At 38.5% G+C, this 131,310-nt stretch overlaps 2 protein-coding genes across 2 annotated transcripts; one reads left to right on the top strand and one right to left on the bottom strand.

Moving 5' to 3' along the window:
• Positions 1-18,529: 18,529 nt before the first annotated feature.
• On the bottom strand, positions 18,530-39,611 carry LOC139742916 (sorting nexin-8-like). The gene is made up of 13 exons (XM_071653421.1): positions 39,588-39,611; positions 39,277-39,401; positions 32,038-32,170; positions 31,229-31,422; positions 29,624-29,741; positions 28,960-29,081; positions 27,925-28,005; positions 25,446-25,566; positions 24,695-24,867; positions 23,373-23,441; positions 22,322-22,474; positions 20,815-20,964; positions 18,530-18,884 (listed from the first exon to the last, which is right to left on the bottom strand). Exons 1-13 carry the CDS (start codon positions 39,607-39,609, stop codon positions 18,792-18,794), a joined length of 1,554 nt encoding a protein of 517 aa, XP_071509522.1. The 5' UTR covers positions 39,610-39,611; the 3' UTR covers positions 18,530-18,791.
• Positions 39,612-45,521: 5,910 nt separating this feature from the next.
• On the top strand, positions 45,522-124,399 carry LOC139742901 (E3 ubiquitin-protein ligase SMURF2-like). The gene is made up of 16 exons (XM_071653410.1): positions 45,522-45,807; positions 59,172-59,210; positions 75,754-75,862; positions 90,355-90,488; positions 93,722-93,902; positions 112,563-112,646; positions 113,189-113,532; positions 114,393-114,639; positions 115,332-115,482; positions 115,896-116,114; positions 116,864-117,042; positions 117,880-118,017; positions 118,901-119,021; positions 119,700-119,901; positions 120,682-120,766; positions 121,452-124,399. Exons 1-16 carry the CDS (start codon positions 45,756-45,758, stop codon positions 121,549-121,551), a joined length of 2,385 nt encoding a protein of 794 aa, XP_071509511.1. The 5' UTR covers positions 45,522-45,755; the 3' UTR covers positions 121,552-124,399.
• Positions 124,400-131,310: the final 6,911 nt, after the last annotated feature.

The raw sequence follows: 131,310 nt of genomic DNA, 5'->3' as shown, positions 1-131,310 counted from the left end.
CTTGGCATTTTCGAGATGTTCACCTCGTACTACCAGCTACTCTGCCCAAAAAATTGAACTTTTTCTTACACTTACACGTACTTTACTTACATACACGCTTTTTTCTTGGTCTACTTAATCTTAGCTTGTGTTGCCGAGCTCTATGATATCTTCAATTGTAACGATATTGAAACGGAATGTTAGAACAATCAACCATACGCTTACTTACTGGTAATGAATATTATTGTAAATGTGATTGTTTCTGACAGTATTATGCAGCTGTGGTTCTCGTGTTGCATTTCCTACTGCTTTTTTACTCCCATGTTATTGTAACCTGTTCAATTAATATGTGCCTGCGATCTCAGTCTTTTGGTAACAACAATGGTTTCATAACACCTAAAATTAAACAAGTTTTTTATATACGTAGATCTTAGCGTAACCTTGTTTCCTTTCACACTCCAACATTAAACGTCATTGACCAGTTTTCTCAATTTGTAGTTATTGCCATGCAGTAAAAGTATTCGTCCTAAGTATATACGACGTATTCTCACTGGATGAGACCGCTGGTAGGGCTATATGGACTTTATCATCATGGTTAGTCCGTCGATCCCGTGCTTGCTTGATCTGCGGCCACATACACCAAATCATAATTCGATTTAATTCCACCGAATCACTTAACTACGCCACACACATACACACGCACACACACAAAATCATAATATGATATACTGTACATGCATATATATGTATATAATATATATACATATATATATATATGAGAGAGAGAGGGGGGCATTAATGTGTGTGTGTGTGTGCGTGTGAGTTTGCTTGTGCGTACGTGCACGTTGCTTGCTTTGCCATCCAAAGAGAGCGTCTATTTCGTCATCAAAAGGTAGCTTGCTCTCTCGATTGACACGACAGTAAGCATTCTGTTTATATGTCAAGATATCTAAGTGCACCACCCATGTATACACTTACACGGACACACACACATGAAATGAAACATTGACTTTCACTGGAGTTCAGCAATAGTACTCTTTGATCAACTGATTCTTCAAATTAGGCTGACACATTAAAAGACTCAATTTCAGATGGACTCGGGCAGAGAATCTAAATTTCACTCTTTATTCAACATTGTTCAAGACACTTGTTGGTCCACAACATCTGTAATGACGATGATTTCTATCGTCAGCAATGTCCACACATACGTAGAGTATACAATATATCGCTTTGATTTCTCTTCCTTCAGCCACATATCAGGTATAGGATTTTTTTTAATATAGATTCCTTACCATTATTTTACCGTTGCTTATGAGAATTTGATTTTTGTACCTTTCATTGCAATTTCGTGTGAAATAAGGAGGGTCGCTCAATGATAAAGCGCCGGTCATTTTTATGAGTTTAGCTATAAGTTCTGCACTAAGTTGTGTATGAACTGATTAATGTACTTCATGTATTTAGTCGAATATGATCTTTTGCCTCGGTTCTTTAACCTGATGTTATTCTTTGTTCCCAAACCACACCTTTCATTTCACATCGTATAGTGTGTTTTACACAAATAGTTTTTATTTATTCCAGTCCTTCGGTATCTTGTTTACCAGCTTTCCTCTTTATTATGCTATATCATTTCGTATTCCAGTTCAAATTTCGAAGCTATATACATGATATAAAAATACATCCAAAGTTGACTGATGTATATCTCAAAAATCAAATCTAATATAGCCACTTTAATCTCGAAAATAAATTGTCTGTATAGAAACAACGATAATAGGCGCCTATTTACTCGATGGTGTATGACTGTAAAAGAGAGTGAATAGATTAGTAGACGAGATACGACAGAGCACAGCATTTATTACCTCGATCTGTGCCACTGGAAATCTTGACTACATATCTCACACAAAACAAAAACAAAAGAAAAACGATGATATTAGTGGATTATGTTTACTTCTTCTTTTGATGATTAAACGTTTTGTTGACGTGAGATGAATTTGTTGAATATTGAAGATGATTATTGCCAAATAACAAAACAGCAAAACTGTTCGTTTGGCTGTCTGTCTGTCTTTGTTTTTAATGAAGACACGAGAAAACCAAAACCTGTGATGACAATTGCGTTATCATTGCTCAAGTCTTCTATTACTGCATTAATCATTTTGAAGGCAGCAAGGTGTACTCCACTTTGACAGGTTTCAGGTTTCTATCATTAAGTTTGAAGGGCTGTGATCGCTACAAAAGTGTTAGGTCACATTAACTCCCCGTTTTCCCTATCAAGATACTGAAGACGCAGACACAGTGTCATAACGGTACAAATCCTGATCATCTTTTGATGCGATTGTTTATAGTTAATGTTTCTTTTTTAATCGCACTGCGAGGAGTGCTAACTCATTGATTACTCTCGGTTATACATGTTAATGTAGATATCAGTCATAATTCAGTCCTAATATTTTTGACAAGCTGACTTACCTCATTGTTTGTTTTGTCCTATGTACAACTGGCGGAATTCATCCATGACTATGCGAGTGTATACCTTGCACACACTCATTAAAACATTATCTTGATATCCCTTCTGCACATATTCAACTATGGGAGCTTTTTTAATTGAGCAACTCACATGGTAGGAATCGAATACCAATATAGATACAAAAAAAAGACGAGTAGAACTAATGTATATACAATACATTATTTTTTCCGTATAACCACCTCCGACGTATACTATTCAAGTCAAACGTTTGACTCAAATACCGCTTCATAACTATGTGTTAAAAATACATTTCTGGCCTGGATGACTGGTACTCTCTAAAAAAAAATCGAGTGAAAATATTCACTCTTAAAAGAGTGAATACAAAAAAGAGTGAATTTCGAGTGAAATTGAATATTGATATATTGATCACTCCAAAATCTTCGAGTGATCCCTGACGTCACTCCAAAATGAGTGAAAATGAGCATTTTCACTCAAAATTCACTCCAATTTCACTCGAAATTCACTCTTTTTTGTATTCACTCTTTTTAGAGTGAAAATTTTCACTCGATTTTTTTTAGAGAGTATATAGCTTTACTTATTGCACCTGCTTAATTCTTTGCACATTAAATTTAACTGAAAATCGTGCTTTCGAGCAGCGCCAGAGCAGTGTCAGACCAAGACTAACTTAAATCATCGGGCAAGCATTCGGGTCAAACTATACGTACTCGTAACTTGTAATAGACTATGTATATGGAATTTGCAAAGCTATTGCATAGTGACATAAATCGCATTAAGATGCTTGTAGTGAGGACATCTTTCTTTTTTTTTTTTTTTTACAAATTGCACTTGTCAGTACACCGTGATCGGAATAGCTATCATCTCTGGAGGAAAACATCGTGTCTTGTAAAAGCGTCATTAGAATTATCTTAATCATAATTACATCTGACTGCAAGGATGTGAGCCTAGTGAATTGTTGAGCGAAGTACATTGCATCTGTATTGCTCAATAACACGATTATATTGGAATGAGAAATTGCTCGTAAAAAAAAAAATCAACAAATAAAAACAATACAATACTGAAGAGGGATGATGCACATGGGATAAAGAGAACACCACTATAGCAGGTCTTCCACGAATACTCGAGCTTTATTTTTAGCTCTGCGTGAACTAAATCGAAAGTGTCGTTTTGTCTTTACCGCAATGTCCCGCTCATGTTCCTACAAGCGTTTTCTGATATCGACAACTGTTGATACATCGAAGTGAGATAATAAATCGCGTGGCTGCTGCACTTTCCAGATTATACAGATATTCTTTCTTGGAAAATGATAAAAATGAACGTTGTATTTGGCCCCGTACCTCTAATAGATATAACTGTAATCACGAGAATCCAGTTTTACTAAACAACTACATTGTAATGCCCTTATATGGCCATATTTTCCTTGGGCGAAAGTTTCACAAGTCACAACAATGACGAGGCGCTTTCAGTATTTCTTAAAGCTCCAAATATTTTGTGGTACCGTAGGAAAGGACGTAAAGATAACACACGCTTGCAGGCGTTGATACATATTATTAAACTAGCCAAATTTGTCAGAATAATTATGTTTCAGTTTTCTTCAAAACCAAAGAAGAAAGACAGTAGTTTTGAAGAAAGTAAAGTAGATGTGAATGTGTGCACATGTAGTGGTAGTGTAGTTAAAAGTCCTTTACGCCTTGTTTTGTAAACATGTTTATTTATATATGTTTAATTTTCACAGGTACATGTACATTATCACTTTCATTTTTGTATTCATATATCGTAAATATGTTTGTACTCTCATACCCCGAAAGGGGGTCGATAGAGTCAATAGAATCTTACAAATCTTACAAATCTTTCATTAACGATGTACAATGTATTATGACGTCATAATGGATGACTGCCAGTGATAACAGCCCATTTTTCTTTTCATCACGTGTCACGACAATTAAACCCTCTAATGATTATAATGATGATAATAATGATGTGAATAAAGGTTTTCATTCTCATTCTGACTGTTCCTTTTTTATTTTCGAATAGTCTGTAAACTACTTTCAATTCCGAATGTGTGTTTTGTTTTAACATGGCAGTGATAGTAAATTGGCCTGATAAAAGGTGATCTCAATGAGGTTTAGTGGGTTATTGCTGGTTATATTGATGTCTTAGCAAAAGGGAAAGGGGCCAAACAACAGATCAGAGCAGCGCTAAAATGATCTAATATTTCTGATGTTTGTCGTAGCATTGTGTGCCAGTGTGACATTATGGTAACAGACAACTGAGAGAAGCAATGGGCGAGAGGCGATCTAAGCTTGACTCGATCTAGCCATTTTGTGTGCTTAATAATTGTCTCAAAAAAACCATGGTGTTGTGCATATTGTCCAAAAACCCTGGTACAAAAAGAGTTAAAAGCGGGAAAGTGCGAAAACAACAACAACAACAAAATGTTCTCATTGTCGTATAGTCATGCATTTACCATAATGTTCATCATTGGAAGATTGATCGAGATTATTACTGATAAGAGTGACGACGGCCTGGTCATAAATTTAAAACACAAACTTTGGCTGAGCACTGCTCGGACTTTTGGGACTGAATGTCGATGACGTCGATGATGACGAGGAACTGGTGGGGAAGACTGGTCGACCACCGCCTGACATCGGACTGGTCGGGCTTGATGGGGAGGACGTGCCGCTAGCTGCTCGCTGGGACAAAGAAGAAGTCAGTGCCGAAGCTTTTGGCAGTGAAGATTCCCAACATTGTAAGATCTGCGTTCAAAATAACAAAGGAATTTAAAAGTACACGAAGGAAACGACACACAACAAAAAGTTCCGCCACCCCGTCAATCAAAATAGAGTTACATTGTACTTCGTATCGAAAATGTTTTGAGCAAAATAATTTAGTTGGCGGGGGTACTTACTGGATATAACTTTTGTGTGGGAGAGAAGTTTGCAGTAACACCATGTGTAGCGTAGACATGGTGTTACCGCAAGCCTTTCACCCTTATTCACGTCACCATGCAAACCTTCGAGCAACACATAACTTTTGTGTGAAAATGAGAATAATCTGTTCCGTTATGGATGAGTGAGTACACATTAGAGAAAAAATGGTCACTTTTCAAAAGTCACGAGGGTCTATTTGGGAGTCTTTATGCGACATTTTGTTTCTGGTTTATGTATGCTACATGTTCATCCACCGTGTTAGCCATCACACTTTTCATGTTCTGTTTTACGGTTGGGTGAGCATAATCTTAGGAGAAAAAAAAAAACAAACTTTGTTCAACGTTCTTATTATTATACAAGCCAATCAGTTTGATGCAAGAATTGACATCATACCAACATTTAACATTACGTTGTGTGAACACACGAGGGCGTCGTCGTGTTATGGTTGAGTGAGCACACTTTAAAGATCTAGCGAGAAATCAAAGTGTACGGTGAACATGGCATGAGGCAAGATGCCAAACAATGGATAATAAAAAACAACTCCACTTATCTAAACATTCCCCATGTGGTAACAGAATGTTTCACAGAATCCACAAAAATTACTTTTGTGAATTTTGAAAAGTTACCATTTTGTTTTTATTTTGCTCTGCTCACTCACACATGACTCATAAAACAGATCACTCTAATGTTCACATATATATATAGAAGTTAGTCAATAGGTGTAGGGATTCCTCTCCAAATAACAATTTTTGATCAAACTAATTCAGATCAAAAGTTACATCCTTTTGACTATGGGGGACTTATACTTTTTGCTGTGTGTATGTCACGAAAAATGATACGTACAATAAAGTCGCACTTTGCTAGCAACTCGGCAATGCGTCCTGACAAGGTATAGACTCGTATAAAGTGAAGAGGACACATTTGAATTATTGCTTCTATAAATATATTCATTTCCTATCACAGCGCGCTCTCTTGAGTCGAAACAGTTGCACAGAGATACTGAAACTAATTTGTACAAAGTCGGCCAAATCATGATACATTTCTCATGACACACATAATTAGATTCAAATGCCATTCTAGTACATGGTAATCTTACGGTACTGTAGCTGGTTATCGATGATCTTGGAGGCACCCTTGCCAGTTTTCCCCCTTTTTAATGAATAAAAGGAATAATTACTTGTACCGATCATTCATTAACTTTATAAGGGGGCAAAAATTTTGTAAATCTTCGTTATACTGAACAGATTGCTTTCTGGTGAACTGGGTACTGATGTAGTAGCATTCTGTACCACCTTTTCTTTGAAGAATATATATCACAATTAGCGTAATTACAAGTATTTTAATCTCTTCTTCAGTAGCAAGAATGCACTTGTGATTTGTGTTTCAGCTGTGACACGTCATCTGCTGCTGTTAGATTAGTCCTTTTATGACGTCAGTAAAAACTTCGCCGAATTTTCCCGAATCGAAGTGCTTGCATTTTACCACAGACATCGTATGGATTTTCTCTTTGCTCGTGTTGCATTTCCCGTTGTGGAATGAGCAAAAGTCTTACATTTCTATCCTTTCCAAGATTCTAGCATAAACACAGTACATTATTTTGTGCCAAATGGTCTTTGAATGTTCACTTTAAAAACAAATGCCAGTTGTCGAATTGAATAACAAAACTCACGTGGTTACATGGATGGGCAAATCGGTGTAAAGTTACAGGCGGCCGAAAGTATCTGAAAATGTCACAATATTGACCTAGCTGACGTCGTATAAATCGAAAATTATATTTGTTATCGGGTTATAGCCATTAAGCTTGGAAAAAAACCACCCTGATATTCATCCGACATTAATTATTAATTAAATGTGAGGATCTCTTCTCATTTTCCGCTTAATCACTGTTGTCTGGGTACGAGTTGATTCCTTTTTGTTTCATAACATCGCGGTCGCTCTAAAGAGTTATTCTCAGTACAAGCCACAATAGCGAGATTATTCTTCTTTTTGTTTCAAATCATAAGATGTTTTAACAAAGCCATTAAGAGCTCAAAACATGAATGACTGTCAATTAAATCAAATCTGACATGTTATCTAGTTAAGTAATGCGGTCTTTCATTGGTATTGGTTGTTTCAAGTGTACAGGGACAGGTAAATTGTTCTTTTGTCTCATTAACTCCTGATAGTTTCCAAGTAACCAAAAGTGAATAGATTCACGAAGTTGCAATGCTGTTTTCAATTTATCACTGTTGTCTCATGTCCAAGCTAATAGCAAGGATAAATTCCTTTTCGTTCTACATCACAAGTTGCATTCGCTCGTAGAAGAGTACTTTTGAGTACAAGCTATACTAGCAACAATTTACAAATATTTTCTCTCAAATTGTAGACGTATTAATACTAATATCACAGAATTTTGATCGCCTCAGGGAATTTTGGTTCTTCATGTCATCATACCAACCAAAGTAAACCGTTCAGACTAATCAAAGCTGTATGTAACTCTGTTTCGAGTTTTAACAAAGCCATTTAGAGTGCAAAGATAACTGAATTTAAATTAATTCAAATCTCACATATCTATTACAGTTTGTTATCTTGAGTTTACAGGTTGATCGTTCTTTTCTCTCATAAACTTTGATAGTCCTTAACAATAAGCCAACAAATTTCAAGGCATTGCAGCACATAAAATGGCTTAATATATCTAACGACAAGAAATCACAGAATCTCCAAACACAGTCACAAACACATTTTGTTGAATTTTGTGTGGTTATTTTTATTGAAATAATATCTCTATGAGTATTTCACAAGCTTACTCTGTACACAGCTTTTGCCATACACATAAGGGCACAGGCAGCCCCTGATTTACAATGCTGTTGGAAATTGTCTGTTATAGACAAGTGACAGAGTCTGAAGGAATATGCATCATTACAACAATCAATTACAAAAGTAGTCAATAAAACATCTGTATTCTTTAGAAATACACTATTTACATGACACTGTACAATTCATATCAGTGAGGACATAATATAAGTTGCATTGCAAGACTACATGACTGGTGATCGATTTTCTACACAAAGATAAAAAGAAAAGTTTATGAAATGCAGTTCAAGAAAATAAAATATGAAAAATATAATGAGATAGGGAGGCATTAAATGAAAAGGCCGTGAAATAGAGTTCGAAAACATGCAATTTGAAGTATATATCTTGGTAGAGATAAAAAGAAAAGGTTGTGTGTTATATGCATTTCAAGCACATGAAACTGAAGGTGTCATATTGGTAAGGAGAAATGAAAAGATGAAGGATTTCTGTAAAATACAATTAAAACATAATTAAGACACAATTTAAGAGGGATGATTGCAAAAATTGTCAGTGAAATACAAATCATGCACAAACAACATCATGGACAAATGTATAAGCGGTCTGTTCAACTTAATGACACTCTGGGGAAATGGTTCTAACATCACAAACTTGAAATAACTTCACTAGATATATATACCAAATACATTTCTCTACCTTCAGCATCAAAACATAAAATCATTGCAACACAATTCCGCCATGAAAATTGACAGATTGATGGATGCTGTGGTCTCATAATTGGTTTCCACAAAGGAGGACTGGTTTTATCAACAATCAAAGAGCTTGAGGTAATAAAGCTTTAATGGCCACTAGAGGAAGCCTTTGAGTAGATGAGCACTTACTATAACTGCCATATAAATAATGGTATTTGTAGTTTCATTTATCGGGACTGCTTCTGATTAATTTGGATATGAAAATTCCCCAAACTCTAGACTTTCTATCTCCAACCGCATTACCATTACCAGACAAAAGATTATTATTGTAATTACTGACCTCACACTGCTGTATTTGTGAAGTACTTTTTGTTTTATCAGATGCACACTGTTGGTCTAATGGCTATAACATCTAGCTCCAAACCATCGTGTGCCCCGTGTGCCCCAAAGTGAGAAAGATGAAAGTCATATATTGTCTTGATGTCTTGATTCTAATCAAATAATTGGTTGAGAGCGTACATGTGACCAGGCATTTATACTGCCTAACTCATAATTTTGCTAATGACCAGTCATTAGGAAAGTACAATGCCCGGTCATCAGCACTTTCACACGATGGTAAGTGGGCTAGATTTCATCATTTTATTTACTTCGGAAAATAGCTGCTGTAGGATTTAAAATGCCTACAGTTGACACACTTTAGCCAGTAAGGATCTGCTTCATCATTTTATAAGCAATTAAGACACATTATTTTTGTTTGGGCATTAGTATAGTAACTCATTTGTTCCTTTGGGCATGCTCAAAAGGTACCTTGGGTGGGTAATTCTTGTTAATGCCCTCCCTGATGTGAATTATTTGTATACCCACTCATCTACTGATTGCTCTACTAACACACTTCAGCAGTATTTTGGCATGTCCATGTTGCACTATTTCTCCTGACCTTTCAGAATGGCATTTTTCATTCTGAAAGTCACTCTGAAAGTGTGTGTCAGTTTAATTTCACTTGGGAATAACAAAGAAAAATATGAAGACTACCAGAGTTAATCACCTTGCCTGGTGTGTCATACTATGACAAATTATTAAACAAGAAAAAAAAAATAGACAAACAACAATAACAACTTTTATATCAGCATCCACACAAGTAATATTCTGCATTATGTTTTTTATATATATAATGGCCAGGCTTTGTACACACCATTTACGATGAATTGATCAATTGCATGTAATTGACAGGGTTGGGGTGAAATGGTATATGTTACACAATGTGATGAATTTTTGCTTTTGTTATCTTCTCTCTTAGGTAATTACGCTGATTCAGCACAACATATCAAATTGATAGGTTACATTACCTAGCTCAAGCAGCCCATGACATAATATGGCAGCTATTGCCAGTAATGATCACATAATATTCTTTTGCTCTACTGGCAAGAGTATCAAATCATACAATACTTCACTATAAAAAAAAATGTAAATATGACATCATGTAACATAAAAAAACCAACAACATGCAGAGAAATTAAAGCTGAACAAAGAACTGTTTCCAACCTGGTATTCTCTACCTAACCTGCATGCACCAAACCAAGCCCTCATATATAAAGTATCAGTCTCAGATGAGACTAACCCACCCGATGTTTCATGAAACTTTTTGTCAGTGATTTACACTGACAACTGTTAAAAGCTACTGAAATCCTTGCCTCTGATTGGCTGATAGCAAATTTGTCGGTGAAAACCTCCGACGAACTCGTTGATGAAACGCTCCCTTAGTGGCCACAGTCAGAAGTACAGGGACATACAAAGTGGAGCTATATTTTGGCATACCTGTGAATACCCAGAGTTACTGTACAATGTATGTCTACATGGACATCCAACCTACAGGAGGGAGGGAGCAGGGTAACGGCGGGTAGGAACCTCATCACAAGGAATTTCAGCCTCCATTCTCGTGTCTTTGCATGAGCCACACCCTATGGGGCCCAGCCCTTCAGGGCCCTGTTCTCTTGGGCCCCACCCTTCCCTTACATGCCAAAGTTGCTCCCTTTCTACATGACAGAGCATTGTATTCAAATGACAAAGTGACCTGAAATCATTTTGATCACATAATCACATGATCTTCTGATCACATGTGCCAATCAGCACTCAAAACACACAAAGGGTTAACTTGTGTGCCTTGCCTGCTGATTGGCTCAGAAAACCCCATAGCATTGTACACACTGTTCAAAGTCCCTGGCTCAGAAAGGGTTCACAAGCAGTTGTTTAAAGGGATGGTACAGTATTGGTGGAGATGAGAATTGGGCTTTTAACTTTCTGCGAGATACCAAGAAAACACTTATGATATAGTACAGAGCATACCATTTTAAGAGGAATTCAAAGTTTATTCGATGAAAATCGGGTTTGGAATGACTGAAACATCCAAAAACAAAGTAAAACAAAGCGCTCGTAATAAAGTGTGGCTCCCACACTTTATAAGAATCGCTCATTATTGGATACCTCAACCATTTCAAAACTAATTTTCATCAAATAAACGTCAAATTCCTCATAGAATTACACGCTCTTTCATATTTCTTAAGAGGCTTCTCATTATCTCACCAAAGAATGTTAGAAACCTGAAATTAGGTCTCAACCAAAACTGTACAATCCCTTTAAAGAGAAAAAAGAAAGGTGCCACAAGCTGCACCTCTAACAGGTTCCATTGCACAAGTGGAAAAACACAAGAGGGATTTTCATTTCTTTTAGACAAAAAGGTTTCAGAGCTTTCCGATACTTTTGGAAATTTATGCTCATCTGTTTATTAAAGATATTTGGAACAAGCTGAAGTACTAAGAGCAAACCTGTATAGCTCTGAGGTCAAAGTATCTAAGAAAATCACAGAACAGACAAGATTTTGAACTTCCCACAGTCAGGGTTTCAGCCATAATGTACCAACATCATCTTAGCCCATGCAGCATTGAGTGGGCGATATTTTCAGCAAGAGTCCGTGAAGAATGCATCATTAAGCAGGTATGCAACCATTGTTAACCATTTTTCTTTGCTGTCTCTATCATCTAGATTGTCTTTCCCCTCGGTCCACTGTACATGTTACGCAGCAGATGAAAAGCATTAAGGAAAAAAAAAAGACAAGACGACAGCAGTTCCACATTTGTGCTTACTGATTTCAGTTCAAGAGAGAGAGAGAGCTTCAATAAATCCATGACTAAATCTATGTCACTGTGGGATGTACATGTAATAGGAATCAGCTTTCTGTCAAAAGGTATGTGTATATTTCACGACAATTACCTCCAGTGTGTTCACTTAAACAAATGAGCTGAGATGAATTCTTCAGGAGACATTTTGACAAGCTTAGTTGTCAGTGTTTCTCACTAGTGTTTCTCACTACAACAAGAGATGTGACACTAGAAATCAAAACAGTGGAGATATAACATTTGTGGGCACACAAACTAATGACAAAAATTTTGAAAATCCTATCTGCACTATGACCAAAAAAAAAAAGTAACAGTATAAAATCAAGATGAATCATTATAACATGCATGTATAGTGCAAAATAATGAAAGGGCCCTACAGCATGACTCAGATGTAGGTGTACAATATATAGCATCTTGCTATCTACTTTTAAGGAAGGTTTACAATAGAGACATCTCTACAGCATGAAGGCATCTTTAGATAGTCCTTCAACATTGAAATAAATGTCACAATGACAAATAGGATTTCAGTTTTCATATCTCTGTTCATAAAAAAAAGCTATTCACAGATGCTATCATTCACAGCTTTTATCATTGCATCACCATACTTGAGGTAAGCATTCAGTATGCGATCAAACAAGATGGCAAATCCAATCCCTCCCCTTTTTTAACTCATACCTTGGTAAACCAATATCAAGGGGAATATCGAGAAAGGGATAGACCTTCCTTTGCGACATTGAGAAGTACCTAAACTACAGCCACATGACGACATGTAGTTTTGATCTTCAACAAAGGGACAAAGGCATAATCTATTTCCTGGTGGGCCTTGGATTGGAGACTAAGCAAAGATCACATTTCAAACTGAACCATCTTTGGCATGGTAACAGAACAAACACAGAAACTTCAACAAATGATTCACCACATGCTGAAGGCAAAGAAACAATTACAGATATCATTGCAAACCTTCTTTGTACGTAGGAGAAGTACACTTGTACATGATGTGGACCCCTCCAATTATCACACGTTGTACAAAGGTGGAAACATAAGAAGTGAAACCAGCCTGTGCATACAATACATTTTGACGTATGTAAGCATCAGTGTAAGCGTTGGACTAGGACTGATCTAGAAACTGTATGACACGGGATGAAGTAACCCTAAACTAAAATTAAAATAAGGAAATGTGGTCTAGACAGCCTAACAGACCATGCTGGTGCCATGCAAATAAACAGTTAGGATGACATTGCACAAAAATTGGCGTTCATTTGCTTGCTCACCACAATCAAACTGATAGTCAGATAAGCATATAGCTCTTATGAAGGTATTGAGTAATTCTCAGTCTACAATAATATGCAACATCAATGTAAGGTGTTTACATTCAATACCCCTGTGCTTTCTAATGAGGAAGTTCTCTACATATCTATCGTAACGTATACACATTCACGCACGTCAGATTTCTAGTACATACTACTTACAATTAACTGAACATATGTGGCATGTAAACGGCATATGCACACACTATGGTAAATGTGATATCAAGTGTATGAGTGAAAAAATAAACATTTCACAAGATTTTTTTTTTTTCATTTATCGATTTCTACCATCTCATTGCATAAACTTCCACATATAAATAGAATGTGTGGTCTAAATAAATAGTTCATATGAAGATTAGAAAACAACTGTAATGCATGTTACCACAGTTTCATAAATTTAGAACATGAACCGAGTCTCACATGGTATGTGCATGTAAGTGATTTGTGTAACAAGATGAGATGCAATAATTGCAATACAAACCAAAAAACTCTCTTAAATATTTTTGCTTCACTTGAACTCTGATATCAATTATGGTCTTAATCTTTGCATGTGAATTGGGCTGGCATCTCATTTCTACTACTTCCTCCACTGCTGTAGCAACAACATGAAGTCACTTTCAAAATAAGTTGCCCTGCCAAGGATGTAGGTGGTATTTTGTGTTAGCTTTCTCTGGGTGTGCAGTCTTCCACAATTCAAGACATACTATGTGTATTGTTCTCAGCTTGGAGGTGACACTTCACATGATAAAGAAATTTCCGAGCTCTTTTCTAGACAGCTTTCACAATTTTAATAAATCTGAAAGTGCGATAATGTTCTGCCTGTACCCACAATTTACAGGGATAGAAAAGTTCAAGGTGTGATATTACTGTCTGTCTCAAGTGGCATGGACATAATAAAAATTGTTCATAAATATGTGATTTGTTTTCATGTATTTCAATGAATGTGAAATATGTCGAAACTACTGTATACAAAACATGTTTTGCCGTGGTTTCTTTCTTGCAAATTCTGTGTCTCAACTGGTACTCACAAAATCAAGAATATGCCAAAGTTTTGCCTCCAAGTGGCAAAAATGTAAAACATTTTGTCTCCTTTGTCTCCGAAATGGAAAGTTGCACTATTTCCCTCTTGATTATGGAAACTGCTATTTTTTTTCTTTTTATCTCATCCTTGTTGTTTTTTGGTCACAAATCAAACAACTCTAAAAATTGTCTTACAAGTCCTGACTGGCAAAATTTGTGGAATATAAAATGTAAGTTCAGCAAGTCAACATGCATCCACAAACAGTACGACTTTCTCAATCTATAAAATAAAAAGCACCCTTTCCTATTCAATACAGCTTGACACTAGCTAGTGATTAGAAGTAAAAGGGTGGAGGGACATTTTGCTCTGGGCCCCGTTGCTAGAAACGTTGCGTTTAAACGCAACTTGCAACTGATTGTCACTGGCCAATCAAAATCATTGTTGCATGCATGTCTTCTTAATAGGGCAGACCCTGAGCCAATCAGAATGGTTGTTTCAAAATTAGCAATTATTTGCAATTGATTGCAACTTTCTTGCAACGGGGCCCTGGTGTAGCTTTCATGAAAAGAAGTAAGGCACAAGATTTTCACCCTGTTGATGCATACACGTACTGAGCACAACAAAGGATGACTGCATCACAATAAAAAAACTGTGATCAAACACAATTGAGTACCTGGACAATGCAACTCTATCCCTTGGTAACTCAACTTTGCCAATCACGCAACACTGTGTTTGCATATCAAAATATTCTGAAAAAAGGCTTCCCCATACTCGTAGGTATCGTCACAAGTGCTGGCATTGAGAAAAGGTGTAAGTGGATCTGTATATGATCCACAGGTCAGTGAAGTGGTTCTTACTTTTGTCTTTTTATTCCTATTGAAAGCTGCCTTGCAATCTATTGGGATTAAGGGGGCTGTTTTGAAAAAGTCTGATGGTACAGGGCTTTGTTTTGTTTTTATTGTAATAGTGGGTGTGTTTTGTTCTAGTAAATCTCCTTCGCAACAAGCAGGATATGGCCCTCTCAGCACAGCCTCAGTAAGATGAGGTAGACATTGCATTCGAGAATGAATTGTCCTTTTGACATACAAAAAATAAAAAATAAATAAATGGTTGTGAAACTTAGATTGCAAAATTGGGTCAATGGTTGTGCCTACACTGGACAGATATTGGCAAGGTTTGTGGAAGGTAAAGGATTCACAACTTGGCTTAATGCCAGGGGAAAGTCTCAGGCATGATGTTGAGCAATGCATCCACCAACCAATGAGGTTGTCTGCAGCAAACTTTGTATTGTGACCAATGCACTAAAGATAGCCAAACATATTATATTGAGGCTTAGAGGAAGTCTATGTCTGCAGTTCATATGCCAAATCATTTGATAGAATAAGATCATCTTGTGAAATTGTAGCTGGTTGCCACATCCGGAAGTAAAGCAAAAGTAGATTTGTACAGTAAATGTATACTTCTGCTTTAACTTCACACAAACAAGGAACTTTCTACTTTCCATAACATAGATCCCTGGCAGTGTTTATAATATCACGCTACCTTACCTTGCAAAAAAAAAAGGAAGTTTAGTGTGCTATTTCATTATTACTAATGAGAATAAATACATGTACAACTTCCCACTTCAGTCTGTTGGTTCTAAAAACATGATGCTTCAGAATTTAATGATCTCTTAACCACTCCCCTTCCTTGTACACTGTAAGTGTGGTAATATAATTTTTAGGCGTATTTGGTGTGTGCGTGTGAGAGATATAATGTGAGTGTGTGTACCGGTATATCTACAATGATTTGACTTGGTGGACATTTACGTGGTAACCAGTGAATGCTGGCATTTCTCAAATGCTTGTATCTCTCGCTGGCTTTAAATAGCAACATTCAATAAAGTGTACTGGCTAGTGATGTACAAGACAATGCTTTGTAAAATTCAGTGATGATGAATTAGGAAGTGCATGTGCTAAACATTTTTTTTTCTTCCACTTTCTAACCATTTACTTCCTAAACACAGAATATGACTGAAGCAATTTACGGACGGCTATTAACCTCATTAATTCTTCCCAACTTGGCTACCTTACAAAGACAGAACTAATGGCAGAATGACTTTCTCAGCCTTTCTTAGATAGACTCTTGGAATATTGAGCCTGACTGCAATCTACTTCAGCACACGGGGACATGCTACACTTTGGACAAGCATTTCAATGAAATGCACTTTGATGTGTTTCATCATCTACCCAACAGCCTCCACACAGCAAATCATAGTTAAGTTTCAATCGAAGTCCTAAGCTACATTTCTCCTGAACTGTACCTAATGAGGAACATAATTTGAAGAGACTAAGAAGTGTGTCAAATTTGTTTACGGTGGCAGATTCTATCCAAGACGCAGACTACTGGTAACGTGTAAGATGTCAACTGGCATGTTGGGTATCCCAGGAAAAGACGGCATTAAAATCACCTGAATTTGCATCCGATGTGCACAAGGTCACTTTCAACCATGCGGGTACAAAATACCCTGCTCAGCTCCATCTATGCCTAACACTACCACATCATTCAAATGCCAGGATTTTGATTTTCTACTTGCAGCACCTCTGGCTCACACCTCTGCCAAAGCATAAGGATCTCCCTAAGAAGAAGAAAAATATATATATATATTGGATGCACATACTATTCTGGCTCACAACCAACATCCTTATCAAGTACTCCCTTAGGCTACTCCTCATATCTATTAATCAGCTTTAAACTCTATCAAAAAACAGAGACAAACTTAAACAGACACAAACAGGTCAAGACATATACTCCCAAAGGCAGAGGGAATGCATGATTTTTCACTTTCTGTTCTCCTAAGGTTGGTACACACAGGGAAACAGAATTCAGCAAAAGGCATAAGGTTCGAAAACTTCAACAAATTCTCTTAACGTACATCTTTGGCAGTGTAAGATGTATATAAAAGTATAATTCAAGAAAATGGCAAATTCATCCTGCACAATCTACCAATACAGCCTTCCATAACTCTCAAATATGGATTCCTCTCGAATTCATAACAGACAGGAACTCCTTCTCATACACTCAAGGTTTGATGAGAACACTGAGCCCTAGAAGAGAATTTGCTAACAAGAAATCATTGCAAGGAAGCTTGTTCTATATTTTATATATAGAACATATTTCATATGTATAACATGCTGTCCACACTTTCTTCTTGGCATGGGGCAAAACTTGTTACAAGTAAACAAGATCCAGCATCAGACCAATGGGGCTCAGAGATGCCAAAGTGACTAAAGAAAAAGCTATAAATAAATAAAATAAAATGAAAAATAGATAAATAAATAAATAAATAAAGAATAAGTATGGACAAATACAAGTGTTTACTCTCCAATGAAAGTAACCTGTCAAATATTGGAGACATCAAATTTGGGTTTAAAGCAATATTTCTATTCAAGTATGAAAATGAAAAAACAAACAAACAAACAATAAAAACATTTTGAATATTTACTAATACTCTGCTATGAAACACATAATTCTACTTGTGGTAGGTAGACTCTATGTTTGGGGTTCAGACTGGAAGGTAATATACTCTGGAAAAACAACAAAAAAACAAAAAGAGAATCTTGACTGTATCAGACGGTGCAGTACTAAAAGGGCAAGTAATGTAACTCATTTGGCAACTTCCATTGTACTAAGTCCACATTGAAACACGGTGGTGGCAAGCACTCAGTACGTTTCCATATCTTGTGACTAAATCTGTGTTCTGATTGAAATGACTGTTTGAGAATCATGTAAAGTCCAAATGAGCTGTAGTAATGTCCTACGATGTACACCTTGACTAATGGTGTCAGGTGGGTTGAGAAGCTTCACTGGTATTATCAACAGCAACATAACCTTTGCTATTTTAAATTCTTGAACCTAATGCAGTATTTTCAGAATGTCCTACAAAATTATTTCATTTATATTTACGATCACCCTCACAATGATTGCATCATGAAAAAATTCCCGTGATGAAGGCGCACTCACCTTTTCATCCCTACAGAAGGGATGGTTACAAAACTGATTTGTGGATTTACGACCACGTCAAATCATACTGGATCATTCTACGCATGCGGGGTGCGTCTCAGAGAATTGAGAACAAATATTCCACAAAAAAAAAAAAAAGGTGATTGAAAATGACTCCTTTCTTTAATTCACACACCGAGCGATACAAGAATATCATCATCAACACCTGGTGGCGCCAAGCCATCAACCTTGCATCGTATCTTATCACTGCCACTCCAGTTGCTTCATGCATGGCTCATCCATTTCATTTTCCATTTCATTCATTCTTCAATCTCTTTCCATTCATCTTTTTCCTTCTTGCTTTTGCCTGGATTTTTTTTTCTTTTTTCTTTTTTTTTTTTTTACAGGGAGAGAGAGAGAGATGCGGTGGTGGGGTGAATTATCATAACGTTGCGGCGGTCGATGATGAGTTGGACGATGATGGCGACATGTGCTTCAAGACCTTGTCTAGATTGTCCTGCCAAACCTGATGTAGCTGTGAACGTGACAGAACAGAGATGATGGACATGACACAATGATGGCATCAATGGCATCAAATACAGGTGATATAGATGGTGGGTCTGCGGCTGCACGGCAATGGTAATTTGGCACAATTGTAGGAAAATGCTTGGGTCTGCGGCTGCACGGCAGTGGTAATTTGGCACAATTGTAGGAAAATGCTTGTAGAAGCCAGAATGAATAATATTGCTTTTAAGCTTTCAATTTTTTGTATATATTATATATATATATATATATATATATATATATATATATATATATATATATATATATATATATGGTGCTTTCTTGATCAAAATGGGTAAAGAAAACAAAAAGAAATCATGTTGAACAGAGTGATAAACCACAAGCTCATACAAATTCATGGGACTCAAAACAGTTACAAAAGACTTCTATAAATTGATGGGCAATGGAATTTTTTTTCTTTTTCTTTGGTTATGTTTGAAATCATGTAAAGCTGCCTTTCCAGAATAGAATTACTTTACAGTACGTCACTAAGATCAAATTAGTGTCTTCAGCATTCAGAAGATTTGTTAAGTTTCACAGACCACTTATATCTGATGTTGCTTGTAAGCAAACAAAAATAAAAAGATCACGGAAGAGTGGAGTGGCATGAGAACAATGTCAAAGAAAAAAACACTTGAAGCAAATTATATCCTGATAAATGATCCTAGACAGTGCACCTCCTTTAACAAAAAAATTTGGGTCCACACAAAACTCAGTATGTTTTCATCTGAGTCTTTAATAAATGGTGTACATAAAAAAAATAAAATCATGCGTGATGATGCCTTGAAACACTGTCAAACTCATTTGTGAGATGCATGGTCTGAGCAGATATGTAATAATGCTGCAATGAATGACACATAATGGTCTCTTTGACGTTACAAAGTGATTCTTAGTAGTATAATCACAAAGAGAGGCAGCAACATGGCACAAGTCATAATCAAACCTCTTCAAATTACTCCAGTGCTGCTGGCATCCCTTCTTGTTTTTCGTTTATTCAGATTTGGATGTACTAAGTCCACGGTATTATATGTTACCGTGCATCATAAAACGAACAAAAAGTCGCACCCCTTGATTTCACGTGAGGACTCAAAAAAAGGTGAAACGGGTCAACCAAGTCAATATTTAGTTTTTCATATTTTCTTAAAGAGCTGCCCTTCTTCTACATTATTCCTAAGTTTGGGATCATAAAATGAATGGGAAAAGGCATTTTCAGTAGTTTTTCTACAACCCTTTTTTCATAGAGTAGTGAGATCAGGTATTATAGAGGCCCCTTTTCATTTCTTGGTAACCGTTTGCACACTCTCCACTTTCAAGTCTGATAGCCTTGAACGTTGGCATAAATCATGGACAGAATGTGTTAATAGAGCATGCTTAATTTCAATTTAATTTGATAATTGCTTCATTGTTGTTGCTCCAGTGGTTTACTTCCTGTTTTTTGTCCCATTCATCTCACAGCTAGCATGGTTTGGTAAAGATTAAGCGCTTGAATAGACAGATAGATCCTGTACTTCAGAGCCTCTTTTCTCGGTTCACACTTTTCCACGGTGTGCGCTTTCTTTGCAATATCTAGATAGGTTAGGAGAGTCCATTTGAATTGAGTTAGGCATCATTTTAAAGCTTAGAGTCTGCTCTGTCAGAATCTGTCCTTAACTAAAAATTCATGTCTGGCGACTTTTTGTTTGTTTTGTGGTGCAGGGTCACATATCAGAAACTGAAGAGCAAGCATGGATGAAGAACAGACACACACACAAAGATCGCAAGATGTCAAATGGATTTTGATTTTGATATTTTGAGCTGAACTTGGCGGGAGGGAAAAGCCTCCAGTGTGGGTAGACAAATCAAGGGCTGAGCAGATGAAACGAGAGCGACCTCCGAGTTCATTCAAACTTTGCTGAACTCACCTCTTTGTGGCTGTTGACTTCTGCCTCGGCAAAGGTCTGCATGACGTCAGCGATGAGGGGGATGTTGGCGTGGATGAGCTGGGTCTCCATCTGAAGGCAGTGTAGCGAGAAGAAGTTCCTGTTCTCCATCGTCATGATCTGACTCTCTTGCTGCGGGAAACAAATGAGAGGAAAATGGCGTCACGACCCATGTCTAATTGCAGATTGTCAATAGACCACAGTTGGGAATTAAACTAAGAAATGTCCCACTCTCCATTGAGAAGACAAAGAATGAATGATACGGAAATGGTCAAGCTGGGGCACACTCAAGATTTTCTAGTAGCCTAGCAAATTTCTTTTTTCCCTCTACAAGTGTTAAAAAAAAACACACACAAAAAAAAACCACAAACACACACACACACACACACACACACACACACACATATATATATATATATATATATATATATATATATATATATATATATATATATACATACATTTATATATATATCGTATATATACATATATTGATCACATTTTATGGTGATTTTTTCTGTAGAAGCTCGACATCATATTCATATTTCCCTGCATAAATCATGCAAGCAAATCCTGAATTTAATCAAAACTGTTGTCATGAACCAAATGCAACTCGCACTTCCTAACTTCAAAGCTATAAATCTGGTTACTACAAGCATTTTCAAAGAAATCAAAACCAACTTAGGATACTCCATAAGGAGATAGACTAAGCATGATTCCAAAAATAAGTATGCCTGATGATTTGCACATATTTCTGTTACAGAATGAAATGGTATCGTTGATGATAGACTGAATTTGTGACACGCCAGATAATGGATCATCATCACACTTCCAAAGATATTCAAATGGCACCTAGAATTGCATTTTCAGGTCATTAAACAAACAAACAAAAAATAATGTACACTCCAAATGTGACAAATCGACTTTTTTAGATTGGATTCAGCATGTTCTGCTCGTATGCTATTTGTTTTAAAGGAAGCATTCATTCAACTGACAGATGTCTAATTCTAGACATGACATTACTACTAGTTAAGTGTAAGTGATCACTACATTTGTTCATGTATGTTTGAAAACCACATCTATCATTCGACGATATCCAAGGTTAATAATAAACATGATATGTGTGACTTTCTAGGACTTTACAACTGTGATTTATGATGTATGATTTAAGATTTTTACAAATGATTATAAATGATTACACATATTTACATCATGATAAATGTTTAGGGATCATTTTCGATAAGCCTATTCTTGTACTTCTCATTATTCCACCACTATCATATTTGATACCATGCATTCTAATTTGTGTTTGTTTGCCTATCTTTTTTTTTTTTTTTTTTTTTTGGGGGGGGGGGTGTTTTTTATGCAAATTTTGTAAACCAATTATGCAAGTGGCATAAATGAAATGAAGAAGTGAAGTGATTTCAACAACATCAAATGCCATTAAATGGGAATTGCTTGACATGAAAGACATCATCTCTCCGCATACCTCAATGATTCTAGACTCCAGCTGCTCCACCTCGCTGACGTACTCTCCACCCCTGATCGTGGCAGACATCTTCTTCTTCTTGATGGCAGCCATCTTCTGGAGAGCGTTCTGGTGGTCTCGTAGGACTCCCTTCTCGTGCCTCTCACACAGATCCTGGGGATGAGAGAAAAATGGTACAAGTCAACAATCAAACCAATACCTCAGGGTAGTCAACCTCTGCAGACCAAATACATTTTTAGACACTCGCACACACAAACACACACTCACAAACATTCAGAATACAATAAACATATCATATTGGTTTAGAATTATGGTATCCGCAAAGCCTGCTTCATAAAATTTCTGAAAATCATATCTTTAATTTCAAAAGCTCAATTTCCTTGTTTAAATGAACATGAAGCATAGTAAATATGATAAAATCATGCTGGTTTAGCTCTGCTATCATCTGTCAAATTTTCATCACATAAATGACTTTTCTTACATACCACCGACTTACAACCAATTTATCTGTCCTTGCAAACAATTAAGATTATGACATTGGCCATATTTATTCATACTAGCAACATCTATTTGGCAAAGTTTTGATCACAATGAGTCTGATGCACCAGGGGCTTAGATATGGGCTTATAATGTCATATCAATCGTGGGCTTATAATGTCATAATGCTTATAATGCCATAATGCTTACAATGGACACAGGCTTACAATGCCATATCCAGACGTGTGAAATTTTGGAGGGTAAATGGAAACTTTAAGCATAAAAATTATCAATGGTACTACAAAGATATGTCAAATGTTTTTGTAGCATGATCAGATAAAGTTCACCTATACATCGGTGTGAGAGTACCTGCAGAAAAAGTCTGCGTCTAGTGGGCGAACTCTTTTGCTACAAGAGCACGATAGCATGTTTACAGTGTCTATCGCCAGTGATGACAGTGATTATTTGATATCAAAGATAATGCCAGTAAAAATGGATGCATGGCCGTAAACCTATGGGATTGCACGATTTCCTCCACCTGTTCTATAAATAGGGAAAACATTATCCAAAGTACCTTGTACGCTTGAAGAAGATCCAAGAATAGCCAGAATTTCTCAGACACATCATCAGCTAATCTCTTTCCCTAATATATAAGAAAAGCAGAAACAAAAACAAAACTTTGTTAGAATAGTGCAATATGCTAGAAATAGAAAGTGATATTGAGAGATATTTCGACATTTCACATCCCCATTTCATGTCTGACTTCATTTAACTCTTTATTTGCAATGGTGGAAACACCCTGTGTGCCACATTATTCTGAGACACGAAGGTAGTCATGCTTTGAGAAAGAATTCTGTTTTTCCAATCTATATAACTTCTACAAATTTCTGTCGAGCTGGATATAATAGTGAGCAAAGTTGAAGAAGAATGCCAAGCTTTGCTTTGATATAAATTGTATGACAAATCTATTTCTATTTAATTTTTGAATGACCAGTTGCTACATTACTGTAAAGGCATGGCTTTTGCACATGAAACCGTGAGAGGAACTTAGAATTTTCACGCAAATTTAGTTGGGAACACCGCTTGATAGTCAATCACCACATAGAATGCACGCTGTATGTAAAAGGAACAAAAGCGCGAGAAAAACTTTCATTGTACCACGGGAATAGGCGATTTATCGATCGGTTTAAGCGGATTAGTGCGTTTGAGCGGAATATGCGAAGTTGGCACGCCGTCGACTGAGTGGGACGTGCGAACATGGCACATAAAGAGTTAAAGTTTGCTTGATATTACTCTTCTCAATAAGCCAGCTTGAAACAGATCACCTCCCTCTAGTGACTCTTCCTAACACTAACAGGCATGTATGTAGAAAGGGAATTTCCATGGGGATGATATACTGAAGACATATTATTGACAGGACCTGTTTTGAGTGTTTCAACTCTAGATTGTGTTGCAATGTACTTCAATCCAATGAATCGACCACACATTACTAGTGTGATTATGAAAGCAAGCACCAAACAATTTTGCACGCATTTGAGACCTCCTCAAAAGCTAACTTAATAAATATGTATAGTGCATTATCCCTAGTGCAATTTTTCTCCCTCTCTTCTCTCTCCATTTAAGGACACATACCACATACCAGAAGTACAGTGAAATGCTATCACTTTCAGGTACAACATTAGGTGTAGGCCAAGTTCATCAGTAAGAGTGCATTCATTATGTTGGCATGGTTATCTACAGCAACCTACTCATATACTACTAATAATGAGCTTATTTAGACTGTTACTCTTTAAGGGTGACCATCTTGGTACACTAATAATTACAATGGAATATATGATATGGAAACATGTACTGAAAATGGTGACTGCTGGCAGAGAAAACGAGAGCCTTACAAACCTGAGTCATGCATTTCTCTGAGAGGGCAGCAAACTCCACGGCCACTGATTTGAGACCCGTCTTGATGTTGGGCCAGGCGTCGTTGTGGCCCATGGCCCAGGCCGAGGCCGGCTGGGATTCCCCTCCAAGGCTGCTCAGCTCCTTGGCAAAGGACAGCATATCACTTGCATTCCCTTGGAGGAAGTTCAAGAAGATTTTCAGCAGTGATAATATTGATAATCAAAACAGCTCCACATTGGCTGCTCTTTTGCTGTTATTATCATCAATGTTACTACTACTACAAACACGCTGCTGGTTTATTCTTAAATTGACAACACATGTAAGAAGATTGAAGTCTGTATTTCTCTCCAAAATAGCATACTATGTGATTCTATGTGATTCTGCAAATTTAAGATTTCATGAATTTCTATATTATCTTCTTTGTTACAAGATATGCAGTAAATTCAGAGGTGAAAATGTGATGACAACAAAATACTAATTTCTGATTTTGCAAAGATTTCATAAATTTATCCTGTTGTATCTTATCTTTTTCCTATATGAAATATGCAGTAAATACAGAGGTGAAAATGTCATGATGACAAAATATTAACTTCTGGAGCAGATTCCCCCCATGACTTGCTACATTAACCCATTGAGGACAGGCTGATTTTGATACAACACGCATTTCCCATAGACAATAGACTGAGTGTACTTGGGACTTGTCCTCAATGGGTTAACAGATCAAAACTCAGACTTCATGGCCTATGCTTACCTGCTGCTCTTAGTGACATTTGGTCCACGTAGCCTTTGACAAGACTCATGCTGTAGAAGAGGTTCTTGATCTGCTCTTTGCTATTCCCGAACTGAATTTGAGTGTCCATGGGGACCAGATCCTATAGTGTGAAACAAAAGTAGGCACATCTAACACATCCATTGGGAACATCATCACATCAAATGTGTCCTCCTATTTAACTTTTGTCTTGCCTCATTCTGACATTCTCATCTTTTAGGTAAGGTGCTAAACTTGTTTTCCTGTCATTCATTACGTGAAATACACGCAATGTAAGTCTTACCAACACTCTAAGAAAGAAACAAGAAATGTTTCTATGGTGACTGGAATGCCTCCACTACACCACATCATTCTCCAAATAGGTTTACTGTGCAGTACATCTTTCTAATGTGAAATGACAGTTTCACATGATTGGCAAATAATCACTATTGGGTAACAACACTGTAAAAGTGGAAATTTTCGCACATTTCGCGCAACCAGAAACTAGCACGAAAATAAAAGCATGCGAATATTTTTGCTTGCCATACGTGCCTGTGCGTGATGTCTTGATTCCGCGGAATTAAAAACACGCGAAACTCTTCCGACCCGGCCAAGCGCGAAAAATTAGTCACGCGAAAATATCCACTTTTACAGTATACTCTAATTCCTGATAATACATTGAGCCATTTTCAACACATGAAAAAAAGGGATAGTGAAATTTTAGCATTTTCACTACACATTTGATTCCATGACCCAATGCTTTCCCTACAGAATCATTGTGTGGTAATGCATGTTTGCATAATCCATTCTTGATTGAGTGCATACACAGAATCACTTCCAATGTTTGGAGGAAAAAGTGTAATTTCCCCAATAAGTTGTGTAATTTTAGCATTCTAGCTTGACTTTTGACTTCATGACCCAAAACTTCCCAAAAGAATCATTATCAGGCATTACATGTATACATACAAAATTTCATAAAGATACCTTTAGCTATTTCCCAGATATGGAGGAAAAGTGAAATTTTAGCTTTTTCACTCGAGCTTTTACCTTTGACTCTATGGACCACAACTTTCCTATAGAATCTTTAACTGGTAATACATCTATAAACTATTGAATTTTCATGAAAATACCTTCAGGCATACAGAGATAAGGGGGAAACGAGTGAAATTTAAAATTTGCCCTGGACCTGTGACCTTTGACCTTAAGCATGTGTGCTCACAAGTTGATAGGCACAGCTTTGCCAACTCATAAATGTGTTATATGCCAAATTTTATTTGGATACATCAAATGTTATGTTGTTATGTTAACCCTAACTAGGCCGGGCTATTTAGGTAGATCATACGGCCGGGGGGGGGGGGGGGGGGGGGGGCCTCTCAAGCCCCCCCTTTAGATCTCGGCCGTCGACCGCGCGATCGCGTCCAAAATTCGCACACACATTGCCTATGATGTAATCTAAAGTACCATGAAGTTAAATGTTAAAAATATTATCATTTATGCTCAATTATGCTAATTTATGCATAATGATGCATGAAATCAGACAGTTTGGTATAAATCCCTAAATAAAGCTCAAAGTGGGCACATTTTTTTGTGTAAATATTCTTTGTGTCCTGAGCAAATGTAAGAGAAAAAAATTGTGCCACCTGAAAAAATTTCTTAAGTATTTTATTGTTTTTTGAATTTCTTATGTATTTGTTTTTTCGACTTTATGTTTTTCATTGTTTTTTCAATGAAACTTGTCCGCGACATTGTTCCGAACAAGAAAACATGTTATTAATTGATTTTAATCAACAAAACCCCCAAATAATCATGCTTTTATGAAATTTGCCTGTAAGCACAGTTTGCATTGAAATTGTACACGAATTCACGTTTTTGAGCAATTTTTGGTCTGACATGCACGTACATATTCATGCGCAACTTCGGAACCGCGGGCCCGGGCATCACAAATTTGGTGTCAAAAGATGCGGGAGACTCGAGAGAAAAAAGTCATGAAACGTTGCGGCGATAGCTTTTCACGTTAGCGATACATTGCGCGAAACGTCGAGCCTAGTTAGGGTTAAGTAGTCCAAGGTGGACAAGGCTCATTGAAAGGAAGAAAGAGATTATAAATGTAGAGGGGCGAAGATGTGCTTTGGCTGATTCTTAACATGTTTGTTACAATGTAGATCAGCAGTTGCAATCTTACAAATACATTTGTAAAGAGGGTGACAAAAAATCAGCCATAGCACAACATGTGAGTATTTCAGCTTCTTACTTATTCTGTAATAACACATAACTGTGTAATATCAAAGTAATTTTCTAATATCCATCCTGGGACCCGTTTCATAAAACTTGTTATCAGTGACAAGTTGTCATAGTTGTTACAAGCTACTGAAATCCTTGCATCTGATGGCTGAGAGCAAATTTGTCATAGAAATGTGGCAGTTGTCACTGATAACAAGTTTTATGAAATGGGGCCCTGGTGTTCAATCTCAAGATGACATACCTTTGCTTGGGCTGCTAATTTACTTGTAACAAACTCATCTGGTATACCTCTGAATTGTTCCTTTATTCTGTGCTGCATGTCCTGCAAAAATAATCAGCAGCATAATGGGATGGAATTACTCAGACCAAACGAGAGGACATGAAACCCAGCAAACAATTCAGTAACGGTTTCAGACGTCTGATCATAATAGGCCATTATATTCACTGGTGCACTGGTTTTGAAAAGGGCTTAAGCAATGGATTTGAAGCATATTAAATTGTACACTCAAAACTACACATATATCATCAATGCACACTACCTGTCATTAATAAGTGAACATAAATGTAAAAACCAAATTATTTATAGCCATGTACATTTACAGAGTAACAAGGAAAAGAAGAAATTATGCGGTGCGTAATATATGTCCCCGCCAAAGTAGCATTTAGTAGCAAAATGTACAATATAGGTAAAAAGATCGAGGTCAAAGGTCAAAGAAGTCAAAGGTCAAAATTCTATGTAGAAGTTTTGAAGCCCTCACCTAGTGCCATCACATAAAGCAAACGGAATCGAAATCGGGTTAGAAATGGCGAAGGAGTAGCATTTTGTAGCCAATGTACAATATAGGTCAAACTCCACGAACTTTATACTCATAAATTCTTGCATTGAGTTGCGTTAAAATTGCAACTGATTGGCAAATTGTCATTCATGTACGTCAAAAAACAAAAAAACAAACATTACTCAGTAGTTTAGTAATGGTAGTAGCCACGATAAAGAAAAACAAACAAAAGAATCACAGGCATACATACTCATGGTTCTAGTCCAACATAAATATGCATCCCAATGATTTTTTTTTTTAAACCATGGCTACTAAAAATATTAAATAATCAGTGCTTATTTACATCAATGAAGGGCAATTTGTCAATTAGTTGCAAAACTTCATACTTATAGCATACTTTTAAAAATTTCATTGAGAATAAAGAGAATAGGTTATGTATTGAGATATAAGTGAACTCATTTTCTCTATGTCTGTGTGATCTTCTCATGTGTATCACTTACTGATCCTGTGAAGGTCAGGAAGTAGCGAACAATCTCGCTGCGGTGGAATGTGGGGTGTCTCACTACCAGGGTCAGAAATCGCACCAGAGCTCTTCTCCGCTGTTCAATGAACTCGCGATTTGCTGTGTGAGGAACAAGAAAATATTCGTAAGAACTTACTCAGGAACTAGCTCTGAAATCTAAAGGTGTATGAGCAACTTTGAAAAATTATGTATTAAAGATATGGGGAAACTCTGCTCCCTGTTCAGAAAAAAAAAATAGTGAAAGCTTTCATCATAATCTGTTCAGAAATATGAACATTACCTCTCTCAAAATAACAAATAATGCCATTAAAGACTGACGAGGATCACAATCAATTATGAAAGTAGATGAGGTACTAGCGTCATCAACTCATAACTCTCCCGATGGTGAATGTCAAATCAAGTATTGCTCTTTATCATATACTCATAGCAAGACATGGGATAAATTTCCCTTCTCGAAATGGGAATGGCAATTTAAGCTGATGGACAAATTTTGAACATTATGGTATACCACTCTATGTAATGAAATTGCTACACAAAGAACATGTTGTAAAGCAGACATTCAAGAAGGCATAACAAACTGCTCTGCCGTACCAGGGAAATTATTCCCTGTGGCATTTGCTCGCAATAAATCATTTACTCACCTCCAATCATCTTTTTGGGAGGAAGACGGGGCACCATTCTGTACGGGTAGCAGTTGATTAACATTTCGCTGACGGCCGCGAAGTCACTGTACCGCCGGAATACCGTTGTTTTGTACATCTGAAAAGTTGACACAAGACACATGCGCCAATCAGGGTTAGAATTTGCACTTCTGGTACACCATGGACCCACAATCAGATACAAGGAGCTTTGCAGGAAACAATTCAAGATGATAAGATTTTATTGGAAACTGCTACAGGAAGAAGGGCTATCCCACATCATGATGTCCACTGATTTACATCTGTCTGTTTCTCTACCATTTATTCATAAGTGTGACCTCTCTGGTTTATGTTCGATTTCCTCTTTTACCAAATGCAGGTCTGTCTGCTGCTCTACTTTGCCCACTGACCTCTCGCATGTGAGGCTGCAAGCCTTGTATCCAATCATTGGGTCTTTCTCTCATTCTCTACTCTTGAACTCAACGTGATCAGATTTCTAGTAGTCATATAGCTCTATGGTAACCTGACCATAGTTTTCTGATGCCCTGACATTTAGCACATCAAGCAAACAGTTCAAAACTATTCCACATCCCGGAATCACAATGTCCAAAGATTCACATCTGTGTGTTTCTCTACAATTCATTGATACAAGCAACATTTCTACTAGGAGGGTCTGTCTATCGTTTCATCCTCCTAGACTCAACATGATAAGATTTCTATTAACAGCTCTATGGTAACCTGACCCTAAGTTTTTGATGCCCTGTTATTCAGCACATTAAGCAAATGGTTATTTTATGATCCATATATGATACATTCATAGCAGAAGCAAAAACATGCTACTCAGGATTCTAAAAACAAAGCAAACAAAGAGAGGTAGTAAAGGATGGGAACTGTGTACAATAAGCATCACAGTTTCCGTTTCTTTAAATCAGGCACAGTTTAATGCTCATGGACAAACAAGTAACTTGTTAATAACATTGCTTCCTGGTTGCTCCTGGACATGACATATCACCTTCACAGACATTTTCAAGCGAAAAATTCAAGGGGAAACTTCTAATTCTTCAAGTGATAGAGCAAAGAAAAAAAAAAACACAAAATTTCTGTTACTGTTTTCTGTGAAAAAAAAAAAAAAATTCAGACAACAATCACCACTCTCCATCCCCAAGGGAAGAAAGAATTTGATGCAAAGTTAAAGGGACTGTACAGTACAGGTTGAGGTAGGGATTCATGTTTTGAACATTCCTAAGTGAGATAATGAAAAGCCTCTTATGAAATATGAAAGACTAGAGCATGTAATTTTAAGAAGGATTCAACGTTCATTTGATGAAAATTGGTTTTCAAATGGCTGAGATATCCAAAAAAGTGCTAATAATAAAAGGCGATATGCCACAACTTTATTAGGATCTCTTTGTTTCACCTTGTTTTAGGATATCTCAGCCATTTCAAAACCGATTTTCATCAAATAAACTTTTGATACCCCTTAGAACTGCATGCTCTTTGACATCTCATAGAGTGGTTTCTGAATATCTCGCAAAACGTTAAAAGCTAAATCTTCACCTCGACCAGAACTGTACACACCCTTTACGAAGTCAAGATTGGAGCACTTACTCTACTTGTGACCTCATACTCCACATGTTTGAGGAGCAGACCTTTCTTCTCTGGGATGAGTTCCACCTTGACCTCGTCCATGGCACAAAGCTCCTCATAATTGTAGTTGAGGATGTTGGGGGCCCGCTCTCTCCTAAATTGCTGACTGAGGGTCTTCAAGTCGGTGAGGTCACCAAGAGACGGCTTGGGCAGTTCTGGATTGAGCATACATTTCCAACAACAAATCAAATTAAGTTTTCTCTTTTGTGAGCTTATAAAAACCATATGCTTTCTGACTCTGCTCATGCAGTTCATATTGGTTGTTCACAAGATTAAACAAACATACATACACATACACATTCACACACCCTCGCACACACACAAACAGGACTCAGTTCTTCAATAAGTTTGCCCTCGTCATGACTCAGGCAGTACTGAAATGAACAATTATGTACCGGTAACTAATTGAAATAGAGTATACAAGTGTATGTCTGATATGAAATATTACAATTAATCATATATCATGTCGGGTTTAAGTGTGTGCGCGTTGTCACACCCATACACACTGCTATAGCTTCTGACCATTCCAGCATTGAGAATTAAGGGTTCCCAGGGCGAACACTGTACTAGGGCTTTCTATAGCTCAGTCGGCAGAGCAACGGGCTAGCAATCCGGAGGTCTCAGGTTCGAATCCCACTGTTTTTTTGCTCATTTTTCCACTAATAAATTAACATTGTCATTATCAATATCATTCATTCATTTTTTATTACGTTTTTCATTATATACTAAGGCAATGACTCAGTTGAATTGAGATGATGAAGGTAGAGTACCTTGACCGGAGAAGTTCTCCAAGAGTTTGACATTGGGTGTCTTCCCTTGCTGGGCCAAGGCTGTGAGGGCAAGAGCTTTGTAAAGGCCTCCTCTTGAGATGTAACCCTGTTTGCTGTCTACGGCATCCCATATCTGCAAGAAGCACAGAGAGGAAACAAACAAGGGCATAAAACATGGTGATGGAAATTGCTCTTAATCAGGAAGAATTGCAGCTGCAAAATCATCGGCCAAATAAACGACTTTCCCCCCTAATTTTCTGGCACAACCACCTGGAAGTTTGAACGTTTTAACATCCCAGCCTCATCTAATCTGCATTCCATGCAGTTGTGACAGACATCACTGTTTCTTTGGAAGCATGTGGAACTTAATTGCTGCAGTGGTTTATTGTATAATGTACCTTATTTCATCCTGTTTAGATTGTGTTTACTTGTAAAATTTAATTAACTTTATTTCTTACAGCAAATTAAATTTGCACACAGATTGGTCTTTAACTTAAAATTGAGTCAATTTGTATCTGGCAGAATGAAAGCCGTAGAGCACATCTTTAGAGATTCAAAACTGCTCTCATGGAGAAGGAAATAGCAAATGTATTGAATCTTGTGCACACACACACAAAAAAAAATGAAAAGCTTTTGAAAAAGGTTGAACATGCTTCATACATGTCTGGTAAGATGTCTTTTCCTGTAAAACTGCTAGCATACACTGTAACTGTGGAATACATTGTAGTGTAAATGTATGGAAACTCTTCCAAAGTTTAAATCTCGGTAGGGACCATTCTTACAGTTCTGCTCAATTTCATTTCATAGGAATCATACCTTGCCATACCAAATCACACATGTTATAACAAATAAACATCCCATACGGTAGCTACAGAAGTTTGATGCCCTGCTTAAAGCAAACTGCACATTATTTGAATAAACTGAGATTAATTCATCACAATCAACCATAAGGATGCCATGATTGTTTGTTTGGTGTGATTTGTTTATTTTGATCTCAGTGAACCAGAGTCTGATGCTGTGGTAAACCATTGTACAGTGTCCTTCATTTCCTGTAATGTGCTTCCTGAAACCATTGCAACTTCCTATTCTCTGACCTCCCTAACTATCTACAGAGGCTAGCACAGTGTAACTCTACTATTCAAAAGAGCATTCACAACACTAAAATACACATTATATTAGCTCTACCTCCAGATTGTACAAGTTCATTCAGTCGTTTCATAAGGCAAGCTTTGTTCGATGGACAGCAACAAGAAAATAAAGTTATGATGTAATACGCACTTTGTTCTGTTCTCACATTTCAATTCACTAAATTTGTCATCACTTGGTGGACAACCCTGATCTTTGTATAAGATTACAGGTCTCACTTATCGTGGTTATTAAATGTTCTGTAAGATCATGTTAGCTGGCATAACCCTGCATAACCCTGCTAGCTCTCTTGGGGGAGTCTGCGCATTTGAATGATTCTATGACAGATATGTGGCGCTTTACAAATGCTGTGGATCATCATCATCATCATGTGCCCTACACTTTGCTACAACTTGCCAAGTACAGTGTATATCCATCAGCATTCAGTCATTTCTTCCGAACTTGACTGACAAACATGTAAAAGTTAGTTAGCAAGCCCACTCAGACATTACCATGGGCCTCAGTCCAACAGGAAGGCCATGGGGGCATACACATACAGGGCTTAGGGGGATTAGTACAATCTCTATTCATTTTCTGTTCGTGGCCAGACATCTATGTAATCACTGAAGAAGAAACCCCACAGCACATTCATTTGATGACGCACGTTGGCTGAAGCCATACTGGTTTCATATTTTGTGTTGCATAACTGCTCTCTCACAGACAAGGTATAGTTGTAGCACTTCATAAAACAACAGGGCCCTGTTTTATGAAGAGTTAAAACTGATTATATAGTTGATTTCAACTGTAAGTCTATGGTAGCCTGTGTGGTAAGGAAATTTAAAATCAATTTTATCTTTTGATAAAACGGGGTCCAGAACTCCTAAATTATATACAGCTGTAGTAATCAACAAATGTCAGGCTGGGCATGCAAGTCTGACGTGTTCATAGGATATGGATGCATGTACCACACAGTAAACTTCAGTGTGAATAGAATGTGACAGACTTTATGACATGAAGCATGTAAATTTAATGGTAATAAGCAAATATTTTCTCAAGCTTTAGAGCAAACACAAATTTTCATTAAGTTCACTCATGAAGACAATGATACCGTCCAATTTCACCTTCAAATTTTTACAAAGAATGATGCCATTGACTTGATATTCAAACTTCAGATTTCAGATTTTACTCTACTGTAAAAGTGGAAATTTTCGCGGTGTTGAAATTTTCGCGCATTTCGCGCAACCAGAAACTAGCGCGAAAATAAAAGCACGCGAACATTTTTTTGCTTGCCATAGTTCCTGTGTGGGATGTCTTGATTCCGCGGAATTAAAAACACGCGAAACTCTTCTTACCCGGCCAAGCATGAAAAATTAGTCGCGCGAAAACATTTTTTACAGTTTTACAGTATTTTTAACCCTCTGTACAAAATTTGAACTTTACACAAGAACCAATGATGTGTAAGTGAGGATGTGCTTACAATGACCTTGAACAATGGACATGAATACCACCTGTTCAGAGCTCTGCTGACTACAGTAGGATTCCGGTCTCTTGCTCAAAAGGCACATGAATGCTTTATTAATAATTCATTATGGATTGCCTTGGGCACACGGGTAAAATGCATGCACATGAAAAAAGTAAGCATATGTTTGCTTGTACACACTACATTTCAGGATGAATAAAGACTACCTGCGATTCTAGTGGAATTCCTCATGAATAAATAATAAAGCATTTAAACCCTGGTCATTGTCACAGGACCATTGTCTAGGTGTTAACTACACACTCCCACACATACCAATGACCCCAAATGCAAAGATAAAGTTTTGTACAGAAGGTTTAAAATAGAGCACAACCTGAACCCTAACTTCAAAATTAAACTGATTTATGCGTTCATTTTAAATTACCCCCAACAAAATTGTACACTATTCAGCTTTTACTCATATCAATGTCAGTGTATTCTGACATATATAGTTTTTGAACTATTAAGGATAAAAAGTGGGAAATGTTTTTTGTACCACCTAGTACATGTCTCAGGTTTGTACAGCATCTACAGATCACTGTGTAGCAATTCGGCAATAAGGTGCAATACATACTGGAACACTTACATGTAAGAGATGTCGGCAGTCTACAAAATTACTCACTTCCTTCAGCTCTGACAGAGCCAGATCTCTACCAGCCATGATAAGTACGCTGGTAAGAAAATTACTCACTGCTCACTAACACATTTCTGCAAAGTCCCCTTCTCACTCACCCCAGCCATCATTACTAGCACACAACATGTACATGTACGTTAGATATCGTAAACTCTGTTGCTTGAAAAGCTAGAATTATGCTTCTCATAATGAATCAAAATTTGAGTCACCTGGACATTTGTTGGTTGATCAATATCAATCACAGATAAACGTGTACTTATTGGAAATCTGAAGACAGGTACAACGTACTGCATATGTACCATTTGAAGCTACAATCTGTATGCCTCCATGTCCAGTTCTAGAGTTCCTTTCTCCTTCAAAGTGGATGGATGATGTCCCAGTGCAAGGCCTAAATAAACTCTACTTGTGAATCATACTAAGCTCAATTTTCCGACATCGATCTGAGAGATACAACACTGCAACTCAGAACTGCTAAAAATAATCAACTAACGTTTTAATACTAAACATTAAAGTAATGATCAAATTGCCTTGTTCAATGTTACCCATGAAGTGCCAAGTCATGCTCATCAAATAAAGAGAAACTACCTGTATACAAGACATTAAAATAATACTGGGCAGGGAATATCAATATCCATGAAACTCCCCTGGCAGTAAACTGACATGGCATGGTGGGAATTAATCTTTAAAATGACTCAAAGTGCAATCATCACTCACCATGCAGCTGTCTCTGTCAGAAAGGCCAGTGATACATGCTACCAGTAACTTTCTACACAGGAACATCAGACTTTATTGCCCACCAAGAACAAATTCAAAGGGTTATGACTATGCTGGTGTTAAAACTACTAAGTACCGTACCGTACTTCCCCACCAAACACACAGAAACACATACATGCACAACACTATTAATAGGGTGTGTACAGTTCTGGTCGAGGTGAGGATTTAGCTTTGAACGTTTTGCGAGATATTCAGAAACCACTCTATGAGATGTCAAAGAGCATGCAATTCTAAGGGGTATCAAAAGTTTATTTGATGAAAATCGGTTTTGAAATGGCTGAGATATCCAAAAACAAGGTGAAACAAAGAGATCCTAATAAAAGGCGTGGCCTGTTGTCTTTTACTTTTTTGGATATCTCACCCATTTGAAAACCAACTTTCATCAAATAAATGTTGCATCCTTCTTAAAATTACATGCTCTTTCATATTTAATACAAGGTTTCTCATTATCTCATTTAGGAATGTTCAAAACATGAATCCCCACCTCAACCAGTACAGGACAGTCCCTTTTAAAGACATACACAAAGAAGGACTATATTTGCCTGCATACCCTGACAATTCATTACAAACTTGTGGGCTAATTTCAGCAGAATATGCTTCTCCGCCAGGCAGACGCGCATACTCGTGATCATGCAATCAGCCGATGAGTACCACCAGCCACCCATGATTCCACCACAACACTATCCGAAATTTGACCTCCCGCTACATGTTTAGAAACCTATACACTTTGGTGCACAGTAAAACCTTGGCACGGGTGGTGCCATTTAATAGTAGTGAGTGAATCTTGAAGTGGTATTTACAGTTTCATTACTTATGGTCAAAGTTGCATTGCAATGACAAGAGCAGCCATTACGAGGCCTATAGAGAAGACGATCAATGTGAGAATATACACAATACACACAATTCTGAAACCCAAAATATCAATTAACTGTAAACTTGTTTGAGTCATTTTGAGGTCAAAACTGTGTGTGGTCCCTAACACGTTAAACCCTGGCATGATTGCCTTTCTCACTCCCAAACATTCCAACAATGCAACAGTTCATGAACATGAGGTAAATCTTAATTTATGTAAATCTTGCTCGGCGCTAGCGTACTTTCGCACTTATTTGTCAATTGATCTCCAAACATGCACAAACTCACTCTAAATATCCAACAGCCTTGAATATTTGCATCTGAGTGAGATTCAAGTTCAGTAGAAATGGAATTTTTGACGTTTTGACACTTTCACTCTTCTCGGAATATGTTGATCACAGCTACTCGCTCTGCGATAATTGCGTTGCATACTAGGAACAGACAGCGCAGCACAGTGTACAAAACACGTTCACGGCAGCATAGCAGCGAGCGCGGCGATTGATCTGAACGTAGCTATCTCATAGCGATCAGGGTGAGTTCTCCTATGGTGTCTTTGAAAAGATAATACAACGTACTTTTTTCCGCTTTTCTCTCAGCTTGTACCGAGTCGTAGTAGCAATTGATTGAGGATTGGGGTTGTTCGTGTTGTGTGTGCGTGTGTGTGCGTGTGTGTGTGTGTGTGTGTGTGAATGAAAAGAGAAAGAAAAATAAAAGATTGACAATTACAAAAAACGTGTAAATGAAATAAGATTGTGAAAAATGTAGTTATAAGACAAGGGTGAAAGAATATAAGGGGAAAGGTTAGGAAAAGGGGGGGGGGAAGGACATGAAAGAAAAGAAATTAAAAAGTCACACCTGGAAAAAATTAAAGGGTTTACAAGATAAAGAAAACACTTAAAAGATAATGGAAGGACAGAAAGAAGAGAAACTTGCATTATAAAGGAAAGCAAGGGGGATGGATATGTTTGAAAAGAAAAGAGAAAAGCGAAGAAAAAATCCAGATTGAAAACAAAAAAAAAGCACTAGGTAGAATAATAGAATGAGAGATGAAGCAAAACTGGATGAAAGCAAAAATGAATAGGATGGAAAGATAGAATTACACAGGTTGAAAAGGAAATAAAGGAGAGGATTCATTAGAATGACACATAAGAAAAAGATATAGGAGAGGATAGAAAGGAAGACCCTTGTAGTTGGAGGGAAAAAAACAACCCATGAAGGAAACAAAGAAAAGTCACGCAGAATGACAGTTAGATAGGAAATTATTGAGAAAGTTAGACAAGAGGAAAACCACAAAGAAATGATTGATAGACAGTAAAGGGAAATTTAAGAATAGATTCTACCTGAAAATGAAAGATGGAAAGATAGAAAAGAAGGAGAAAGATATGTGGCGCTCAACCGCTTTGAAGCTGAGAACTTGGCCGGGGAAAAGGGTAAAAATTTTTAAAGCTTTCCAACGACATCCCCCCCCCCCCATTTTTTTTTGCACCATACAAAGGAACACATAAGGTGTCATCACTTTGGACTCCCCACTTTTTTTACCCCGGAAGTGCATAAGTGCACTAGAAAGAATTGTAGAGACCTTGAAGTGTGAGCGCGGAGTGGAAGGAGAAAGATGAGCTGAAGACCTTTTTTTTTTTTTTTTTGCTTGTCAGCTGAAGAAACCCAGAAGTTGCGCTGAAGGCCCTTTTTTTTTTTTTTTGCTTCGTAGCTCATGAAACCCGGAAGTGGGCCCCCCACCTTTGAAAATGCTCCGGTAGCCCTGACCATATAAATTAAAAAGCCGCTGTGTCGCTGCATTCAGACAAAATGATCGACCCTTAGTGCATGCGCCGAACATATTCGTACTGTGCTTGTGTACAGAGCAGAGATTTAAGCAATTGAGATTTTCCAATGATTTTTCGACACTTGTAACTACTAAAAGCGTTAAAACTTAACAACTAAATGTCCATTTTATTTTAGGTTACTGAACTGAATAACTAGAAATAGAATCTAGGGTGAGTTTGTGCATGTTTGGAAATCATTTGAAAAACAGGTGCAAAAGTACACTAGCGCCTCTCGCTCTTTTTAAGTCTTACTTTTTTTTTTCTATTGTATGTACTATGACTGGCTGAGCTGAATGCAGCCCATCATCATCGTCTTCACTCGACTTCAGATTCTCTAGACTCTAGCTACGGTTACGGACGATGTCTTCCAGCATCCAGGTCAAGGTCTTTGCTTGTAGCAGCTTGTTTCAATACAACTTATTTACAATTTAAATCCTCAATATTTAGAATCATATGATAAAAATTCATTGAAATTCATTCATGGAATATTGGGAAGTCTCAATTTCAAATCTTACCGTACTAAGTGTCTGCTTGGGCAAGCTTGACTTGATGAGAATCTTGACGAATAAATCGCGGTCTATGCGATCTTGTTCCGGGCAAACGATATCATACACTTCACGATAGTACGGGGGAACGGAACCTGAAAAATCAAACGGAGTAAACATGTTAAAATCAGCATAGAATTTTACTTACACCTTACGTGGGTCGCAAAATTCGAAAATTTGTAGAGATATAACTCACGAAACAGCATTAGCAATTTCGTGTTCGGCTGTAGAGCATGCCTTTCATGGACCTATATACCTACAAAATCATGTGCAATACTTACCAAAACTCAACTCGTCCGCCATGTTTGCATCCACACGAATGAAATTGGCAACTGTATACAGCTAGCGATCATAGAATCGGGCGCATTCCCATTTCAAATATCATCATTTACAAAATATCTGAGCCATTTAGAAAATAAAACAATATTTGAAAACCAATTAAATTATTTTATTTATTTGTTTATTGAGATTTATATTATGCAAAGATATCTTTAAATAATTTGTTCCGAAAATCATTGTAAACAAAATGAGGTCACTGACATTTCCGTCTGTTCGCACGGTGGGCGGATGCACCGATTCGCAGGCCCGACCGACAACGCCTACTTTTCTACCCGACATGAGCGTATGACTCTTTAATGACTCTCAAAACATTATTATTTTAAAGTAGCATAACGAGTGATCCCCTGAACTAGGCATAAAATTTTCAGTTTTGTAGGATGGAAGTTGTATCAGTCTCCAAACGTGCTTTGGGTTTTTGTTTTTGTTTGTGTTTTTGTTTTTGTTTTGTAGCAGCGTTATAGGACATTGTTCAAGGAACTTTGATTCACAATCAATACGACTCTCACAGTTGTGTGTTTACTTGCATTGAGGAGTCCCTCCCATAACTTCCACAAGAGTTGTACGAAATTGGAATGGCTAGAGAGAGGGATTAAGTAGGCGCATGTGATATGAAGAAATCATCAAATTTGTGGTCTAATTTCCTTTTTATGCAAGTATGATGCGACAGAATGATGCCTGTACAACTATAGGTAACAATAAACGGACCGGGTGCAATTTTGGACAGGTTTCAGTAAAATATACAAAAATCAATTAGGTCTATACCTGTCAATGCACCGTAGGCCTAAGTAGTACTGGTAGTAGTAGTAGTAGTAGTAGTAGTAGTAGTAGTAGTAGTTGTAGTAGTAGTAGTAGTAGTAGTAGTAGTAGTAGTAGTAGTAGTAGTAGTGGTATACGCTGACATAGTAGGTGATCTGAAGTAAAACGTACTCATTCGGGATTAGATTACTTACAGTATGTTACTAACAGCTAAAAATATATTACTTTGTTATCATTGAATTGGGTGTCATTTATTCAACAGTGGATTATATTTATATGCTTATATACGAAAGGAGATCTATAACTTGTACATTTCATGAAAATGATATTACTAATATACGTTTTCCTTCATGCAAGGATACTGTGCACGGAGTACTATAATAATGAACAATTTGATGCACAAACTGAATAATTTGCAGGCGTTTCAGAAAATGTGGTGTTTGCTCAATCTTCTTGCCTTAGTGTTATTATTATATGATTATTCTGTGACAGGACAATTTATATGTTCCAATTTGACTTTTTTTTTTGGTTGAAATAGAATTATCATTGTAACACTTTGATTTGATAGATATTGTACGATATAGCATATAATCATAAATATCCAAGAGTGATGAGAGCAAAAAAAAAGACGAAAAAAAAGAATAGATCCGTGCATTGCTCACATCAAGCAAGACAAGAGCACAAATGCACAATAAGAAACATATACACATACTATACACATATATACACACTCAGCACACACACACTTTATAATACACACATACACACATTATGACACAATACACAATACTGACATGGACAAAGGCTCGTTATTCCGAAGGTTGGTGTGCTTTATTATGATCATTCCCTTTTAAAAGACCCTGCGTGCTTCCCTTGTCATGATGGATCAGCCCCTCCATCAGACCCTCATGACGATTGTCTACTAGATAGAAACGATGACTCCCCACCCCCCGCCAGCTTCTTCACAGATAATTTGCCACCATAGTTCATATTCGGATTAAAGAAACTCAATGAACCTTTCGCATAACGAATTTTATTTGGTTTCGGATTGACGAACCTTCGGAAAAACAAACCCTATATTTCATTTTTGGATCAACCAACCTTCCGAATAACGAATCTTGATTTAATATGTTCGGATTGACGAACCCCTTACCATTTCCCTTGATATCCCCTCCCCCCCCCCCCTACACACACACACAAACACGTACACACAATGAAAAGCATTCCGCGGTCCTTGTTTTGATTTAATTTGATTTGATTTGTTATTTCCGCATTCAATCAGATACAAAATTGAATACAATTTTCAAAAGAACAAAGACAAAGAATATCAAGTGCAGTGAAATAAATCGATAACAGTACACAAATAGATACACATAAGTGATTGCATTGGGCAGTATGCATTTACAGAAACATAAAATAAAATATACAGTATTTTCACTAAATAACAGAGATAATAAAATGCAGGAGACCTCCATCGTAAGCGATTTAGCTTGAAATGAATGGGGTCTCATAAAAGGACTATCCAACGACACAACTCTCTTGGAGGAAATTATAAGTGATCAGGTGGGTGCAGTGCAGTTGCAGGTGTGAGTGCGAGATGCAGTTGAAGGAAGAAAATAGAGATTGAAAAAATAACAATCATTCACCACAAGTATTTATCATCTTAACGTAATGAGTGGGGAGAATATAATTGTATCAAATACCGTTTTAGTGAAGCTTTCAAAGAATAGATACTTGAGCAAGACTGTATGTTGTCCGAGAGATTATTCCAAATGTCCGGACCCGAATGTCTGATAGATTTATGTGTCACTAATACTTTGGGATTCAAAAGATGGAAATTTCTACATATAAGAGTAGGGTACGAATGGACAAAAGTATTAACCTAAACATGTTTTTGAAATATGATGGAAGTTGATCATGAATATATTGTTTAAACATAATTACTACTACTTGAATAATATTTAAATCAGAAACCTTTAATGTCAAACCTGCCCTAGCGGCCACATGTGTGTAGCGGTCATCAGCCGTATACTACCACTAAAAACAACTCCCCCAAAAGAAATAGATATAATGTTAAAGACCCTGATAGCGGTCACTTGTCAATAACATCTCCCTTGGGTGGCCGCTATAGACAGGTTTGACTGTCTATCACGTCAGAGTATTTGCCTGCAGTTCAACAAAATTGCATTATATATTACAGCTGTTCACTTTTGGAAAGGAAGCTGTCTGCTAAAAAAGAAAAAGAAAAAAAGTGTACGACAATGTGTTTTGTTTTGATAGGTAATTAGTTTTATACGTGATGCATTTATCTCGTATCTATACATGAATCTTTTGCAAATGTTTGAACAATATCATTTCATGACATGTATACTTTGTACCATGTTTTGATTTTCGTTCATTGGAAATAAACTATGATTGAATTGAATTGAATTTCCACGCTATTTGCAAATGTCAATTAAGGTGACAGAATGCATATTATTCAGTTGCTACAATGTGTACGTCAATATTTTCAAGTGAATAAGTCGCAATGTTATCAATACGTTTCCTGACCCAAGAATGCACACAGTATACCAAAATAAAATTGCAATGATTAGCAAAAGATCTCACTGTTGAAAAGCTGTATCATTAAACATAACCTCCCATTATTTTGTAGCTATAAACTTGTTGCAAATCTTTTATGCTGCTGATGTGTCCGCTATCATGTCAGGGCATTTGGGAGGACATTTTTTTTTTTTTTTTTGGGGGGGGGACGCCACCAAAAGATTTAAAACATTATAATTTTCTTTTTCTCGCTCTTGATGAATTCAGTGGTGGAACATCTGAAATAGTATAAGTTAAGGCAATTTCAGTATCGGCCTATTTCCATGATAATTAAATAACGAAACATGCACACCATGAGGAACTTGCTGGATAACCCAATAATGAAATTGAATGAGAAAGTTAACGCTGTGTAAAGTCAAAAGAGGGCGCTATACGTAGCTCTGCAACCAGTGCCGTAAATAGAGCTCTTATGGAGGATCCGCTGAGCCTGTAGATATAGGCCTAATGCTTAGGAGAGAACCCTCTTTGGGCATAAACATACAGGGTTATTTTAAAAAGAACTTGAAAAAAAGTAATGAGCACTGCCTGGAAGTTTGATGTAGGTGTATAAGGCGCAGTTAATGTATAACAATATTACAAAATCCAGCATTTCTTATGAAAATATTGTTCTGTTTTGTTTTTTGGATATATCTATTTATTATATAGATGTTCTTTTTCTTTTTCTTGTTTTCTTGGGTTTTTTTTTTACAGATTCTTCTGGATCCTTGCAACAACAAAAAAACTCCCAAAACTAAGAATATGCACCAATCACACAAAATATCTCATTGTATCTTGTCATAACTGAAACGAAGTAAGCTGATTTTTAGCTTGGAACTCTAACATGATAAAAGTCGCATGTTTCGTTGCTAAAACATAACATTTTCCCCCTTGCTGGCAAAGACTGATATAATACGGTCATACAGTACTCAGTGCAAAGACGGCTAGAGTGTGATCAATACTCGTAGGCTACCACACGAGGGCGCTATAACGAACGGCTCTGAGAAGAGCGATACATTGTACTGTATATTTTGTACCATTAATCTTCAGTTCCAGTGTTGTTGTAGTTCTTCTTACCATTCTGGTAAATATACTCTGTTGTTGTTGTGTGTTTGATTCACGGTTTTACTATGATGTGACATACTTTTCGGGGCCTAAGTAATACAAGCTGTGTTTCTAATTTAGGCTCCATCACTTAATATTCTTATATGCATGGCTACTACTTATTTACCATTTGTTGCAAATGTATGTTATTAGAATATGTGTGTTGATTATTTTCTTTTTGTACGTCAAAAAAATAGACAAAATGTTATTGGGTAACCATCGTAACTCAGTTATGTTTGTTTCTTGTACTTGTTGACACAAAGTGCAAATAAATTCAAATCAAATCAAATCAATCAAATCAGACCTAGGATCGGTTTTTAAAACACTGTAATTTTATTTGTAATTATGTTATTTATGAAATTATTAGTTTTGTTGTTTTTTCTCAAATTTTCTTGAATGGACTTGGGTCTTTCTTATACTCACACAATATCTAATTATGTACAAGCCAGTGTGATCGAAATCTGGATATTTTCTTTCTTTTATGCCAAGTGAATGTTCACTGAGCTCTGATTAGACCCTATTGTCAATATCATCTACTACGGTCCTTTTATGCCAAATGTAAGTTTAAATCCCTAACAATGATTGGTAATGATGAACATTTTGATTCAAATGATAATTGTAGGTCCTATTGGTAATGGCAACTATAATATTAACAACGATGATAATTACAACTGCAATGACGATATTCATGCACAACAATCATATAATAAATGCGATCATAGTAATAACGATAATAGGCCTACAGCAATCATGATTCAGCACATGCTATGAGAGTACCTTGGGTACACAACAACTCACCTTGTGAGATTACATCACCTATACAATTGTGGCTTTGATAATGTGCAATGACTTAACCCATCTCGAAAAATTGTTACTTTTTCCCTCTCCTCCTTTTCCTCCTCTCTTTCAGTAGATATAAGGTATCATTCAGATGACATCCGACGTCAGAAGGAAAATCATATATCATTTAAAAAAAATCCACATCAATATCATAATTTATTTCATTATTGATCTATCTATTCGTTCTGTCATGTACTGTTGATCGATTTATATAGCACTGAGCCATGATCTGAATGAACATACGAAGTGTACTTAGTACTTCATCGTTGAAAGAATGTCCAGCATGTATTCTGTCGATGACCTTGTAAAGGGTTTCGGGGTCGAGTCAGGCTGTGTAAAGAGGTTCTGAACCTATTCATTTGGCAACCGAAGGACGAACACAGCATGCGTAGCCAGCGTCTCCCTCAGCGCGCGCATGAACGCTCGCGCGCGACTCGTAATCAGACGCCACTTTACACACCGCAAGGTTATCGCCTACACTGTGTACTGGCGAATGCATTCAATCAGCTGGCTTGAAAGGGTTATCTCATGTACCACACATGCATCAACATCGCGCATTTGTACACACACCATGACACACACACCCACTGCACATACCGGCTCGCTGTACGGACGAACGCACGTACGCTTCTCTTTCACTAAACCATACCACCACAACATACTACAGTCACTGTGACCGTCACTGCATGCACTGGGTGTGTGTACTATTGTAACGAGTACAAAATACGTACTGTGTACATATTGCAACCTGCGGCTTGCAACTGGGGAATGTCAGCGTTAAATGCCGATCGCCGATCTATGGTTACTTGACGTCTGAAAAACACGGATTCATCATGCCAAATCCATCGGTTCGGCGTGAAGGGCCAATGAAGCTGCGGCTTACAGGTAATAGTAACTATCTGATGGGAGAGTGTTTGTTTTCTTCTCATTTCTGTATGAGAATAAGCCGTTTATAATGCTTTGCTAAATACCTCGTTGTGAATTGTGGCACCATTCTTGTATTGCTAGATACAGCGCACTGCGCTGGGTACAACATTCACCAACGCTTCGTCGCGTCGTGCGGCGGCGGTGCAGCAGTGCAGTGCAGTGTAGTGCAAAAGCACAGAGGAATTTTGCTGTTGTTTTGTGTAGTACCAAGGGAGGAGGTTGTGGACTCCTGTCTGGTATAACTAATCTGTAACTTTGGAGTGCTGCATGATGTGCGGTATTCTCAAATCCCGAAATTGTGTCTTGGTAAGAGATTGAGTTACTGTAATGAGGAAACATCATTATGACACTACGACAGTAGGGTTGGGTTTTTTTTATAGGGGCCATGCCCCATGTACAAAACTGTCTGTAAAATTTAGTAGTGTAACAATTAGATTATACATTTTAACAGTCATTACTGACATTATTAGTAAAATAGTGTCAGTGACAATGACACTTTAACGTTAGGAAGTCGTTAACCCCGGCGCGGGGCGCTGTAACCAGTAACACTAACAGCGCCCCGACGACTTGTACATGCAATTTACTACTATTTAGTGAAGTAATCAAGTGGCAGTGCACTGCAATGCTTGCAATTCAGCAAACAACTCATCATTCAAAACGACACTTGGATTCGCAACGAAAAGTCACATGTTGTAATGCCATATTGTTGAATATTATAGGCAACTGTGTATCCCTCAATTACCTCCGAAAACAAGATTAGTCGTCATCATCTTTGAGACCATCTCCGCGAGATGCGAATCGCCATTGTGAACAGATCACGTAAATAAAATGATCTGCGCATGCGCGAATGAATATTCATTTCAGTTCTCAGCTAGCCGTCCTGTTTTTTTTTCCACACGCATACATTGTGTATTATAATATGTGCTACGTTTTATCCATACCCGATCGACAGCAAGGCCGTTAGCGCATGCGCTGTGTAAGTTGTACGGTACTTACAGTATGTACGATACGAAGTGCGGAGGGACTAAAACCTCAGATAAAATCTTTCACTGAGCTCTTAAAACAGATCATATTGTAAATTGTTTTCAGCGGCTCTGATTGTAAGTATCTTATCTAACAGTATGGCTGCGAATTTCAGTGTAAAACCCTGTATCTTGGTCTCTGGTCACCAAAATGCTAAGCCATATCACGCGGTTCTTCGATAGCCACACTAAGCCCATAGGGCTGCCATGCCACCCCAACTCGGTACAGGTTGGGGTCGCTGGTGCGGTTAGGAAGTCGTTAGACTAGACGTCTATAGTATTGATATTTTACTAGGTTACAGAAATGTAACATATTGTAAGTGTAACAATAACCTGACATGTTTCAGCTTCTCAACGATACAATTGCAAACCAGATTTGGCAATCAATAATGAAATTACCGTATTGCCGTTACAGTTCTAATATTTTCAGATGCGTACAGAAATCGCGCAATTAGGGACCTACCAATACGCTAGACCCTATATATGGCGTCATGCAGCCTGAGAAATTGAAGGGCGCCCTCTCCCTGAGGGCAAGGGATGCGTTGCTAGTGCTGCAAAGTACATATATTTCTACAGGGTTGGCGTTCATGTGACATCAGTTAACTCTAAATTCAATTTGATGAGTGGCATGGCGACCACACTCCCAAGTTTCTTTGAACTGCTCAAGAGAACATAGCAATTTCCCTTCCAAAGACTTTGCAGAAAAACGCTGATTTCGTCTGACATTCCACAATTAATGAACCTTCTATGCCATTCGACAATATTTCACAATCGTATTGAAGCTGGCATTAAGAGCAGAGGATTCCACAAATTGCACATGCCTATATCATAATGTACTACTCGTGTACGATCCTGATACAGTGGGCTGCCCTTACACAAGTGTATGTGGCCCGGCACAACGCAGTGGCTGGGGAGTAAGCGACTTGGAAATAGTAGTATGCGATCTTGCAAACATCTGGCAGCGTTTTAGCAATAATTATTTTTTTGATGCCCATAGTTCACTCACAATGACATTGTTGAGAAGCTGAAACATGTGATAATAGATGTCTGTAGTGCTCACAAAAATATCAGTAAGTGTCATTTTAAGGTCATAATCAAATGAATAAGATTGTGTGGTAGCATGCACAGTACACGTTTGCATGCTTTGCGGTATGAAATTTTTGCGAATCAGAGTTGACGGCCTTTTCCTCAGGATGAAATTTTCACGAATTTGCCACTGGCATTCAATGCATTTACATGTATAGTGTAGACAAGAACTTTTGAGTGCATTTTACTTTTGTGAATCTTGGCTCTCATGAAATTCACAAAATTGAAAATGCACACAGAAACTTTCTTGTTTTACAGTATGCCATGTTTAATGACCCTGTACATCGAGGCATGTCAGCATTCACACATTAAAATCAGGAATGTTAAGAGCATGTACCTACTTGTACTACACACATGGACTGAAAATGAAGGTCTTTCTTTGCTCCCATCATCACCACCTCCACCTGATTACACGTACGTGCATCTTAATGATATGTTCAGATGTTTGGACAATGATGATTGCGTAATCGTGCATCGTCACTGACAAAAGAACCGTTTCTATAAATTTTGCCTTATTTGGCTGAGGTGCCTTTCATACTCAACTGCCTTTGAATAAACAATAATGATGGGGAGTAACACAATGGGAAACAAAATAAATTTTCTTTTACAAAATTGATGATTACTGAAGTGGACACTTTTGAACATGCATGAAACCTTGCTTAATGGTGAAACATACATGTTGTCTACCATTACTGTCCATGTGTACTCTAAAATATTAATATCTGAAAATGGGGAAAATTAGATTACAAATCACAATTAACCTGCCAAAATATTTGTTTTCTCATGTAAAGTACAGTACATGTGTACGTGCATATCGCAAATGAAAATGCTCGAGTGGTGATTTCCACACATACTCAACAACTGCACATGTATTTTTCGTGATTTACATGTAATGGAGTTAATATCTCCTGCACATGTACTGTAGTTTTTGATTTCTCAAAGCATCATCTTGTTTTTACCCAAGCTGCCCGTCTGCAGTGACGATGAGATCAAAGCAGAAAAGCATGTTTGAAATGTTTTTGTTCATTTGACTGAAACAGTTGCATAAATTCATTAATAGTGATGAATGTTTTTGTGTATAGTAGGCCCATGAGAAGAATAATCAGAGAGATTCTTCACAATATTCTTCAGCATGCATTGCAAAAGACCCTAGTAATTCCCAAATCAGGGAGACTTTTGTATTCCACTTTTGCCAAGGCATTGGAAGAAAATAGTGAAGTTTTCAGGGAGCCTCTTGGAAAATCAGACAGAGCTCTGTACATTCTTGCCTGTGTATGACGAGGTATAACGTGTGTTTCACAATTTTGAATGCCAGCATTTTGTATGATTTTACCAGCATTAATATTTAGCGTGCACTCGATGTGAGGTCAAATAGTCGTGAAGGGTGCTTCCAACCGAGAGCTTTGTTTCCACTGTTGTACACCACTCATGAACATTTTGCATCTTGGATATCACAACTATTTTCATCTCAAAAATGCCTTGGAACGACTCCACTGAAGGACAACATTTGAACACTCTTTTGCCGGGGTTGATGCCATATTAACATGATACATCACTTGATGGATCGTTGTAAGGTAAAATGTAGAGCAATGTAGTTCAGGGTATCTTTGGACCCTGCTTGTACCCACTCGCTTGATAAAATAGCTACACATATTATGTACATGTACATTGTAGTCTATACCTACTGTGACAGATTATGCAGTACTTATTGATGATTACTTTATTATTTAAAAGCAATGAGCTTTGAATGTGCACTTGTATGCATATCATTAGAAAACTCAAGCAGTTAAGAAGTTGAGCAAGAATTTACTGTATGAAATACTCAGTAATATTCTCAAATACCGTTTTTTTTTTAACTTCTTCGTCTTTATCTAAAGTTACGGCAATCAAAGTCATGCTAATTTGTCAATGGCATGTGTTTCTATCAAAAGCAAAGCCAAATATGTATGAACAAAGGTTTTTCCCATGCCCTTTTTAACCTTACTCAGGTTCACCTTCCCTTTTTTTTTTTTTTTGTAAACAGAAGCAGGCAATTGCTTACAACGCATAGATTCCTAATTAATATTTCTTCTGATACTTGTATGTCTATACTGTGTGTTGCAACTTCTTTCCTCCAGAAATGCTTCTTGAAATGGATGCCATTTTTTCTTTTGTTTAAAGTGGAGAAAAATGTAAAAAAAATATGGTTGCCTCAAAAAATGTTGGTTTATTTTTGTAAAGCAGGAAAAGATCACACAACAAATTGTATATCTTAGACTCCCACATCAACTTTTTCCATTGTTGGGCCCATTCAAAAAAAAAAAAAAAGGAAAAAAAAAAAAAGAAAGAAAGAAAAAAAAAAGCTAGCAGCCATCCTGAAAAAAAGTTGAGCGTGTTGTTTTAGAAAATGTGTTAGCCGGCCATTTTTGACAAAATCTTATGAAACTGTCTCATATTGTCAAGATGTACTGTACTATAGGCATATTGGAAGAATAATGAAAATAATGTGATGTACTGAGGCATACCAGTTGCCATGGCCACATACACCTGCTATAGTTTCATCATAACTCAACAGACATATTTTGGAAGTGGTGCCTTTTGGAAGATAATGATAACAGTGAGACAGATTTTGGCCTCATGATAATGCAGAAATGATGTTGGGGAAGCTTGAATACGGAAGTGATGGTCCCCTTACTACAATGAGTATGACACAGCTTGGGCCTCCACTTGCAAGAGTCTAAATCATTTTGCAAGATCCAGAGCTGCCAGCTGACTGTGGTTGCTCCTATTGCATTGCTTGTAATGCGACCTAACACGTAGGCATCCTAGTAATTGATTTACCACTGTGTATCACTTGCTCCGGCAATATTTCTGCCCCTGATCAAGGGACATGCTAAACTTCTGCATTCAGAGCACCTACATTGACTTGTGGCAAAGCATGCAGTGCAAATCAATTTTACAAGTCTACATTAGATGAAAGGGTTCATGTTTAGGTACATGTCCGTACATGCAAAGAGATTGATAGTATTAAATTGCTTCAGAACATAAAGACCCTATTTGGCCTCTAAAGAGCGTGAGTGTTAATTGTCCAGGATTATCTGTTTTATCTGGACAGTTCTGAATGCCATCCTTATATGATGTGTGCTTGAAAGCAGCTGACAGCATTGAGCGGAGCTCCACAAAATAAGAAGCTTTTCTTCTCTAATGCCCATCTCTTTCCAAACTTGCATCTTTTGTTCTCCTTTGCACTTTTTAGCTCGGGTCCACTCCATTCTTCTCCCATCTTTGCTCTTGATAGTGTACATGCCTGGACCATCCTGGCTCTCTCACAGCTTTGGCTGTGGACTGACTATTAGAGCGTGACCAGCAGATGGCTGCTTGCTTGCTTGTAGCTTCTGCCCGTCCAGTTGTACAGTGCATTGTGCTGTAGCATTGGATTTTGCTGCTTAGGATTATTGGACTGCGGAGAGATACATAGAATAGGAAAATCATGTTGATGTCTGTATGAGATGTGAGAACTAAATACGTAACTTTTGAGGGGTGATCACACATCGGCGGTTTAGATGGCGGTTCCGCCGTGAACCGTGTCCCGACGATGGCGATGTGACTACGTTCTCAACACGTTTTGAACACGTTGCTAACGCAAATTGGCGCGGTAGTAACACGGATCTCCCAAAAGGTGGAGGAGTCCATACCAAGCCCCTGTAGTTACAAATTGTAGATGCAATCAGAGCCCTTTCACTCGTTTTCAATGGGTTACAAGGAGTGTATTGCTTTGTTAGATAGTTTTGTTAGCTTTGTTAGATAAACACAATTTAAAAGAAATCATGAAACGTTATAACCCCCTGTGTATACAGATTGACATAAGTGATGCAATAAGCAATTGTCTTCAAGTTTCAACATGCTTTTTTCCCTCTCTTTTAACTTTTAAAATATCTGTATTCACTGTCATTAAACAGACGTACATGTCAAAGCAGAATCCAACATACTGTAAAATTGAAATTTTCGTGCATTTCGCGCAACCAGAAACCAGCACGAAAATAAAAGCACGCAAATATTTTTGCTTGCCGTATGTTCGTGTACTTGGTGTCTTGATTCCGTGGAATTAAAAATGCGAAACTCTTCTCACCCGGCAAAGCGCGAAAAATTAGTCACACGAAAATATCCACTTTTACAGTAGTTAAGAAAGTTTCCTGTTCATTTGGAGGTTTATATATCAAGTGATGTACAAGTACTTGCTTGTTTCAACATCTCTTTTTTTTCTCTTTCTTCATTAAGTTTTCATAAATCTCTAACAACAGTCAATAAAAAGACATACATATCAAAGAAGAATGTACAGCATATCTACATAATTTCCTGTTTGTTTCCAGGTTCACGTAACATGATTATGGTGTAATTTATTTTCAAGTTTCAACATCGCTTTTCCCTCTACTCTCTTAACCCTAATCAGGCTGGGCTTTTTTGGCTATGCTATGTATATCTGGGGGGGGGGGTTCCTGTTGCTGTTTGCTGTTTTCCCCCATTTTTTATTGCTCCGCCACGAAGTGTCGCTGGAGGCATTATTCTCTTTTAAGTTCAACATTTGTTTTTGCATGAAAAGTTATGGCTGTGTTAATACGGTATTATTACGGATCTTGCGGTGCAAACACGGAGGATGCCGTTCTTTACACGGTGAATGGCATCTTGAACACGGTCCATTTCAAACCGCCAAGACTGCCATGAAAAATTAAACATGTTTAATTTTTCTGGCTGTTCCCCGCAGTTCTCGGGGTTAATGGCGGATGACCAGGGTTTGTGTACGGTGTGAACACGGTCTTTGGCGGAGCACGGCGAATTGCCGAACTGCCATGAACCGCCACCTAATCGGCGATGTGTGATCGCCCCTTTAGAAATTTGAAAGCTTTTCCTACTGTACCAAACTCCTTGGCATGGTATCAGAACAAATGCAGACAAAGTAAGAAATGTCTGGCAAAGAGGAGATGCCCACATCTTTTAAAATGTGCTGGAGCATAAACCCCTTTCATGGTGCAGAGCATTACAGGTGCAGGAGAAAGCTTTTTGATGAAAAAGCACATACATTGTGTATTAGTAGGCATGATAATGCTAATGGTTACAAACGTACTGTTCTAGTCATATAATATCAAATTGAAATTTGTTGATATCTGCTTTGCAGATTTTTAGAATGAGATGTTATTGATTTCTCTATTTTTTGGTATTTAAAAAGCACTACTTGTAATAGGAATTTCATAAAAGTACACTTTATAGTACAGGATGTATTGCAGTGCATACATTGTACATGGGTGTATTTCATGAAAATTTCAGTATCAACCACATGTCAGTAAGGTTACCCCAGTTCACATATATTGTTGAGTTGAACTCCTTTGCCTATTCCAAAAAAGTACACCTTTTTCCTCTTTCGGCAAGATCATTTCCAAATGGATACCGTCGAATCCGTGTGCCAAGTTGAAAGTTACTACCAGACCTAAGTGCTTTTGTCATCATATTTGCATCGGGAGCCAGAATCCAGGCTGGCGGATAATCTCCCGTCGCCCATCGCTTTGATTCGTCTGCCCAATTTAGTCAATATCACTCCATTGTCATAGCAATTAGACTCATCTGCAGACCAGCCTCAGCGGCACCTCGTCAAATGACTCCTGTCATTGGCTGCAATTCTGTTTGATCTTTTGATACACGGAGCAGCCTTCTACTCCTCAGCAAATCTTCCAGTCGAGAGAAATAATGAATCATAACAAAGAATCTTGTCTTGCCGATGATGTATCCCCCCCCCCCCCACTCCTTCATCCCATTTCCCTCCAAAAAAGAAGAAAGGGTTATTTATTCTTGATTGCTCATATTTTTTCATTACTGTCTATTTGGGAGAGATGCGCGCATGTACAGTCTTGTGTAGTATGACAAAAACAAGACCAAGTTGAGATTGGGGAAAGTATAAAAATTCACTGGCGGCAAACTGATACCAATGTAAAGATCTTTCCATAGAATGATATACAATTGTTGTATAGTTGGCAGCATAAATCAGTAGAAATGATGAAGTTTTTAATGTTGAATGAGGAGAAGAGGTTTGAAGTGATGTTCTGGTTCTGTTCTCTCCTCTGTACATTGTAGTCAGTTGCACGGTAAGAGGAAGTTTTTGTGATATGTACACGTACAGTGTATTATCAATCTCTCCAAGTCTTAATTGTATGCTGCTGAAAAAACTGGGCTCATCGAGGTACCAAATTGGCTCATTCTAATCTTGCTAATTAATTGCTAATTTTTATGTCAGTGTAATATGGATACACTTTAACAGTTGTATGAAAGAAGGCATCTTTAAAGGGATAGTATAGTTTGTTTGAGACCTGGCTTCAGGTTTCTAACTGTTTTAGATGAGATAATAAAAAACCTACTAATCAAATATGAAAGAGCATGTAATTTTTGCACATTTTGCACAACCAGAAACTAGCGCAAAAATAAAAGCACATGAATATTTTTGCTTGCAATATGTTTCAGTAGTTGATGTCTTGATTCCGCGGAATTAAAAACACATGAAACTCTTTTTACCCGGTTGAGCACGCGGAAATATCCACTTTTACAGTAAGGTCAAAAACTTCGTAACACTGAATACAATTGGCATTGGGATCATTATCGCAGTCTGCTAAAATTTTGACCCCCATGATGGCAGCACATAAATGTACATCCTGATGAATACGAGATGGCGCAATACAGCCCAGTACCCTGTGGTATAACGGTACCCCGGGTACCACTTGGTGCACCACTTGTACCACAACAAACCAGTAGGAAAGTATCTGTAGATGTTTTGTAAAGATTTTTTTGTTACTGCCTATAATCTGTACTTCTCATAAAACTATCTGTTATTATGTACAGACATTTTATTCTCGAAGTCTCTTATGAAAGAGAAGGGAACCTTAGGATTATCATGGTGGCATCTAAAACCCTTTGAAGGCATTTGGACACCATACATGTAGAAAGAGAAGGTTTTGCACTGACATCACAAACTATGTTCTGTATGAAGAAAGAACTTCAGGTAATGTTTTAGATATTTCACTTTCGACTAAAAAAAAAAAAAATCATTATACAGATCATATATACAATCGTGTTTATTTTCAAAAATCTGCACAGCTGCCATAAAATCATTATTTCACTTTGATTTAAAGATTAGTGTGGAATTGGATGACATGCATCATTCTTTAATACATTCAATTTATCTTTTCTGTTGTATTGATTCTTAAGACCTTCAGTCTAATCATATGCAAAGCGCATGGCAAAGCATTCACCCCCAAGCTTTTACACTATTTCTGTACACAAATCGTTGTATGCAACCACCGTGAAGTATTACAGTCACGGATAAGTCACATGGTTTGGGTTTGTGCCCAGTGTATCATAGAATGTGCCTTATTACAGCCTTCTGTCATTAGCTGAATGTGAGGCCTCCCCACTGTCCTCTATGCAGCTGTTGGATATCAGGGTCCACCACTAGAAGCGCTTTTAATAGGCCTACACAAAACCCAGGCCTACACTGCATGTGCAGATGAGGCTGTGTGCAGTTTTCACAACTGCGAAGTAGTTTACAGCTGTGCAATGTATATGTTCGTACTTCTTGTGGAGTTTGTGCGCACTGGCTAGTAGCAGCCAAAGATGTTGTCAGGGCAGCACACTAACCCATTTTTTTTTTACTGGTCCTACCTGTCCGTTGGACCAGTAGGTACCCAATTTTTCATTTTTTTACTTGTCCACCTCTGAAAAAGTTACTTGTCCAACAGTGATTTTTACTGGTCTGTTACTGTCGGACTAGTGCCAGTGTGCAGCGTTGTTGTGTACGTGCGGTATTTTGGCCAAGATGGAATTTCATGTACGGTCAGTTGGGGAGCTTGATTAAGTGGATATCAAGTGTACATTTGTATACTGTATATCACTAGCTTGGGATTTGATTATTTAATGTACAGAATCAGTGTGTGTATCCACTTGCTCAGAACTATCACTTACACCCCTTTCAGGTAATCGTGGATGCGGATAATAGGAGCAATAAGTCGTAAAATTTCGATTACATGAACGGGAGAGGAGTAAAAAAGTGCGCATTATTTTGGTGCTGCTATCATGCGCATAATTGCAGCATGAGGAGTTGATCGAGAATAAATGAACGCGTTTTACGACTTATGCGCACTAACATTCCACAGTTCGGTCAAAGGTCACTCGATTTCCCGCACAACCGCTGATTGCTGAGCTTGAGCGAGAGCTGTGCATACACGTGAGTATATATCACCGGAAACATTACGTCATTATAGAGGCGTGTGCAGTAACCATGACAAATACTCCCGTCTTTCGCAGGTTATATGAACAGGCGCTCGTAAAAGTAGTGCGCACTTCATGGGGTATATGAACGCGATTTTGATTACTTCATCCGCATTATTTGGATGCGGATAATTGAACCGCAATTACCTGAAAGGGGTATTAGAGAATTACAGCTGATAGCCCATTGAAAAGTTCACAAATGAATTTTAAGTCCTATATTGCATCTTTGCCAATCATTTTTTATGCCAGAATCCACCCATTTCCTTCTCTCTTTTTTTAATAGAAAAAAATGATTGAAAATTGCTAAACTTGATGAAATCCTGTACAGCCAGTCAAGATCTATAACACTTCCAGAAGGCTGTGAATTGGTTGACCCCAAACACTTGCAGGAGTCACCTGGCATTGATTGTGGAAGGGGATCTAGCAGGCTGGGTGGCTGCCAGCTGTGTGCATTCTAGCTTGAATGTGATCTCAGAACTCAGCAGTTGCAGGCAAGGCAGCAGTTGCTACTGCCTTTAGTGAACTGTGCAAAGAACACAATTTCATTGTTCTCTGCATTCTTAAAGGCTGTTGTACTCCACTGTGGAACTTGCCCTCTGACAGAGAATAGAGCCGGGCTTGTTTTGTTTTGTTTTGTTTTCTCAGAGATCATACTTGTAGTGAGACTTGTCTTTCCTTCACTAATTGTTATGCACAATGTCGAACTTTATGCCTTACGGCTAGCCTGACTGATCTATGTGATGTAGGCCAATAGCCAAAGTACAGTAGTCAATGTTTTTGTTTGTAACTTTATTTATTTAACAAAACAAATGGTGACTGTTTTACACTATTGCATCATGGTTACATGACCAAGGTGACTCTTTTGAAATGCCTGTTGGATCTTTGCTCATATGAGGTTATGATCATAATTTGTCAAACATTTCAGTGATTCTGCTTAAATATTTACTGGTCAGCTGCATCTGCACAACACTGTCAACAGCATTCAGGATATCTCTGCAGAGAACATTCTCTTTTTAGGTCACAAATAGATACATTGAATACAATAGTAAGCTGGTTTAATGGTTCTTATCTGTTTCATGTGAGTGTGATGTTAGGCATCATGTTCATGTAGGGCAGCATGTCAGTTCAATATGGCCTCTTTTAAGATCATTAGATAGTAAATTTTTGCTTTGATAGTATGTCTGATTCTTACCATTTTTACCAGCCTGTGTGTGTATGCATGTTTCTATGATACATGTATGTTCTTAAACTAGTCAATAACCATATTTAACAATGTCTAATAAATGGGACAACCTCCCCTTTAAACATGGTAGACAGCCTGCCATGACAGGCATACATATCAATGTGGTTTGTGGTGTGCAGCAACCAACAGAGGCTGTAAGGAGAAGAGACAGCAGACTCTTGAGACTTGAAAGTGAAATGAGGAGAAGGGGTCACGGCAGGTCAAGGATGTTACCTTGAACTCCAGATGACCCCTGTATGTGTGCAGTGGTTGTGTGCCAGGCTGAGGCTCTATTGGCACAGGTGTCCATGTAAAGGATATCCTGGATAGATAGAGGAGAGGGGTTACTTGCACTTACATTGTTTACAAGTGAAAGTGTATCATCCCTTCCCTGTAGATTGTAAACATGACATAGAGGCCCTATTGGTTTTAAAGTTTGCCTTAACTTAGCCTTCACTTCACACAGTACAATAATTAGACCTATTGTGATACAGAGACCATAGACAGAGTGTTGATGGAGTAACAGAATACTAAAGGGCTTTTTACACTTGTAAATTTTTGCTTAGCCCCGGACCAACGGTGGGGCTAAGGGGGGGCCTTAGCCCCACCGTTGGTACGGGACTATCCTTAGCCCACTTTCTGTTTACACTCGTTTTTGCCAAAGTGGGCTAGCCCCACCGATAGTACGGTACTATCTGGCCCTGCAAAATAGCAGGGGTTAGCACCGCAATTGCGGTGCCAAGCAAGTGAGTGTAAACAGAACGAAAAAATAATCCTGGGCTAAGCGACAGAGACGAAGTCCGAACCTCACTGACCAATCAGAAACGAGGTAATCAAGTGCTGCCGGTGCGTGCGTGTACGTGTACAGTACACGGCGTAATTATGAATATTCATGTGGTTTGGAAAGTCCGGGGCTAAGAAATACGAGTGTAAAAAGGTCAGTTTTCTCCTTAGCCCCGGACAAGAGATAGTACGGGACTAATTGGCGAGTGTAAAAAGCTGAAAAAATTGGTACGGGACTAACGATAGTCCTGGGTCAGAGAAAGTCTGGGGTTAAGAAACACAAGTGTAAAAAGCCCTAAACACATGTTTCCTGAAGATGGGAATAGTATGGTAAAATCAGGTTTAGAGGGTGGAATGATGCAGTGTTTTGCAAACTATTGTGCATTGTCAATATACTTTGCTGGGCCTAGCTGTGTGTTTTCCATCATGAGACATTGAACTCGGCCATGGTTGTTTAAAATTCAGACGAACTTTTCAACCTGTGCTTGTACATACTTGTACTTGTACTGCAGTCAGTGTTTGCAAGCATTTACACAGTGTTGATGAGGAAAAATAATATGCCTTGGTCTCCTGCTCATTCTCTTTCAATATCACTCTTTCTTTACCATATAATCACTTAGACATGAAGGATTGTATCATGCATACATGCATGATACAAGTATAATCAACATTAAAGTAGGTGTTTGACTGAACTACATTGTGATGCCAATGTTGTATGATTGGTTAGGTAGAAGTGAAAAGAGGTTGATATCCCTGTGGATACTTTGCAGCAACTTTCATAACAGTATGTTCTTTTTTCTGTCTCTCTGTTCCTTTATAAGTCACGTTGTATGCAAAGATATGAACTATGAATTTGTTGGTATTTGGCATAATGATTTATTTTTAATGCAATATCATCTCCTCTTTTCCTTTTCATTTTGCAGTCCTGTGTGCTAAGAACATCTGCAAGAAGGATTTCTTTCGTAAGTATGAATCTCTATTACTGCTGGTGTGCGAGTTATTACAACCTGTATCCATACATTGCCTGCATATTCATGCAAAGAAAACACCAATTAGAAAAGAGGTTGCTATAGGCTAGTGTGTTTTAACTATTGAAGGTATGTGTGGTGCTGTACAGATGGAGTAGTAGGTGTGTTTGTATGGGCTTCGTAATGCCAGACCAGCTCGGGATGCTTGACAAGTGCACCAAAGTCGGGATATTTGTTTGACTCTGCTATCATGTACCACTGCTCTTTGCTGAGCAAATAGCACCTGTCTGGGGTAAACTGACTCCTGCGTTGCTAGAGATATTTCCTTGGGTGGTGGAATAATGCTAGCAGCTACAATAGCTGGTGAAAGAAGAGTAAATATTGGGCAGACCCAGAGTTATGGGTAACTGCTTTAGCCCTTCAGAGTCTGTATGTGTGTTCTCCTACCTATCCTTTGCTTGAACTTGTGTGCAAATGTTTCTTATTCATGCTTGTTATGGCAAAAATGTGATAATGGAATAATGCATTTAGCTGTTCATATAAACTTTACCTCAGACTATGTAGACCAAAATGTCATTTGCAAAGTCTTGTGTGCTGAGAAAGATCGAAATGTGTCAAAACATGCAGTATGCATGGTCTCAACCTTCATTAATTTACCAAGAACCCTCATGAACAAAATATGTTGGGTCTTTAATAGAAAGAGGTACTAGTATATTGTAACATGACTTTGATGTCTCCTGTTCCAGTGCATTCAAGAAATATATTCTGTCCTAAAGTTATTTTGGCTTTGAGAAAGTACAAAGGTCCCATTCATTTTAATGTGAATGTACAGGGTAAATTCAGAAAAGATTTACTGTGCATGTATGACCTATGATTGTGCCAATACTTCTATTTGCCTCTTTTTTTTAAAGGAAGTGCATTAAAGGGATGGTACAAAATTGGTGGAGATGAGAATTGGGCTTTTAACTTTTTGTGAGATACCAAGAAAACACTTATGAAATAGTACAGAGCATACCATTTTAAGAGGAATTCAAAGTATATTTGATGAAAATCGGGTTTGAAATGACTGAAACATCCAAAAACAAAGTAAAACAAAGTGATCGTAATAAAGTGTGGGTCCCACACTTTATTGGAATCGCTCTCTTTTTGGATATCTCGGCCATTCCAAAACCAATTTTCATCAAATAAACGTTGAATTCCTCATAGAATTACATGCTCTTTCATATTTCATTAGAGGTTTCTCATTTTCTTACCAAAAAATGTTAGAAACCTGAAATTAGGTCTCAACCAAAACTATACGAGCCCTTCAACCCGTTGAGGACGGTTTGATGTTGCTACAACACGCATTTCCCATAGACACCTGCCCGAGTATACTCGGGACTTGTCCTTAACGGGTTAAAATACAAGCACACTTGTAGTCGGGCTTGATGGTCGGCAAGACATATCGTTCACTAAACCTACATTGTTTGGATGTCTGACTCGTTATCTTGGCTAATTGTTTTCCTGAAGGTACATAAACATGTTGAATGGTATTTCCAGTGAAAATGTTATTCCTAAACTGGCGCAGTACAGTGGATATGTACTGGTTTACAGGATGTTGAGAGTCCGGGTCATTGCTTGCTCTGGATGCGCTGTGTAAGATGGCGATTCCAGGAAGAGACCCATGGGTTTTTCCCCCTTGAATTCCAGAGTCAGCAAGCTCACTGGTAACAAGAATAGGCAGGGCTGTGTTGGGGGGGGGGGGGGGGGGGGGGGGGGGGCGTAGATTGCCAGTGATTAATGTTTCTATACCTATGGTGTAAAATGATATGCAAAGAATTTATGAGTGCAAACAGATACAGTATCTTAAAGGTCCCATTTACCTTTGGGAGCAGTAATTTATAAAATGTTCAAGATATCACTTTTGATGCATATTTGTGTAGGTCAGTTGTATCACAAAACATCCTACCATATACAATTTTTGCAATAAAGCCTAAAATATAAGGAGATATCACTATTTTTCTCATTACACCATAACTGTAGATGGTTTAGAGTGGAAACATTTTTATTATAACTATTGTTCACATTTTGTATATTCAACAATATTTAACATTGATTATACTGGTTCAAATTTTTACATTGGTTGTTTCTATCCCTAAGTCATATTTTAGAACTATTTTGAGGCACTAATGCTGGGTTTTTGTTTCATCTGCAAATGGAAAATTATGCCTTTATTTTATGATTTGCAAGCTTGGAACTCAGACCCCTTTAATAGGAATGTAATGTCTTGTCCTCATTACCATAGTGTTTCCATGATGTATGTCAAGCAATGACTGTAGAAAGATGATTACTGTGGTCAGATGGGTACTGCGTGTAGGCCATCTCATCCTAGCTTGTATGACTGATAAAAGAAAAATTATTGATCTACTGTGATGTGTGCAAGGCCAGCATCATCTTGTGATATTTGTTTGATGTCACAAAGATGATTGTAGCTTTCCAAATTGGAAGAGCCTTGTGGAAAGTGGAACAATTTTTAAAACTCTCTTCAGGAAGCAATGTCCATTGCATCACTGCCCATGATTTCCTGGACCTTCCTATCATTGAAATGATCCTCAAGCAGGTAATAATGTCTCCCCTGATCAGGATCCAGAGCTTGCCAAGCAGTGATGCAGGAGTCATGCAGGACTGAGAGAGGTCCAGGACTAGGAGAGGGTAATGCTCCCCCAAGATGGATAGGAACCCAGCAGGAGGAACTCTGTGCATAGTGGGTTCATGACTGAGCTACAGTCGGCTCTTTCACTGCGCAGCACAAGGGCTGAGATTTACGAGGCCCGTGGCTCAGGCTGACGCTTTACAAATGTCCTGTTTTCAGTCTGCAGCCTGGATGACTCTCAACAACTGTTTGAAAAGAAGAAGGAAAATAAAGGGAGAAAAAGAAAGCTAGAGCAGGGGAATGTAGGTCACATGACACCCTCCATGTCAAAAGTCTGCATAGCATCATGCTTGAAACCAGCCACAGTCGGCAGCACTGCGTGTGGCGAAATAAAAGATGGCATGTAATGGTAGGCCTACATGTAGGGTCTACATTCTGAAGCTACTTGTAATTGTCTTATTTTATGTTCAGAGATATTGGGTAGAACAGAAGGCTATTTTCTGTCCAGTTGAGTAGTACTCTGAAAGATGAAAACCATTTTCCTAAACATTCATTCCCATACAGAATTCCTTGCATAAATACTGTACTTATGTCACTTTAAGTTGCAACTGGTAGACACAGTAGTGACAGTGATAAATATGATAAAAAATGATGATAATATAGCAACAGCTGAACAGGTAACTGGTGCTTGCACTCCATTGCAAATAATAAATAAAAGTAAAGTGGATTTATAAAAGATGTGACACTAATAAAAGAATGCACAAACACAAGTATATTCATTGTTTTATTGCTAAATGTTTATCAGCATTTCAGCCTTATTGTGAGTGAAGACCTCTGTCTCTTATACTGTAGGCCTGCTTAAAAAGCAAATAACATATTAAGTAACAAAATGCATTCCTCTTTTTGTGGCGACACTTTGTAAATGTAGTGTTGCTTTAAAATTGTGGGTTATGTTACATGTGTGCTTGTCCTGCTTGTGACCATTAGAGGTGAGATAACAGCAAACAAGCAGCTGTATGTGTGTATGAATATGTATGTGTGTGTGTTTTTGAATGTGTTTATGTGTATGTGTATGTGTGTGATGGGGCGGGGTGTTAAAAGCAGCTTTGTGAAGTCATACGCTGGATAGTGGGCTCTTTGCAATTGCCTGAAAAACTCTCTCTTTCTGCCCCTGGGTAGACAGGAAGTTGATTGATCATTACGAGTGGCTGAGCCAAGACAGGCAGCCTGGCTTCTGGGCACGGCCAGTCTCCCGGCTGCAACTTGAACTGTCTGCACCAGAGCAGATAAGGTCTCCCAGAATTTTAAACTTTTAATATTCTCTATTTAAAAAAAAAACAAAATGTCCCCAAGGGTGTCTTCATGCAGTCACACACTCTGTGTGTGTGTGTGTGTGTGTGTGTGTGTGTGTGTGTGCACAACTTGGTACTGCTATGACACATAGAAATGGAATCTTTTCAAATGGTACTAAAGCGTCTATAGCGACCACCGGTGCAACATTCTTGAGTTTTTTTCTGTCCCTCATAGCTGTTCACAGGATTGCCCATTGATGAACTGAAATATCATGGCTAAATTTGTCGGGAAACATGATAATCTCAGTGATGTGCAGAAAGAAATCAACTACTGTACAGTAGGTGAAATGCTAATATCAGTTGATTTTGACCAATGTAGCAATAAGATTTTTGCTTTTTAACGATTAAATGTGATAATATCGTGCCCATATATTTGTGCATACAGGTTGTATGTGTTTGTACCTTTATATACACTCATGTTTTTACTCTGAAAGGATGCGTGATTATGCTTTATAGTTTCACTTTCTCTCATGATTGAGAACATTTGACATTAAACTTCTGGTAGGACCTACATTGATTCCCTCCAACTTTTGTAACTAACTGTACAAGGGATTTCACTTGGACATTAGGTACTACTCTCTTTGGCAGAGTGCCACAATTTACTCGATAGGAAACTGCCCTATTATGTTTTAAGCCCCTCAGGATCACCATCTGAAATTTATGATATGGAAAGATATGTGCATGACTATTCAAAAAGATTACCCTTTTAATTATCAACTGAATTTGTATTGTAAACATTATCTGTCCTTGCAGTGACACTCTTTTTGAATAGATTTATATTGACACAGTGTTTTATCATAGGCCTAATGAGAAATATTATCCTTTGAAGTGAGATTCTGTATCTAAATCACAAGGGCTAGTATTTTGTTATTTTGTTGTTTTGTCAGCAGCAGATCTGAATTTCTTGGTGGAATGATCAGTATGTATCATCTTTTCAAGGTCTAATGTATTTGACACTTTTGTTCAAAGGAGATTAAATACAGCTTACAGAAGTTTCAGATGCCTTAATTCAGTAATAGATGTGCCTCTATGCCACCAAGGCTTTTTATAACAATGTACTCATCTCATACATTGTCCTTATTCGTGTGTTTTCTGTTTTTAATAAACTGTCAATGAGCCTACAGTATGCTTCAATGTAGTGCAACCCTATTTTTTTAATGACTTTCTTCACAGAACACATTGTGTTTCAAGAAAACTGTCTGCACCAGTAAAATTTCTTGGTTTTCATGCCAGGTGAAAGATAATGTAAACAAGTTTAGCATTTAAGATAACAAGTTCAGTTTACACATGTATCTCTTGATGAAGGCACTACTATGTCAGCCAGGTGCCGGTCCATTAATCATGAATTTTTACGAGGGAATCATAGAACAGCTTTGGCAGGGCGTCCACTGTGCAATCTGAAGAAATGTCTGGACATGTAACGCATGATTTTACATGTAAAGCCTATTCAAATTAAATGAATCTGCACTGTCACTTTGAAGGTTTATGTAGTGTACATGTACATGACATAGTGTAATGCAAATTTGTGACAGATATCATACATGATACAGTGCACTGGGATGAGTTTGACGGACAGTTATTACATACAGCTGGCATGTTTTAATTTTGAGCAAAAACATGACCTACGTGTGATGTTTTAAAAGATATTTGTTTCTCATATTTTGTTCATAAAAAGTACTTCATTGATATTGTAAAGTTATATTAAGCTCTCACCAGAGCTACTTGAAGAATGTACATTGTAGACTTTGCTCCTTTTTTTCTGTCTTTTTTTTTCTTTCAAATACCTGTTGTTGAGAAATATACAATACTACCACTTTGCACCAGCCAAATAGGCCTATAGCTTACATTTGTATACAGTATCAAGTGTGGGGTAAATGGCAACATAATAGCAAAATACAAACTATGGTAGGTAGTCATTTTTGCTATGATACTTCTTGAGAACATACAGTGTGGGCCTACATGTGCATTTTCTAAACAAACCTGAGCAATCTTACTTGGGGATCAGTCTTGGGAGCATGATCACAAAATGACAGTGTCTTTCATTTCTGGCTGAATTTATAATCCTGATGATGATTACGAGTTAGCGAAATAACAGTTTATACACCATTTGACAAGGTCATGACATGAGCATCTGTGATGTGTCAGTATTTTGTCATAAGGAACCGCAGTTACAGTACAAACTCTTTTCATTGTGAGTAGCTTGATGTGTATCCCATAGATGGCTAGTGGACTCCAGCTGACATGGAAATCTTCTCATGAAGGTTCAGCCGCTTCGCAGCTTGGCATTGAGAAGTCAAACTGGGCTCAGCATCATTAAATTTACATCTGCAAGACATAATATCCCTTTCAAATGTATCACTGTAAACTTCTCCTCCCCCATACACACTTACAGTGTATTAAAAAAAAAACCAAACCAAAATACATGTAACAGCGAATTTTCCTCGTAGGCCTGTACAGTGTAGTGCAGGCAAGTGACAATGCAGTTGAAAGGCAGTTACAATGTACATTGTACTGTAGGTACTGATATGCACAAATGTTAAAGGGACATTCCAGACGATTTTCATAATTTCACATCATGTAGTACATAAATCATTAGCTCCATGTATAGATATGTGGAATTTATTGTGGTTCTTGAGCAGAGAAACAATACTTTGATAAACCTTAAACAAATTACACTAAGGATGATGACATCTATAGGAGGTTCACATACAACTTGTATTTCAGAAATGTAGCAGTGTAATTCCATTACAATACCACTTGCTTGCAAGTTCACCTGTGTTTAATCTATGCATGTCTTCTTCTTTTGTTCTGCTTCCTTGAGCCCCAATACATGCATTCTTATGGTGACCCTGCCATGTCATCATCCTTGTTCATGACAATTTGTCATAAATTTCGAAAATATTCTTATTCTTTATCCCGATTATCATAAATTCTGAAACTCTGTCCTCAGTATAATTAATTTATAGCTGTTCAAATGTAAAAATCTGAAAATCATCCGGAGGTCTCCTTTAACCACTTCAACAATGAGTTCAGGTTTGCTCAGAGAGAAAGCAAGTTGGTTTGCAGGGTGTTATTTCAACTCTTTATCAAAACTTGACAACTTTATTATTCAAAGCTCTTGTGAAACCCCCTTCATTTCAACAGCATGGAAATAAACTATGAAATGCCTCAGGTGTACATGTATTTCAATCAGTCTAGCAAAGAGTTGTGGTCCTTAGGGTGGGATTTCACGGAGCACGCGAACGATTTGCGAAGGACGCGAATGGCAAAATCCAGCATTCGTATTTTAGTCTGCAAAAGATCGCCAAACGAACGTGAGGGTTCGGAAGCGTCGTCAATTGTTCGCGAATGTCGTTTTTACTTCGGCGATGATTTCAAAAAAGTTTGAAATTTTTTGCGAACCTTTTCCGCACACTTGGTCGTGATTTGCTCGTGAATTGTTCTCGAAAGTGTCTTTAAAGCCTCGTCATATGCGCAAGATCTTCGCAAGACACGCGCGATGTTCGCAAAATGTTCGTGAAACCCCAAACAGACTCCGAAACTTTGGAGAATGTCTCGCGTATGTTATGCGAAATCTGCGAAGTTTTTCCGATCATTTTACGACGTAATCGCAAGCTGTTCGCGTACCTTTTGAGACATTCTCACGAACGTTTGGCGCACGTTTGGGGATGTATGACCTATACGTTTTCTACAAATAAAAATCGTACCATACATCTAAACATCAAACAATCATTAACAACTACAGTAACAAAAGAAATTAAAGACTACCAAAGAAAAAGACATGTTTGATATACGAAAAAAAAATCGCAAAATACACTTAATATTAATCTAAAGTATGCAAAATTTCATTTGAACTGCATTTATAGAGATTATGTGTTGGAGGAACTGCAAAAAAAAATAATGAAATGCTTTACTAGTGGAGATAGGTCCTAGGAAAAAAAAAAATGTAGGCAAGCACACGATAGAGAAATGAGAGAAAAAGAAAGGAGAATAGAGGAAAGAAAAAAAAAATCAACTTAAGACAGCTTCCACCTCTCCTTGGGTACATTTTCTCCCATGATTATTGAACATTTTTCGTTGTTCGCATTCCTGTCGCGTGTTCTTCGTGTACGTAACATGCTGTACTTTAGCAATGATACACACGACATTCGCACATACATCGTGGAAACTTAGGGCAAATTGCGCAAGAATAGTTTTCGGCTTCATTGTCGGAACACATTCGGAGAAAAACTTTTCCGAATGTTGGATTTTGTCATTCGCGTCCTTCGCAAATCGTTCGCGTGCTCTGTGAAATCCCACCCATAGCAAGCAATTAATTGGTGTGAAACATCCTACTTGTGAGAACGATTTACAGTGCATAGTGCATGGGTCTTGCTGGACATGAATCTGTTGCAGCCTTAGAAAGTCTGACAAAGTAGGCCTACTATATGCAGCGCACACATGTAATATTTCTTAGCCATGCTGACATATTGTTGGATGAAGTTTGGATACAGCATGTTAATAGTACATTTGTTCGATGGGTTGCTAAAAGACGTAGGCCTATTTGTTCTCACTCTCATTCTGGCTCTGGCAATTGGTACAATGGGCTGTGCAAAACACATGTTTTAGCATCATTTTTTCATGTAAAGCAGACCGGATAATATGTGAGTGCATCAAAGAGCATAGTCAGTGTAACATATTGAAGGCAGTCACTTCTAGAACACTTAACCTTCTAGAAACTCAGCGATGTACTGGCTTTGTCCTTCAGCAATGTTTTTCCTACAGTACATTTTGTAAACTTTTTTTTTTTCACTTGGGGCAGCAGGTTCCACTCGTAATTGACTGTCATGAACTATCTTTGTGTTTCAAATTATTATAAGCATACAAATTTTTAGAGATTAATTTTAAGTAGGAAACTTTAGAGAAATCATGAGAAATCGTTTTGTGGATTGGTTTTTGTTTTAAGCAAACATGTGCAGACAAACACACAATGAATCATCTGAAGTAAGATTTAGACAATAAAGCCCCTTTCTTTCTGCTCCTGGTGCAGATTGCCCACATCAGCAAGAGTGAATTGAACATTTTAAAAAGGTCAATTGATGTAACATTTCAGCCAGCTCTCCATTGCACAGTATCTTTAAAGGGTGCAAAACTCCCACTTGTTTGCTTGTGAAGGAAAACTTCAACTTACTCTTGGACAAGTGAAATGAATAGGTACATACCGGTACTCTTTAAAAAGTTCAAGCCCTTTTCAGTATGTTCTGTCAGAAAAGTGGGAGACATAGTTTCTGTGATGTCCTTCTGTATGCAGTTTCTTAAATGGGTCTCTAGCCATCTCCTATCTGGTTCTTGAACGAGGACATATGAGATTAGTGCGCAACAAGTACTTCAGTGAGCAATGCCTAATCCATTTGACATTGCCAATATTCCACACTCACCCCCTTAGACTGCAGCAAGAGAGAGAGAGATCTATGCTTTTGTGATTTCTGAAGATCAGACGGAGATATCATCCATGATTAGCCGTTTTTTAGGAATTTGCCCTAAAATCAGATTATCCACCTGTCTCCCACTCTCATTAGTTCTTCCTGACTCACGGAATCAACTGCAATCCGCCCCACCAAGCTATTTTACCGACTCGTTTTTCTTCCTCTGAAGCTCTCTCTACTGCTTCCGTTCCCTTCATCGACCCTTCCATGTCTCCGACTTCTGCGCTCTCCGCCACAAAAGGGATCTCCTTGGAGCGAGTCGGCTCCACCCTTCCTCCCCCTGTCAGACAGGTCTGGTCTTCCAATGAGGGCAGATTGTCGCTCTCTACCCGCAAGATTCATTTTTGTTGTTTTCTTCGGTGAGGAAAAGCCAGACAGTATCTTTGTATTGGGACTGACATTGTTTGGTGAGACTCCAATTTAGCAACAAAGTTGGGGGAATGGCAAGGGAGAAAGTGTGTGCTAGGGGGAGGGGGCGGTTAGAAGAAGGTTATTGGCTCTAATCTATCGGATTGATTTGGCAAAGAAAAGGTTGAATTAAGACATCTTGCGGCTTGCAGACTTCTGAGAGCAGGAATAGAGGGAGACGCTGGAGCGGGAGAGCTAAAGGGGAAGACCCGGTCAGACGGGAAGAGAGAGAGAACGGCACAGCTGTCGTCGTGCCATGCCGCCACTTTGCTATGGCAGACATCCAACTGAAAGCAGCCTAGATTAGCATGAGGGAATAAACAAAACTGCATTTTCTCCGTTTGCGGCGCAGGATGTAAATATCCAGACTGATGTAAACCTGCAGAGTTTCTTCTTAGGAGATGGCAGAATTTTGGGGGCACGGATGACACATACTGGTGTTGACTGGTTGTTCACTTGGGGAGGTGTTAGACAGTGGTTTATCGGTGTGTTGGTTTGATGTGTAATGTTACATGGCTTCAACCACAAAAGCCTGTTGAAAACTGCATGCTCTAGAAGTTGCCTGTTGGGACATGTGCATATGTGGGAATATATCTGGTGAGAGAGATTAGTGTTACCAAGTCTTCAATTAGACCATGAGGGTCTTTGGGGAGTTTTGTTGAACTCTTAACCTCGACCTCATGGTTATGTGTTTTAAGATAATCTTTCTCAATAGAGTGTGGCAATGTTTTAATAGGGAGAGGGTTAGTTACCTGTTGCAAAAGGCCTTTTCAAAGGTTCTGAAACCTGTGCATAGGCTACAGAGCAGTGGAGTTCCCTTCTGATATATTATCCGTTGTAAATTATTTTTCTGTCATATTCTCTTGATTAATCCTGAAATCATTCATATTAATCATCGAACAGAGTTTTCAAAGATTTATTAATGTGAAACCACAAGCTGCTCTCAGTAAGCCACAGCAGGGCTCCCATCGTGAGAAAATACATGATAATGCATTTGAATTCAGGGGCTACTTTAGAAATCAGTGTGACTTTGCTTTTTAATCGAGAAGGCTATAGTGTTCAGGACCTTTTTCTCAGACTAATGTAATTTCTAAAGTAATATTATAATGTAAAGCTGTCTTTGCATCAAATAAAGGTTGGTTGATGAGTGAATGATAATGTTTCACACATATTTCACATATTTGTCACAAATTTTCCATTTTATACACATTTTAGAAGAGACATGCCGTCAGTTACAAGTGAGCTTAGTTTTCTAAAAGTTTGTGTGATGACGAACTTTGACATCACAATAATGCATGTCAAATATAGCTCAAGGTTTGGTACTGATCAAGGATTGTTCCTCGAGCTATTCTTTATTTGTTTGTTTGTTTGGTTTCCTGTTTTAAAGCCAATGTCCAGTCATTAGAGGATTAGTTTTGATGTCTCACACTGTTGTGTAATTCCTTCTTTCTTCACATGCCTATGCATGTGTGGTAATATTTCTGTATCTTTTTCTTTGTCATCATCCTTCGCATATTTCACTCCCTCATTTTTATCATCTTTTAATTGATTATTTGTCTTTTTGTTTTGCTTTATTAGTCATTGCATAATTTTCATTTCTCTATCATTGTATAAAGAATATGTAAATTGGACAGTTTCAGCTGGAATCGTACAAGACAAAATTATGCCTTAGACAATATTGAAACAGGGCATCAAGTTACTTTTGCTTGATGTCGGAGGTGATTTCAAGGTGCATGGCAGCCAATTTTCAGTTCAAAATTGATATATTAACTGCTAGGGAGTTTGCAAGTTACAATCTATTCCATAAAGAAATATGGACATTTTTTTCTTCTGTAATATTTATTAACTTCCATTCAAATAATACTAAAAACAGCAATTCAAATTGGTATTTCTGTATGAAGTAATAAAAATTCTGTAGGTAACATTTCTGCACTTGGAAACAAAAATTAACAAAAGTAATAATCGAGAGACACATTTCATTTTTCATTCTAACAAATAGAATGAAAATGGCACTACAAATAAAAAAAATGGAAGTATATCATAGTTAGTATAAAACCCATTCCCAAGACATGCACGCACAAACACACACACACACTTAACACCGCACTATACCCAGAGCCTTGCCAAACGTTCATCTTAATTTTTTTGTTCCTGATTTATTAAATTCGTGAACCTGTATGGGTGACAACTTCTTGGCCAGCAGAGGAGAAGCAGCTGATTATGAAAGTAATTCCGGGTTGATGGTAGAAACTGAAGGGTCGGCACAAGCGTTTAAATACAAATGGTACGATTCAGAGAGCAGGGAAATTCTTCATATTTCCTCTCGTCTGCCGGCCTGCAATCCCCGCTATGCTGGCGTGTTGTCTGTGTGCAGTCATGCCGAGTTGTGAGTCATGTGACGCTGGAGCCGCTCTTGTTTTGAGGTCGTCGCTGGTATAAACACAGAGGATGACAGGGAGCTAATGAATCAAAATTTTTTTCTTATATATTTCATTATTTGAAACATGACAAACAAGAGCCAATCACACAAAACCGAACGGCTCCAGCCGAGGATTCTTATTGTTCGTTGTCGAGTTCTCAGACACTGACGCGTATTGCGTCTGCAATTGTTCTGTTGTCCCCCTTTGGTGTATGTGAGGCTCTTTTGGTGTATATGAATGTGTGTGTGTGTGTGTGTGTGTGTGTGTTGGTGTGTGTTTATTGAAGATAAAGCAGATGCTGTTGGGTGAGACTGACATTGTACATTCACAGGATGTGTTGAATAAATTGTGTTTCCTTTGCACCATGCAGAATGTGTAATGAGATGTGGAAATTGTGAATTCATGAAAAGAGGAGGGTAGCAATAAAAACAGTGTCATTTGACATCAAATGAATATTTTGCTGTGATGTGACATACAGTTATACAGCAGGCACATATGTTTGTGTGTATGCATGAACATACGTGATATACAATTTATCAATTTTCATTTTTTTTTTTTTGGTGTTCTTTTTCATTCGAGAGGGATTACAAAACAGGGTAGTTCATCCATAGAACAGTGGAATTTTCAAACATAAATTGGCTTTATTCGTTTGGTATCTAATTCATGTTGTTTGGTATCTTTGTAAAATTCATGTCCAATATTCTGATAAATACATTGCATTGACAGGAATGCAAAGGAATTGGTGCATGGGAAGGAAGATAGCCTACAATCTAAATGATATTCCAATGAATACCCCAAATATGCTTGAAGCCATCAATCGACTGAAAATGTTTTGCCTGGGAAAAAAGGGAACAGGTTTTACATTCCATATTTAATGACATGTTGGCTTTTACACACACACCATGATGGCCACATCCATGCGAGGAAGGCTGTTCCATATACTGAAGGGCAACTTGTTAATTGCTTTATTGATTTTCAAAGTGGTGGTAGCCATCACTATGTTGCTTTTGATATCACATGGATTTCACAGCTTTCCCTTAGTTATGTGATGTCTGTGATTTGCAAGGATGTCTAGAGATTATTCTGTATATCTCTTCTATTCACACTATCTGTCTTTTAGGGGTTAGGTGTCATTAAAACATATTATTCTCTTGTTGTCTAAGTATGATGATTCAATATTTGTGTGAAATATGGAAAAGTAGTCTTTTCAAGCTACAGTGATAGAAAAAAAAAATACTTCATTCTTGCATATTCCTGCATAACTAGTTTTGACATTTTAAGATTGAAGAATACAGTTTGAGAGTAATATTCTCTCAGAAACCAATACTCCCATAAAAGTCTTGTTTGCAGGCTATCAAATATCTGGTGTAGGGTAGGAAGGAAATGAAGAGGGAGATATGAGAGAAAAATGGACGCTTGCTGGCTCCAAGAATAAGGAAACACTTCCGAATGCATACCCGTCTTTCTCTTTCAATGGAGCCGGTCGCCTGGATGGTTGATGATATTAAAGGGGCACCAGGATGTAGCCAAATAGATATGTCTAACCAGTTGCCAACGATGAAGTAATCATCCATAAAACATAATCCAAGACGCGATGAGAGCAGTAGTTGATGGTGAATAAGTTCTTTTGATCTTTAATGAAGAGTCTCAAATGCAAAAAAAAAACAATAAAAAAAATGTATATATACCATATAACCTATATCTATCTCTCTCTGTGCAGCAAAACAAAGTCTTGTTTTGTAGTACTTACTTCTCACTAGGTTTTGACAAAAGATATGAGCCCATTCCTGCGCCATTGAACTAGTATATTGATGTGGAATGCAGTAATCTTACCTTTTAATATGGACAAGTTGAAGTCTATGAACATCTTACTAGAGAAATTAAGTTTAAAAGAAAGGTTAAGAATATCATATAACCCCCAGATCATGCAAATGTGATCTAAAATATGGTGTTGAAGCTCTTAGTACTACAGATTCTTGCTCATTCTGGAAAAGGTGTTTCTGAACTAGACTACTTTTTACTAGCTCAGACCAAAAGTATCCGTGGGAAAATACATTAAGATACAGTTTACCTTAATTTTCACCAACAAAATAGCATCGCTGGAAGTGTAACTTTAATGAGCCCAAATGCCCAGACAGTCTGATGTTTGTGTATCAGGGATACAAAATGTGTGGCAACACATGGAGGTCACTGGCACATCATGGAGGAGACTGGGTACACTGAGACCTGTGGAGCCATACTTCCCCTGGTTTCGAGTACCTGCTTCGTTCACACTCATTGTCTACATCATCAAGTAACGAGTGCGCATGATAAACATACACCATCAGGACATTAATAATCTACAGTAACTACACATTCTTGACTGTTTTGGGGAGAAGAGATTACAAGAGAGAGAGAAAGAGGGGAAGAGAGAGAAGGGGTGGGAAAGGAGGGAGAGAGAGAGAGAGAGATAGAGAAACAAAAATAAATTGTGACCGGCCACAACGGTTTCAGGCAAAAGTCGGGAATTTTGAAAATTCATTTTTTCACTGAATCACAGTGCCCATTTCCTAAGCTTTGCATTGATATAAGACACTTGTATTCTTCGGCACCATAAGTGGGCATAGAAATAGAAATAAAATACACTTTTTAAGTCGTTAGCCCGACAAAATTTCGAGAAAACAGGCTTTGAAGATTCACCTCTTTCTCAAAGACAATCAATGTCCGAGCGGCGATGCGAGGGGAGAATCACCCATCCGTACGATGGTGCCAATTGATGTTAAGCTCCGCCTCTAGCAACCACATCGCCTTCTGATTGGCTCACTGAGAGAGTCAAATTTCCCGGGCACCTCCTCGGAGCTCAGCGTATGGAGCCAAAAAACAATGCGTTTCGCTCGCGGGTTTGTTTACCAGTACGTCTTTCAAGATGGCGAATACGATAATTACACGTATGGTGTACATGTACATGTGTATGGTGCACGCATTACGCAATGGCATCCACACGCCATGACCGTGTGCATGTAACAGGAGCGGTGGCGAATCCACACATTTCCAACATTGTGGTTGATTTGTCTTTATCATTGGCGACCCTTTTGAAGGCAGAAAATTGCTAGTGCTAGCAAGGGTCACGCTTCCTGTTTGTTTTGCTTTTACAAGACATGGTTGCCGGCTTTGTTCGGTGGTGCTAATCAAATTAAAACAAACAAACAAACAAACACGACTTGTTAGTTTGGTGCGAACTTGACGTGTAGTATTTGAATATATTTGGTCACATGTGACCGCTCCTTTCCTCTCATCTACCTTCCATTGAGTCAATCTGCTGTCATAATTTTTACTACATGTACAAGTAGACAAATTTGAGCATATTTAGTTTTCTTTTCACACGATTATGTTATGCTACATGATTTTAGTTTCACTTCCGTTGTCGAACATTGCGGTAGAATAGTTTGGATAGAAAGCCAAACTAAGAGCACGCACTACAGAGCGAGCGTAGGTAAACCACATACCAAGAACAATGGGGCATGTAATCGTGCACGCGTGGACAAAGCATTCCCCAAACGCTGCAACTGGTGTCTCCAAAAGCCGAATTATGTAAATGTGTGTGACGCACCAGCCAATCGCGTGCGAGACCCTGCGCCGTAGCAACGCTGGGGATATTGGTGCGGCGTTCGAAAGAAGCTCGAAACTGACGAGTGCGATCCAACATAGGGTGCTTAAAATTTCATTTTCGATAGGAAAAACTTAGTCTTATGCAATGAAATTTAGTGTAGATGTAGAAAACATATCAAAGATTCGATTTCTGCAAAAAACCTAAATCGACAAAAATAATGGTCAAAATCTTTGTACCCCGCCTAGGAGGGAATTTGCTCTTGCGACTTTTGCCTGAAACCGTTGTCGCGGGTCACAATTTTGCAATACGGGCACTTGTTTATGATGTGTAGAGCTGTAATACATCATTTAGAAACATCATGTCTTTATACATTATACATCTTACTTTTAAATGCCATCAAATCTGTCACCTATAACACCATATATCTTCCTTTTTCTTTTTTATCTTTAGTTAAAAATATTTCTTTTAAACTAGTTTTAAAAAAATTGTTGCAAAATAATGAGTGATATTAAAGTGCCATATGACACTCCACTCTGTTCAAAGTTGGGCTCTTGGAAAACATCCTATAATAAACTGGCCAGTAAAATCAATGTATGTCTACATTCCATGTGCTCACGTATAATATATTTTTTTCTTTCTGTGTATCTCTGTTCTGTTCTTCTCCATTGCAGGATTACCGGACCCCTTTGCCAAAGTGGTGGTGGACGGTTCCGGACAGTGCCACTCCACAGATTTCTGCAAGAGCACCCTGGACCCCAAGTGGAACCAGCACTACGATCTGTAAGTGAACTGTCCGAAGTCAGTGGTGAAAATGTGGTTACAGTGTACTTCCAGTCTCTATCTGAAGGTACCAAGGGTACACTACTTATCCTCTACTCCTTGGGTTGGTAGATATCTTGAGCTGGAGAATTTTATGGGTCTTTCTTTTCTACAGGTGATATGGTGGTTATGCAACAATGGACATAGACCCCCTCTTCAGACGCAAGCCAGTTTATCCCAAAACATGATAAAGAAACAACGTATAAAAAGAATCATCGTATAGCTGACAGACCATTCAGACGCTAATCTCGACCGTTCTGGAAAACATAGTATAGATGTGCAATTTCCCACTGCGTATGCTGTTATGGTCATGAGTGACAGCTATGGGGTCACCTTTCGTGTGCGCTCCCATTAAGCCCCGCCCAGTTATACCGTTCTATGGTTGCCATACATTCAGACGCACAATGGACACAATGGAATGCTGATTCATTATCGAGTTCTAATTCGAAACGATGCTCTGACCGTCGTTTCGTTATACGTCATTTCGTCAGTCAGCGTTCAGACGTATAAATTCATTGTATAGCTGTTCCGTTTTAGCATAGCTATACCGTTCTAGTATAATTTTTTTTTTTGCGTCTGAACACCCGTAGACTGTCATGAGACCCTGTGATTTTTACACTCGTCATGGAACAAAGAGGAGAGGTTTTTAGAGATTGAATTACTTGTGGGTCCTCGTTCACCCAGTCTGCTTTGAAAAGTTATTCAGATATGTTGTCTGTTCAATATTGTATCTTTTGTATCTTAGCCTTCCATTTGCATGGCATCAACATGAAAGTACCACCCAAAGTATTTTAACAGAAGTCAAGCCAGTGGCGATATACAATTGCAGTTGATATTCTCTCATTTTACTCATTTTGATTACACTTGTACAGTAGGTAAGCCCCACATGATTTGATTAATTATTGGTTTCTGTTTAATTGCATCGCGATAGGACTAAACTGCAGCTGCTACTCGTATTGACAGTATGTCTGTACATTGTGTGAGCATAATGCAGCTGTAACTGCGTGCACACACCATTTGTGCATTACCTAATGACTCGAGTTTCCAGGCCAGATGTTGAGGTCTTTTCTTCTTTTTTGTTTCTTTGCTTGTTTTTGTGTTGTCAAGCAAGTTTTAAATGGAGTTTGGTAGTAAGCAAGATATGAAGTTAAGAGAGCGATGAGAGTAAATGTAGTTTACTGTTGTCAGATGCAATTACAGAGTATAAATTTGACTCATACGACCTGGTAAGTCTCGTCATGAAAAGTTTCCTTGTTGCCGTGATGATTTTGTATGGCAATTTGCACTTGATATAGACTGATGAAAAAAAAAGACTTTCTATCTGAAAACTCAGTAAAAATCACAAGCACAATCATTCATTTGTATGTTCTGAGTCTTTAAAAAAATGGATATAGAACAAATGAAATGTTTAAAGGTCCCATTTGAGGTTATTTAGAATGACCGGAATATGCCATAGAATGCTTCCTGTGAGTGTGGTGGGGTCAGTGAAGCTTAATTTTCCCAATTTTCCCTCTTGGAAACTAAGCAACACAAGAATGGCTTGAGATAATCTTTCCTGGCACTGAGCAGACTTCATACCACTGACCCCTTAAGATATGAGCAGGAATTAGCCGTCTGGTGCCAAACAGACTTGTGAGACTGTGAACAAGTCAGCAGGTCCTTGTAGCCTAAAGCAGGGTAATTTGGATTAGGGTAGTGACTCCGCTCAGTGACAACAGCTTTGGTGCAGTCCAGAGCTGTGCAGACAGGGACGAACCTTGGACCGTATTTGTAAAATGGAGTTAAAGTCTCAGTAGTTCACTCGCAACATCATTCTTTCCCTGGCCTTGCATTCCTTCAGCGAGCGTTTTAATTATTCAAATGCATCCCTATGTACAAATTGTATAAATAACAATTGTTCTGTGCCATGGCTGGGCGCATTGGCCATTATTTGCCCGCTGAGGGCTACTTTTGTATTCTGACAACATTCCTTTCAGAAGAGAATCAGCTGTCGGATAACCTTTCTTCTCTCGGTGCAAATCTGACCTCTTGAAATCAAAGATGTCTAAGTATGACTCTGTGAATGGCTGTGGCCCCATTCTCCTACTGGAAGAAAAAAATGACGAACAATAAAGCCACCACCAAGGATTGATTTGAAAGCAGTTCAGAGGACTGGTTGAGCGGCATTCCTTGTTCATTTTCACACTGCAACTTTCCTTGTCTACATACATTTACATGTAATGCCATACCAATGTTAACATATGAGGTAGTCTCAGGTGATGCTGTTGCCATGGGAACCAAGGCTAATGGGGCTGCAGTGATGTGCACGTGCAGACCCACTGGTGGTGGAAGACTGATTTCCTGGCAGTCTTGGGTTCGATATATGGTCTTCCCAATGCTGGAGCACCTGCAAAGATGATGAGGAGGAATAGAAGATACACTGCCATGACCTCTGGGCTAATTATCTTCTAACTTGCCCTCAGGTATCTTTTGACAACCACAAGGACATTGGCATCTATTAAGATGGAATCAGGGATGACCTCTCATCATACTTTGATAGTGGGAATGAGGCCTTGGGATATCATATTCTGAGGCTTATACTGCAGTGTTGCATTAAAAGAGGATAGTAGTTGGAATTCGAAATTGCAGTGAGATTACAATAACTAAAAAGTTGCTCTTTCAGCAGCAATGTAAGTTTTCCCTTTTTGTAATTCAACTGAGCTTAAGTGAAAATAAGAAAGGATATTGAAAAATAAAGATTTTCTTCATTTAAAAAAAAGAAGTGAATTGACATTCCTGTCGTGGGCAATGCTTCTGTTGTTTCCTTTGAGCAAAGTTTAGATTAAAACTGTTCTTTCTGCTGTAAGTCTATTTTATGCAATTTTTAGGATGCCATAATTTGTAAGATGATCTGCCAATATCAAATAAACTCCACATCCTTTTATTTTTCTGGTTTCCTTTGTTTTGTTTTTTCTGAAAATTTGCTCAAGTTGCTGCATTGTTGTCATGCAAAACAACTTTGTGGGAGTCATGGGTGACATGACATAATTTGGATTAAAAAACAGCATAAATATATGTCTGTTATGTCAGAAGTGTCTCTCTGTATGAATTGTTGATGTCGGAAAAAACAAGGAGCTGCAAAGGAGGCCCAAAGCGTAAGAAAAGAGTGCAAGTTTGTTGGGTTCTAAATCCACTACTTTGCTGCATCACAACGTCAGTGGGGGCTGAACGGGTTGGGATCGTGTTAATCCAGACGAGGTCTCGTCGGAGTGAAAACGCATGATGTGGATGACTCGCAGGAGACACACTGCGCCACGGAGCAGTGCCCGCGCGCTATTTACGACTTGCCACGCTCCTAATCCCTCATAGACTGATTGACTGGGTGTTTGGAAGGGGGCAAGGATGGGAGGGATGATTCTCTCCTTTGTCTCTGCTGGAAAAGCATTCTTCTTGATATATATCATGGGGAGGGGATGATCATATCTTTGATTGAAGATCCATTTCCTCCATTTTTCTTATCTCTGCCCCCGTGAAATGATTGATTGTTTTTCTCCATGTTTCCAGCCAAGAGTCTCTTGAAGGGGGAGACGACCAGGGGGAGAGAGAGGGCGGGCAATTTGCCTGATGGACTTGTGTCCCACGACAAATACATGATGGCTCTGTGTGGCGTGGAATAAGACGATAAGGGACTTTTGCTCACAAGGATGATGCTTGTTTGGTATCTGTGCTTTGACATTTGATGTGTGTTTGTGTTCCTGCATGTCATAGTTTAGAGGTTTTCAAAGTTTTAGGAGATGGACACTCGTGGAAGTGATCTCCTGCATTTGACATTCCCACTCGAGAAGTCAGTTACATTGTAGGTGATTGTGTTGCATGAGATAATAAGTCATGAGGGCTTCAAAACTGCTCACCAAGATAATTTAGTTTGCAACTTTGTGCTAAAACTGAGCAAAATGATTAAAAAAACCTCTGCAGATGGTGCATGCCTTTGGTTTGGCAGGGAGATGACACCCCTGGTTGTGAAGTATCATTGGACTTTCACCTTCATCTTTGGTGTCAAAGACTGTGACAAAAAGATCCCCTGTGGTTTTGTCACAGTATGAATGTCTTGTTAGGTGATCCGAGTATCCTCTCGGATCACCTTCTGTATCTGTACGGATTCTTTCTTCTTCTTCTTTCTTTATTTCTCCCCAAAAATTGTGCAGAGGTTAGCTCAGAAAGTGCTATGCCTATCAAGTTCAAACTTATACCATGTATGTATCGTGTCCCACAGACGACAAATCTAGTTTTGTGTTGTCTCTCTTTGTCTCTTCTTGTCTCACACTGTCAGCCATTGTTTCATATACTCTCTCCCAGTGTCAAGGCATCATATGCCCAGAATGAGCTTGGTCAGAAGACAACACAAATGGCAATGTAACAAGTGTAAAAGATTTTTTCCATGTTTTGATGCATCTCTGCATCTGACCTGTGGTGTGTGTCTTCTGACATGAAGCATAGATTTTTAAGCAGCCATTTTCGTTCTTCTGTTGGACAAGGCTCAGAGCAATGAAATGAATGTGAAAATCCATTGTGAGAACCCCCCCATAGAAATACATTTAATTAATGTCATCATCACTCTTCTGCTATACAAAAGTTTAGTCACTGAGACTTGCCACCATCCTATAAAGGAGATCAGTTACCAATTCATTTTCTTCTAATTTTACCTATATTTTGTTTCACATTTCAAGACATATGCTGTCCCCATTGTCTGTGTCATAAAACTTGTTTTGAAGTCGGCATATCAAAGATATTGTCGGGTCATACAGAATCCCTTTTATGCTTTTCATTCTAGATGGCAAGAGGGGGAGACAAAACTTGCCCTTTCTTTAAATACCAAGAAAGAAAACTTGATTATCACTTTCATCATAATTCATCATTTTAGCCTGCCAAACTGAATGACGTATTTGAGAAGAGAAATTTAACAGCATAGAGAGATCGTAGAGCTCTAATGATTGTGGTAGAAATGAGAGTGACTAGTGTACAATTTGTATAGTAGCTGGTATCCCACGGGTCAGTTCCAGACATGGCTCCTTTTTAGTCAAGCTTGAAGATGTAGATCTCAGCGTCTGGTTGGAATGTTTATGTGTGGGGTGCTGCGGAACACGATTCCTGGCCAGACGTCAGCGCAGGGTCTGAACGGGCCGCACAGGAAGTGTGGGCTAACAGCATTTCCCTATTGGATTTCCTTACGAGGAGAGAGGGCTGGGCTGCGAGACGGAGTGGGGGTGTGTTCACACATAATACGCAGCGGAGTGTGATTAATCAGTGGACCGTTGGCACCAGCCTGCATCAAATGGTTGACCCGCTTTTCATGAGGGTTTTAAAGATGGATTACATTTGAACAGCTTTCCCTCTGTTATGTATTCTTCAGATATCATATAATGTGTCATCTACGAAGCGATGCTGGGGCAATATGATTTGAGTCGGTATTGTGGTAGTGGGTGTAAAGTTATACATGTAAGTTACTGATAATGATATTGAGATAAATGAAATGAGTGGCGGGGTAGTCTTTGGATGGTGATGGCTGGAAAAGTTTATCATATTAAGAAGTTTGTCTGGTGAGCGAAGTTCTGGTGTTGCTTTTAAATAGCTATTACACTATGTGCTGAAGTGTATGCTGGCAGGTGCTATATCATTACTCATACCATCTGTGATTTCACAGAGTGAGTTAATTTGTCTTTGTTCTTTATGTAGGATGAAAAAGTGATTGTAGATATTTTATTTTTGCAGTCAGACATCTACCTTTGATGCGCATGCAAGGGAAATCTGATATACTCTATCTACTGGTACTTCAAATATCAATTAATGAAATTTATTTCCTTGTTCATGCCCATAGACATATTTTATCTTATTGAATCTGATATCGGAAGCTGGTGTTACATGTGCGGGCAAATTGATGCAGAATGATGAGTTCTGAAATATGTGAGGCTCCTACAGTATGTCATCAACATTGTTCAGTGTAATTTGTTTAAGATTTTCAGAGTATTGGTTTCTCTGCTCAAGGACCACAATGATTTCCACAAATTTATACATGGAGCTGTCGATTTATGTACTTATTACATGATGTGAAATTATGAAAATGATCTGGAATGCCCCTTTGAATTGTAGATCCTATAATGTGAAAAGTAAGTCTCTTGTTGAAGGAGAATGAAACTGGAAATTTATAGTGTGCCAAATTCACAAAGTGAAGCCCCACTGTAACAGAGCCTTTCAAACTAGAGTTACTGTGGCAAGGTCCAGGTAACGTCAGGGTAATCTTTTTTCACCCTTTTGATTAAAATGGTCCCTGCAAGATGTTGCTCAGGCATTGCCATGGTGTAACTTATGTCATATTCTAGCCTATCATTACCCTGACATTACCATAATACTACCCTGACAACCCTTCTATTAGAATGCAACTCTATGTAGTTGAGATCAGTGATTGTATGTGCATAATCTAGAACAATAGGTGGCGCTGACCAGTAGGTGTGGTAGTCGCATCAGTGGACACACCCCCTTCATAGAAACCTACCCAGGTAAGATTTTTGATGTGCGTCCATTAAAATGGAGCCCCTTGCTCTCTCCTTCGGTTTTATTGGGATTTTAGAGGAATTTTATTCTCCAGACGTTGTCCCGATGTCCCAGTAAGGTCTGTTAACACAGGGCTTTAGATGCAAAGGGAGCAGTTTAGTGTCATTTAATCCACAGCTCAAGAACAATGGAAGAGATGAACTGAGAAATCCTGAATCTGTGCAACAGTAAAATTGAACAAGTATGCTTCCAGGCAGAGCTTGCTAAGTTTGACAGAAGGAATCCTACAGATTTGTCGGCAAAGTTCGATATTTTAAACGTATTGGATGTCACCTGTGCTGTTGCCTCATACGAAAATAACAAAAGCAGTAGAAATGTATTCGTGTAGCATTTGTACTTGAGTCTGTTAAAGGGTGTTTACTCTTTTCTTATTGCAACTGCTTCTTACAACGATGAGTAACAAGTGTGAGAATTTCTCTTCCCCAGAAAAATGATTTGCTTGAGGTTGATGGACTGAAAGCAAGAGATTACAAGTGTTTTGACCACAAATTTAAATAGAAGAAGATAAAATGACAATGTTTCATTGGGTTTGAATATGAGTAAGACATTGAGTTTGGCACTCTATCTACTTGCATGGACATTTGTTTTGTCCTCCAAAGAGACCTCAATATGACTCAATTTTGATTTGCTTTCAAGAAGGAATCGAATATGTATCATTTTAATAAGAAAAGTAATGGTAGGATATCTTTGACATTCTTTGAGCAACGCCTTCCAACAGTCATTGAATATTTTGGGATGAAGTTTGAAATAAAGTTCAAATGTTTTGGGGTAAAATTTGAAGTTAGCGACACTTTCATCATAGAGGAATTGAGGAGAGATACATTGTAGATCCTGTATATGTACAGTAACTCGGGTCAGTTTAACATTAAATCATGTGAGCTAACTGGTCATTGCTACCACTGCATTATATACTGTCAAGCAAGAAATTTTTGTGGCATGGAGTTTTCGCGAATTGCCACTGGCATTCAGTGCATATCGTGTAGACAAAATCTTTAGTGTGCATTTTAATTTCGCAAATTGTGGCTCTTACAAAACTCACATGATTAAAATGCACAGGAACATTTCTGGTTTTACAGTATTGAAGGTTACTATTGTGCAATGAGATGTTGGTTTATGTTTTTTTCATTGTTGTCATTCTTGGGTTTTATTATACATAGTTGAATGTTGTTTTTTTTCCCATTTTGATTATCTCGATTTGTTTCATGGAAGCATTTTATAAGATGTTGGAAAGGTCCTTAACCACCTTTTTCCTTCTCGAGATCAGTTATGGATGAAAATAGTCTGAGCTTGGAAAATTCCATGCATGACAGAAACTTGCATGCAATTTCCCCATGGGCAGCCATCAGGTGATTTAAAGTTTTTGCAATCAAACAGGAGGTAATTGGAAATGCCGTAATTGCTAATCTCTTACAAATGTACATTCAGGTCGCGTGCATTTCTGTGATTGCTGTGGGTGATTTTACGGCTCCGAGGACCATCTGTTTGAGGGTTGAGCATGCCTTAAACTCTGCCAGCCATTGATTTCCCAGGAGCCAATCCTGACTGCACACACGCATACAAACACACACACACACACACACACACAGATGCGAAGCTTGGCAATGTAATTAATGACAGCGCAAGCGGGGTGTGCTACTACAGACTGATGTCGTTCTGTTCATTTACAGATTCAGAATTTATCAGTCTTTGCAGGTCTTACACATTAAGGATGTGACAATGGAGATGAGAGAGAGAGAGAGAGAGAGAGAGAGAGAGAGATGGAGGAGGCAGACAGACATACAGACACACAGACTAAATGAAAAACGTCTTGATGCCTGCCGTAAAATCAAATCTGACCGTTTTTAATTGTCGACGCAATCTTGTTGGGACATAATTAGTTGCACGTCTCGGAAGAGCTGCGTGTGAACGCGACTTTCCAGCCCAGCTGCTCAAAGTTCTAGCTTTTTTTTTCTTCTTCTTTTTGATTTCTAGATAGAAAGAGGGAGAGAGAAGAAGAGAAAGAGATGAGAAAGATGCTAAATTGGGTTTATCAGCGATGAGCCATTCAGGAACCAATTCAGGAAAAGGGGAATCTTGTCCACTAAGCCAAGCCTAAATGAGGAGGCTGGGCATACTGTCTGGGGTGAGACTAATTAGGGAGGGGGCAGCGAGTGGAGGCTCCAGGGGCAAGATGAGTGGAGGAGAGGAGAGAAAAGACAGAGAGGGGGTAGAAGAAGTCACAAGGAATGCAACAGGAGAACGAATGTTGCTGCAAATTGTATGCCAACAGTTATCATGGCCTACTGAGGGAGGAAAGATTTGTGAATTTATAAGGTGGTGGTAGTGGTGGGGGGGGGGGGGGGGGGGGGCAATGGATGCACGGCTTTCAAGATTGCTTCTTTTTTTTGCTTTGTTTTGGCTTTAGATTGACCATATCTTTTGAGCGAGTGTTAATTCAAGGATGACACTTGTATTGTGATTTCATTATGTCCATCATATATCCCGTGATTGATGAATAAGGAGGCGTAAAATCAAAGGCAGGTCAGAGAAGGAATATTGGATGGATGAAATATAAATCTGATATATTACTCAACCTTGTAGTAAGACATACAACAAGCTACATGTAGCAGAGAGCTCAATATACATTGTATTTTTCTTTTTCTCTCTTATTTTTTTTTTTAAATCTCCTGTACACATTATTTGTATGGATAATGCATGGACCAGACAGTGAAGAAGTTCTTTGACCTCTACATACCAGCTATGCCAGTATTTCTTGAATGTTTCAGCTTAATTTGAAGCTATTTCCTCAAATACAGTTGCACATTATTGTCTGGGAAAGCATAAGCTCAATCACTTCATTGTGGTGGAGGAATGCACAAAGTGGTGTCAAATTTTTACTATGTAATCCCGGCACTGTTACTCTAATGCATATACTGTATGAGCCATATGTCTTACGACAATGATGTTTCCCAAATTGGGGGACTTGTACAATGTAATTTTGACAATATCATGGTTGGTTGAATTCTTGCTGAAGAACCATGTCGATAGAATGAGAAATTTATCTTTTTTTCAGGAGAAAAGTTTGTGATTTCCCTCCTTGGAAATAATAGAGTAAAGTGATTATGTTACAGTATCTTGTTAAATAGCATGGGTTGCAACCATATGGGGCGGCAAGTGTCACATGGCCTACTTCATTACGAAATCAGTCATTTCGTCAGTCATTTCGTCGATGAAATGACCACTTTGTTAACGAAATGAAATGATCATTTCGTCGACGAAATGTCATGTCATTATGAAATGACAACATCTCATTATGAAATGACTGATTTTGCAATAAAGTAGGCCATGGGACACTAGGTGCCCCATACAGCTTGCACCAGCTCGCAGGCTCAGGTCACACAGTGGGCATACTGGGCATTGGGCTTTAAACACTGGAGCCAGGTGAAGCTGTTTAAAAACAGTTTCAATGGCTATTACATCGCACTTTGATACTCTCTATAGAGTGCATTGTGTTACTCTCTATAGAGTGCATTGTGTTACGTTAGGCAATATCTTTGCGAGTTGTTTATTTCATTTAAAAAATATACGGAGTTTTGGAAAATAAAACCACAAAATTGACAGCATAACAGTTCTCTGTATACAGTCCATTCCAAGTGTATTATATGTACAGTTCATTCCAAGCGTATAGAAATAAGAAGTACCAGTAACTTACCAACATTTGACCAAGAAAAACCACTACAATTGTATGTCCCATCACATGGCTATAGACTATGATTGCAGACTGTTAAATGCCCTTAATTAAGTTGTATATTGAGTGATGAATGTAGGCCTACTTCCTAGTCTGCGCACTACACAGTCAATACAGCTACATAAAGACCGTAGGATTTCAGGGCGGGGTAGAAATCCCTCCTTTGGCGAGTCAGTCATGTATACTTTATAATGTAATGTGGTTGAACAGGCACATACATTCTGATGGAAGATGACTTAACAGCTGTATGCAGCTAATAAAAGAGACAGACACCTTGCAAATCCATGGAGGTTCAAGATTGAGGTTAAAAAAAACCAAACAAGACATTTGATGTGAGGCAGTAAAGGTGCATTTTCATTACATGTATGCCCGGGGCCCCATTTCATAAAACTTGTTGTACGTGACAAGTTGTCATAGTTGTTATAAGCTACTGAAATCCTTGCATCTGATTGGCTAAGAGCATATTTGTCACAGAAATGTAGCAGTTGTCACTGATAACAAGTTTTATGAAACAGGACCCTGGGCTTTGCTAAAAGTTTTCATTTGATGTTCTCAAAAAGTATATCTTGTGAGAATTAGGTTTCTCCGCTCAGCCGCTGCTGTCCTTGATGAGGTCTAATCTGTCCTGGTACCTAGGGAAGAGTGGTTTTGTCCTGGGTCCCCTCTGTCTGTAGGGCCAATTAACCCAGGGGCTTGCGCCCTCGCCTCTGGTCTAGACAGGGGGCATGCCTATGTGGCTAGCATTGATGCGTAAGAGGACATGTCGAGCCATTAAGAAATCAATACAGGAAAGCGTGGCAAAATCTGTGCCCTGCCTCTGAAAACTCTTGCTAGCCTGTCTGGGCCAAGTGCCCGGGCGGCGGAAAGCTGGACAAATTGCCCAGAGTAATGTCATATTTCATCTTGTATTTTCTTGTGTGAAAGTGGGAGAGACAACTTATATCGGAGGAGTGGGGACAGAGATAAAAAGAGACCGATAAAAAAAGAATTCACTGCGTTCAGACATGACTAAACCAGTCAAAGAGGAAATAAAGGCTATTATATGCTGCAAAAATAAGGGTATGTGATAGAGTTAAGAAGGGCAATATAGAGGTCATTTGTATGTATTTGACAGTGATAGGCTTAACAGTTATTCTTATTATCTTCACTTAAGAAACTGGAATGTATGGTCATGTGATTATCAAATTATGTAATGTTATTGTTTGTCAAAAATTTTTTCCACATCAAAAAACAAGTTGATTAGAATTTGTCTGACTTTCACTCAAGATTAAAGGTTGACATGCACTTTCTACCGAAGCTGATGTTTATTGGAAAAATCAGTATTGGAAGTATCGGACAGGACAAATATTTCACAGTGATGTCATAGCAATGTATTACTTAAAGGACAAGTCCACCTTCATATACATGTGGATTGAGTGAATGCAGCAATATTTGTAGAGCACATCAGTGAAAGTTTGGGGGAAATTGGACAATCCGTTCAAAAGTTATGAATTTTTAAAGTATCTGCATAGTCACTGCTGTATGAGAAGACTACTAGAGTGTATGATGTCACATGCGTAAAACGATATAAGGAAAATATAAAGAGAATTTCACAAAATTGTACTTTTTGAAAAAGGTGCACATTTTCTCAACTTGTCACCGGCGTATGGTAAGGGTGATATTATTCCCCCTGCTTTCTGAAAGAGGGAAGTCAAGCGTTCTTTTGTTATGCGAGAAAAGTGAAAATATCTTGAATTTTCCTTCAATACTTTCTTTATATCGTTGTACACATTATGTGACATCACAAGGTGTAGTAGTCTTCTCATCCAGCAGTGACTAGGCAGAAACTACAAAAATTCATAACTTTTGAACGGATTGTCCGATTTTCCTCAAACTATTGCTGATGTGTTCTATTAATATTGCTGCATTCACTCAGTCCACATGTCTCTAAAGGTGAACTTGTCCTTAAACTTGTGTTTGGTTGTCAGTGTGACTATGTTACATTGTTAATGATTTGTAGTTTACTCCATTCAAGGAGGTGTTAGAGATTAAAAAGAAACAAGAATCTCTCCTTTGTACCCATGCTCCGTGCCGTAGAGAAGTTATGCGCTCTATTGCAGGTATTAATGAGATTGCTTTGACAACAACAGCACTTCTGTTTACGTACCAGTATGCAAACTTGATAGAGATTTTTAAAGGTGGATCTAAAAGATATTATACACTGGTACAAATATGTACACTGTACAAGTATACATTTCTTTCAGTGTGTCTTGTTTGCTGTATTAAAAGATGGATGATAGTATGATATGAACATATGTGGGGAAGAATAGTTTTCCCATCTGTTCTCACTTTGAGTGAAATTATAAACTTTTCACAGGAGATCCCTGCTTTCTAAAAGGTTTGCTCTAATCGGAAATGTATATTTAAGAACTCATAAAAGGGGCCACAATCAGCCCCATGGGAAGTCTTTGTGGAGCCCACCAAGGTTAAAAATATTATAGAGACTGCAGAGAATTATGCATTTGATATTAAACTTTTGAACTGAATAGGCAATGCAAGAGTATGGGGTCCACAGGTCTGGTATGAGGCTATCCCACTAGACATTCAGGCAAGCTGTAAAGCTTTCTGTTTCAATCTCTGTGGCCAGCCGCCTGCCACCGTAATGTATCTAGCAGCGCCACTTGCTAGCCCCATAAAACTCACTTTGCCCTCCATAACTTGCCACCACTCTCTGTGTCACCAACAATTTCACACCCTCACCGTCATGCGTGCCCCGCTGGCTAGCTGACAGGAGAGATGGCGATCAATTCTCAATTCTTGGTGTCTGTGCAAGGCGAGGCGAGGCGGGTCAGGAGTTGAGTCTTCTCTCTGGAGGGATGGGATGTGGTCAATTGTGAAGTGACCGATGCCTGACCCGCGCGGTCCATCAACAATTCTATTACACTGCTCCTCCACCTGGCTCTGTCATTCTTTAATCTGAAGCAAATTTGTCAACCATGTGCCATTAGCATGCATTAGCCCAATAAATCGGCTTCTGTGGTAGGAAATATGTGGATCCAGTAAAACAAATGGGTAAAGAAATCGCAGCCAGTAGGTCTACCGTATAAAACAATGTGATATTTTGTCTATATCGCAGAAACTAGACTTCAATTCGACAATATGGGACCATTATCATTTTGAGAATAAAAAATGAAGACTTGACATTTGACCCTCGCTTGTGTGGATTACACTTGATTATACGCTATGTACTCTGGAATTCGAGCACAGAAAAAAACAGGCTTGATAATAACATGCATTCCTTCAATAGATACTGTAATACACATTTAAACACACTGTTTATTACATATAAAATCAATTTTATGGATTTGTCATCTGGCATATTTTCAATCATGAAAAGCTCGAGAACATTTTCCATATAGGCCTACTGTAAATAAAGGAATGTTCGCATACATTTTAATTTCATGATTTTCGCAAGAGCTAAGATTCATGAATTAAAATGCACATGAAAGTCTTTGTCTACACTATGCGTTGAATGCCAGTGACAACACATGAAAATTTTATGCTGGCGAAAAAGGCTGTCGGCTCCAATTCACCAAAATTTCATGCTGTGAAAATATCTTGCTGTATAATAACTCCCCATAGATTAAACTAGGACTGTAAGAACTCTTTTGGCTGTAGATCAATGTGAATATTTCACCTCAATACATCTTGATAAACAGGTCATACATTTGTCAGATGTGGATTGTTATTTCATTTTTTCATGTTTTTTTTTTCCAGTTCATTTTTATAAATGGTTTGTTGTCAAAGTACTTGATTATTGTAGCTGAAAGTGAATGGAATGATGTAGTACTACTCAAATTATGATAAGAATTATTTGTGTGAAAGATAAATCATGTTGCAAGTAAATGCAAAATGCCTGTAGGTGTCAAAGAATCACATTCAGGAAGTTCTCTTTCTCCTCATACACAAAATGATAAATAGATATCAATAAAAGTATAGATGTTTTTGTGAATGATATTTTCATACATAATCCAATATTCTGATAAGTGAGATTGAAAGGAGGAGATGATTTGTGAAGAGAACTGATACCTTTAATGTAGACAAGAGATGGGTATTTCCTGATCTATGTTTCTCTTATCCTTTGTTTTCACTGCTTCAGATTTCTCAGCCTGAATGACAGCATCACGCTGAGCGTGTGGAACCACCGGAAGATCCACAAGAAGCAGGGTGCCGGCTTTCTGGGCTGCGTCAAAATACTGGCGCACGCCATCCAGCGACTCAAAGACACAGGATGTAAGTTAATCCCTCGTCTGCCTTGCTTGCTCCATCCGGGGGCAGGAACCACTGGCATGGCATACGTGGCGTCATCCGCTGCGGCTCACCCAGCCCGCTGGGGGGAATCAATTGGGAGTGGGTTAGAGCTGGGGGTAAGGGGGGGGGGGACTGCGAAAGGGCTTGAAGATCGAGGAATGGGAGGGGATGTTTGGGAGGGGCGCAAAGTTCCGACCATTGTCGAGAATTGAAATTATGGCTACTACTGTAAAAGTGGTTTCTTTCGCGGTGGTTTTATTTTCGCACTTTGAGGTTGAACCGCGAATTTAACATCACGCGAAAATGTTTTGAACTCGCTGCTTGTTACAACGCTATTGCGCACATGCACGCACAAAGATTCCGCGCATTGAGAGTATTGATGGTCAACAAAACCCACACAGCGTACCGCGCAATAGGTACAAGCATGTTATAAAGTTCTCGAGAGACAGGATTTTAGGTAAGCCTGCGTTAAATTTTAATTTCTATTTGATAAATAAAACAATATTTGGATTATAGTTTGGTTTTTCATGTGCAAAATAAAACAGTTTTTTGCCAACTGTGAATTCACAGATTTTGCCAACCGTGAATTTAAACACACGCGAAAAAGTCGGCACCGATGGAAACCGCGGAAGTTTCTGTACGCGAAAGAAACCACTTTTACAGTACCTTCCCTTGTCTTTTAGATTAAAGCTGAAATCATCTATACTAAGGAGAGGTGGGTTAAATATCAAACAGTTGGCAGCCTTTCCAGTCATGTGATGCTGAATTAGGAGAGCATTATCACTATTATTAAAGGGAGGGTATAGTTTTGGTTGAGACATAATTTCAGGTTTCTAATATTTTTTGGTTAGATGAGAAACCTCTCATGAAATAGGAAAGAGCATATAATTCCGAGAGGGATCCAACATTTATTTGATGAAAATCGGTTTTAAAATGGTTGAGATATCCAAAAAGCATTCCTGATAAAAAGCGGGACCCATCTTTTATTAGGATTGCTTCGTTTTACTTTGTTTTTGGATGTCTCAGCGATTCCAAAACCGATTCGTCAAATAAACTTTGAATTTCTTTTAAAGTGGTATGCTCTGTACTATTTCAGTTTCTTGGTATCTCACAAAAAGTTAAAAGCCCAATTCTCATCTCCACCAATACTATACAATCCCTTTAACTCTATTCTTGCAAGAGTGCCGAAACACACCCAGAGCAGGTCAATTTCCTTCCATCTTCACATTGGTGAAGCCATTGTGCATGTCATCCATAGAGAAAAGTTTGTCGTGAAGAGACGTTAGCGCGTTGCCTGAAGCGTGCCAAGAAAAAGTCTGACCAGATAAACCCAGTGGGCTGGCACTTACTCTGCAACCAGTTTGTCATAAGAAGGATGCATTACATCACTTAGTTTCTATATTTGATGTGAAGGGTCTCCATACTAGGTGTTTCAAAAAACATTTCCCACTTTTGATCATTAATAGTCCAAAAACTATTCATCCGATAAAAGTGTCATTGATATGAATAATAGCTGAAAAGTGTACAATTTTGTTGAAAGTAATTTGGATGTGAAAGCATAAATCAGTTTCATTAAATCTAAAATTGATTTCGTAGTAAGGTTTCAGATTTTGGTCAAATTTTAATCCTCTGCACAAAAATGAATTTGCACAGGAACCAATGATGTGTATGTGAGTGTGTGCTGACAATGGCCCTGAACAATGGACATGCCTGAACCACCTGTTGACTAGGCGTCAGTCTCGCGCTCCCAGGCACATGAATGCTTAATCAATAATTCATGTGGATTGCCCTGGGCACTGCTAGTCTGAATTCATGCATGGTTAAGGGTGAAATGCATGCACATGGAAAAAGTACTTTAAAGCACATGCTTCCATGTGCTTGCAAACACCACATTTTATTCCAGCTGGCAATCTTTTTCAGATTTTGCTTCACATTATCACGAAATCTGGGATGTAAATAAGCATAAATGATCTAAAGTTCTTCATTTTAATACAACTGTCTACTAATAGTCTGACAAATTTGTCGCTTTTTCGATAAAAGAGATCATTTTTGGTGAAGAGTTCAGCAGCATTTTTCATCAGGGTGATTTGCTACAGAGTAGATTTATTTAAGGCTCCATATACACAAGTGTATACTCTGATTGATTTTCTTTGCTTCCTGTCACCATGTTTACGACAGAACAGAAGGTATTCATTGTAATTTCGTTTTTCAGAAGTAGGGAGACCACTCAACGACGGTATCGGCAGCCGTTTGACTTTACTCAGATACTGCCAGAGGCTGAATAAAGACTAGTTGTGAGAGTGGAATTTTTCATGAATTAATAATGAAGCATTCAAACCCTGGCCATTGTTCAGGACCATTGTCAGGTTGTTAACCACACACTCAGATACACACCCATTGACCCCTGTGCAAAGTGAAAGTTTTGTACAGAGGGTTGAAAATAGGGCAAAATCTGGAACCTAACTGTGAAATTAATCATAGATTTCATGAAACTGATTTATGTTTTCATATCTAAACCACCTTCAGCAAAATTGTACACTATTCAGCTATCACTCATATCAATGACAGTGTTATCTGACATATAGTTTATGAATTATTAAGTATCAAAAGTGGGAAATGTTTTCTGAAACACCTAGTACTTCCTGTCGGCCTATGTACTGTGTCATGATTGTGGTAGGCAGGGAAAGGGGAGGGGGTCATTAATTTTGCATTGGTGTCAAACTGCATCGCTTAGGAAGAGCCTGTACAAGGGACTAGAGCAAGGTCACCTGTTGTGTAAAAATAGCATATTGAGCATAGACTTGCACTGGCTTCTATCTCTTGAAGAAAATGTGCATTCTTAGTAATTAAGAAAGAATGTATAATCTGTTCGATATACTAGGAAGAAAAAAATCTTTTAGAAATCCCATTTATTATTCATCTGATTGCATGGTATACTATAGCAATAGCAAACAAATGTAGGAAATGAAGTTTCAATTAGGCCTACATGAAGGCACGACTGAAATGGTTTGAGAAAAAATGCCAACTTTAGCACGTAAGCTCTTTCAAAATTAGGCAGGACAGAAATGTATGATGTATTAGCTCTTAGGATATGTTTTCGTCAGAGTACTTAATAAAGATGGTGCATTTAAAGCTGCTGTATGGGTGAATTTGAGCCACTTACCTTGTGATCAAACACAGTGTGTGTATCAATGTGTAATCTTTCTTATTCACAGACCAGAGACTTGATCTATGCAAACACAAACCCGAGGATGGTGACAACATTCGTGGCCAGATTGTCATCAGCCTGACGTCGCGGGACCGGGTGGGCTCCTCCGCCAGTGGGGCGGTGGTCGACTCGCGCAACATCAACCCTCTTCCCATGCTCCCGTCAGATCCCAACGAGTTACCGGACGGGTAAGAACCTCCAGACATTTTTTGAGAGTGTCATGGATTTCTTTGTGTTTTCCTGGTCAATGAAGCTGCTCAGTTTCATGCACCCAGGCCTATTGCACAAGCAGGGTAGTGTAGCTTGTGTGCATCACTTGTAACAACGGCTGGTGAGAGAGTCATGGCTGGCGTGTCCCTGAATAAGTCAGGCATCTACCAGTACTATGTTTCTTGGTGCCCAGATAATGTTCATGGCTACATGGTAAGTAGAAGACTCTTGAAGTATTAGCTGACACTGGTACATCGATATTCCAGACCAGTTGCACTTCACAGCGAGTGATATGCAGTTACGAGGCAGTTAAAGGGTTAAATTGTAAAAGAATGCCAGAAACCTCTCCCTCAATTCCCCAAATCTCTGCCACTTTCCTCATCAACAGAAGAGGGAGCATGGACGTGGGTAGAACCGTCAGTCTTTGTGCCAGCATTGACAGACTTATGCCAGATATCAATTGATTTGGATTTAGATATTGAATAATGATTAGTTTTATGTGACCACTGAGGAAGCACTTGAATGGTTTTAAGCAAGCAACCACAGCACTGATGGCTGCAAGTCCCCTCAGAAGACCCAAGCAATGAAGATAGAGCTAGCCTAGGGGTACAACCACTGCAGGCAGGGGAGTTGAACCAGGAACCTCAAGATTACTAGTCAGTGGTCTACACCACTAAGCCACAACAGCACATCACTGCATGAATAGCCTTAAAGTGATCATGATGATTAAAAACTTTTATAAAGTATCTACCACTACATTTGGTAGTGCTGTATGGAGTAGAATAACCCAAGCAGACCTGATATTAATGACCAAGACCACAAGACCCAACTTTTGTCCCATTTCATACCAAGTGGCTGTTAGCTTCTGGGTTTGTGTGGTACAGTGCATTGTTAGCCATCAAAGCGTAATACATGAACATTTTACGTTCTGTACTCTATGTGATTTGTGTTTTCGTGGGATACATTATGTAAAAAAGCAACTCCCATTCTTCCAGAGTAATTTTTCCCCCTTCTTACTTGTTACACTACAACTAAGCCCCAGGCCTTTGCCACTTTATGAGAAACTCTGTGAGAAAGTGTGTTTAAATTTATTGACAGAGCATCCAAGTGGCATTGGACTTTCCTGGAAGTTTTTACAAGCCAGTCCAGACGGTTGTTATCATCATTTCGGATTACGTTTACCTTAGGACAATCTGTTTCATGATGTCTTGCTCTCTTCATTGGGGGGAAAAGAATGCCATTGAATTGTGAGGATTCTCAGGATAATTAACATCATGTGGGCAGATGATGTGTTTACACTTGAAATGTGTGGAAGATAATCTTAGCACACTACTTCTCTCCCAACCCTCAATCCCCCACCCCACCATCATACAGTAAATCACATGGGTAATATCTTGAACAAGTCATTAAGACAGAGAAGACGCTTTGCAGTGTAGCCTGTACTAACACTCCTCTCTCACTTTAAGATGAACAGGAAGAATTTACTGTCTGATTACAGGAACACACCTTTCCCTCGCATTCAGTGATGGAGTCTTCATGTAAACGTGTTTGACAGGCGGAGACGCCGTGTCCGTCAAATAGGACTGTTGATCAAGGGTACATATGGAGAGAGTTTGCTCATGTATGTACAGAGATGACAAGGAATGTTTAATTTATGTGTCAGACTGTTCAGCACTTGGGTGCACATGGCCTTGGATTCTACTGAGAATACATGAGAGTGGGAACAAATTGCCATCAAGTGGATAAGTCATTAGAATTTGCCAAGCTGAATGTAAAAGCCACGCATTGCAGAAGTATCCAAATACGAGCTGTGTTGTCAAGATGTGTGACATATTTGTATACTCCTCCGTGGAATTATTTTTGATTTCAAATATTTCCTTTTTTTTCTCTTATAAAATTTATTGCGAGACTTAATCTTCAAAGTCAATCTTTGCATGTTGAATTGTAGGCTTTTGAATGTTGTTACATTAATAGTGAGCCTAAGACCAGCTGACATTTATAGTAGATTCTATGGCCCGAATTCACGAAGGTGGTACACTTGAAACCATGGTTTAAAAGACTGTATTTTTTTAAGGGCGCCAAATGTCGCATGGCCTATTTTGTTACGAAATCAGTCATTTCGTCGACGAAATAGGCCATCCGACACTTGACGCCCCATAAAAAACTATGATCTTTGTCCATGGTTTAAACCATGGTTTCAATTGTACCACCTTCGTGAATTCGGGCCTAAGAGTCTTTTCATGTAAGTGTGTTTTATGATCATCTGAAATGACTTCTGTCCATCATAGGAATAGGGTTGTAAAATCTGCTGACATGTGAACTGAAATTAACAGCAAGCAAATAACAGGCTATGAATTAGATGTTCTACAATTCTGACAGCAACAATTTGCAATGTAGTCAGAATTACAAGAAATATTTTTCTGCACATTTATGTTTCGGACAGCTAAAATATTGTTTTTCATACTGTTACAAATCTCTGATAAGACATGACTAAGGCCTTCTTTATCAACACTTCATGACCAAAGCTCTTGGTTTGATGACCTGCGATGGTTCAATGTTCCATCAGAAATGTGCCTTGAGGTTTAGCAAACTAAGAAGAGCCTGGACTTGCAGGGGGTATATGATCACCCAAGTTCTTACATTTTTTTTTTTCAGCCCAACTGGAAAACAAAAAACAAGGATTTGGAAAATTACCTATACTGAGAGTGTTATTGACATGATGATAAATTGATTGCAATCTTTGAACCAATATAGAAGAAAAACACCAGAAGTGTTAATAGATTTCTTCACCTGTTGCCAAGGTAATTTTGTATCATAGCTTGTACAAGCGGTTAAATCATTGATCACTCCCCTTCAATGAAGCATGGCACTGATAGGACGAGGCGTGACTCGATTGACCTTCGGAGTGTCAGTCATTCATGTATAGCTGCAGAGAATTTGTCGGGTGATGAGCAAACGCCTCCACAAGTTGTTGCCGCCATAGATTGGATTAGATATATTAGGCATGAGGGTGTGAGGTTCTACCAAGATATAAATCCATCTGTAGAGAAGCTGTAGATATTTCAGACCTTTTTCAGGTCACTAGTGATTGTTGGAACTAACCCAGGGATGTTGGCCTCAAAACTGGGTACAATAATGGCTTGTTTTGGCCAAGAACAAGTGCGGTACAGTCGTATTTTCCAAATGATATGGTATTATGACTTTATGGCTTTCTTTGGTTAGGTGTTATCAAACGTTGATGGCTTTAGATTTAATAGAGTGAAATGTATTCACAAAGATAGGCTTGTAAATATTAAACACACTTTTTGATGAGATAATTTGCACATGCCTTTCCTGGAACTGTAGCATTGCAATAACATGTGTGGTGAGGTTTACTTTTTGTCAGTGCATGCAAGAGAGCATGTTAATTATTACTCATCTTTGCATCCTGCCTTAAACCAGAGAAATGTGTGTGGTTTCTGCCTCTCCGCCATCAGAGGCGACGTTACCTGATGGATTAGTCTGGGATATCATGGCGCTAATTAATGTTACTATGATTATTTGCATATTTTGAGTAGCAAGTATATTAAAGAGGTAGTGTGTTTTGCATTCTTTGCAAAAGTGTATCACTTTAGAAGGGTGGTTTTACAGGCTGGCATTGACACCCAATATCAAAATAACGCAGATGATACTGAAGGGTAAACATGCTTCTTTATATCTGCTGTGTATAACTGACAATTTCATAACATTTTATGATGTTTTAAAGGGCACGACGTACAGCTGTAGGTGATTACCTGTGTTATACAATTTTTAGTACAGCATTCGCACTGCGCAGGACACAATCTCTGGGTCAGGTTTCGTTCCTTACTGCCTATCATGGCTCTCTGGAAAAATCATCTACCAGTAATTGCCCTTCTCCAAACAGGTGCCGATTTATACTCCTGGGTAGAGGGGGCTAATTGTCTTGATGAAGGACAAATATGACAGTCCTTGATTGGATTCCAAACCCACAACCTCCCTGGTTGTGGTTTGACTGTCGAAACCATTATACCACGCCGCCTCCACAAGTTTAAGTGTGAGATATTTAATTTATTCACGCTGCACTTGATCAACAACATAAGTAATGCTGTACATCAGAGTCATGCATCAGATGGTACAACTGGTTTGGTCGCTTTAAGAAAACTCATGAACAGCTTGAAACTTCCAAATACATTTTCTTTTCTTCCCCCCCCCCCCCCCCCCCCCCCCCCCCCCGAAGTGCTTGTATGTCAGAACAATGAAATTTTTCTGTGGCACAAATTCTTGGCTTTAGCGTGAAGCAGTCAAGATGGAAGAGTGCAGAAAACATTCTTATACCGGATGCCCCTGTTCCGCTGACCTTCAGAAGCTCACCTGATTCCCAAGATGCAAAAATTTCAGCTTTCCTGTAGGTTCCGATGAAATATTAGCTGACAAGCTCTGGAGACTTCCACGGAGGCTTATCAATGGTGATATCATTGCCAAAAAGGCTGTAGGACCTGGTCCCAAGTTGCCCAGTCTGATGACTGTTACTCATTGGACACTCAACAGACTGTCATAGGACGTCAGCTGGACACGCCAGATAGCCGCATAACACAAATCTGACACATCAGATTGACTCAACATTTGTCTGACACTGACTTGACTTGTGACTGGTAATGACGTCCAATGGTGAACTAAGCTCTGAGCATAAGTTCCTTCATCAGAGAATCTTGCCTCGTTGGATCATACCCGATGCGTTTGGCACTGACCTGATAGTCGACCAACACAAATCAGATACATTGGACTCTGATATGAGACACTTCAGAGGGTGACCTGAACACACACACAAAAAGACTATGCTTTCAATGAGTGACCAATTGGCAAAAAACTCTGTGGAAGAGGGGCATGACAAACCTATGACTATCTTTATTACTTGTTTCAGCCTGACTTGATTTCATATTCACAAAGATCATATTTCATGATTCATAAAGAGGCTCATGGTGGGCATGCAGTATAGTGGGTAGTGGGAGAAAGTGTGTGTAGATTTGATACCAAATATATTTTCTTCTACCTCGCATGGTAAAGAACAGTCAGTTACATAGGTTGCACACTTGCACAGATTGAATTCGCTGGATGTCCAGCACAATTTCTGCATTACATCATATCTGAAATGTTCAGCAAGACTTGTTCGTCTGACTCTGATGAATGCTCCAAACAATGTGCAACCTTTAATGCTGACTTCCTAGATTGCGGTGACAAAATAGGTCCATTAGTAATGCTCTGAATTTGCTCAGCCAATGTGTCAAGGTCAATTAGAGTCTAAATTGTTATTCACTTTTACTGAGGGTGCTTGTAAGTCAGACAGTGTCTCAAGGGTTGAATGCACTTTTCCCCCTTTTTTTTCCCCCAAAGGGTATTCCCCATAATCCAGTCCACAGTGAGAAAGGCCCTACAGAAGTTTAAGACAGTGCAAAATCAGCAAATATCAGATAGATTAGTTGGTTATTGCTAATAACAATGTTTAGGGATTGTTCATCTTCATGCCTGTCACATGATAAAAACACTCTTTCCTCATTATTTGTAAGAAATATTCTAGTTTTGTCCAACGGATGTAATGATCTATCGCCCTAACCTAGTACAATCTGTCTCCTTGTCTGCTCCCCCGTTCGTATTCCATCCGTATTTGAAGTTTATTGTTGATGGTAACAATGAGTAATGTGTAATGCTCTATCCACTTTACCAAGGTGCTTAAGTGACAGTGCACTATAGCATATGGCCTAAATACAAATGCAGAATAGGACTCATAGGAGATTAAGATCAAACATCTAAAAGATTTTTGTATCTTAATTGTTACCCTCCCCCCCCCCCCCCCCCTCCAAGTTTATCTCCTGTATTCATCTATCTAGTTATATCTTAAGTGCTATGGCTTTGATTTCTCTCTGGTTTATGAACTGTAATTTGGTAGAATTTATTTCAATTTGTAGTTGGGAATGTTGTGAGAGTGTTTTTGTTTTGTTTTGTTTTGTTTTGTTTTATTTCATAAGCTCACTATCTTATTGGTTTTCTGTCAAGGCTAGAAAATACCTATCATATGCTATCATAATTAAAGAGTTCATTTCCTACTTCATGTGACTTCACTACAATTATTGTGTGGCACTAATCTAATTAGGGCATTATCATTTTCAATGAGAAGTTCTGCTGTATGTACTAATTTTACTCTGTTAGCTTGACATGAGTATATTTGTCTCCATGCAGGAAGGAAGCATGTAATAAGGTGTTCACAATGAGATTTCTGTTTTAGCTTTCCTGGCTCCACTAATGTTGAGATGAAATATAGACCTGTTATATTGGTAGTGCTCATCTAAAACCTTGTAGTTGTCCATGCCAGTTATATGGCAGTATTGTAATTTTGCCTTTATTTTGTTTTGTCTGTGTTGGATTCCACAAGGGACCACACATGCAGGTCTTGTGCTTGGTTAACCACTTTGTTTTTAGTGACTGCAATGCAGACTGAAAATTGTCTTGAAATATTCAAACTCAGGAAGGAATCATGTCTTTGTGAAAGTAATTTGCTTGAATTGTGGGATGGTCGATGCAAAGTTTGTGCAGCTTTTATTGTTATCGTAGTGTCACGATATTTCCTGCTGTTTACATCTGTTATTTTATTGCTTTCATAGTGTCATTAGCTTCCTTCATAACTTTTAATCCATCGTTTGCTTGTTGTCGCCAAATAAGTGATGGATCTCCAGCTTTGTGGAGACAGAGAGCCTGGCAGAATCCACAAATGATTGATTTGCTGGGATTTTAGTTTCAGTCATATTTGCGAAGAGTTTCCTGTCTCTCCGTGTAGTAGGAAGTGTCTCTTGCTTCAAGTTTATGTACTCTGTCTTGATATAAACAAGTTTTGTGCTTCGATACACGTAGTTAAAAAGAAAAAGCTGTAGTCATTATGAGATCATTAGTATGAAGATAAAGCATGATAAAATGAAGCCAACCAGCAACTCCTCAAATTTAGTGTTTTTGCTCGAAGTAAGGGCTTTTTCAGAGGGGAGTTCCTTACTGTTTTAAGTCACCAACTAATTATGAGTGCCTTCTCCACATTTATATAGAAAAGGAAAATGCCTTTTTTGTTTCATTTTAATGCGACAGTACATGGTAATCAGGATCTTGATGTGGCTCCACCGTAAAGCAGTAAATGATTTTAGTAGCATCAGTCACCTCTGTTCCCCTGCCTTCCGTACCACCAAAGACAATACTTCCCATATGCCCTGTGTGGTAACATATTCTCAGGAGTAAATAATGTATCTGAGTTACCATGCACCCATGTTCATCTTTAGTGATTAAGTCAGTGGCCTAGAAGTCAGCCTGTCTAGACAGCTCCTTATCCCGTCCGGCCGGAACTCTTTCTCAGAATTCAATCAAAAGTCTCACCCTGCCGAATGATGTAATATTTCCCCTTCCAACGTACGAGCTTGTCTCCATCCCCACTCCTTGGGTCGCAGCCTGCCATATGCTTCAGTCATTGTGTTTGAGATGTTGTCAAGCACAATGCTGATGAGGACCATTAAAAAGAGAAAGTACAGCGTGACCTCGGTTATCCAGCAACCGCTTATCTGAATCTCTGTTACCTGAACATGGGCTGGCACACATCATTCTCCGTGCATTTTTATGCCTTTCTAGTGAGAAAATTTACGAATTAAAATCTTAATACAACACAGCAATTATCTCACAAATACTAAGCATTAAAGGACAAGTTCACCTTCATATACATAAGGATTGAGAGAAAGCAGCAATATTAGTAGATCACATCAGTGAAAGTTTGAGGAAAATTGGACAATCCGTTCAAAAGTTACGAATATTTTAAGTATCTGTGCAGTCACTGCTGGAAGAGAAGACTACTACAGTGTATGATGTCACACGCGTACAACTATATAAGGAAAATAAAAAGAGAATTTCACAAAACTTTACTTTTTGAATAAAGTACACAGTTCTTCGACTTGCAACTGACGTATGTTAAGGGTAATATTATTTCCCCTACCTTCTGAAAGAGAGAAGTCAAGTGTTCTTTTGTTATGCTAGAAAAATGGAAATATGTTGAATTTTCTTTATTCTTTCTTTATATCGTTGTACTCATGTGACATCACAAGCTATAGTAGTCTTTTCATCCAGCCGTGACTGAGCAGAAACTTCAAAAATTCATAACTTTTTAACGGATTGTCCGATTTTGCTCAAACTCTCACTGATGTGTTCTACTAATATTGCTGCATTCACTCAACCCTCATGTCTATGAAGGTGAACTTGTCCTTTAAGGTAAGGACACGAATGCTGTGATATTTATCTCATCCAAAAAGCTCTTGCATAGAGGATGAGATGCTGCTCAGCTGATGAGTTGCATTTATAATCTTTCCATGATTGGAACATGTTTAAATACCCACTATCAAAACACATTTCCAAAAGCCTTTGTTGTTGTTATTTTTTTAACAAAGCTTCAAATGAGTAGTATGAATATTTACAGGCTGCACAGAAAGGAAGAAAAACGTCTGGTAGGTCTTTGGCTGTACAGACCCAAATTTGCAGTTCATAGAAAGGTATACCTTGCATATATTGAAATCACATGAAAGCTTGAGATGAGATGTTTACTTTCAGAACAAACTTCTGACATCTCATTACTGTTTTACTCATTACTCATTGTGTATGTCTTTGTTTTTTGAACAAAATAAAAATATTCCTAGTTTTAATACATATCTACATGTACAATGTGTAGCCTCAACATATTCAGTATGGTGTCTGAGTAGTCATTTACCATTCAGATCAAATTTTGACTCCATCTCAGGGATCTCGCCAGCGTATATCACCCTTGTCGGCCCCTACAAGCGTGCGGTTTGAAGAAGCAATTGCCGACAAGGCTAAAACTTGCCGACAAGGGTAACACCACGCGTGAACTTGCCGACAAGGGTAACTTGCTTGTAGAGCTAAGTTCGGACCAATTTCTCGCCTTTTTCAGTCTTTATTATCTGGCTAGAAAGGAAGCTAGATGTTGAAAGCAGCAGCAGTTTACATACTTATACAAGTGCAAAAATTTACCCATGCAGTCATCGCACCTATCACAACAACGCGGCTCAACAGAGCGACGTACTAGCTGATACCAGGGAGGTCTCACCTCCCTGCTGATACACACCACATCACACACTTGCTCACTCACATGCGCTCTGATTTGGGATCCACACACACATGCACAAGCACCCAGCCGGCCACTTACAGCCGCCTGTGCGTGTACAACGGTACAGTGTATTGTGAGAGGGAGAGAGAGGACGGAAAGAGAGGGTTGGAGGCCGAAGGAGGCTGAGAAAGGCTGACACGTGCTCGCTTGTTGTCACGCTTGTTGTCGGGTTACACAAAAACAAACGATATGAAATGCATGCCCCCCTCCGCCAAAGGTTGTATTTTTTGTTTTGGCTGCTTTGGTTTGTTTGTTAGTTTGTCTGCCTGTCTGTCTCTTTTTTCGCAAAATAAGTCAAAATTTGGGAACAGATTAGGATGAAATTTTCAGGAACAGTTGGTTGGTAAAATGGCGCAATGAACAGATGATTAAATTTTGATAGTGAGCAGGATTTATAATACCAACGAAATTCACCGCCAGGATCCAGGATCTTTAGACTTTGTTTCGTATATGTGAAAGGATTCGTATCAATTCTTTAGGAAGCTGGCCATCGGCAATGACGCAAAATTAGATGCGTTCAAAGCATTGCCGCAGAGAGAAAATTAACTCCATTTTTCGTTAAAAAAAGAAAAGAAAAAAGAACTTGCGATGGAGTAAGCAAATGCAAATTGTTATTTAGGTTTTGGTAGTTTCAGTGGGTTATTTTTTTTTTAAATCTAAAAGCCATGCGTTCCATTTTAGCCTTTTCAATTTCTATGGATTTGTAAACGTCATTCGTGAATATTCCATTTTCCTTCTCCGGGCCGAAATTTATAGTAATTCTGTCATGATGGTCTTTCAAGTTCAACGTATACGTAATGCTCCACGCGCTTCTGGCTTGGGTTTGTTAAAAGGTGGGTTAGGGGGCCTTCACGGGCAGAAAATAAATGATGATCATTCATCAATGTTCCCAGTTGGTTTACATGCTATGTACATGCTGTTTACGACCACTGAAGCAAGGTGGCAGTACGCGCGAGATTCTTTATCTGACACCTGGCTTTCGTGGAAATTTCATGGAAATTTCCACAAGCCATGATATCAAGTTTCCCCACTGCTTGAGGTCGTGTTTTTTTTTTATTCTTCATTACGAACATCAATTTGTTCAACTTGAAAAGTGTAGATAATTTGCTTTGAGGACGTGTTTCTTTCTTCTTCTTTTTTTTCATTGCAGCATCGGTAACATTTTGTTTTGTTCATCGTCCCTGCATGGCAGGGGTTCATGGGAGGAGAACGATAGGAATGACTGGGGAGAAAATAAACTGAAAGAAGGAAGCATCTTTTGAGCGAGCTGTCTTTGTTTTTCTCTACACCAGCATCAGTTATCGCCACCAAGATTCATTTTTTTTTTTCGTTACTCCGACAGATTAATGATAAAATGATGCTAGATTCTTTATTCTGAAGGTTCGTTAATCCAAAAATGATTAAGAAAAAATGTCCGTTCATTTCACGACGAAATCAGTTTTGTTATTTCGAACGTTCTGCCAGTGAAATTTCGGAATAAAACGACGGCACAAAACAGCGTGTTTTCGTACTCTAAGGGTCTGTTATTCCGACAGAAGTAGTAATGATGAAATAATAACTTGTAGATTCTTTATTCTGAAGGTTCGTTAACCGAAAATTGAATAAAGAAAAATGTCCGTAAATTTCAAAACGAAATCAGTGCGTCATTTCAAACGTTTTGCCAGTGAAATTTGGGAATAAAACGACTGCCCCAAAACACTCAGTTGCAGTTTTCTTACTCTGAGGGTTCGTTACTCCGACAGATTAATGATAAAATAATGCTAGATTCCCTATTCTGAAGGTTCGTTAATCCAAAAAATGATTAAGAAAAAATGTCCGTTCATTTCACAACGAAATCAGTTTTGTTATTTCAAACGTTTCTGTCAGTGAAATTTCGGAATAAAACGACGGCACAAAACAGCGTGTTTTCGTACTCTATAAGGGTCTGTTATTCCGACGGAAGTAGTAATGATGAAATAACAATAGATTCTTTATTCTGAAGGTTCGTTAACCGAAAATTGAATAAAGAAAAATGTCCGTAAATTTCAAAACGAAATCAGTGCGTCATTTCGAACGTTTTGCCAGTGAAATTTGGAATAAAACTGCCCAAAAAACAGTTGCACTTTTCTTACTCTTAGGGTTCGTTACTCCGACAGATTAATGATAAAATAATGCTATATTCCTTATTCTGAAGGTTCGTTAATCCAAAAAATGATTAAGAAAAAATGTCCGTTCATTTCACAACGAAATCAGTTTTGTTATTTCGAACGTTTCTGTCAGTGAAATTTCGGAATAAAACAACGGCACAAAACAGCGTGTTTTCGTACTCTATATAAGGGTCTGTTATTCCGACAGAAGTAGTAATGATGAAATAATAATAGATTCTTTATTCTGAAGGTTCGTTAACCGAAAATTGAATAAAGAAAAATGTCCGTAAATTTCAAAACGAAATCAGTGCGTCATTTTGAACGTTTTGCCAGTGAAATTTGGAATAAAACTGCCCAAAAAACAGTTGCACTTTTCTTACTCTTAGGGTTCGTTACTCCGACAGATTAATGAAAAAAATAATGCTATATTCCTTATTCTGAAAGTTCGTTAATCCGAAAATGATTTTTAAAAATGTCCGTTCATTTCACAACGAAATCAGTTTTGTTATTTCGAACGTTTCCGTCAGTGAAATTTCAGAATAAAACGACGGCCCCAAAACGGTTACAGTTTTCTTTTACTCTGAAGGTTCGTTACTGCCAAAGAATAACGATATAATACTTTAGATTCTTAATTCTGAACGATCGTTAATCGGAAAACGATAAAGAAGCAATGAAAACGGTTACAGTTTTCTTACCCTCAGGGTTCGTTGCTCCGAAAGAATAATGGCAAAATAATACTCTACATTCTTAATTCTGAATGATCGTTAATAGAAAAATTATAAAGGAGAAAATATTCGTTTATATCCAAACGAAATCAGTTTTGTTATTTCGAATGTTCTGCCAGTATAATTTCGGAATACAACAACGGCCCCAAAAGGGTGTTTTCTTATTCTGAAGGTTTGTTATTCTGAAGCAATCACGATGATAGATGATAGATTCCTTTCTGAAGGTTCGTTGATCGGAAAAGAAAAAAGAAAAAATGTTTGTTAATCTTCGAACGAAATCAGTTTTATTTTGAACATTCATCTGTAGTACCGACCTTTGGTGTTGTTGTTGTTTTCGATTACAAACCTTCAAAGTACTCATGAATCGTTTCATTTTATGATTAAACAAACCTTCGGAATAATGACCATCATTACATTTTTGTATGATATCTCTTTGATGTCACGGCCAAACTACCGCAGTATACCCAGAAAGGAAAGTGCAACCATGTCCCGAAAGTTCTCGATCGCTTCTCGCGCATCTGCATGCAATAGGCCTACCACGTGGTCGAGCAGACGGCGAGAAAGCAACACGGCGCGCGTTGTTGCGATGCAGAGACGGCTAATTAGTGCAACAGTGAAACAGGAAAGGCCTAAAAGAAATCGGAACCTCCACCATCGGCACCTACTTCTCTTTCATTTATTATTTAGGAACTGCCGCTAACAAAAGGTATGGAGTTTCTGCATTGTTTCTGTGAGAATATGCCCCTCACAACGTTCATTACATCTCCGTGAAAATGTCGCATTTAGTGGCATTTTAGCGGCGATTTATCTGTGTTGTATTGAGCATTAGCGAAGGCTTCCGCGCTTCGCGCGGGAGGGGGAACCCCCCTACCGTACCCACCCCCAGAACAGCGCGCATGAATGCCGACAAGCGTGAAGAAATTCCTGGCGAGAACCCTGCATCTTATGGGAAGATGAAAAAGAAAATGAAAAAAAAGCCAAACATTCTTTTTTTCCCGGTGAGACAATACTTGGACTTTGATGCACACCAGTACAGAGAAATGAGGTTTGACATACAATATACAAAACAGATCTGTCATTGGAGATGTATAGATGATGTAATAACTGTCTAGACTACTGGATAGTGAGTGGGTGGTTGCTTGGCTGTATGTTTACAATGCCTGGTGGAAGCAAATTAACTCCTAATCTAACAGTCATACATTGTAGATGAGATTTAATGTCCTGATTAATAAAACTAACTATGCCAGCACTGTCTGCTAACTCTGACACTCTGCCAGGTGATTATTTACTTTTCCAATAACTAAACCATAGAGAATATTGTGGTGAAGAGCATTTATGTTAACTGGAAGTTAGTTAACTTTGACAGCATTCATACCGTAACTTTTACCTTCATCCAAGTCGGCCAATTCAAACTTTAATTTAGAAAGTTAAATGGGCTGTAAACAAATTTCTCCCGGAGTCCAAATATTAGTCACAGTTATGAGGAGAGTTGACTCTGCTTTCAAACTGATGAAAGGTCTGCCAAAAGTGGATCTCTCTGACCTAGTTTGTCCAGTGAAATGAGTGCCAAGTCCCAAGAGGCCGTAGGATGTATGATGATATCATAAGCTGAGTGCCAGAAGGGCACTAGATCACATTCTAAGATTTGAGCATAAATAAAAGTGAAACATTCAGTTTTCGTGAAATAAAAAGTTCATTTAATCAAAAGTGGGTAAATTATTTGTTCCATATATGAGGTAAAATACCGCCTTTGTGGTTATAACTTATAATTTTTAACATTTTACTGAAAATGAAAATAGTTTAAAATGGATACCGTAATGTAGAGGAGATCGATCTTTACAACATGGTACAAATAACCCACTAAAGCCCTTCTGGTTCCCCGCCGACAAGAGTTGCGTGGACCTTATACTGGTAAGTATCAAAACTTAATAGTAACTACTGTGAAGTACACAACAACAGTGGCTTGGTGGCATGTTTTTCCTTCAAACTACATGAAAAGTTCTTCATGTAAAGATCACTGCCCATTTTGGGAAAAGTGCTTTGTGGACTTTTCAATTGACCAAGGCAACAATGGCCACCTAAGTTTTGTAAGCCAGAGTACCATGGTAGATGTTGACTGGCATGGTAGGGAATATACAGCATGATCCATTCAAAAGGTTTGATCATGCTCATCAGGGAGGAAAGAAGTTGTTTAACAAAGTCAAGGGAACAATGGCTTCTAAAATCAAACCCTGAGATTACCAGTAGAATATTCTTCAGACAATAGAAGTCATAATCTGTTTTATAGGTCAGTCAGAGCACTAGAGTTTTTCACATCAGCCAGAATTTGAATCAGTTGTAGCCATTTTGGCAGGGCCACAAACAAGCCCACAGCTATGCACAAATCATTTAATGAGAGTTTTTGAGCCTCATTTGCACAGTGCCCACCCGACCTTGTATCACCTAATTTTATTACATGCTGCATTCCCAAATCATTATTCCATGCAGTATGCAAATCAACAAATACTCCGGTTGCAGCATTGCATAGAATAAGAAAATGGTGAAACATTTTAATGAATGGCCTGCTGCTTTGCATTAATCCTTATCCAATCACTGACTGTTTTCATCTTAACTACTCATGATCTTATGAAATGATACCCTAGAAAGACTTTTACTCGCATTCTTCTTTGCAATAGGCATCCCATGCTCAGCATGAATCTATAGAAAAAAAAAATGATGTCAGTGCTATAGGCCTATGGCCAACAATATGTAACAGTTCATGATATGACCAGTAATACAATTGTTTACCAAAAATGTTCGATGATATTAAAGGAATGGTAGGTCCGAATTCTGGACCCTGCTAGTAGCCCCTTTGAGGACTAAAACCAGTCACTATTTTCAGTAATGAGTCGAAAGAAGGTCGAGATATTGTGGAAGTCACATTACGCATCAACCTGCATACAATAGTGACAGCTACAGTAATGTTCAGATGTTGTCTGCTCCCCTAGGTCAACAACAGCTGTAGCCTCTAATTGGGGCCACACTAAATTGAATTGGTGCCTAGCCTCTGGCTAGAGAACGCTGGAAGAAAACCTTCATGTCATGTATGTGTGAGTGTATGTGTGTGTTTGTGTGTGTGTGTGTGTGTGTGTGTGTGTGTGTGTGCTCGTCAGACGAAATTCGGGGAAGTGTTGCAGCGTAGTGAGAAAACTCCAGATGGTACTGAGACACAGTTCTGTGTGTACGTTGTACTATCAAGGGATGTATTAAAGGGCACTGAATCCATAGAATCACTGAGACATGACACATTACACTGTCATTGTATAGCAGCAAGAAGTCATTGCTCATTTTTAATGTTAGGTTTTTTTTTTTATATTCTGCTTGGCCTTTGCTATGTACACTGCATTATTGATGAGATACAAAACATTTTTTTTTGTTTTGATAATCAATTCACTTTTACTGTCACTTTACCACAATAGTTCAGAGTCTAGTCACTCTTCATTCATCCTGCCTTTATCAATATCATCTGGGATGATTAATGAGCTGTTTTTTTGTTGCTGTTGATTTGCTCCTGGCTTGCCTATCTTGGCAACAGCATCTCTCCTGAACCACAAAGAGTCTTCCAAATATGAGTTTTAAAAACCTTTTTGCAGTCAGCGATGAATATTTGTGTAGTGGATAAGAGACAATAAATAAGGACAAAAAATGGGATATGAAATGAAATACACTTGCTGTGCATACTGTAAGGTGCTTATAGCACATGGCCCCCAAGTTCTCTGTCACACCGTAACCAGAATATTCTGGTTCCTGCATTGTAGATGCACAAGTCACCTTCCTCATGTGTTGGCATTGACATAGTAGCAGCAGTAATCCTGCGGCCAAAGTAGCAGACACCTACGGACAGTGGCATTAACCGCCGGTGGGACGTGAGGCGCCCACGGTTCAAGTGTGGGGAGAGGATTACGGCGGGCCCGCGCCACTGCCGTGTGGGCTGCAAAACTGACTGTGGACAGCCCTGTGCTTGTTAGCTGGCTTAGCAGCTAGCTAGCTGGCTTAGCAGCTAGCTAGCTAGAGATCAAACTGAAAGGGTGTTCACCCTGGCCTGTGTGAAGTAGGGATGATCAGACAGCGACTGGTGCCAAATGGAGCCGGCCTTCCCTGAAGTGGTTGCACCGAGATGACGGCACGGTGACCACCACCGTCTGGTGATGTCACTGCCGACCGTCTCATGGTGCCGCGCGGCTCCATCACCCACTTCATTTTTAATTCATTCTTTCCATTGCTGGATTGACAGGAAACACTTGTTTTAACTATCATATCAAATTACAATTTGCCTGACATTCTAGGCAAATTGCTGCAAACTACTGAAGTTATTGATTGGTTTCTGTCTTTGTTGACACACTATATGCAAAACTTAAATGACTTAGGTGGTTGTCAGATGTTACCGCCTTTTACACCAAGAATTGTCCCTCTTGGCTGTATATATTATTTGTTTTTCCTCTTTTGTGTCTTGTTTTCATTGTTGAATTTTTCTGCCATGCATGGAGAGAAAGTGAGGATGGATAGGCACAGTTCAGTGGTAATGGAATTGTGTTCGGAAGCGTAGAAATAATGAGCCAATTTTTTGCATGAACATGATAGTGGTGATGAATTCAAGGTCAAAGGTCACTGTACTCTAGTTGAACATTATAGTTTTCTAGCCATGTATTCATTTATGTGTGTACAATGGTGATATCATTTGGTTAGAGAGATAGAAATGAATCAATCTATCAGTTTCACAGAGATGACAGATGAAAGGTCAATATCAAAGGTCATCAAAATTTGACTGAATGTTTTTACCCAATCGTCAAAATTTGCATGCTGTTAAAACCAACCACCACAAATCACAATATCACAACCCTAACCCTAACCTAATTCCTTGGTGAAAATAAGACCGGAGCAATTGTCACAGGAGCAAATGTCTTGTCACCGTCATCTCCAGAATGGGAAATCCTATTTTTTGCTGAAAAAAAAGCAAAAAATTGATGATACGTTCACTTCTTTCTCGTTCTGTTCATATGATTGATGATGAATAGAACCTCTGGCAAAATTATCATGCATGTCCTAATTTGCAAAATATTATTCTTGCAAAATAGATGGCATATGCAGTATGCTGTTGCCTTTGTGTGCAGAATCCTTGAAATGATTACTTTGGAGTGTTTGTGAATGATAGGAGGAAAAAAAAGCGAAAGTGAATGTTCTTGCATCATTTTCATATGGAAATATACCTCTGGTGTGGGTAACTGACTGAGAAGGACCGTCAGTTATTTCACTGTGAAGACACATGGAACATAATTTTCTTTGTGTATGTTTCTCTCTAAAGCATGTGTCATGCTGTATTTATGTACATCAAGTAGACCGTGAGAAAATTTCACATACATGTAGTTCCTTCAGGGAAGCTACAGTTGTATTCATTGTAATCAACTTTATGTTTTCTTTCTGTTTTAAACCTGGAAGATATTTATCAGACACATTGAAAGGAGGAAGTGAATCTTGTGTTAAAGTTTAATGCGATGAGCCAATCATGTAAGCAGCATGTACTATCATACCAGCATTGTGATTTGAGAATACTGCCACATGGTATCATACATCCCCACCTCCATTTCCCCTACCTAGAAAAGGGAAGAGCAGGCTACAGAAATCAACTGATAGTCTCAAAGAACATAGAATTTTAGATTTTTCACAACACTATTGTCTTCAAACACGCCTCCCCATCTTCACAATTTGTGAAGCATGATTTGTTGCTTTTATTTTCTGTGGTAGTACAGCCATTTTTATTGTTGACAGCAACACCGTGGGAAAATTTTACCATTCTAGCACAAAATGGCAATTCCTGTAAACTGTTCGTGCATGAACAAAGAGGTCATTGAACTTAAAGGGAAGGTTAATCCTGATATTTTCTGAGCTTGACTTGACTTGCACAACATCAAATTTTAGAAGGTACAAAGTTTAAGTGAATTACATATTAATTCTATATCTATAGGGAGGTACAAGTCTTCCTCTTGAATAGCTGTAGATATAGATTGTGTCTGCAGAACTCTTTCTAACAGCTTTGATGAGTATGTTGGTTTTGTTCCGAAGGCTGAGAAACTGAACATCATCTGATGTTTTCACAAATGATTCTATCCATAGAGATAAGAGGAGAGAAGGAGATCACACAAAGAGTCTGGCAAGACGCGTTCATCAATGTCAAAAGATATTTGCAAACCTTTCAATTTAAATGAATGTGATAATAAAGGCTTTTCAGTGTTAAAAACAAACAAACAAACAAACTAGCAAATTATGACTGTTTCTATTCTTTCAATACATTTGCTACTTTTGTGCTTGCTTGTTTTTATGTGCAGCATAGATTCAGGGCCCTGTGGCTGAAGGTTTTCAAAACTAACATAAAAATCAGTTTGAAGTGCTTCATTGTCTTTGTAAGTTGGGTATACTTTCTATTGAGGTCATGTTCCATCCTGTATGGAACTTCAGCATATACTGCATTTTCTTATGCCTTATCATTTCAGTGCTCCAGTTTATCGCTAAAAAGTATTTGTTCTTATGCCTGCTTTGCTTTGCTTTTTTCAGATGGGAAGAGCGAACATCCACCTCAGGGAGAGTATACTACGTCAATCACCTCACACGAACCACCCAGTGGGATAGGCCAACAAGGTATGATGAAGATGAATGATTCCGAGTAGGACAGTCACATCATCCTATTGTAGACTACATGGCTGTTGAGACCACTTTACATCTTGAAGGACTTCTAAACTTGATCTCTTCAAAGCAATTCACATTTAGTTTTCTTCCTTCATGTCTGTAATGTGCTCTCTTCCTGACTAATGTAGACAGGTTTGAGTTTATTTCCTCTTTATGATTTGTGTCTGTCTTTAATTTGCCTATCGATTGTGGTACCTAATGTAGTCCCTTGTCTGGAAATCTGGTTTTCATTTTCATTATGGAATATTTATGTCAGTTTAGTTTATATGAAACCTCAGCAATTTTTATTGGTGTATTATGTTTCATACATCTAGATTTTTAATTAAATTCTCCGACGTGGTAAATGATGACAAAAAATTCACAGTAAATCGTAAAATTAGTTTCCTAGTTTTATAGACTGGTTGTTGTAATTACAGGTTAAGGTGAAAAACATGTAGTTTCATATGTGAGTGTTTCTTTGTTCATCATTGTGGGCTTTGTGGTTTTCTCCATAGACCTGCCACAGAGTACTCACAAGCTCCGTTATCACGAACGTCAGCCCATGCCAACGGTCACCACTACCACCACCGCCCAGCATCCCACCACAACCACCATCACCACCACCAGGGCCGACCCAGCTCCAGCAGTGAAGGGGGAGGGGGAGGAAAGGGGGTTAGTAACAGCAGTGGTAGTGAGGAGGGTCCCAGGGGGCGGTCTGGGGCGGCGAGTCGGCGGGATGTGTACGGGGAAGAAGCACTGCAGGCCTTAGAGAGGCACTACCGGCGGCAGTCCTCTCGGATGCGTAACTACATGAACCGCTCCACCCTGCATCGCGTCATTGACTTGCCTGAGGGTTACGGTAAGTCCACCAGCACTGTTTGTTTCTCCCCTACATCCCCATTAAAGTGTGATGTAGATGTTTGTGGGAGCATGAAATGCTCTAAGAATGGAAGTGGAAGTGACATGGCAGCCAATCAAATAATTATTATTGCTATTATTATTATTATTATTATTCATTCAGCCAAATGAAAATCACAATAACAGTTACATAACATACATTTACATGTAATGATACAGTTGACATATAATACAAAAAGTATGATCAGGGAAGCAAGTTGGGGCTCACAAAAGTAAATATTTTACTGTTTATTGTAGACATATTACAGCTGAGGTAGGAGATTGCCTCAGGACAGAGTTGTGTGTTAAAGGGATGGTACAGTATTGGTGGAGATGAGAATTGGGCTTTTAACTTTTTGCGAAATACCAAGAAAACAATTATGAAATAGTACAGAGCATACCATTTTAAGAGGAATTCAAAGTTTATTTGATGAAAATCGGGTTCAGAATGACTGAAACATTCAAAAACAAAGAAAAGCAAAGCGATCGTAATAAAATGTGGGTTCCACACTTTATTAGAATCGCTCGGTTTTGGATATCTCAGCCATTTCAAAACCAATTTTCATCAAATAAACGTTGAATTCCTCATAGAATTACATGCTCTTTCATATTTCAGAAGAGGTTTCTCATTATCTCATCAAAAAAATGTTAGAAACCTGAAATTAGGTCTCAACCAAAACTAAATGATCCCTTTAACACTGTGCAACCTTATACAATGTATTAACCTCAGCTGGCATTGCATATAATCTGTTGTGTGTCTTCACGTGTACAGACATATCACCAGTAATGATGGAGTTGTCATTCATGTTTTAAAATTTTCAGAGCAAAGAACCACTGCACAGGGCCAGGTATACTTCCTGGACACGAGTACAGGGGTCAGCACGTGGCACGACCCACGGATGCCCCGCGACCTCCACATCAACGAGGCCGACCTTGGAGGTCTGCCGGCCGGCTGGGAGATACGCCACACTGCCACGGGGCGCGTCTACTTCGTGGACCACAACAACAGGACCACGCAGTTCACCGACCCACGGCTAGATGCCAACATCATCAACAGGGCAATTTCAAAGTAAGTCCTATGCCTGAGTGCTGCTCCCTCACGTGAGATATCACAGCTATGAAGCTTGGTTCTCAGAATTCTACAAGAGTACCACTTACTGCATGTTTTTGTTGCTTCATTAATCTCCTTTGTCACCTATAATAACAACCAATTGAAATATTTATGCTGTGTATAAATGGTAATGTGGAAGTGAGAGACAAATATTATTGAATTACCAGTAGTTTTTTTTTAGCCATTATGTTTTTATTCCACTTTCACATCTCTAGTGGAAGATTCCGTCCATTTAGTTTAGAGTTCATCTTACAGCTTCTCCATTTGGCTCAAATTCTTCAAGTAGTATGAACAGAATAGATCATTTGTTTCGTCATAAACCTGATCATGTTACAGGAAAATGTAATGAGTTCAAACCATTGAGCCTGACACGTGATGCTGAGTGTCTGAATGGACGTGGGAAGTTTGGCAAGTCATTATTTTTTTGTTTGTTTGCTCTACAGAAAATGCCTCCCAAATATTCAATGGCAGATATTGTGGCTAGATGCAAAGTCAGTCCAAGAATGGCTAAATTCAAAGCAAGAGTATGATGCAGTTCTAAAGCCGGTCACTGCTGGCATTGGTTTTGTACATGCACTCCCATTATAGATAGGACACTTGCTTCTATTGAATTGACATCATAATGCATATTTCTCTTTTGGGGCCCACAGAGTTAATGGCAATAGCATGGACTCGTCACCGGTCCCCAAATACAAACGGGACCTGGTCCAGAAGATCAAGCTGCTGCATGCCGAACTGGCCACAGTCCAGCCTCAGACCGGTCACTGCAGGATAGAGGTGTCCAGGGAAAACATCTTTGAGGTGAGCATTCTAACAGACAGAAGTGTGTTTTTGCCCAGGGGTATGACTCTGCTAAATTTCTCTGTGAGGGTGGTAGCACTCTTCTTTAACTTGTCTGAGGTTATACAAAGTTTGGTTCTGAAGATAACATAATATATATATGATCATCTGAAGAGTGCTGGTCAAATTTTAGCTCAGAACCTCCCACTGGTTTCTGCAAGTAGTCATGGAATATTGCAGTTGCCGGGAACCCTTGATACATATATTTCAGTTTCCATGTTTATTATTATCAGTTAACCTGCCTTACTATATCACTTATGTGACTGTTTGTAATGATAAAAGTGAGTTTCCTGTGAAAAGTATAAATTTGATGGTAATATCTTTGGATCCTTTATTAATACTATGGCCCTATCATGATTCTCTTTCACATACAGGAGTCATACCGGCAGATCATGAAGCTAAAACCCAAGGACCTGAGAAAGAGGCTGGCCATCAAATTCAAGTCGGAGGAGGGGCTGGACTATGGGGGCATTACTAGGGAGTGGCTCTACCTCCTCTCCCACGAGATGCTGAACCCTTACTACGGTCTCTTCCAGTACTCGCGGGATGACATCTACACCCTACAGATCAACCCTGATTCAGGTGTCAACCCGGTAAGAATCGTTGGTCACCTGCGGCAAGCTTTTCTCTGTTTGCGAAAGATGACTTGAAGTTGTAATTGATGCCCTTGACTTATCATCATGTTCAAAAAATGTGAATTCATCCTCTTGAATATCATCCTTCTGTTGACCATCTAAGTGTGTGTTTGTGCAAGCAACTTTACTCATCAGTGAGACTTGTCCTAACTACTGTGGGTCCTGAAATGGACTTCTGCAGCTGTGCAGTGTTATGTTTGATTGTCATACTCAGTGATCTAAGGTACTGTACATTTACTCATCAGTGAGACAAGGAAAAATTTGCTGTTTCGATGTGCATACCAGTGAATACTGTATAAGCTGTCATGGTACAGATATTTTCGCGAATGAGGAGGTCATGGACATTTTCGCAAGATGTTGCTTTTGCAAATGACACCGAATCTATCGCAAGTGCACTATTACCATGACGCACAGTAACATTTTCGCGTGTTGTTAAATTTGCTGTACAAAAGTGAGTCGCAAAATTCACGAAAATTAAACCCTCGCGAAAATTACAGCTTATGCAGTATTGAAACGTAGCACCGTCATCTTTTGTATCCAGTCTAGTGGGTAGTTTATTCAGCATTTTTTCTCCACATGTTGCCCTACTATAATGCAAATGTAATCTTTGTTGGATATGAAATTAATGAGTTGGAGTGGTAGGTCTTTGACACGTCTTCAGTTTGCATTCTGTCAACACCTCTCTCCCCTCTCTCTCTCCCACACAGGAGCACTTGTCCTACTTTCACTTCGTCGGGCGGGTCATCGGTCTGGCTATCTTCCATGGTCACTACATCGACGGGGGCTTCACCATGCCGTTCTACAAGCAGCTGTTGGGCAAGCCAGTCAGCCTGGAGGACATGGAGACGGTGGACCCAGAGGTCTACCGCAGCCTTATCTGGATGCTGTGAGTAGCTGCCAACAGAGGGCGACATTCTCTCATGATTCTGCCCAACAGGCAACATTCTTTCTTGATTTAAGCCCCATACAGAGGGGCTACCGAGTTCAGTAGGCCCTATGTGGTTTGAATCCAAAAGATTATTGTTTGTGTGCATTCAGTGTTGAGGGGTGTTTGCTAAAGCAACTATTATTATCAGAAAAAGATTATAAATGCAGAGGGGGAAAGATGAGATATAACAGATTGTTGTTAATTGTCATCCCCTGTTATTTTTGAAAATTACAACTGCTGATCCACCGGTCCCAATGGTTTCTTTTTTTCCCCAGTATGTTTGTAAAAATTTCAAATCGGCAGTTGCGATCTTTGAAAATACAGAGGGCGACATTTGATAACAATTTGTTGCAGCACAACTTTTGATATCAATCAAACTGTGTAAGGAGCAGGATAATTTCATGTGTGCAAAATGAAGCAAGTGAAGTGAATATATCCAGTGAATTATGTTCACAGCTGTGATTGTATATTCGTAAAGTAATGCTGAAAGTAAACTACAACTAAGACATCAGAGAAGGAAGAAAGTAAGTCTTGATATAATGAGTTAAATAGATATTGCAAAATTGTGATAGAGGAACATGGATCTACATTAATTTCAACTCTTGTAAATGAGAGAGCAAGATCACATCTGGTTGAATTGAAATATGCTTTTATGCAAAATTTCTCAATGGAAGAGGTTTGTCATCCTCACAGGTCAACAAGTATTAGCCAATCCTAATTCACCTGCCTAGATGGTGTTTTCTCGTACTCAACAATGCTATTGTGTGTTTCGTGTACATTGTCATACTAATACAGGGAGAACGACATTACGGATGTGTTAGAGAACACCTTTGCAGTGGAACACAACTCATTTGGACAGATGCAGGTACATGAACTCAAACCCAACGGCATCAGCATCCCAGTCACAGAGGAGAACAAGAGGAAATATGTCAAGTAAGTCTGCCCTCTGTCTTACTGTAAAACCAGAAATGTTCGCGTGCATTTTATTGTTGCAAATTTCGCGAGAGCCAAGATTTGCGAAAATAAAATGCATGCAAGGTTTTTGTCTACACTATAATGAATTGGATGCCACTGGCAACTCACAAAAAAAGTTCATGCCATGGAAAAGGCTGTCAGCTCCAATTTGTGAAAATTTCTTGCCGGGAACGTTGTTTGCTTTACAGTATATCACCAGCTAAGCAAAATAGGCCACAAAGACCATGGATGATTTCAAGCTTGGTGCTAGTGCTGGTGTTAGTGTTGTTTCAAAACTAGCACTTGCAATACACCAGTGGGGTCAGGTGGTGTATTTAGGTTGACCTCAAAAACTATGAGGAAGGTCCACTAGCTGGGGTTGGGCCCGGTGTTGAATGTCGTCTTCTGAACCAAACTCCACTGTATTATTTGGTGAGTTACATGCTTTTTCCCCATTGGCTAGCACCGTCCCCCAGGAAGTATCAACATGTCATTTCAAATTTGGTGTTGGGGTTAGCACTGTTGTATGTATAGAAAACATCATATTCATTGCCCATGGAATGTGCAGAAACACTCTAGACATGGCCATATATTCGTGAGCCTGGGAGCAAAACTATGATCATTGTATTTTAGGGAAGTGATGGAATTTGTGGCATTTTATTCTGTTTTCCCATCATGTGTCTAAAACTAAGCAGTCATGGCTTTATCTTGTCTTATTTGACTTGAATCTAATGCCTCTTTTTTGTGTGTGGTTGCATTCTTTAGCGCCTATATTCCCAGGTATCCTAATTCAAATGAATATGTTGTCATTAAAAAATGTTAATCATAAATGTGATAGCAATGTTTTCTTCTTTGCCCACAGACTCTTTGTCCAGTGGCGCTTCCTGCGGGGGATTGAACCCCAGTTCCTGGCCCTGCAGAAGGGCTTCCATGAACTCATCCCACCCAGGCTGCTCAGACCCTTTGATGAGAGGGAGCTAGAGGTGAGCCCATGTTGCCTGTCTGGCGGATAACATGCTATATATCTTCAAAGTGTTGTCATTCTAGCTGTGCCCAAAATCTGTTGAAAGTCTTTCAGGTTGCAGACCTCATACAGAATTGGCATTTGTGTGATTATCATGACATTAGCAAATGTTCCCTCCATTCGTGTATTTCTCTGATCTCTCTTCCTCTCATCTCTTCTCATCTGTCCTTCATCTCCCTCATATCTCTCCCTCATATCTCTCCCTCATCTCTCCCATATCTCTCCCACATCCCATATCTCTCCCTCATCTCTCTCTCATCTCTCCCTCATCTCTCCCTCATCTCTCCCTCATCTCTCCCTCATCTCTCCCTCATCTCTCCCTCATCTCTCCTATATCTCTCCCATATCTCTCCCACATCCCACATCTCTCTCTCATTTCTCCCTCATCTCTCCCTCATCTCTCCCTCATCTTTCCCTCATGCCTTTTATCTCTCCTCATCTCTCCTCATCTTTCTCTCATCTCTCCCATATCTCTCCCTCTTCTCTTCCATGTTTCTCCTTCATCTCTTCCATATCTCTCCCTTATCTCTCTCTTATGTTCCTACATCTACCTCTCTCTCATCTCTCCCTCATATCTTCCTCATGCTCCTTCATCTCTCTCTCATCATTGAATACTTTATATAATTTTGCCACACAGCTTCTCATCAACGGTCTCGGCAAGATTGATGTTGAGGACTGGAAGGCCAACACCAGACTGAAGAACTGCTCACCAGACACCAGCATTGTCAAATGGTTCTGGCAGGCAGTGGATTCTTTTGATGAGGAAAAGAGGGCGCGGCTACTCCAGTTTGTCACAGGAACATCCAAAGTCCCTCTAGAGGGATTCAAGGCTCTACAAGGTAGATATCTTTCCCAACTTTTTTGTTTCTTTCCCTTTTTATGTCCCCGCCAGGAAGTGTCACTGTAGGCAGTATGTTGTCAGAACTAATATTTGTGATTTTAGTCTAAAAGGGTAACAAACAAAACCCACATCACAATGATTGTCTGTGTTTGCAACAGGCTGTAAAATTCATTGAAGTATCAGTAGTCCAGTGTTTTCAATGTGTGTTAGTTGCAGGCATGGTAAATCCCTCTTCATAAACATTCAGAGAAACAAAGGGCCATCAAGTGAAACAAGATTATTTACCACTAAGTTTCCCAACATTTTTGATTGCTCTAAGAGGTGACTTTTACAAATCTTTTGTTTGTTAGCGTTCAAAAGATTTAGGAAAAAGAGGATGTTGCAGTCAATACAAATGCTTCCAATTTCAACCCATTAGTGAATATTTTGATGTGCCTATCAGTGTTCTATGAAATCTGTGCATCAACAGTTAGCCCACTTAATGTGTGTGAAGAACCCTACATCACAGTTGAATACTGTATACACCATACATTTTGCAAGTCTAATTTTTTGAAAGTGGGGACTTCCCAACAATTTCATGACCGGTGAAATTCTTGATCGTAGAGCGCAGCAATGAAAAGAGACCTGCAAGTTTCATTCATGTGAAAGTCAGAGTTAATAATGTGCTTGTTTGTAAATTTGCGAATAGTACACGACATGTGAAATTCGTGCAAATTAAAACCTCAGGATGTATACAGTATCAGACAGTCACTAAGACAATTTCTCCCCTTTTTATCAGGTTCCACAGGTGCCATGAGTCCTAGACTCTTTACCATCCACCTGATAGATGCAAACACAGACCTCCTCCCTAAGGCCCACACGTGGTAAGTTTGCAGTTTGACCATCTACGTAGTAAGGGGAGGGGAAGGGGAGCGGGCATTTCTGTAGGGGCACAATCCACATCAGATGAAGTAAAGAAAATGAGCAGGTCTGGTATCCCTGGGAACAAGAAAATACCACAGACTTATTTTCAATTCTTTCATTCTTAAGTGATACTCAGTTTTGAGAGATATTTCTTTATTCTGACAATATTGTGAAATCAGGTTCATGCAGCGGTAGGCATGCATCAATGAGACTGCCATTATTGACTTAACATGTCGAAGATGGTAGCCTCAGATCGTAGGATATAAATATGATAATTTCAAGTTGGGAAAGAAGAAGACACATCGCTAATAAAACTTTAGATGTTCTTTTTAATGGACTGACCTGACTTCATATAGGGTGCATGATGTCCAAAGACCATAAAATTTAAACTTAGTTAATGAAAGATGGTGTGGCCGCAGTGTTAAATATCAAATTCTAGTTAGATAATAGAATCGGTTGTACTAAGTGATGTGAGGGGCAAAAAGACCCAGCTTGAGTAATGCATGTTGATAACTTGATGCCAAGAGTGTCTCATTTAAATTGATCCTGAATCTGAAGATGATTTAGCAATGATATGCCTAGAATTGTCTCAATTTGTACAAATGCTTGCCTCACTGACAAATCTCCCTTTGGTATCCTACCCAGCTTCAATCGCTTGGACATCCCACCGTATGAAAACTACTCCAAGTTTCTGGACAAGCTCACGTGTGCAGTGGAAGAAACATGTGGATTCACCGGAGAGTGATGGCTTGCCCTCAAATCCAGGCACGAAGGGAAACGGAAAAGGGAGAACCCTCATAGCATGTAATCACGTGCTGTGAAAATGTGTGGACAAAACACGCAAGTGGTGCGTTCTCAAGGAAAGCAAGTGCGACCTCCTGTGAAAAACTGAACACTACAACAAACAACACAAAATGAAGTGCTCCTTAATCAGACAGCGGAACAGTTCTTTTGACATGTGTTTTTGTTTTGCATTAATGCTGTCGTCGGTTGTATTTTGTATTCCTGACAGGTTTGATCGCCATTTAAGTCGTGTTTAAAGAGGGAGAGTTCACACGTGTTGCTCTATGTGGATTGCCAGAGCTTGTTCTCTCTGTGAGACTAGATGTGCTTCCTCTGTCGAGATCAGTTTTCTGGTGTGAATTGATCCTCCAGAAGTGAAGGGGAGAAGACTCCCAGGTGATGTGTTCAGACAGTGAAATAAGGAAGGGTTCAGTCTTTGTATCCAATATTTCCTATTTTGACCAGCATCTGGTGCAAATTGAGGGATGAATGTTCAAGAAAAAAACATGAAGATTTCATGAGCAGACAAGTGGTCTGCTAACTTTATATGAGAAGTGATTTTTTTTGAATGGATAATAGATATTCTTCTGAGAGAGTTATCATTTGATATTAATTTCAATTTTGATTTGCTTTAATTTATTTATTTTCTGGTTTTGTTTTTTTCATGAGGCTCATGGATGAATTTTGATTGGAACAGGACCATGGTTTTACCCAGTGGCCATTAAAGGCACATAGAGCCTGAATTTTAGAGGGAGCTGTTGATTGTCGATGTAAAGCAAGTTAACTGTCAATCATAGTAGATCGCCGGCGGATAGCACATGTGCTATCTTTTGCACAGGTTCAATAGCAATGCATAATTTGCTGCACGCTGAACCAGCCGGAAACAACTGCCGAATCAACAGACAACGTGATTTTGACATTTCTACCGTTTTCGACATGCTCTCTGTACAAATCGGCTTTATTCAGACGTTCAGATCATGCTGTCTATGTAAGCATTGAAATAATCCAGCAGCGCCAACTGTAATGCTGGGTCAGTGTGCCTTTAAAGAGACTAGAGATGCATGTAGCTACCCAGTTTCTTATCTACACCATGTGTAGCATTGACACTTATAAAGCAAACTTCTGGCTGATATGGTATTGTTTTACCCAGTGCAAAAATAGAATGAGATTAGCTAAGTGTCTTGGTGCATTTCTTTTATAAGTTTATTTGGAAGTGATGCCCAAGAGAGGGACTGCTTTTCAAATTAGGCCATCAAAGGACAAAGAGTTCTTTGATTGCATCCTGTTGGATGTACACATCATCAGACAGTGGATGCTGGGAATGAGTACATCATTCAGGAGTAGTGATCATGTGGTAATGAGGAGAAATCAACTCGACTGCCTCCACTCTATCAGATTGGAGCCCAGAAAATTGTCACTCAGTCCAGGGCCCTGTTTTATGAAGAGTTAAAATTGATTATATAGTTGATTTCAAATGTAAGTCTATGGCAGCATGTGTAGTAAGGAAATTTAAAATCGATTTTATCTTTTGATAAAACGGGGCCCTGGAGTGTATTTTGTAGGACAAGTGAGAAGAGACCAGAAGTTTAACTGTGCGCTAAAACTTAAGCTGCAACAGAGCAGTGCCCAGGCGAAATTGACCAAACACTCCCTGCCCAGCCCCCAAATGAGCTATGTTTTGTTTTTGTTTTTTCTTGTTGTTACCATAGTTTAAGAATATTTTGACATTTGAAACTTTTGTTTGTTAGATTTTTGAAGCATGTCATTGTGGTGCTTTTCTAATTGTCCTGATGTTTCAAAATACTTGAACCCTGCACACTTCCCTGCTTCTAAACCTGAAAAATGACCTTCTATTTTATCTGATGACTAGCTTTGTAACTGTGTCTGTGGTAGGCTTTTTGAAATAAGGTGAATAAGATCATAGAGCCTTGGAACGTATGTTGGAAATCATTGAGAAGATAAGAATGATATATTCATAAAATCAATGATTGACAACTTTTTCAGGCTTTTGTGAAGACAGGTCACCAGAAAAAGTTTGCTGGATGTTTAGTTTAGGTTATGTATTAGTTGTGATGTTTTTAGCAATCTCCGTGAAGTGGTGCAGATAAATAGCTCGGTTCCCCGTTTCAGCTTGTTATAACAAAGTAACACAAAGTCCATTGATTTTAACCCGTTGAGGACAGGCTGATTTTGCTACAACACACATTTCCCAAAGACATGTGCCCGAGGATACTTGGGACTAATCTTCAACAGCCTAATTGCTTTAAGAATTCCACAAACAAACAAACAAAATACTTGCTCAGTCTAGTGGGGTGTTGCAAGAAAGTTGCAATCGATTGCAAGTTGCAACTGATTGTTACTGGCCAATCAAAATCATTGCTGCATGCATGTCTTCTTAAAAGGGCAGACCCTGAGCCAATCAGAATGGTTGTTTCAAAATTAGCAATTATTTGCAATTGATTGCAACTTTCTTGCAACACCCCATAGGACAGCTAGGTCTGCAGCTGGTCACATGACAGATCATGTGATCTACCTTTGTCCTCCTGACCATCAAGCCCATGTTGAGGTGCACTGAAGAGGTTAGAGACTAACTGGATTACTGTTTACTGCTGCACACAAAAAAGTGCAGATGTTTTGCAATTATAAAGAGTTTTTGCTTCATCATACACTGTCTTTGTGTGTGTGTGTATGGGTGTTTGGGTGGTGGATGAACAAGATAGAGGCTCGTTATTGGGATATTCATCTGATATTTCAGTTTATTTATTCAGCACTGTGGGGGTTAAAATTGACTTTGTTGGAGTGTTAGTCTATGGGAGAAAGCAACAGGGTACTCTAACAATGTACCTATTGTGAGTTTGTGTGTCTATGTGTGTATGCAACAAAGGATGAAGTGTCTGATATGAATTAGCATTGTGACTGACTAGCACTGTTGTTTCACACTCCTCTTATTGTTGTGTTTTCACACTGAACAAGTTAAAATATCAAACAAAAATCTATGTACAGTGAGGTACATGTGCAGCAGCTTTTCCTCTCAGAAGTAGCCAGGTTTTTGCTTTCTTTTGTTTTCATTGTTTCACTCGTGATACACTTATTTGGCACAGTATTTGAACTATACTTCTTGTAGAAATAATCTGTCACACACCAGATGTTTTGCTCGTTACCAACTTTCTCTCTGGAAGCCTATCTTTTTATATCGAGAGAACCTACCCTCTCCTCCCCAACCACCCCCCACAAAAAAAGTTCAAGAGCAGAATATATTCGACATGTTCCAATATTTCAACACGGTTGATCTGTTCTCAGAGATATTACCAAAGGAATATTATCATATGTGTGACAGTTAGAGCAACAGCATTTCTGGGATGGAGAGGAACCAGATGTACTTTCTTATTTAACCTGTGTTTTAGAGTAAGATTTGAAGTCTAAGAATGTGTTGTACAGTGATATCACACATGAATATTATCACAAAGAATCTTTGCATTAATTTGTTCCCTAATGGAACTCTGTTTATAACAACAACAAAAAAGGACAAAAATTATTTTTTTGCTCTTCACTGCCACTTGGGTTTGGTTTTTGAGAGTATTTTTTCAACTCTGTCAGTATTAACTTCAATGTAACAATATCTGTTGTGAGTATATGTTTCCTTTGAAATTTGTTATTTTTAGTGAGCAAGATGTATAAACATGTTGTGTGTACATGATGCTCATGTTCAGAGATCTGTTGACTTATATTCTCTATACTCTCTAACTTGTGATGGATCGAACGGAGAGAATGAACTCTTTCCATACTGCATTCAAACATGTTGCAAGTGAACTTGTTTGAAAAAACTATTTTTTTTTTTGCATTATATTCACATCTGGAAAGCAATAGCAGGGCTATAGCTATTATGTTTACATTTTACCCACTGATGTGCAAACTTTGGTATATGAACTATTAGCTCCAAATTCTGGATGTGAAAACTCCATGCAGGTAACAGATTTGCTGGTGTTCAAGCAGTCGGCTAAATCCCTATATTGTCAAATTTCAGTTCAGACAGGATTTCAGCATTATCAGATGTGCCTCACTTTGTTTCAATACTCAAAAAGATTTGCATGTTTAAAACTCTTCTGAATTCAAAGTATAGATTTCCATAAAAATTTGTTTTATGTGTACTATTTGAAGAAAAATTAATTTGCACACCTAATCATTATCTCTAACCTTTATCTTGTACCAGTTCTGTTTTTTATTCATTAATTAATTTATTTTTCATAATACCATGCTGTACTAAAGACCCAGCAACCATGATGTCTGTATGTTCCAAACGTGAAGATTTACTTGTTCTCATATTGCATCTTGCTATGAGAAAAGAAAACATGAACAAATGAACAGTCCTGAATTGTGCCTTTAATGTACAGGACTAAGTTACGTATTAATTGCTTTTCTTTTTCTTTTTCTTTTTTTGATGTTGGAGAAAACCAGTGAAAGCATGTGGTTGTGTGTCAAAGTGAGATGTGTTTGGTTCACCATGCCCATGATATGAATGAGAAAAGGGGTGTGGGAGGGGTTAAGGACTTGACTTGACTCCTTTCCAGCAGGTAGATGGTGGTTCCATGTCACCTGTTCAGGATTGATCTTCTTTTTCATCTTTTGATTTGTGTGTTTGTTTGCTCTTTTTTGAAGTGTGCACAGATGAGGCTGATGAGCTATTAGGTATGACTGATGAATTCATCAGATTTGTCAAGTGTTGAATGAATTACATGTTGTGTCAGGACTACTCTACCATATTGTGCTTATGTAGGAGTGTAAAGGGGGGGGGGGGGGCGGGGGACATTATACATTGATCCTGTATGCTTATAATTCTTGTTTAGTTAGTACCCCACCTATATTCCCACGTATCCCACGTAAGGAAGAAAATCTGGAGGTTTTCTGCAATGTGACCATTACTTTGTGAGGCTTCAGATTATTTGAAAACAGTCAAAATCCATTAGAAAGTGACCCTGATTCCTAGCTTTGTGTCATTGCTAGTAACTTAATTACTTTCAAACTTGAAAAGCACTTGGAGAGTGCAGACCTCCACCAAGCAGCTCATTTTCGCCCATACATGCATGCTGAAAGTCGCCCAATTTTCCAATATAGAAGCCTTTTGTTTAGGTCATCATCTTCCAGCTGGGCGGCGCCTGCCTGAGCAGAGCACCCACTTTAGAGCGTGTATGCAAACCTCAAATATGCACAGTTTAAACTCCCAAATTCATGGATCCTATCGGCCAAAAGATAAAAAATCCATAAAAATTCCTGGATCAGAGTCAAAATTAATCATGTTTTCCTTGTGTCTTTATCAACTTTTCCTTCCAGTTTCATTTCAAACTGTTTACAACTTTTTTGAGTTATTTTGCAAACAGACAAACAGATGTCGATGAAAACATAACCTCTTTCCTTGGCGGAGGTAATTATCCTTACAAAATATCCAAACTATTCACTGCTTTTGCTGAACATAAGTTCAGAAAACAGTTCACAATTCTTACTTTATTGGGGGATGTGTAGTTACCCGCATTTCTTAATCACCATAGTTCATTGGCTTTGATGCAATTACGACGTGGTGATCATCAGCGTTATTCTTAGTCCATGGATGTCTGTATTCAAGTTATTTTATTAGGCTGAACAGACCACTGGAAGCCATTATTTTCTGTCTTTTGGTGTTAGTGTAGCATTAATTGATTTTCCACATTTTGAGTGATATGATGGTTCGTGCGACATGCATCAGGCAGAGGTATGGAGACCTGTATGTAATCACCATTTTGTATTTTGTACATTCATAACCTGTTCACATATTTCTGCTTAATTTATTCACTTGTTTATATATACATATACATATAAATATATATATGAATACAAAATTGCATAAAGTATATATATGTTCATACATCAGAAGCAGGTTGAAACGGCCATGTGCAGTCATGTATAATTTGTTGCAAGAGATGTCGGAACAGGTTGCGCGCCACAGTAGCAGTCTGGACATTCTCTTGCGAAGAATGGTAAAATGGCTGGGTGGTTATGACAATGTTGGCATTATGTATACATCATAGGGATTCATATGTTTATAGGCAGGGTTTATTATACTTTTACTATGGAGCATTCTTGTAATATCACCTCTTTTATTTATGTGAACTTTAATATTGTTTGTACATTTGTGTAGCAATGATGATATGCGAAAAAAGGCAAACAGAATAAAAGAGCTTAAACTCTGCTTCCCTTGTCTTGTTCATATTTTTGAAGGACACTATTGTAAAGAATGTAGTCTGAAATAAATATTCATATTGATAATCAAACATGGAGTTGTTTCAGATTATTGTAGTTGTGTGCATAGTTGATGTGTCAAGATTCTGACATAATGCAGTAAAAGTGCAAGTGATGCTGAATACGAGATACTCTGGACCATGCAGATTTTCTCTCTGTTATCAACCTTGTGAATTCACTTCTAACATCTATCGATAAAGGTAAACACACTATTGGTGTATTTATTGATTTCCAAAAGGCATTCGACACAATAAACCACAAGATCCTCTTAAGTAAGTTGAGTTTTTATGGCAATCGCGGCAAAACCTTTACAATGGTTTCAGAGTTATCTTGCGAATCGATCACAAGTAATATGTTACAAGGAAACAGTCAGTAGTCCGAATACCTTAAAGTGTGTTGTACCACAAGGATCAGTTCTCGGCCAACGCTATTCTTAATATATATAAACGACCTACCAAATTCAACTTCATTTTTTAATTTTAGACTATTTGCTGACGATTCAAATATATTTCATACATTCAGTGTTGGCCAGAGGGAAGTTGACATGGGGATTATCAATCTGCATTTAGGGAAAATTCAACACTGGTGCAATTCTAATAAAGTGACAATTAATTTGAAAAAGACAAATTATATGATTATAAAAAGTAAAAAATGGGAAGTTACAGTAAAAGGAACAATGAAATTATCAGATAATGTCATTAGTAGAGTTAATGAGGCATCTTTTGTTGGAATATGCATTGATAGTCATTTGACTTGGAAAAGTCACATACAAGCTGTAAATAAATGTGTAAGACGGAAGGTTGGTATTCTGTTTAAATTACGACACTGTGTCCCCCAACATACACTTATTCTACTTTACAAATCCTTTATCCAGTCCAACATAACATATGGAATTGAAGTGTACATGCAAATCTTATCTAAACTACCTTCATCTTAGAAAATGGCCATGCGAGCTATCACTTTCAGTCCACTCAGAACACCTTCTGATCCCCTATTTCAAAAACTGGGGAGTAATGGATGTATTTGAACTGCATAAACTTTACATCTGTACATTTATATTTGATTTATCAAAGGGAAATATGCCACATGATCTAGTAGAATATTGTCAAAACATCCAACATTCTTATTCAACAAGGGGTAAAAAAGAAGGCTTGCTTTATCTACCAAAATGCAAAACTATGTATGGCCAACTCTCACTTTCTTATATAGGAGTGAAATTGTGGAACGCTTTGCCAAGAAAATTAAGGAGTATTAATACCAGGAAAAATTTCCGAAGTGATTTAGCAAAACACATTAAATCTGTATAGACAATGGTACTACAAATTAATAATGTTATTATAACAGTATTTTTAAATGTATTTCAATAGTTCATTATGTAATACGTGTTTAAAAGGACCAACACCTACTAGCACCTGTGCTACCTCTTGGTTCTTTTAGCAACCTCATTGTGTACAACATTGCCATATTGTAGCTCTTTTTTAGATTAATAGTTTTAGATTACATAATCATTTATAATTTTATATTATAGATTATATTCAATATGTTTTGTTTAGATCGTTTAGATAGTTACATGTAGTATGTATTAATATTGATGTATAAACATGTATTCAAACTTTCCTGTACATATGTTGTTGTTATAAATAAACTCAAACTCAAACTCAAACAAACTCAAACTTGTCAAAACTAGATGCCTGTAGGTTGCTAAATAAATACACACATGTAAGACTGGACACTTGCTACACATTATTCCCCCACTGGCAGATGAGAAAGTTGTCTTGTTAGCATATGTTTGCAATTGTAAATGTGTGTTTGTACACTCACACTGAAACCCTCCAATTATTTACTAAAAATTGTCATTTTTTTTTTTTTTTTTTTTTTTTTGGTAGATCTGAAAGTATGAAAAGTCTTATAAGAAGAGAAAGAGAGAGAGAGAGAGAGACAGGGAGAAAGGAGAGAATGTTTTATAGTTTCAGTGGCTAATTTTCAATGGATTCCTACCATCTGTACAGTAGTGAAAGCATCTGTCAATCAAAGCGGAATAATGTCACTCATACTTTTTACAATCATGTCAGTAAATCAGCAGATAACGTGTTATGCTGTATACCGCATGCTGCAGACCCCCAAATTTACAAACACCACATAGCGACTGTTACCCGTCTGTTTTGGGCGTGACGAGGTGCAGCATGTTCCACATGTTTGAGTTCTGTGTGTATCAAATCATTTCCCATTGACTACGAGATGGTATTTGCATGCAACCTCTTTTCCAGTAAATCGAGTTAAGTTTTGCAAAACATACAGCTCTGTGCGCATTTTTTGTTAATATTTCATATTTTGCCTTAGAAGGACCCAGCAGTATCAATAATATGTTGAATACAAATTGATTTTGAGAGCGAGCATTTATTTTTTGAATAATTTGCATACATTTTCTATCTATCTGGTAACGGAGCATGGGAAACGCCGATTGTTATATCAGAAAAATACTCTCATTTAAAAACAAAATCTTGTGATGTGTTTCCATATTTAGTTCACTATACTAAGTGAGTTGTGCCGTAGACAAACCTGTTTTTTAAAAAAAATGCACACAAGGAATATTTATCATCTTGCAATAATGAAACCTCGTATCTGTGTTTAGACAGTATTAACAGAGTCATTGTGTATATGTGTGTGTGTGTGTGTGTTTATGTGTGTGTTGTAGACAGAGTCATTAAACTGAAATTCACATTCCTCTATCAGTACCCTCACACAAACTAGTCACACAACAAATCAAAGTGTGCGAGAGACCGGCACTTTTAATATTCTTTTTTGGCAAAAGTCAACTAAAACTGAAGGATAGCAAGAACAGAACAGGCAACTACATATTTTCTCCACACTTTGAACTTACACCATAGTGATGATAATCCCATATTGCCGCAGAAGTGGAAATTTGCGTGGTGTGGAAATTTTCGCGCATTTCCCGCAACCAGGAACTAGTGCGAAAATAAAAGCCTGCAAATATATTTGCTTGCCTATGTTCTAGTAGTTGACGTCTTGATTCTATGGAATTAAAAACAAGTGAAACTCTTCTTACCGGGCCGAGCACGAAAATTAGTCGTGCCAAAACATGCACTTTTACAGTATTCGTAACAGCCTTTGAGCAGAACAGGGTATCTACATAACTGAATGCTTCTTTTTTTTTCTTTACAAAATAAACCACCCAGTTATATGGAGTACTTTTTATTATGGTGGTGGGGGATAAAAAAGGGTACAATGTACACAGATCTGATTATAGGGATTGAACGAGCATCATGGATCTTGACAAGGTGTGTTGAGCAGGATAGTAAGCCGTCATAGACTGCACCACATGTGGGGCAATCATTTCAAGCCACCTCCTGCTCAACTTGGACGAAACGTCGTGGTCGTCCGTTCAGTTTGTCAAACAGTAGTCTCTATGTGCACACGGTCCCTGGATGAC

The sequence above is a fragment of the Diadema antillarum genome, unplaced genomic scaffold (genome assembly GCF_040938485.1).
Source record: "Diadema antillarum isolate AM-2024a unplaced genomic scaffold, OU_Dant_1.0 seq00001036_RagTag, whole genome shotgun sequence".
NCBI lineage: Eukaryota > Metazoa > Echinodermata > Echinoidea > Diadematoida > Diadematidae > Diadema > Diadema antillarum.
The sequence above is the reverse complement of the archived record's forward strand: the minus strand, read 5'-3'. Positions and strand labels throughout refer to the sequence as shown.

Excerpts from the sequence above, each read along its gene's own strand:
- LOC139742916 (XM_071653421.1), bottom strand. The coding sequence starts at position 39,609 with ATGGCGGACGAGTTGAGTTTTG. Across the intron at positions 32,171-39,276 it reads CCAAGCAGACACTTAGTACG|ATATGGGATGCCGTAGACAG; the intron begins GTAAGATTTGAA and ends TGCTTCTTGCAG. Across the intron at positions 29,082-29,623 it reads TCCCAAAAAGATGATTGGAG|CAAATCGCGAGTTCATTGAA; the intron begins GTGAGTAAATGA and ends TTCCTCACACAG.
- LOC139742901 (XM_071653410.1), top strand. The coding sequence starts at position 45,756 with ATGCCAAATCCATCGGTTCGGCGTGAAGGGCCAATGAAGCTGCGGCTT. Across the intron at positions 45,808-59,171 it reads AATGAAGCTGCGGCTTACAG|TCCTGTGTGCTAAGAACATC; the intron begins GTAATAGTAACT and ends TTCATTTTGCAG. Across the intron at positions 115,483-115,895 it reads CCAGGGAAAACATCTTTGAG|GAGTCATACCGGCAGATCAT; the intron begins GTGAGCATTCTA and ends TTTCACATACAG.